General features: G+C 47.5%; 5 protein-coding genes and 1 long non-coding RNA gene across 12 annotated transcripts; 3 read left to right on the top strand and 3 right to left on the bottom strand.

Annotated features, from left to right (window-relative positions):
- Nucleotides 1–40606: 40606 nt before the first annotated feature.
- On the top strand, nucleotides 40607–46482 carry LOC128814537 (uncharacterized). 2 transcript variants are annotated; one of them, XR_008439407.1, is made up of 4 exons: nucleotides 40607–40695; nucleotides 41111–41241; nucleotides 42537–42613; nucleotides 44602–46482. It is a non-coding gene; the product is annotated as an uncharacterized LOC128814537 (long non-coding RNA). The 2 variants fall into 2 exon arrangements; XR_008439406.1 differs by lacking the exon at nucleotides 40607–40695 and having other exon boundaries at nucleotides 40921–41241.
- Nucleotides 46483–48228: 1746 nt separating this feature from the next.
- On the bottom strand, nucleotides 48229–55063 carry LOC128814536 (V-set and immunoglobulin domain-containing protein 4-like). Of its 2 annotated transcripts, XM_053990463.1 has the most exons (8): nucleotides 54966–55063; nucleotides 53276–53632; nucleotides 52370–52651; nucleotides 51348–51455; nucleotides 50657–50722; nucleotides 50005–50127; nucleotides 49679–49700; nucleotides 48229–48871 (listed from the first exon to the last, which is right to left on the bottom strand). In XM_053990463.1, exons 1-8 carry the CDS (start codon nucleotides 55018–55020, stop codon nucleotides 48697–48699), a joined length of 1188 nt encoding a protein of 395 aa, XP_053846438.1. In that variant the 5' UTR covers nucleotides 55021–55063; the 3' UTR covers nucleotides 48229–48696. The 2 variants fall into 2 exon arrangements, with proteins under 2 accessions (XP_053846438.1, XP_053846439.1); XM_053990464.1 differs by lacking the exon at nucleotides 50005–50127.
- Nucleotides 55064–58204: 3141 nt separating this feature from the next.
- Nucleotides 58205–67761, bottom strand: LOC128814616 (V-set and immunoglobulin domain-containing protein 4-like). Its single transcript, XM_053990616.1, has 7 exons — nucleotides 67706–67761; nucleotides 66698–67054; nucleotides 65867–66148; nucleotides 63770–63838; nucleotides 62973–63086; nucleotides 61794–61815; nucleotides 58205–60669 (listed from the first exon to the last, which is right to left on the bottom strand). The coding sequence occupies exons 1-7, from the start codon at nucleotides 67758–67760 to the stop codon at nucleotides 60489–60491; spliced, it is 1080 nt and encodes a 359-aa protein (XP_053846591.1). The 5' UTR covers nucleotide 67761; the 3' UTR covers nucleotides 58205–60488.
- A 3461-nt stretch (nucleotides 67762–71222) lies between these two features.
- On the bottom strand, nucleotides 71223–86879 carry LOC128814408 (heat shock factor protein 3-like). Its single transcript, XM_053990219.1, has 13 exons — nucleotides 86742–86879; nucleotides 85561–85669; nucleotides 83816–83943; nucleotides 80821–80945; nucleotides 79882–79957; nucleotides 79155–79216; nucleotides 78633–78714; nucleotides 78223–78356; nucleotides 77175–77420; nucleotides 75857–75962; nucleotides 75237–75302; nucleotides 74323–74389; nucleotides 71223–73744 (listed from the first exon to the last, which is right to left on the bottom strand). The coding sequence occupies exons 1-13, from the start codon at nucleotides 86877–86879 to the stop codon at nucleotides 73413–73415; spliced, it is 1671 nt and encodes a 556-aa protein (XP_053846194.1). The 3' UTR covers nucleotides 71223–73412.
- A 210-nt stretch (nucleotides 86880–87089) lies between these two features.
- Nucleotides 87090–109403, top strand: HEPH (hephaestin). 5 transcript variants are annotated; one of them, XM_053990211.1, is made up of 22 exons: nucleotides 87700–87732; nucleotides 90172–90368; nucleotides 92458–92702; nucleotides 93194–93406; nucleotides 93975–94154; nucleotides 94495–94749; nucleotides 95236–95404; nucleotides 96682–96821; nucleotides 97617–97748; nucleotides 97913–98124; nucleotides 99762–99912; nucleotides 100222–100434; nucleotides 100761–100971; nucleotides 101236–101375; nucleotides 102281–102412; nucleotides 103304–103410; nucleotides 104141–104366; nucleotides 105723–105862; nucleotides 106217–106379; nucleotides 107083–107115; nucleotides 108655–108669; nucleotides 108760–109403. In XM_053990211.1, exons 2-22 carry the CDS (start codon nucleotides 90208–90210, stop codon nucleotides 108897–108899), a joined length of 3378 nt encoding a protein of 1125 aa, XP_053846186.1. In that variant the 5' UTR covers nucleotides 87700–87732; nucleotides 90172–90207; the 3' UTR covers nucleotides 108900–109403. The 5 variants fall into 5 exon arrangements, with proteins under 5 accessions (XP_053846185.1, XP_053846184.1, XP_053846186.1 ...); XM_053990210.1 differs by lacking the exon at nucleotides 87700–87732 and adding an exon at nucleotides 87090–87156 and having other exon boundaries at nucleotides 108655–109403; XM_053990209.1 differs by lacking the exon at nucleotides 87700–87732 and adding an exon at nucleotides 87417–87500 and having other exon boundaries at nucleotides 108655–109403.
- Nucleotides 109404–125887: 16484 nt separating this feature from the next.
- On the top strand, nucleotides 125888–130885 carry LOC128814531 (G-protein coupled receptor 83-like). Its single transcript, XM_053990459.1, has 4 exons — nucleotides 125888–126292; nucleotides 127899–128024; nucleotides 129617–129750; nucleotides 130261–130885. The coding sequence occupies exons 1-4, from the start codon at nucleotides 125915–125917 to the stop codon at nucleotides 130883–130885; spliced, it is 1263 nt and encodes a 420-aa protein (XP_053846434.1). The 5' UTR covers nucleotides 125888–125914.
- Nucleotides 130886–140581: the final 9696 nt, after the last annotated feature.

A 140581-nucleotide genomic window follows, 5' to 3' on the forward strand; every position in this document is an offset into this window, starting at 1 on the left:
ACTGATGAAGACAGGGTGAGCTGATGCACCTCTGTGCCAGGGGCAGTGAGATTGCAGCAATGTCTTCAATGGCACTGTAATAAACCCTTGCTCGTGATAATCTCCTGTGCCAAAGAATCCCACGCACACAATGCCTGGCTGTAGGTAAGGCAATCATTTTGGCCACTTGAAAGCCATTCTCTTCTGGGGTACAAGTGGTGCTAAAGACAGACATGATGGAATTTTAGTGTAGGAGGGCATTTATCCCAGAATAAACTTCAGGGAGTCGGTGCTGGTGGATTTCTTCTTCTGACCACTGTTTCTGAATGGTGACAGCAATGCCTTCCAAACAACCTTGTCTGAGGACCTGTCCTATAGCACCACCTCCAGCAGGCACTGAGCTACCCTTGGAAGTCCAACAAAGACAGTACTGTGAGTTTCCAGTGAAATGCTGTGACTACAGGACACAAGGTACTCCCCATACTTGATCTATCTGAAAAAAAAAATGCAGAGATCATCAGCTATCCAGAGGTCCAGCTGCTTGACTCCAAACAGACTCTAGGCAAACAAAAAAATTGCTTTCCAAGACCTCAGACATTCTCTTTGATCCTAGCCAGTCACGTTCCTTTGGCAGGATATCACTGAGATTAAGGAATCCCTTACTGTAGGTAAGGCAATCATTCTGGCCACTCTAAAACAATCATCTGACTGAGGGAATTTAATACAGCTAATTGGCACAATTTCAGGGTTAACATACTTAATTTGCATATTTAATAGAGGAATAATAAAATGTTCAGCCTTTAGTTTCAGTAGGCACACAAAGTAAAACAGTTGCCTGTGTACTCCCTCGCTGCATGGGAGAACCTAGCTGTGTATCTCATTTTAAACAATTTGATTGTGCATGGACCAGCACTTCTTCTCCAAGATATTTTCTTAAGAGACTGCTGCACCAGGACAGAGTCTCCTAGCACCTTGTCTGTTCTCACAGTGCCATGTAAATGCACTCTGAATCCAGCATGTTTCTAAGCTCTACAGTTTTATGGTTTTCTTGCAAATACCCCCTCCCATCTCACTACACAGAAGCAGCATTACAAGTCCTCTGTGTGATGCTGGAGCCCCCTCACCCTCCTGCCCAAGGGCTGGGCTCGAGCAGAGCTGGCTGGGCTCCCAGGGGTGGCTCCCAGCCAGACTCACCTGGCTGCCAGCAGCGTTGGGCAGCCCTTGCCCAGGAGCATTGCTTCTGGATGAAGAGGGGACCTCGCTGTGCTCCTCCACGCTGGAGCCAGGGTGTGCTTTTCCTGGAGGTCAGCTCTGCTCTCATTCACTGGGCATGGAATCACAGAACTGCTGAAGGACATGGCGTGATCTCTGTGCTGTTTTGGTGCCATGGAAACAGATACTCATTTACCCAACATACTCTGGAAGTGCTTGAACACTTCTAACACTCTGGACCATGTTTGTGCATTACTCATCTCTGAGCTGCTGATTTTAGCTGTGTATTTCTTGGCACCAGGGAGGTTGTGAGTCTGATGCCCTTCATTCCAAATCCATGTATGGTCTATGCTATCGGCTCAGCTGGCCAGCAGCAGTGGCTTTTTTTTTTTTTTCCCTGCTGACCTCTGCACTTGAATGTTATTCTCCAAATAGTTAAGGTGGGATGGAGCTGAAAAATAATGACATCTGCTTAACACAGGGTGGATTTTCCTTCTGACAATAGCTGATCAAAGTTTGCAATGCTTGTGGCACTGCAAACATTTGGTTTAGTTGCTTTTTCAGAAATGAAAAAAAAATTGTTTAACGGGGCTATTTTTCTGCAAAATATAAATTGAAATATTTGTTTCAGAAACACTGATACACTGTTTCTTTGAAACCACACTGTGCTTTCTTCAATCCCACCTTTTCAGGGTGGGTTTGCAGCACCCAGCTCACACTTCCAAGGGAAATTTGCTGCTCCCAGCGCTCTTAGCTGCCAGGTTCTGTTACTCTTTATCTGGAGCATTAAGCTGTCAGTGTCACTCTCCCCTCGTTAGGCAAACGGTCCACTTCCCAGCTGCAAAGATGATTAAAGGCTATCATATACTCTTAAAACAAACAAACAAACAAACAAAAAAAAACCCCAAAATGTCATGGTTGGACACTGGCGCAATGCCAGCATCAAAAACCCAACCAATATTTATAATCGTGGATTCAGAGTCCATTTCATGCTGATAATTTTATCTGCCAGGGAGGCTTATGTTGCTGAAGACACGGTCAGAGAGAGTAAAACATGGACCACAATGTCTTTGATTATTTGGAGCATCACAGATTGTTCAGAGCCCACAACAGCAACATTATTCTTATTCTTGCATGACTGTTGTGAAACACTATCTTCCTACAAATATTCTTCTCACAGTATCAGCATGTGGTGTCAGAGCAGATAGCAGATCACTGCTATTGATCAGCTGAGCACAGTTGTCAGTGGAACAGGGCAATTCAGTGGTCTGCTGGAACAGGGCAAAAGTTACTATATAAATGTAGCACATGGCCACTTAGTTCTCAGGCAACATTTAAAAAAACATTAAGAACCCAGTTAAGAGTAGAGAAACAATTCATCACTTGGACTTGGATCCATCCATGTGAAAACAACTGCTGCTGTTCTCTCCAATAATGAGTTTACATTAGCAGAGGCATGCCTACAAAAGTATCTAAATGAGATAATGTGGGCACTGCTGCCTCCTGCCCTGTTCATGTGAGTGCTGGATGCTCCTACCATGTACCCATGTCACACTGCTGTTGCATTTCCAGTTAGAAAATGCCATTAGAGAAAGATAATGAAACAGAAGAGAAAATCGTTCAGTGCATAAAAGGAAATCAGGCATTAGGTAACATGAACTGAAAAAAAAAAAGAGCAAGCCATTGTATGTGGATTTACAATTAAACTGAGTTTAGGGAAAAGTGCACTCACATGGCTGCTGTCTCCTTCACCCTGCCCCCAGACTTCATCTGCCACTCAGCAATCTGTACAGTTTGAATGTGACCCCTCAAGCTGGAACAGTTTTAGCAGGGGCTCCAGCAGCTGTTGTCTTGCAGCAATTCCCCCCTGCTTCAAATGGGAAATCCATCACAGGGCACCCACTGGGACATGGGCCAGCTGTCTGCCCCGAGTCTCATCAGGGTGCTGTGCCAGTCTGCCAGCCTGCTCTTGGCTATGCTGCCTTGAAAAGCTACACTCCTTCCTACATCATGCCATCAGCTCCTTAAAAGAGATGTCTTTTCTTCTCAGCCTTGGTTTCCTGCCCAGCTCAGAATAAGATTAAAAACCTTCCACTTCTTCTCCAAGTGTCTCCTAAAGGTGAATGATTGGAGTTCTAGGAGCAAAACAAAAGCCTGGTCTGTGATTTGTTTTCTGCACTGGTTTCCCTCTCTTTTCACAATTCTCAGCCAGGGGAAGATTGGATCATCTCATTTACAAGGACTGTCTGAGAGAGCTGAGCCTGTTCAGCCCTGAGAACAGACAGCTGAGAGGCGACCTCATCAATATCTATCAGTATCTGAAGGGAGGGTGTCAGGGCTGGAGCCAGGCTCTGCTCAGTGGTGCTGAGCAGAAGGACAAGAGGCAATGGGCAGAAATTGGAGGACAGGAAGTTCCATCTGAACATGAGGAAGAACTTTACTGTGCAGGTTCTGTGCACACTGGAACAGGTTGCCCACAGAGAGTGTGGAGTCTCCCTCTCTGGAGATGTTCCAGAACTGTCTGCTCACAATCCTGTGCATTGAGCTCTGGGACAACTCTGCTTGAGCAGGCAGGATGGACCAATGTCCCTTCCAGCCTTAGCCATTCTGTGGTTCTGTGAAGATGCCATATATAGCAGAGATAGTGGTCCCATGATAGTGGTCATGACCAGGCATTGCTAACCAGCTTCCTTCCAGCTCACTGCCAGCCAGGCAGGCCAGCATGACCCAACAGGGAGAAGGCTCCAAAATTGAGCAGGCCAAGCAAAAAACATGTAGGAACCATAGTTTGATGTGAACTCAGAGCTAAGAAACTTGGGTGTAAATATTTATCTGAGCCATTTTACACAACTTCATCTTCCTGTCATGTTTCACTAACTGCTTCCCTCTCCCTTACTGCTAATACACAGCTCCAAACAAACGAAAACATTTCTTAAAATATGCAGAGCCTGGTAGCAGTAAATCAGTTTGCAAGGACACACTTTGAAATATTTCCTTTTCCTTCCAAGAAATGGAACCCTGCTGGTTTATTTTAAAGTGTCCCATATAAGCAGGACTGGGAGAAACAATTCTCATCTGCCAAGGGCCAAGTGGGTTTTCCACTTGGAGGTGGAAAGAGAGGTGGCTGGGGATTAGCTTAATTCACACTAATCTGTTCCATGCCATATTTTTTCCCTGCTCTCATGGATTACTTGTGCCTTCCTTGGAGTCTGGAGCAATGCCAACAGTGGATGGCAATGAGGGAGGATGTCCTGCAAAGCATGGAGGGGACTGTCACCACGCAGAGCACCAGGCTTCCTGACTGAAGCAGGTCTTTCTGAGCAGCTGATTTAATGGGGATATTCTTAAATAGCACTGGGCTGGAACCCAAATAAGGACAGTTGGAAGTTGTCATGGCTTGGGGCTGTGTTTCTGGCTACTGGCTACAAGCCTTGCCTTGTCCTCCACCAGCAGTGCCCATGCCTGGAGAACAGCACAAATGTTTATCCCATGACAGGGCACTGCTCAGGGTCCCAAAACAGAGCAAAACCCTCAGCTGTCACTCAAAGACAGGCACCTGAAAAGGGGCCCAAAAGCTTTAAGGAAGGCAAACCTCAGCTCTCATCCATCAGCTGTGCCTCTGTAAAAAACACAGTGCCCACCTGCAGCTCTGTGCTCCCTCACTGAGGTCCCAGAACCAGACAGAGAGGGGAAAATTGAATAATACAAGAATAAAAAAATATCCTGCTATTTTCAAGCCTCAGCCCTGATACAGTGTTGGTGGACAGAATCTCTGAAAATTATAGGCAGCCTCTGCTGAGAACACCGATAGGTGGTGTTTTCCCTGCAAATTTTAAGCAAGAGAGGGGTGTTTATGTATTCTGGTCGTTATGTATTCATATGTGTTTATGTGTTCTGGGACAACAATAACAAAAAAAAAGCTCTGCATGAAAAATGCTTACTCCTGGTGAAGGTGATTCCTTAGTCATCACCTGCAGCAGGAATAGGCCCTGAACATCCAAAGGATACACTCAAAAGTATTTTATATATCAATTTGAAAAACCTTGAACAACACAAATGCAAGTCTCTTCTGTGTCACTACCACAGGAAATCACTAATTGATGGAAAATGAAGAGATCAATAAATATTGATGTTGATTCAGAAGCACTTCTGAATTTTAAGCATTTGGCTTGGCAAGACATGAACAGCTGCTAGAGGAAAGCAGTGAGAAATGTAAAACCTTGTTTTGCAAAATATCTTCACCTTTTCTTGGAGGTCCAGATAGTTTTGTCACAATTCTGATGTCCAGGGCCAAGTAAATTTGAAATAGGTATTGACAATGGATTAGACCACACACTGGTACCTGTTGGGATTTTCCTGAAGTGCTTCTTCCCATGGTGAAAACCCATCACAACAGATTGCCCCTACACATTTTGATATAATTTTATATCAGGACTCTTTCCTCATTCCTATCCTTCCTTTGAACCAATGCTGAAAGCCAGCCCAGGAACATCTCACAAGGAATTCTTGCCTCTATAGCTCTGAAGAAAACCTCTACACAGCTGTACACACATATATTGGCTCTGGCCCTAAGCTGGGGCATGCTCTGATGATGAGCTTGACATCAGTGATCAGAAGGTGACTACAGATACTACTCACATGGGAAATCAGAGGGGACAGGCACACTTTTATAAAGCCCTTTGGACCATTTAATTTAGGTTGGTACTATGGGGTAAAACTTTCTGTTGTGAAGTTGTATATACATAACATTGGAAGGGAACTTACTGGGTTTCACAGTATAAAAATTCATCAATGAGGCCAAAGTAAATTAAGAATTGTGTTCTTTCTTTAAAAATGCAAATAAACAGTCCACTGAATTGAGCTTTGGCAAAATGAAAAGTTTGCAGAGCAGCCAAACCAGAGGAAGAGAAAAATGTAACACATTCCTTAGTGCCTTTAAAATAACTCCTTTTCCCCTGCCTCTTGATTCAAAACCCCTCCTCCTGCCATATTAAAAATTAAAAAACTCATAGACAGCTGGGTCTGCTCAGCTGCAGAATTACTTCAGCCTTTCCATGCAGGGCTTCTGAGCATGACCCTGCTAGGGTCTAGATTAACTCCCAGTGCTTGACATGCAGACTACCCAGGTTTGGTGTGTGACAAAGGAAAACATAAACTGCACAAGGAAGAGAAAGTGCAAACCACAAACAGTTTACCAGGCAGAAATGCTCCAGCTCTCCTGTGCAGCTCCACGTGACACTGGTTCAAATCCTCACCTCTCACACAGAGCCAGGGCAAGGCCAAGGTGACCAGAGACTCACCACCCTCAGAACTGCCCTGGACTGTGCTCAGGGATAGAAGGAGGCTGGTTTCCAAGCCAGCCTCCCACAGCCCTGATGGAAACTTGCACGAATTGTGCACGCCAAGGAAGGTCCCAAGTTCCCCCCAGAGGACTGATGCCCCTGCAGGCAGAGGGGCAGTGGGTGACCCTGGCCCCTCCACCAGCACTGCCAGCAGTGCCTGTGAGCTTAAGTACCCAGTGAGTGTTGCTTCATGTTGAGTGATGGTGCTTCTCATCTATTTACAATGATTAAATCATTTTATTTGCAGCTTGGCCAGAGAAAGGACTTTGAGAAGAGGCAGCTCTGTGCATCTGGGTTTCATTAGAGCTGAACATTAATCCCTTCATGCCTTATAAGCATCCCGTTAGCATTCTACAGACGCGGCGGTTGTTAAATGGCATTTGCAGAGCTGGCTGCCTGAAAAATGGGTTAATCAGCAGCATCTCTGCTAGCACACACACCATGAAAGGCATTTTCCTCCTTCTGCTGCTTGCTCATCTGCCTGTCAGCATCAGTGTGTGCACAATCATAGTAGCATTTACTGTCAAACTACTTCTCAAACCCCAGGATAGGTTTGTGCTGAATTGCAGGATTTAATTCCACAGAATTCGGCAGTTGATTGAAATGAAAAATAGACATCCTAGCCTCAAATGAGGATCCAATCATGAATTTCAGTGGAGCTGTGAGTCTAAAGTTACATGAGCTGGGCAAATAAAAGTAGATTTTGGCTTAAACAATTGCGCTTTTTTGCCAGTTTTTGGAGTTGCAGGAAGGCATTAAGGGTTGAGCAGTGATAGAGGCCAAGAGAGAGACATTGCTCAACAGCTGAGAAAAGGTCAAGAAAGGGAAAGCAGGAGGAAGCAGCTGAGCCCATGTGAAAAAGAAGATGCAAAGGAGAGGTTTGAAAACATAGCCTCAAGAGCTGCCAGTGGGCTGAGAAAGGGAGGGAGAGAAGCTGACCAGAGCTGATGAGGAGCTTGAAGATCAAATAACCTGGAGGCCATGGGAGAGTTTGCCAAGGCTAGCAAAGAAATGTGCACATTCCTTTACTAAAAAGAATGCTATGAACCAACGCAAGTGAGGCTGTGTGGCCTTAAAGAACACGTCCCGTTCTTTGATGGCGTGAGAGGTGGAAAAATACAAGCAGTGGAATCACTACTATGCACATAAAGTTCCCTACACAAGGCTGTTATAATTATTCCACAGGAGCAACTGCTGCAAGCCACTGCAGGAACTCAGAGATGAGCCAAGGAAAAGAAACAAGGGCAGAAAATCGTGCTCCCTTGAAGGCAGTAATAAAATACCAGTGTTCTGCAGGGGATGGGGGTGGTGAGAGTGGGTATATCATCCCCTGGCAACCAAAGTAAGGCTAAAGCAGAGTAATGACCCCTCATGCCCCATGCAAGGGCACAGGCTGGGGTTCTGGGGGTTGGATCAGAGGCATGGAGGTTCACCTGCCCCCAGGAGCACCTGGAGAGTGGCCATGGGGGGCTTTTTTGGAGATGTTACTCTCTGTGCCTCCATTTCCAGTGCAGCCTGAAGGGGCAGGCAATGGAAAACTCCAAGAAACATTCAATTTAAAGACAATTATTCTATTCATATATTATTCCCCGCATTAATTTCTCACAGTATTTCTTTTTCACTTTTGCCTTAACATCTACAGTGTGAAAACTGCATCAGCTGAAACTAGGCTAAATACAGGACATACTGTGGGGTACAGACGACCCCAAAGGCTTCCTGATCTGCCTCTTATGCCCCATTTCCCATTACTCGGGCTTAACATGTTTATGCATAAACTAATACCTCGAGTTGTGAGTATTTTCATGAGTCTTTGGTAAACGCTTTATAATTTGACACAACCTTTCCAATACTGAGGTTTTCAGAGCAAAAAACAATTATCTAGCAAGATTTACAGAAGAGCTGCATAGAATTTATATTACTTATATATTTATTATATTTATATTACTTATTATATTGTTTATATTACATTACTTAGCTGTTAGTACCTACTAGTTTTACTAATTTTCAGGAGGAAAATTTTCCTCAGGTTGAGCAGTAGCCTCTTCATGAGCAATCCCTACACAAGGACATGTGCACATACACATCTGCATACACACATAATACATGCACAAAGCTCTTTGGGTTATAAATTTCCCAATAAATGTAGCAGACAACTTCAAAACCAAACCAAACTGAGCCTTTAAATAGGAATTATGAAAAATAAGTTTTAAATCACAAAAACATCCTGTTTTGCTTCAATTTCTCTCTCACATGCCACAAACTGGGCTCCACCCCAGCTGTTTTCCAAGGGGCTAACTATGGGTGCCTGGTTTTGGAAACTTTCATGTCCTTATCTGTCCTGCCATTTGCTCTGTGGGAACATGAGGAGAGCAGCACTGTGCACAAGCAGAGAAGGGCTGATCCCTAGTGCATGGGCACTGAGCACCCATCCCTGTGCCAGTTCATCTTCCCACAGCTCTGAGATCTCTCAGGAGGAATGCAGAGAAGTGGAAGATAGAAGGAGTGGGGTTTATTGGTTTTTAGCTTCATTTTAAACCACGGTGACTGTCACACTTACAGCCCCTGGATGAAGTGGAGAAGGTGCTGCTAAGGAGACTTTCTGTTTGCTCTGTTAGAATTCAGCACCCCCAGTGCTGACACTGCCTTGAGGAGATGTCAGTCCCTCCCCAGCAGCGCACAGAGGGGTGGGGAGCTGCCAGGGAAAATTTCCTGAGTTAGCTGAGAAACCATCTTTGTACCACAGCATCACACTTCAGCACGGCCCCTGGGGGACCTCTGCATGCCAGCTCCCAGGCAGACACCCTGGGGTGTCCCCTGAGCCAGCTCCCAGGCAGACACCCTGGGGTGTCCCCTGAGCAGTGCTGCCAATGCTCCAGAGGCTGCTGAGGGTGCTCGTTTGAGATGTGCAGTGTGACATAGGTGTGACTGCACCCCGGTGATGCAGGACACAGGTGAGCAGCAGCCTGAGGGGCTGAGTGCTGCTGTGGGCATTCTCAGAGGTGTTTGTATCCAGACCTGCTGGGAGCTCTTGCTCCAGCAAGAGCTGAATGGTGACACTGGCAAGAGTAGAGGAGTGAGTAGTGCATGGATGAAGGTAAACAGAACAAATACAGGAATCTGGGGGTGTTTTGGAGGGTTCTGGTGTGACAGAGGGGTGCTGAGCCTGGGGCAGGTAGGAAGATGGAGTGTGGTGTGTTGAGGTAAGGCTGTCCATGAGGGACTAGGAAAGGATCCACAAGGATCCCTGCATCAGAGCTGCAAATCAGAATCTTATGCATTGCAAGCAGGAGGGGATCTGAGGTCCCTCATCACTGGTCATGAAGAACAAGCATCCGCTACATCTTCAGGAAGCCACATTCATGGTACATTCCTCATCATCTCCCACAGCTGTGAAGTAAAACCAGTCAGACTACACAGGTGATTGAATCACATCCCCTGGTTACAACCTAAAAGAGTTCCAGCCCCTGGAGCTAGCTCCTCTGCAAAGACAAGGCCACTTCCCAAGTCTGGGGCCAGCCCAGCTGAATTATAATTAAGGAATGTGGAGCACCAAGAAGCGTAAGCAATCACCTAGACCAGAGCCGTCAAGTGATCTACATGTGGGTTCAGCCAAAACCTAAAGTGCACCAGTACTTAAAGACAGGTTAAAAAGAGGAACTGTGTCCAGTGCTGTTGTTGCAAAGACCTTTGCTGAGCACCCAGAGATTGCAGGGGAGACATACACTATCATTATGCATCCATGCCTATCCAAAATCAGGCTATGCAACCATCCAAAGTGTGGTATGATGTTTGAGAGGGATTCCCTGAAGCCACTGACTCTCGGAAAATGTAAATCTTTTTAAACAGACAAACTCTAGTATTTATTTCCCTCGTGGAAGGAATCTATGTTAATTTTTAAGACCTCACTAGAGGGCGATAAATAGATGGGCTACAACCAAGCTATTGCCTGTGCAGGCAGTGAGATCTTGGAGAAAACTGGTCAGCTGCAGGCTCGGGGGGTAGCTTTAAAACGTCTGTGCTTACCAAAACAGCCCCCTGAACACCTCTCTCTGGTTCACACACTAAATATTTTACTTCTCTTTAGCTGCTCACTGGAAAGCACCAGTCCAGGGCCCCAGGAAGTTTACCCAGGAATGGGTGTGAGCCAGGTCTCAGTGAGGCATTGGCAGCTGTGGCATGACCAAGAACATTCCCCTTTGTACATAACCCATAAAGTACCAGTGGCTAAATGAGCTGAAAGTCATGCTGGGCAAAGCAATGACCAGGTCCTTGAAGGCATCGGTGGAAGGCTGAGGTGCAGTGCCTGGTCCTGCTTTGTGCAGCTGGGGAATAGAATCTATGCAGAGCTTTGTGCTCCTGCAGAAGCAGGCATTCATGGCCCTGCTGCTGAGGCTGTGCAGGTGAGACCCTGGCTGTGATGCTGAGGCAAAGAGCACTCTGTTAAAGGTCCTCATTTTCCATCACCTGCAGATAATGCGGAGTTGCCACCACAGCAACACTCCAGGTGACACAAAGGCATCAATAGGCAGGGGTCTGCTTAGGAAAACAAATGTTAAGGAATGTTCTAAATATGGAAGACCATCAGAAAGTAAAGGGAAATCCAGCCACCTGTGTCTTAGGTAGAGCTCATAGGTAAAAACTTCAAGTGGCTCTAAAGAACTGGCAGCAAAAGCTGCAATGAACCATCACTCTGAATCACAAGGATTTCATGGGCACATTCCAGCCCCTGGCAAGCATTACAAGTATTGCAACTAGCTGCAAATTTTTATTTTATTTTTTTTTTAACAGAACTTGCTATTTATTCCAGTGGAAACTCCCTGCAAAGAAAATTGTTCCACTCTGCTACTGTTTGTGTTGGATGATTCATTTGAGAATTTCCAACTGGCATTTTGGGAAATGCTTACAGTTTTCCCTCTTATTTTCCATTATTTCAAGCAAACCTTATGCTCTTTCTGCTGAGTTGAAAAATCACCAAGGGCAGCTGCGGTTCCGTGAAGCCCGGGCACCCCTGTCCGGCCGCAGCCGGTGCCGCCAGCTGCGCTCAGCAGCTGCTGCCGGGGAGGCGAAGGGACGAGGCAGCGGTGGCAGGGCACCGCGCCCGCGCCTCTGTCCCGACACGAGCGCACGGCTCGCACCCCCGACAGCTCCCCCGGACCAGCGGCGGGACGCAGCAGCGACTCCGCGGACGCGCTTCCCCGCACCGGCGCTGCCAGAGCCCGCGCGGTTCCCGTCCCGACCGCAGGCGCGACCGCGGCCCCGCACACGCACCGCACCCGCCTCCGCCGCCCCCCGCCCGCCCAGCGCCTCCCGAAGATCTTCCCGCGGCCCCGGCGCCAGGAGCTGAACGACTCCTGCCGCGACCCGCAGCGCGGCCACCCCGGCGCTGCCGAACCCGCCCCGCTCCCGGCCCGTACTCGCCTGGCCCCGCGCGGAGCCCGCGGCGCAGCTCGGGGCGCGGCCGCGCTGTCATGCCCGCGGCAGGGGCACGGCGCGGCCCATGGCCGGTGGCCGGTGGCTGCTGGCCGGTGGCTGCCGGCGGCCCCAGCGCTCGGTCCCGGAGCGGCGGCGGCGAGTGGGCGCGGGGAGGGGCGGAGCGGCGCCGGGAGGGGCCGGGCCGGGCGGGGCCGCGGCGCCCCCGCCCCGAGCGCGGCCCCGACGGCCGGAGTGCCGAGCCCCGGGGCCCCGCGGGAGCCCCTTCGGGCACGGGAAGGGGTCTGAGACCGCCCCGGAGCTGCCTCTGCCCCAGCTCGCGGTGGTAGCGGTGACCACGCTGGGCGCTGCCCGGGAGCCCGGAGCTGGTACGGAGAAAGAGCCACCCAGAAAGTGACGCTACGAGATCGATTTTCTGGGCAAACGCGGTAGGAGAGCCAAGAAGTGACAGGAGCCGGGACAGCCGAGCACGTGTGTTCTGGAAGGCTGCTCTTCCTGCACGCCAGGGCACCTGAGCACTCTGTTTCCCACTCTAGGACTCTTAAGGCTCCTCTCATGGGGATTTTTGCCATGCCAGAGAGAGCAAAGTGGGGTGTAACAGCCCTCAGAGACTGGCCCGAGCTCCTTCCTGCTGTGCTCTTTTTCTGGTGCTGCCTACAGTGGGGTCTGCCCGGGCGGCTGTCTGCGATGTCGGCTTCTAGTACCGGTTATCATAGAGAAGGCAGGAAAAGCAATAGGGACCCGAGTGCATTCCCTTTTTGCCCCCTCATCCCACCCCCAAACCCATTTGTGGGTTTTAGTTGTTGTGTAGGAAGTTTCCTTTAGAAAGTTTTCTATTTGCACTGCAGGGAAATTTTCTGTCTATGAAGAAGTCTGTGTTGAGAAAGAAGCCTCTTGAGAGACTATTCCAAGGTAAACACATTCCAAGGGCACACACTTTCACAGTTCTATCACTTCAAGAAATATCTGTGCTATAAAACCCTCTCTGGAGATGTGCTGAAAGGGATATATTACATGAGAAAAATGTACTCTAATCCATGTTAAGCTATTTTGATCTCTTTCACGTCACAGGTTCAGTCCTGTAAACAGCTACTTAAAGTGTTAAATAAGTGGAAGTCTTTAGAAAACGAGAGTGCAGCACATCTCAGTCACACAGACTGTCTTGGAAGGTCAAAAGATTTTTGAAAACTATGAAGAAATATGAGGAATACTGTATTTGCCATCTGGTACTCTGTGATCTGATCTTTGTTTTCTCTTTGCATACAAGATTTGACAAGTTGTGAAATTTCGGGAATGGCATCTCCTCTGTCTCTAAACAACCCGTACAAGTACTTTTGAATGTAAGATATATAAAAGACATTTTCGGAAAATGAAAGAGTATCCCCCTCCCCCCCCATAAATCTGATTTGCCTTTAAAAAGACAAAATAAAGCAGCCAGTCCCCTCCTTCCCTTCCTCCTTCCCGCCTACCCCCCCTGCCCCCCTCGACTCTCCACACACATTTGTGGAGTATTCCAAACTATGCAGTCCCTCCCCATCAAATCTCATTCTCCTGGGAAATACCACAGGAGGCATTTCCTGTAAGCAAAAGGTACCACTGGGACAGACTAATTTAAGGCTGCAGTCAAGACTAGTGCTTGTTAGTGCTTTTCATCCATATTTTTCCATGTCTAGTGTCCACAGTCTCAATATTGCTCTGCTTACTGTTGTAGCAACAATACAGTAATTAAAACGGCACAGCCTTTTCCAATGGATTCCCATGGATAAAATTTCTTGTTCTTTTCTTTCCAAAGTACGTATTTCCTAATCTATGAGCAGAAAATGTTTCCTCTGCAGTTGTAAGTTCCTCTGAATTCTGAGTTTAACAACACTCATTATACTAGATAAAAATGCTTTAGAGCCTCTAACCTTATTACATGCCCACTGGTAGCTTGGTGTACTTCAGCTGTGTTCCTTTATTTCCACTGCATGGGCAAGGGGATTCAGGGTATCTGTGTGCCAGAGGTCAGAAAAATGTGTCAGGAACAATGGAAACATTTCTCCTAAAGTTTTTCGCAAACTTAAACAGAGAATCATTTTCCCTCCTGTTTGCCTCCTGCCCAAGAAACATCCATGAATGATCAGTTTCTGAAGAACAGCGTGTCTTCATAAAAAAAGAATCATAAATAGCCCACTGTGTTTTCAAGTTATTTTTTATGGTATCACAGCAGCCATGTAGGGAATCAGATATGGAGAAAGGAAATAGTTGTATTGGGCTGGGGTACAAATGCTCAGGCACTCTTTCCAAGGAGCAGAATTAGTGCTGTGGAATTCAGAAAGGTCATCTCTGCTTATGTTGGCTTTGCCTGCTCGTGTTTGACTTTGTTGCTCCACTCCATCATCTGTGTATCTTTCTGAATCACTGCAATGCTGGGTTTGTTTGTTTTTTTCCTTTCTTTTTTTTTTCCTTTTTGAAATCTGAATACACATCAAGCATGTTTTAAAGCTACAACTGCTCGAAGCCAGCTAAATTGGCTGCAAGCCTGGATATTATAGGGAGGAATTCAGGCTTGGAAATCTGACAGCATCAATGGTCTTTAGGTCCCTGGTGTCTTTCAAAGGGGCCCTGAATATCACTGCTCCACTGAAACAGCCTTTTCTAGCAGGTAAGCCCATTAAAAAAAACAGATCAAAACTGATTTGTTATAACTATAGCTCTTAGAGTTAGAAAAACCTTCTTAAAAGAAGAACTCAGCACCCTCCAAAAAATAAAACCCCAACAGTTTGGAATTTGTTTTCAAAAGGGCATTAAAAATAAATTAATTGACAACTGTTATTCCAAATGCTTGGCTTTGGAGAAATGCAAACTGTGCATTATCCCATGGGAGGCATCATAGAGGGACCCAATTCCACACCTCTGGCTCCATTTACATTAGAAAATGAAGAATAAGCCAAGGGATTCCGTTCCAATGCAATTGTTTCCTTTGCTGGTTATGGATTTGTTTCAGAACATAGTGCAAGCAGGGAATGGCTTGGAAAACTCTGCTTGTTTATGGGACAGGGCTGGAAACTTTGCTGCTGTCAGATCTCCGTGACGCTGCTGTGGGAGCAGCAGCGATGAAGTCTCTGTCTGACAGAGCCACTCAGACAGACCAGGGCTGAACAGAAGGAGAACATTTATACACCAATAGGAATATCTTGTTTTATTTTTTGGACTTATTACTTGATAGTGAAGATAAACTATTTGAAAGAGTCTGCCAACACACAGGATCAACAAATAATTTCACCATGCTTCTGGGTTTGTTTTCCATACCACAGTGCTGCAAACACATAGCGTGACTCAGGGTTTGCCATGCTGCTGACACTGCTACCTGTGCATGTAATGCTCTGATGGCCAGTGGCCCTAATTGCATGAACAAATGTGGGAACTAGCTAAGACACTTCATCAAGTCTGGCCTTGCACTGTCAGTGAGGTGAAACCAGGGAGGACCCTCCTTTTCTAACCCTAGCTCTAACACCCTAACCCTAATGCTTCAAGCACTAAATCATGGGCTGCATCTGACAGCAGGAGATTGGGTTAGCTGGGGCATGGGCCAGAGCTGTAAAAAAAAATCTGTGCTCCTCTGCCATGACTTGGATGGCAGCTTTGATGTATGAAGGCCAGCCCATGACATCCTCCCTACACAATGTCATTTAACACAGTTGCCCGGGCTTAATCTTGTTCTCAAGCCAAAGGTTGAGCTGGCCCCTTCTATAGAAGTAATACATTCTATAGTCATTGTGACCTCCTCTCCCTGATTTACATGGTGTTTCCTTTAGCAAGGCTTGCTGGCATCCTGTTTGCCTGGTTCCTTTGTGTGTTGTAGCTTCATTCTGGGCTGAAAATACCATCAGGGTTTCTACACAATGATCGGGCATGTCTGAAGAGCATGAAGGCTACTAAAAGGAATATGCTTCTAAATGGCAGATACTCCTTTTCTTTCCTCCTTCAGGGCAAAAAGTCAGTTTTACAACAGGATTTCTTGCCACAATCCTCCGAACCCCCACATCAGGTATGCATTTCCCAGGACACTGTTGCCAGTCACTGCCTTTCTTACCCTCAGCCTTAGGACCCTTAGCTCCCATGGCTGACTTGCTGCTTTGTGAAAGATTTTTTTTCCAATTAGCAATTTATTCCCTCACTGACTGCCTAGTATTCATTACAGTGGGTTGACACATAGTTTTGCTCTAGGTCAGGCAAAAAATGTATTTACAACACACACAGGTTCTCCCACAGGTACAGCCTTCCTCTCCCCCCCAGCTCGGGGCTGTGCTCCTGTTTGCAATACAAACACACAGCGTGTCTTGCTGCAGGATTAGAAAACACCTCACTCCTGTTTTGGCCAAAGTTATTTGGCCAAGGTGTTGCTGCTTTTGTGATCTCATCTTTTGCATTTCCATGCACACAAGACCAGCCAGTTCCAGTGGGGTTAAACCATCATTTAGTTGTAAATACCCATGCAAAAATCCACAATCCACTGAAATTGGTGGGTTAACTCCTTGGTTGCCCCCTGTTCTCCTATTTCAATGGAACTTTAATCACATGAATAAACCCAGCGAGACTGGGCCATGATTTAATCAATGTGATAATTAATTTTGTCTTGCTTCTGTTTCAGAGTCCTGCAGACTCAGAGGAGAAAGCCTGTGGATTAGCAAAGCTGTATTTTCCAAACAGTTTTGCAGAGATGTGGGATGGACCGGAAAGGGAAAGAGCTGGAGAACAGGTCTTTAGATCTTTCATAGTAATGGCATGAGGAAGGCTCTCTTCCTTTGCCTGTTCTTGTCATTGCCTGCCTGGAAATATCTTGACACAAAGCTGGTTTGAAAGGGCAGGAATGTCTATTTGCATTGGGACTGCTTAATTGTAGGTAGAATAGAAGATTGGAACTCAGGGCTTGATTCCCAGCTGAAAAGGGCACCTTCCCAGCTCTCTGGGAGACCTGTGACTTCCTTTTTTTTTTTTCCTGAACAAAGGCCAGGTCACCTGAGAATTCTGCTTTGTGAAGGTGATGTTGAAGTCTTCTTCATGCAAACAACCCCAGCAGAAACACTGAAGCAGCAATGACTTGTCCCATACAGTGATGGAGAATAAGCCTTGGTAAGATCCATTACAAAACTCTAACAGAGCACACTCAGGGGAAACTGTCAAGCACTGGTAATAATTTCCCTCCGGGTTCCACCCTCCTGTCTACTGCGATATAACATCATTGCAGCTGGAGATTTAGTGCTGTTGGATTAAGTCCAGGTTTCAGACCTGGTCCTGAACTCTGCCTTTCATCTCTCCTTGATAGAGGCCTGTTGAAAAAAGCACAGCCTCTGTATTGCTACAGAGGGGAGGATTGCACAGTGGGGGCTTGCCTTTGTTTCTTTTCACTTTCCTTGGAACTTGAAAATACCTATTGGGATTCCATACCAACAAAACAACCTTTCTTAAGAGGGACCAAGCATGGAAAATATGAGGTCAAATACTCCATGGAAGCAAACTCAGGATGACAGAAAATGTTACAGTGTGACCTGACCTTGGTGGTGTCCGGCCTCTGCTGTAACAGTACACTGAAACAGGGTCACTTCAAGAGAAAATATCCTAAATTTTGGCAGGCTCAGGGAGCCTTTTCTATGGCCCTATGTGACATAGCTTTTGAAATATAGTTTAAACAGGTGATTAAAGCTGTGTATTTTCTGAAATAGTTTAAAAGGAGTTGCTGTGGTTGTTAGAGTGCACTCTATCTCCTCAAACACAGTTTGTTTAGCTCCCCTCAGATGCTGTCAGTGCCCAAGAGAGGCTGGAGTCAGAGGTGTGTATGTTCAGCAGCTGCTGAAAACCTGAGTGTGCTAAAAAGGGGCTTTTGTTGCTCTGTGTCCTCCAAGGGCTGGGGGGCAAGTGAAAGTCCCAAGCTCTAAGTGCTAGCTGAGGCCACCAAGTACCATCAGTGCACATTGCACTGGCTGTGAAGTCACCCACAATTTTATCTTGCAGTTCAATCACGTCACAGAGCTGCTCCTCATCATTAATGGACATTAGAGCTCCTCCCTATGCCCACATCAGCTTGTGCTTGCTGGTTCTTTGTGACTGGCCATTTATGGGAAAATATGTGCTTTTGAGAGTATGAGTTTTTGCCATCTGCCTATGCAGACAGGGTTGTTCTTGCCAGCTTCCAGCCTTAGTCCTGTGTACATGATTTAGCCTTTGGAGAAGGAGGTAATCAGTGCATCCCACGTGTGTTTGGAGAGGAATGCACAGCAGCTTGTGAAAATGATCTACTGCATGTGTTGAGCACCAAGAATGTCAGCAGGCAGAGCACTGAGGGCGCTGCAGGGGCAACCCACAGCTCTTTGCAATCATTGCTGAGAGCAGCTCTGAGCAACAACCATCAAACATCCACGGCTGTGAGGAGCACAGTGTTCATCCTGGAAAACTGGACCCCCAGGAGCACCTTCCTTCCTGTTTCAAACGGATTAGTTATGAGGAGCACAGCAAAGTTCAGATGGCTTACCTAAAAATTATTTTAACCTGAAATAAGAGAAATAAGACCTGGGAATAGCCTCCCCAATCTGGGTTCCAGGATCAGGAACTCCACAGGAGACATCTGTACTGCACGGCACAGGTTACAACTGATGGGCTGAGTTCACTGCCTGTGAGCTGTGAGAGAAACTGAGCTGTGAGATAGACTGAGGTGTGAGATAAACTGAGCTGTGAGATAAACAGCACCAAGAGGCTGACCGTGGCTGCAGACCCCGTATCTCCCAAGTGCAGCACAAATGAGTTAACATGAGACACGTCATGTGTGTTTGTAACTGCATGGCTGCAGCATGTGTTTTTGCATGGGTGTGTTTACAGATGTTTTTGGCCCACTTAAAATACCCTTGGCAAGAGGCAGTTCTGTGAATCTGAACCAAGCCAAACACACCTCTGAGGTCATTACTGCCATGAGATCACCACCTAGGCACAGTGCTCAGGACCTCTGAAGGCTCCTTTTGTCTTTTTTTTTTTAACATTTTTTCTCCTATTTGAAGCTGATCCATGGCAATTACGATCCACCAAAGGAACAAACTGAAACCCTTTACAAACCAGAGCCCTAACAGCAGGGTTTGGAGATGGCATGCAGGGGCTAAGAGAAAGTGTGTGTGGCTGTGGTCTGATTCTTCAGGACTCCTAACTCATGAAGTCAGTGTACACATCAGATTACCATGATCCTCTGGAATTTTGAGCACAGCCTCCCATTAGGTCACTATTTCTATGTTTTCACTTTCTGAAGGATATTTATGAACAAGCTTGATTTTTTTTTTCCCTCTACTTTGTCTTCAAACCTGTTAATTTTATTTATCAACCTCTTTGGCCCATGTTTTTCAGGAACCTGGCTTAGTGAGGGATGTGATTTCAAATGTCACTTGCTAGCACCTCAGGGTGTTGGGGGTCAGCTGCATCTTGGTCTAAGCCATGTGGGTCAGGCAGTCTCCAAACAAAGGCTTTTTTTTTTTTTTTTTAACAGAAGAAGCAAAAACTTGAACTGCAAAATGTTGAAATTACAGGGAGGAGTATAGTTGGAAGGTTACTGCAATGAAGGATGAAGCTTTTGTTTTCCCTGTGGCAACACTGATATGAGTGAATACTTTTTGTAAGAAGAAGATGTGACTCAAAAATCAGGAGAAACATTTCTGGAGAGGTTGTTCTCTAATGACCCCCAGACCCAACACTACAGGAACTCTGAAGCCTCTCTGTGTGCTCAAGGGAGCTTTGAAAAGATGCTGTTTGTTTGCTTGAAGGGATGGACAGCTCTTGCTGAACCTTGGCACCCTACCCAGACCCTTCTACCACAGTTTTTCTTCCTCAGACAAGGGCATTGGATATAGAGGATTAACAGGGTAAAATAAGGGTGTAGTTGATGGGGTCGAAAAGGTGGTCAGAGCATCTGGGATGGACTGTTCAGTTTGGCAGCATGGAACAGGCACTGCATCCTTCTCCACGCCACCCAGACTTTCTGCCTCTCATCTCGTCTTTGCAATCCTCTCACACACAGCCATACACAGCCTCTTTTGTCTCCTTCCCACTCCCCTGACACCACCCACACACCCACACATCCACTCTCTCTCAAATACTTTCTTCTGCTCTGGTTTTCATGCAGATGCCTCCCCTCTGGACCCTGTCTTGCACAACGTCCCCTCCTGCCTGGCACTAGCACCCTCCCTCTTCACACCATATGCAGAGCAGAGGCATTTCCTTCCATTGTCCATGCAGCCCCTGCAGCCCCACCCAGCTCCCGTCTATTCCCTGCAATAACACATTGGGAGTGGAAGTAATCCTGCTCAGAGCAGCCACACAGACAACACAGGAGAGCTGTCTTCACCCCAAATTGCTTCTACTTGTAGACTACTACTTCCTGCCTGTGGTCCCAGAGGAAGAGGCTAACTCAGGCTTGGAATACGTGGTGGTGAGATACTCAAAGGCTGCTCAAAGGCTTTGAGAATGTTTGTAAAGCACCTCTGTGCTCTGCTCTGCAAGAACAAACCTGGCACAGGCAGCTTCAACAAGGAGTTCTCCAGCAGATCCTGGGACATCCACCTGGTCTGCAGAAATGTGCGAGCATGATGGGGATCAGAATGACATGGCAATGTCATTACATCCCTTCCTGAACTGGGGACAGTGGCAGGACTGAATCCACCAGCCCTAACCCTTGATACACCACAGCTACCCAAGAGTGGTGAGGACCATGGGCATGTGGCAAACCTGATTGCCCTGGGGATGGTTTTAATAGAGAAACCTGGCACTGGGATCACTTCTGGGACATGAACACCTCTGTCAGCTGCCTAGAGCAGGAGGAGTAGTTGTAGGCTTTGAGGTGCTCAGTGCTGCTTTCTGGAAATGTCAGACAGCCCCAGTCCAGTAAGAACTGCTGACTCTCATTGCCAGGGAAGTCATTGCCAGGACTTTGTTCAAAGTTTAACTAATAGGAGCTTAATTACTTTTGTGTTATATGTAAAAGGAAACCCTAGCAGGGACTTTTGCCACACAGACAGATGAGAGGCCAACATTTTCCCAACCAAACTCATGAATCTGATGAAAATGTGGTGAAAATGTGCAAGTACTCAGATGTAAAACCTCCCAGTGCCTAGACCTCACTTCATCTCATGGCTTGCCAGATTTGGTTCACGATACTTTTCTCCCCATTCCATGTTTTGAGGAGTTAATAATGCTTATTAAAGTGAGGACTCTTGTGTTCCATTGTTTTATATAATTTCTACTACTAAAAATGTAACTATAAAAGGTCACAAAAACACTTTCTAAGCATGAAGACATGCAAGTGCTCTGGCTTTGTAGTCTGACTGGGCATAATTCCATTAAAATCCATTAAAAACACAATGTCCAGGTGAATTAGAGCCTTCTGGTTTGTGTTGTGATGGAATTATGTATTTTTCATGCTCAAAATAAGCAAAGCTATCTCTTTACAGCCACTCCCATCTCATATAAAGATATATTTAGGTTTAATTGTAAAGTGCTTCACAATTCTTTGGTGAAAATTTCAAAGTGCCAAGTACCACACTGCTGCAATTATCATTGTGGCCTCCTATTAAAGATGCTGTGATGTGCATCCTTATTAGAGAGGGGAAATTTATCATGAGGATGAACTCATGTCAATCTTTTCTTTTGGTCTGCTGGATTCCAGACTTTCCTTCCATCTGACATATGGGTTTTATTGCTCAACTGGCTTTCTTCTTGCACAAACATCCTGGCTGAAGCACATGGAAAGGGAGGAGGGCAGACCTTCCTCTCTGTATATGTTTGAGCTTTTCTGTCTTCTTGCTATGTGGTCCCAGGAAAACAGGGAGGTCCCTGCATATTTAGAAGCTCTTTATTTCCCAGTTTCCAAGGCCAGATGACACATTCTGGTGTCTTGTGGCTCTTTTACCTCTAGGCTCTGAATTTGTTACAAACAGAGCTGAGATGCCCTCACCAAGGCACAGCTAAGGAACTTCTTATTGGTAACCACTGTGGGAATAGAGCAAGTTGCAGCAGGAAAAAAAGGCAGAGGAGATCCTGGCAAGGCACTTTTCCTGCACTGATCTTGGCAGAGGGCGCTGTGCTCATCACCTGTGCACGAGATCTGGTGCCGTGCACCTTGGCCACTGTCACAGCACAAGTAATGGATCTGCTGGCCACACCCAAGTTCATTGCACTGCATCTAAGTGCACAGGTGCCTTCCACTGGGCTTTGGACTTGGTTCTTTGTGCTTTTGTTAGCAAAACAAATTGTCAGATGATCCTACCTATTTTGGCATCACCTTTATTATTAAACAATTTATTTTTGACTGGATTGTTGTAATACCTCAGTGTTATATTTTACATAAGCACAAGCCACAAGGTGGTCCCTCATAATCTCGTGTAACGAGAGGAGTAGAAGAGTCAATAGAAGAGTCAGCAGTAGAAGAGTCAGAGTTCACTCATGGACATGCCTTTTCTCATTCTGTTTGGGAAGAATGCTGCAAACCATGTATGATTGAGAAGGTGAGCTTGTAGTGTATATGTGGACTAGGTTTCTGCTAAAGTGCAGGAATTAGAAGAAGGTATCCACTTGTCAGCACAAGGTCTTGTCTGAGATTGTGAAGTTATAAATGTTTTTTTTTAGATGACAATAAGATCCATGATCAACAGGGCACAAAAATTCTTCTTATCTTTCAGTCAAACCCTGCAATTTTTAATGTCAGAGAAGGCATGAACTAGGTTATATGCTTTTCATATGCTGTTTTTATATGAAATAAAAACAGCAGCATGGCCAAGGTCCAGGGAGCTGAAATGCTGGAGAGTGGGAGCAAAAGGAGCCAGGATGCACTGCTGGGGTAGCACCTTCCCCCTGGGCTGTGGGGAGGGCACCCTGGGCTGTGCTTGGCAGTGGGTACAGCACACGTGTGCCCCTGCCTGCCCACAGTGACTCCAATGGCCAGTCCTCCCTGAAAGAGCTTATTTAACATCTAGGTGGGAGAGCACAAAGGAAGCATGGAAGTGAGCGCAGTGAAGCCAGGCTTTCAGCTTTCCACCCTTTAAAGGATGAAAACATCAGGGAAGGTGTCACAAGTCAATTTGCTTTGGCAGAGAAAGGGGGAAAGAAACCCTGTGGGCTGGCTGGGGGCCAGAGGATTTGTGCTGGCCACAGCCAGGGTGATGCTGTGCCCAGGAACAGAGCAAGGTCTGTGTGTGGGGCTGGTGACCCAGCTCTGAGCACTGGGGAGGGCTGAAGGTTCTGCGGGGTGAGGGCAAGGACGCACCAGCTGCAGGTATCATCTGAGGTCCTGGCCTGTGTCCTGCTGTCCTGCAGGGAATTCCTTTCCCTACTCCAGGATGTGTGTGCCAGACCCTGTGTGTGTGTTTGTGTGTGTATGTGTTGGAATGGGGGTGGAGGAGAAAAAAAAAGCCACCATTCAACTAAATAACCTCCTTGCCATTAACCTTCACCCTCCTGGCTTTTTCTGCCCAGCTGGACAAAGGAACGCTCTGAGGGATGAGCAAAGGAAAATCCCATCCCTCCAAGCAGGGAAGCACACAGGCTTCTTTACATGGAAGTTTTTAGGGACACCTCAGTTTGTGTCTGTCTCACTCGAATAATTTCCACATTCTGGACAGTCCTGAAAGAACCTGAACACCAAACTTGCTGACCTGGAGGACAGCCAAGGTTTTAATCTAAACTGGAAGTGAAAGGTGCATCCGTTCAGGCTCTTTAATCAGTAAAGTATGATCATGGTGTTGAGAGTTCAGTCCATGTCAAACCCTCCCCACCTCACACCTCTAGCAATAATTCCGCCTCTGCTCACTGACACATCTCTTTACAGCTGATTTTATTTTGGTAGGGTGATGGAGACCAAAACAGAAAACAGGACAGATTTTATTTTAAAGGACATGGAAATCCTGCTCTCATCTAACAAGCTGTATCTATCTCCTAACCTGTAGTTCTTGTTTTTGAGTCCTACATATGGAAATTGTTACTCTGAGTTATTACAAATAATTACTTTGTGACACTGGAATTCCTGGGCCGGGCATCACACCCATGCTAGGGCTCCCTCAGACATGCTGGACTGTGCTGGCTGTACTGGGGCAGGACACGGCTGCTGTCTGCAGCCCGTGATTGCTGTTCTGAGGAAATGGGCTGTGTGCAGGAGAGTTAGTCACAGCGCTCTGACTTGGGTGGAGGAGCTTTGCAAAACTGTCTCGCCCTTAGAAGCATCACCAGGACCAGATGAGCCAAAGTGTCATCAAAGTGTTTCCCTCAACTGCCTCCTGCCTTGGACAGCTGCTTATTGAGGTGGCAAAAATCCCTTGTAGGAAAATGACAAATGTTTAGAAACAGTCCCAGTCTCCTTCTTACAACTTAGTAATTTTCCTGTGACCTCACTCCTTCTGTAAAAGTGCATGTAAAAGTTCCAAGATTTTAATCTTACTCTCTAACACCATTGTCCTGTGCTTCCAAAGGTGGAGCAGCTTAGAGAGATCTCCAGGAAGTGAGAAATCCTCAAAATATTTCTACTAAGATGCAGCAATGCCCACATACAAAAGTTTGCCATCATCCCTCCTTGAACAGCGAGGTCCATCATCTTCACTGATGGGAAATAAAAACCCATCGTTGTGCGAGCCCTGGGACACCATGAGGCACAAGTTGTGTGCATGAGATGGGTCAGAGAATGAGGCTCTGAGCCACGTCACAGAGCTGGTGACGTGAGAGTCGTGTGCCACCCTCCCTCATCACACTGGCATTCGGACAGAATGAGCAGCTCTTCTGCTGTCCATGTTCCCAAGGATTTTATGGGATCATTGTGAGACACTGTGTAGTTAATAGCCATAGTTAGGAATAAAACAATCTCAGAAATGGATTTTTGTGACTCTCATGACAAATAAACAAAGAAAATAACATAATTCTTTCTGTTTTCTTACTTTTTTTTTTGCACAAAGGCCAAAACATTTCAGAAATTAAACAAAATTAAAACAAGCCAAACAGGTAAAAACAAACAAATGAAACCTATTATATGTTTCTTTTTCTATTTCTTTTTTTTTTTTTTTTTTTTTTTTCCCCAAATTAACCTTGGTTAGCTTGAAATTAAACTATTAAAACATATAAACCTACTGTCTTTTGACTTCTCACATTTTTTCAGGTTTTCTGGACAAATAAACTGGGCACAGGGGGCTTTGCTTGCTGGAAATATTGGGGGCATTTGGTCTGAACAAGTGTTCCTAGTTTGCTCAATATTTCTGATTCTTTCTGCCCATTTTCACCAGGAAACTGTTGCTTGCTGATAAAGGAAGAAAACAGAGGAGAAAAGAGAAATAAACTCCAGGGACTTTGGCTTCCTTTTGGCCTTTAGGACTTTGGCTGGAGATGCTCATCACCTTGGCAAAGAGAGCTCACACAGAATTCTTGGGAAGAAATGGCAAGGAGGGGACAGCAGAGCCCAGGAGCTCTGTCAGGAGCAAGGTTGGTCCAAGGGACAAGGTGATGTGAGGGTCTCTCTGAAACTCTCAATCCCTGAGTCGATGGGTGTCAGAAGAAAGACATCTGATGGCAGCAAGTGTGGGGCTATGGGGGCATTGGGGAAAGGGGAAACTGCTGAGGAGAAGCAGTTTTTTTTCTGTTTTGCTGTTTAAAGCTCATCAATCAGTTCACCCCAGCAGCCAAGGCTGGGAAGGGCCAGTATTGCCTGAGGAGCTGCTGGGGAACACTGGAAGGAAACACTGATGGGAGAACGACAGGAACAGGGGGTGCTGGTGAGCAGGTGTGGGCAGGATGGTGTTGGGGGAGTGGGTGTGAGGAACTGCACACTGCTGCTGGACCCAGCTCTCTGCCTTCTGGCCTTGCTCTCAACAATGTCTACAAGGACTGTGAGAGCCATATCCAGGCCCTGTTCCAGCAGGAAGGAGCTTGGGGGGAAAGGTGGCTTGTGAGGATGTCTGAAGGTTTCAAAAGACAAAATATACTGAGCTTGGTGCCTCCTTTCTATGGGCCAGTTTAATCCATCAGGGACTCATTGAAGGGAGCAAAATTAAGATGAGATCTGATCTGCTCAAGGAATGAAGAAAGCGTAATTCCTCCTGAGCTTTACCCAGTACTTTACCAACCTCCTGCTTTACCACAGCCCTCATTAAGATTCTGGTCTCAGCTCGAAGGCCTGGACACAGGGGAGAGCTCTGCATGGGCAGAGGTGTCCCTTATCCTTGTAGGACCAGGGCTCAACTCTGCACATTTTGCCAGACAGCATTTCTCTGAACCGTTGGACTGCTGGCACTTCCTGACCTGTGAAACAAGAGCTGGGAGATGTTGTGTAACTTGTGCCTTTGACTTGCATGAAATATCCCCTGCAGTCAGGCTCCCACCCATACCTGGAGGTGCAGGCGCACCCTCCCGACATCATCAGCCAACAGGTCGGAAATTCACACCCCCAAGGCTTTTAAAATGTTTTTAATTTTCTGTAGGTTTCCCCCCTTCCTTCTTTGTAGTAGTGCCACACACTTCCTAGGATAGGAAGTAGTTGGAGAAAAAGTGATGATGGAGACAGGCAAGCAGAAACATCTGTCAGCCAAATGGTTACCCAGAACCAAAGCTCCAATTTTCAGACCATGAATGGCACTTTTTGTCTCTGCCAGAGGGTGAGTCTGGGTGAGTGCCCAGCAACCAAACAAGAACTGAACAGAGAAAGCATCAGCACAGTCAGTAATACAGGAAAAGGCGGAATTTTTGTGGAATCTTCACTCTTTCCTGCTGGTTTCCTGCTTGCTACATGTGAGCCACAGAGACATCTTTTGTACTGCAAAGTAAAGCACAGCAGTGATTCTGGGATGACCAGACCGAGAAAAATAGCCCATGGATAACCCACTGCCATTAACCTGACTTCAACTTTTGTTGTGATGTGCAAGTCAGCTAAAAACTGCTCTGATTACCAGGGGTTTGGTCAAAGTTCTCATTCTCTTTATTTTCTCATTCCTTTGGTAGCAGCCTGGCAGCCACCCAGCATCAGGGAGGATGGTCACACTGGAAGCCAGTGCTGTGACAGACCTATCAATGTCACATACATGCACCCAAGCAGCTCCATACCTGCATAGGTTTTCCCTCTCATGGTCATAAGAGTTTCTATTTATTGATGTATGCTAACCTATGTGTGTATTAATTCAGGAAAACTTTTATCTGGAGATCTCCCAAACATTTTTTTTTTTTTTTTTGGTGCAAGGACTAGTAAAAACCTTTCACATGAGTTTCCTGCTGTTGAGGACAGAAATAAAGCTGGACATTCACTAAGAAGTTTCTTTCATTTTGTTTTAGACTTGGTTTGGCAGTGAGGTGGTGTGATTTATGGTGAACACCACATCCAGCACAAGGCTGCTGTAAGCTATGCGACTGTGTGTTTTTATAAACAGATTAGATTTATCTCTAAACCAGAAGGCTGGTGGGGGAAACTTTCCCAGGGTCCCTTACAGTATCTTGCACAGAAAGGAGGGAAAAAACCCAACATAAAACCTTACAAAAAATATCATACTGCAGTTTTGGAATTGCTTTGCTACCAAAGCTGGACCTACCCAAGAATAAAACTCAGAATAAATGAGTCTGCTTTTGAAAGAAATGCTTGCTTTCTTTTGAAAGAAAACAGTCCATGCTCCATCCCAAGGCAACTGGCTTAGAGCAAGTGCCAGAGAGATGGGAGCCTCAGAGATAATACACTAACCAACCCTCTGTTATCATGGCTCAAACATGATTAATTCATGTGGAACTTGTTGTAATAATATTAGTCTGGTGACCTCATTTGTTATACATGTTGCTGCCATTAGAACTCCAATACATCACCTAAAAGATACAGAGCTCACAGCCATCTGTGCTGTACCTGCTTGTGAGGTTCTCTGCATCTCCTCCTCTGCAATCGCTGCCCAGTTCTTTTCCCCTGGTAGCAGAAGCTTTCAAAAGAAATCTGCTGGCAGTGATTTGGATGGTTTAGGTTTCAGGACAGGTCCAATGTCCCAGCATGTTCAGACTTTGTTTTGGTGCTGCTCCACTCACTGAGAAATCCTCACTTCATTCAATTTGTCGTTATTGAGTTTTGGTATTAACTTTTTTTGTCCTCTTTCCCATCACCCTCATCGAATCTCTCCTCTTTATCCATCTTCACTTAATTCTCTCACCTGACAGATACTGGGGTTCTGCTGACCTTCCTTCTGTCAACAGCATGGCTCTCATCTTAGCCTGATTATTAGAAAAAGCTGGAAGGATTAAATCAGTTTAAAACTCTTTTTTGTTTGCCAAATGTATGTGGACCAATCACGGCTCAGTCAGATGTTGCTGGGCTTGGATCTTCTGCTCAGGGTTTAGGCTAGCAATCCATTTTCAGTGCAGGAGTCACTAAAATTCCCTCCATGCTGTTCAGCTCTCATACAATCAAAGTTTGTCAGGTACTTAGAGTCAGATTAATGCCCTTTCCTTGAGTTTGAGTCTTGCTCCTAGAAGCTCCCCACTTGCCTGTGCATTGCCCAAGCCAGCAGGTCCAGAAGATCCCTGTGGGGATGGATGCTCTGCACTGGAGATGACCCAGACTTGTGGGGGCAGGCACAGGGCTGCTTGATAACTCATGAGATCCAAATGCACACCCTGCAATCCCCTACCCTGAGCTACCCTGATCACTTTGCAGGGCTGCACTATGAGGTTAATGCATGGGGACTTCACAGCAGTTACAAAACTACCTTGGTGTCTGCATCATGAAATGTGTTATTAACAATCAATTTCTTTGTTCTCCCAAGGACATTTTGTCCCCTTCTATCAATGTATTTTGCAAACATCACTTAATACATTTCCCTTGGCTTCATTTCATGTCATTCTTCTTCATTTTAACTTGTATCTGAAACTAGTGGGATGCAACTGTGCAAAAGGATACTTAAAATTGAAACCTAGTAAGAAAAATGCCCTAACAGCAAGATTTGTAAAACCTTGGCAGCACTTCCCAGCATGAGGGGATGGAAGCCCTGCCACTTAAATCACATTAGTCTGGGCTTGGTCTGCAGCTCAGGAATGCGCTGCAGGGAACCAACTTCTGCTAGGCCAAAGTACCTTTCCATGCATACAACTACTCCCACTTCAGATGTGAGGCTTGGAAGAGGTGCCATGGAGTACAGGCAGCACTTTGTAGTCTTCCAGTTTCATTTTCTTCTGCCCTTGCTTTTCATCAAAAGTCCCTGGAATAACTGACAAGTAGAAACATCTAAGAAATCATGATATAATGTAGAGCTCACTGAGAACAAATAATAGTTCAGGGAAGGACAGCAAAAAAGGCAGTCCCTTGGCAGTGGCCATCTCATTGGAGCAGTCTCACCCCAGCTGAGCCAGGTGTATTCATTAGGAAGGTCAGGGGCTGATTAGTGCACCCGAGCTGGGAGCTGCCCGTGGCAGAGGATGTGATCACAGGCTGGAAACACAAATAGTTTTAAACAGTGACTAAATAAAGAAAATGGTGGGGAGGAATGTCAGAACAGAAAACTTGAAGAGGGTGAAGTGCATTGGATCAATTACTGACTATGAGCAATTTCTGCTATGCTCAAGAGGAGAAAATGAGCTGTTTAAGAGATTCTAATGTACTTCAAAACACATTAAAAGTCTTTATTTTCAAATGCTTTTCTTTTAACTTAATGACCTTGAGATGTTTTTGACTACTTTTCCATGGAAATGTGGACCACCCTGATTTCAGGAATAATCCACATTGATTCCTTCCTGATCCCAATACTGCTCCCATAGTATTTGTATTCTGCACAAATAGCAGGAGCAAAGAAGCTTGCTGGGCATTTGAAGAACAACCAAGGCAGCTCTTCAAAACCATATTATCAGTGCATGCAGCCCTGATCCCAGTTGCTTTAGTACCCACAATCTCTAAGAATGGTGCCACAATGCTACCTGTGATGTGTCACTCTCCTTGGAGAAAAGCCTCCTCCTGCTCTCCAGGTGGCAATCCTCTGCTTGCTACAGAGCCAGCACATCCATTGCATCCCATTCCTGCCTGAGCCCCTACACAGTGTGCAACACTTCATTCATGTGCCTCTTTTGAACCAAAACAACCTTCATAGTAGAACTGATTTTGTGATTATTTATATAAGAATATAAATATTACATTGCTTGAATTATGGTATGGCAGCTGATGGTCACTGGAAAAGAAGAAACAGGGCAGTGTTGGAAGGACCAAGGTTTCCTGATGTTATGGGATATCCCTGTTGGCAGAGCAGTGGATAAACTGCATATCTCCCAAATCACACCCCTCCAGCTTCCATTGATTCTCAGGCTGTGGCTATGCTGTGAACAAAACATTCTCAGCTTAAGAGCTTCAGCACTGGACCAGTGCTATCCTACTTAATTATTAGCTCACACCCTGGCACTATTTTAGCCTTTGCTAATAATACTCTCCTAAATGATGCCTGAACACTGTTTGGACAACATCATAAATCAGGAACAATTGCCAATAGGCAGCATGGGCAAGTGTACAGTTCCATGCTATGCAAACACTGCTCAGATGAACTGCAGCATGGGATGTGTTTTCTTTCATGTGCTTTGAACTGAAAAAAAAACCACATGAAAAATTAAGGCTTATGCTTTTAGGAACACAAAGACTACACATGTGGATTCGAGGGCTTTGTAATGTGGACACAACCAAACTCCTGCTGTTTGATCCTGGGGCTCAGGAATGGCCTGTTCTGTTCAGAGGTGTGGGCAGAGCTGGCTGCTCCCCACAGGACAGGGCGAGAGCCGAGGGTTGGGGAAGGGCAGTGTCTGAAGGTGTGAGCATGCCGTGCTGTGGATGGGCTGGAGGCTGGGTGAGAGCCGCTGCCCTCCCCTCCTCTTCTCCAGCTGCAGGGCAGGACGAGGGCACATCCCCACATCACCTGCCCCCTGTTTGTGCCGGGTGGCACCGGCTGGACCACGGCCAACGGAGGGCACCAGGCTCTGTGGCAGACTCTGTGATCCAGGCCCCTCAGGGCACGGCTGTGCTGTGCTGTGGGCTGCAGGTTAGGAGGGAAGAAGCTTTTCTGTTGGAAGAAAAGCACTCCTTTAAAGACAGGAATGAAAGAAAATGGGAAGCAGTCCCACTGTGCCAGATTAGCCTTTATTGGACCTTCTCGAACTTTGTTGCAAATGCATTTAAATTTGGTGTAGGGCTGAAATGCAGAAGGTTTTGGGGTTTGTGTCTTTCAAGTTCTTCCTGAGAGAAAGAGTTTTCACTGCAGTGGACCCACCAGGACCTCTCTTCTCACTGGCCAGGCAGCTTGCCTGGTGCCACTGCTGGCAAGGTCTGGGACAGGCATGGTCTAACCAAATGCTGTCAGCGTGTGGCAAGCTCAAGAGAGCCTAAAGCCAGGACTTTGAGAGAATGAAATGCTCCCAATTTTTCTTATGTGAGCTAAAAAAAAATATTGAGGAAGACAAACTTGCTTTCAAGCTATTGTCACACTGTACAAGCAGGGAAGTGTGTGTGTGTTTGAGAAAAGGTTTAAGAGACAGAAAACCCCAAATTCTCAGGTCACATGAAGTAAGAAATACTTTTTATCTTTCCCATGGGCACATGATGCAAAAGGTTAAGAACCAAGGGCTGAAAGGAAAAAGTATCTGAAATATGCATTTACTTTATTCTTCCCATGTTTTTGCAAGTGAAAAATGTTACATATGTAAAGAAACTGGAGAGCCCTCTCACTTCATCAAATAAATGAAAGGAAATGTGAGAAGGAACATGCCACACTCAGTATGCATATACACTTTTATTTATCTCCCAAAGATTGATTAAACCAAAAAAATGTGTCCCTGAGTAAAGAAACAAAATGTTTCGTTCCCTAAGAAAATGACATAACCACATTTTCATCAACAAATTGCACCAGTAACAGTGTGACTTGGGAGCTGCTCAAAGGGGAAGAACAACCTCTGTGTAGCTGTGAGCAGGAACACTGGTGGGAGCCAGAGCCCTGCAGAGATGCACAGGGAGCTCTGGCTCTGCTGCAGGAGTGAAGCACACGGCATGGCCACACTGCTAGAGAGCAGGCACTGATATTTTGTCTGCATCCACTTCGGCTCTCCCCACCACGTGGTCATAGAAACTCCAACTCTCACTGCAAAGTGCAGGTACTCCTGATGATTCAACTCAGGTGTTCTTGAAGAGCAGTAACAGCTCCTTTTTTGCCCCTGCTCCTCTATGCTTTGCAACTGCCATCACTCTTCCCAGCCCAGGCAAACCCGCTGTCCCTGCTCTCCCTGAGGCTGGTTCCCCTTCCTCAGGACGTGAGCTGCCTGTGGGTCAGCTCAGTTCCTCATCTCATTTCGCATCCTCTCAGGCCTGGCACAGGCCCCTTTCCTGTAAGACATTCCAGTGGTGAGTACTCACTTGCACCCTGACCGATGCCACATGCACACACCCAGTGCTGGCTGTGTGATGCAGTCTGTCACTCACCCATCCCTTTTGTTCCTCAAGTTTCTCCTCTCAAGGCATTAGTAGCATGAAACTCATTACAGTGCTCATCCCAACTGGAAACACCTGCAAAACCTGAGGGACTGTAAACTGCCGGATAGCAAGGAAGAACTTCGCTGGGTCAGGCTGAAGGATGCAAAGTTGGACCAGTGGGGGAAAGATGGTCACTGTGATCCTGTGCAGAGGCATGAGGTGCCCTGTGCCCAGGAATCAGGTCATGGCTGTGTGCACACAGTACCCAGAAACGCTTAGGGACAGTCCCTGAGCGCACACTGTGCTTGGCAGCAGTGCTGGGACAGTGATGGAGATCACTGGCAGAGCAGCGGGAGTTTGGTTACGGTTTGGGGCTGACAAGAACAGGTCCTTGCCATTACTGACAATGGCAAGCCCTGCAGTTTTTTTTTTTTTTTTCAACCGGGTCCCAGCAGAAAGCTGTAGCTGACACAGTGATATCGAGGGCCACAGCAGGGCTGTCAGGAAGGCAATTCCCAGGACAAGGAATTCTGCGGTGCTGCAGCTTTCCGCAGTAACTGAGCGGGACTGCCCGGCGCTGACTGCGAATGAGCCTCCGGGCCCGTCAGCCGGCTCGGGCTTTATTTGCAGTATTTTTACACGGATTTTAAAAATAAAACCCGCCCCCCCGCCTGAAAGTCGTCCTTGTCCCGTTCTGACCAGGAGTCATCTCCCTGGAGAGGCCGCGAGCCCAGGACAGCCAAGAATGTTCCCACGCAGCTGCCACGGCACCACCCGCCGCGGAACGCGGGGCTCTGCCCGCCGCTGGGGCGCGGGCTCCTCGGGGCGCTCCAGCGAGCAGCCGGGGATGGATTATGCAGGGCCCCGAGCTGCAGCCGAGGAGGGGCCGGGGCTGGAGCCCAGGAGGGGCCGGGGCTGGAGCCCAGGAGGGGCCGGGGCTGGACCGGGCCGGGCGGGGAGCGGCGCGGCAGCGACACCTGACGGCCGCGGGTGGCAGCGCGGGCGGCGGGGCCGCTCCGCCCCAGCGCCGGTCCGGCAGAGCCCCTCGGCAGCTCCGGGCCCTCGGCAGCTCCGGGCCCCTCCGCAGCTCCGGGCCCCTCCGCAGCTCCGGGCCCCTCCGCAGCTCCGGGCCCCTCCGCAGCTCCGGGCCCCTCCGCAGCTCCGGGCCCTGCATTGAGCAAGAGCCGCTCTGTGCTGGGGGAGCCCGGCCCGGTCTGGTCCCGAGAGGAGGCTCTGCGAGGGGCGGTTCATTCTCCCCTGCTACCTCCGGAGACAACGCCGCTCTCCCCGGTGTGCCGGTGACTTCGGGAGCATCTCTCCCTGTTAGTCTCTCCCCCCTTCCTTGGCGCTAGTCACGCTAAATTTGACTTTGTATCTACTAAAAAGTTTTAAATCCTTTATATAACACATACCTCTGATACACAACAGAACAGTTTTTAAATGACACGTGTCTTTGTAGCCTGCCTAAATCCCGGCTGAGGCTATCCCGACAGGACACTGCTGGAACAGCCGTGTCCCTGCCCAGCCTGCCCATCGGAGAAGTGGCCCAGCCTCGAGTTATCCTGTCTGCTCCATGTTTAAGATTCAACATTCACATTTGCTCAGCCTCTGACAGAAAGCCACGAGAACAGCTGTGTCCCTGCCAGCCCTCCCCACCAGCCCTGCAGGCAGAGATGGCCTGACTCCTTGCCTGTGGGCATTTCAGTGGATAATCAGTGCTCTGACACTAACACCTCACTCAGGCCATGTGCTCTGATGGGCAATTTCTTGTCTTTCTTGGTGCCAAGTGTAAGTTCACTGTCTGGATAAGGCTGGGGTGCTGCTTAAAATAGACCTTATATGCCTTGTTGGATTTGTGCAGTGTTCCGTAAGCTGCTTTGGAAAGAGGCATTTGTGTCTGCATTTGAACTTTTCAGTCTGAGTGTTGTTAAAGCTCATTCACATCCTGGGATAAGATTAAGCCATCAGGGTCAATAAAACCTCTTTCCTTCCATGCATTTCCATGCTCTTGCCTGAAGGGATCTCTGATTCATACCTGACTGAGTAAAGGATGTGAAGCAACTCAGCTGCGTTGGGAAGGGGGAGAAATCCCCAACTGCTACAGGCTGGCCTTTCAGCCTGCATCACTGCTCTAGGCTGTCACATGAGGCACTGCAAAGGGAAGAGGTGTGCTGGTAGAATTTCACTGGAGTGGAAAACACCCTGCAATGTCTCAAAAGCTCCAATACAGGAGGGAAGATATGATGGAAATAGATAATGGGTGTTGGAAAGAGTCCTGGTCTGTTTAGTGTGTCTGTCCCAGTTCAGCTATAGTGTGAAGGCATATGACTTAATGAATAATCCTTTAAGAGTCCAAAAGAAAAGAAAAGGCCGCACAAGTTATGAGGGCTGTGGCCTTCTCTCAAACCACAGTTTTCCTTTGGGAAGGGTGAGCAGCCTTGCAGCAGCCATGGCAATCCTTATGAAAATCAGGGTTCCCACTTTTGCAAACTCGTTGGCAGTTGTACCAAGCCACACAATTCTGTTTTGGCTTTTCTTGTGCCACTCTGAAGAGGTCTAATGAAGCAGGCCATCCTGCTGTGAAAGATGTTTTTTTCACATTGTCTGTGAACATCTTCTGTGTCCCAAATGTGGAGGTTTCATGTAATGATTACGAGGTGGCCTAGCAGCATGATACCTCATGTACTGAGAGACAGAGATGTGTTGTACAGAAACCCACTTTTGTTCTGTTATGATGGTCTTTGGGAAGCTCTTCATTGCCACAGAGAAAGGTGGCTGATGTAAACCCAACTGTCACTGTTGAGCAACACAGCAGGCGAGCTGGGAGCCAGAGCCCCGCGGTCACGTACTTCCCTTTGACAGCGACTCTGCAAGCAGAGGCAGCAGTGTTGAAATGCCCTCTGTGTTCTAAAAGGGGGGTGAGCACTAACTGCACATCTGCCTCCTCCCAGAAGCCCAGACTGAAGGGTCTGACAGTGGTCATTGCTCAAGGGACATCTCTGTGACACTGCAGCAGTTGCCTGTGGAGTGCAGGACTGATAAACACATCAGCTTGGCATTTAGGTGTTCCTGGTATGTTGGTCCCTGCTGTTCCTGCAGTCAGTTCTGAGGCTTAATTGAAGAGCAGAACATCTGCCCAGGATCAGAGTAGGGGCTGGCTGACCCAGCACCCTATCACTTGGGGTTCACCAGCAGCAGATGCTAAAGGAAGAATGGAAAGACTGGGCAACTGGTATCTCTCTAGCTGCAGAACCAGTTTCCAGTTATCTGTGTCTTAGGAGCCTTTAGAAGTGGTATCTCCAAATATGGAAGGCTTGATGTGGTTTTCATTCCTGACTGCCAATTGCTTTTGCCAGCACTGGCCCCTTGAGCACTGGGAGGGCAGTCTGAGAGCACCACTGCAGCTTTTCCTGCTGTATTCCCATGTGGAGAGAGTCTGGCATGGCACAGAGACTGTGGTTGCAGAGCAAGAGTGTGCAGGTTCACCACAGGCCTTGTAGCCATCACCAGTGCTTTGTACTCAAGATATTAATTTGGTAGGATCTCCAGAAAGTGGCAGCAGAGAAACTTGGCTGATGTGTGGTTTCTGAAAGTAATATGCGAAAAAACAATTAGTTACTGCATGTTCAGTAAAAGACAGTGATGAGTGTCAGAAGCACAGTTGATCTCTGCCTTCATTGTCTGTAAAAAAGAATTGGCACAATCCTGTCTTTGACAACTTAAATGCTTGTTAAATTTTTTTAATGAAAAAAACCCTCAATACATATATGAATCCATGGTCGTCTTTTTAGAATTCTAGGGTTGGATTCTGTTCTAGAAATAACTGTATTGATACCAGCAGTGAACAAGGCAGCTCCATAGCTCATAATTTCTTTAAGAGAGAAAGTCTGTCAATCTTTCAGACCTAGAGTAAGACTTTACTCTTTGTCTAGCCATGTAATAAGATTACTGCAAGAACAAAGATAGTTCTTTGATGCAGCAAATGTGGAAAATATAGCTTTATTTTTCAATGATGCACTAGAATTAAGGAAGTTAGGGAATTAAGGTGGCTGCAATACAACTTTATTTTGAAGCAAAATCTCTAGACAAGGTTACTTAGCACCTATGAACAGAGAACTGGTCTCAACTGAACAGGTATGCGAGACCTGGGGAAAAAAAAAGGAAGTCTGGTTTTCCTTCATTCATATAAAAATCCAAGTGTACTCATTAAAATTAAATAAGAATAAATTGAAGCTACCTGAAATTACTTGACCTCTGGCTGGTGCTATTTTGCTACTTCTTTAGGATTAAATATCAACACTACTACTGTTCCCTGAATGCTATTCTTAATAGTATATGAGCTACAGGATGTCTTCTGGGTCATTCAGTAGCTGTGACAGTTAGTGGGGTTTTCTTATCTCTCACTGTCCATCTGAAAACCAACTTTGAATCTCTTGGTTGGTGTCTGCCTTTTCCTCTCCCCCACCCCGCCTCTGTCTCTCTTTCTCATTCTTTCCCCCCTTAACCAGAGGTCTAAAACAAATGTGCCAAACACATAATCAGCCATGAACAGAAATATCCGCTGTTTGCTGGAGCTCAGTCTCTGACTCTTGTTGCTGTGCACCTGCAGGAAGGGAGGATGGCACTGACAGCAAAACTTGGAGGTCCACATGGTGTGTTGATTTGTTTTTCTTTCTGAACGAGGTGAAGAATGGAAATGGGAACAAGATGTTCACACAACTCAAAGCTCAGGCTGGCCAGTGAGGCAGGGTTCAGCTAAGTGAGTTTTGCTGACAAGACATGGCAGTTGAGAAGTCTTGTTCCTAGAAGCAGGCTGGTGGTGAGGATAAAATGTCTCTAACCTTGCTGGCTGAAGAGAACCCTGCCCAGATGTAGGGATTAAAGACCTCCCAAGGGAGTTCCTCCATCATGCACAGCTTGGCCTTCAAGGAATAGTTGTGATAGTTTCCTGCACCATTGCAAGGTCTTTTAGTGCCTGGAGCTAAGCTATCATAATTAGCTATCTTCTGGAGGGAAGGAATTATGAAAACACTCACCCCATCTTGCTCCCTGGAGAATCCAGCATCATGAGTACTTCCAGAGGCACAGGGAAGTGCTGCAGTGGCAGCTCAAGGCTGCTCCTGGTCTCCCCTTTCCTCCTCTCCTCACTCACATGGTCGCTGTGGTTACTCACATAAACACCCTTCTTTTTACCCTTTCCCCCATGTGCGTTCATGCTGGGCTCTCACTGGGCCTCCCAGCTTCTCCCAAGCAGCACCTGTAATGGTGAGAAGCGTCAAAGCTCACCCACATCTGGACTAACCGAAAAGGGTGGTGTTATAGCTGACTGGTGGAAGGGTCATTGCTGGCTTTGTTGGAGCTGACTGCTGGAGGGGTCACTGCTGGCTTTGCTCGACCCTGGGTCATTAACACCTCACTGCAGGGCAAGGCAGCGCCTGCTGTTCTCGCAGATAGCTCAGGAGAAAGTCTGGTAGCAACTGGCTCTCTGAGATTTACTCTGAAAGCTCACCAAGAACTAAGGATGAAGGAAAACAATTTGAACAGTTAGCCAATGCAGGAGTAAATAATAGTATTCTTTACCTGGGAGGAGAAACTTCAGAAAAGTGGTTTGGTATTTTTTAATTTGATGTATGAATAATTTGTCTTTCCATCCCTTGATATGGTGGCTTCAAAACTGATGGACTTAATGCTGGATGCTGCTGGTTGGCAGAACTGGGTTGACTGAGCAAACTGAAATGGAAGACAGTCGTTGATGACTGGAGTTGGGCCTGACTTGGTAGCACACAGTTTTAATTCCCTCATCAAAAAGAGTATATTGGCTTTGAAGATGTTTCTGAAAGGAGCTGTCCCAGTGTAAAATCTCCTGGTGTGCTGTGAAGGCATGCTGACCAGGAGCCAGATTCTCCTAGCCTTGACCTAGCCTTGGCTAAGTCAGTTTGGATCACAGAAACATAGAAAGTGAAGGGTTTGAAGGAACCTAAAAGATCATCTAGTCCCAACTCCCCTTGCCATGAGCAGGGACACCTTCCACTAGACCAGCTTGCTCAAGGCCTTCTCCAACCTGGCCTTGAACTGTGACAGGGTTGGGGCTTTCACAACTTCCCTGGGCAATTTGTTCCAGTATGTCCCCACCTTTACAGTAAACAATTTCTCCCTAATTTCAGCCTAAATTTCCTCTCTTTCAATTTGCACCCATTAGTTCTTGTGCTGTCACTACGGTTCCTGATGAAGCGTCCCTCTCCAGCTTCTGGTATCTGTAGGCTCTTCACATACTGAAGTTCCTATAAGGTCTTCACAAACCTTCTCTTCTATTCTCCAGGCTGAACAGCCTCAACTCTTTTCCCTGTCTTTGTCAAGGAGGTGCTCCAGTCCTTGTCAACTTTGTGGATCTGCTCTGCACTTGCTCCAAGAGTTCTGTGTCCTTTTTTGTTTCATGTCTGCGTGGACTGATCTGCACAGAGCAGCACAGGGATTAAATGAGTCCCAGGTTTTCCATGTCCAGTACAGACCTGCTAATCCTTCATGTTCTACTTTATGGCAGGTAAAAAGTACAAGAATTTGAGGCTGAAGTGTGAGAGAATTTGCTGCACGCTAGTCAAATGGATGCACTTTTTTTCAAGTGATTTTCCAAGAAAACTTGGGGAGCAGTACGCAGAAGCCTCTGAAACATTATTTGATGGCAGTCTGTGATACCCACAGCTTCTCTACCTCCTTTCTTCCTCTTCCCAAAGCAAGCTACAGAGCTGCATGCACTGCAAGTGCACTGAAAACAGTCCCTTCATTGGGAAATGCTGAGTGTGATTTCAAGGCTGTTGCACAGAGTATGGCAGTGTGGTGACATCTGCAAAGTATAGAGGAAATCAGCTTCCCTGAGAGCCTTCCACCTTGGATGTTACTGTGGGCCCACAGGACTGGGCTGGGGTCAGGTGCAGGCAAAGCAGAGTGTCCTGGCTAGGGGAGGATGCTTGATCTCCCACTGCCACAACTGATGAGTAGCAGGTTTCTGGTGGCACGTTGGCTAGAAAGCCTTCATGGACTCAAGCTCATGCTGTCTTGCATAAAAAAACTACACAGACTACATGAACAGACCTACTTCTTGCAGCCAGTTAAAACCAAAGTAAAAACAGAACAAAACCACTCAGACCTGTCCATTCCTCTTTTACTGTATATTTTAAAACACAGGCAAATGAAAGAGGAACTGGACAGTAACTGTATTCCTCATTATCTGACTTTTCCTCAGGCACAGGGAATGGGTTTGACTGTTAGCAGGCTGGCTTACTATGTCTGCACAGAGTCTCAGGAGTACCTTGTGGGTGCTCCCAGGGGGCTCAGTTACTTGGAGGCAAAAATAAGTGTTTTCCAGATTAGGGGTTTGGTCAGAGCTGCAGAAACATAAAGTCTGTGGTTGCAGTCCTGGCATGCTGATAACGTAACTGAAATCTGCTGGACTAGGGCAGGCCCCAGCCATCAGCACTGGAGGGTGTCTGTGGGGTTTGGCTGAAGAGCCAGACAGCAGTGGGGAGGCAAAACTGGAAAGGAAGGGCTGCAGCTGAATGCTAGGAGTGGGAAAACCAATTCTACAAGAGGGATGTCCCTCAAGTGTCCATCACACCATCAGGGCTACCTGATGGTAAGCATGCCTGGGATGGTGCAGACTGGTCTGCAGCAATATATTTTTAATGAATCCTGGCCTTACAAAATATACTGTGTATCATACTGGTCTAGAAAGATGAGGAATGCCTCTAAAATTCCTAGGTTTACTTGAATTCATTTTGGTCTTGCGTGGCCAGCCTGTGCTACTGGCATGGGCAAATGCAGCTTGCTGGTCTCTGTCCCCACAGCTGTGCTGGCCAGGTGAAAACAGCACTGATTCTAGGTGCCACCTCAGACTGCCTCATACTGAGGGTGGTACAGGGAGAGGACAGGAGAGGAGAAACCATGGGACTTGCTTTGGTTACAACTCTGAGCTATACACTGGTGTTTACTTTTTTGTGCAGGCATTGTGGATGCTCCAGAGACCAGGATGGGGACCTCAGTGGACATCAGAGGGTGTGTGGAGGGACCAGCAGGGGCACAGAAGCAGGGCCAGCTCCTTGGTCGGGTGCTGGAAGTGGGAAAGCAAAACCTGTCTGCTCATGTGAGTGCGAGGGAACAGAAGAGCTGAGGCATGGCCATGAGTTCAAAAGTGAGGTGAGCCTTGTGGGGCAGCTTTTGGAACAAAACCTCCTGCAATGGCTGAAGCCCTGAGAACAGAGCTCTGCTTCCCTGTGCCTCACTCAAACTCCTCTCAGGGTAAGAGATCCACCCCTGGGCATGAGCCTGTGTCCCTAACCAGAGCCCTTCTGGCTGTTTGTGCCTTCACAGCCTGGCTCCTCAGCAGCCAGGGCAGGGGAGCCTGACCACTGTGAGATGGAGGTGGCCGGACTGGGGACAGTTGGTGTGGCTGCTCACAGCTTCCCTGGTGCCCTTCCCTGTGCTGCCAGTGGCTGGCTCAGCTGCAGGCCCTGTGTGCCCGGCCCTGTGTGCCCGGCCCCTGAGGGGTCGTGGCCGCTCTGGGCAAAGGCCGAGGCACTCGCCCTCACCCCGCTCGCGAGCCTCGTGCCGCGCAGCAGGATGGGGAGAGCTGCTTTCACAACCTGGACGTGTTGTCACTCACATCCAGACATTTCCTGTTATCTAACCTCAGCCTTATCTTCCCCATTCGCAGCTTCCTCTTGAAGGAGGAGCAGCCCCTTCAAAACCGAGCTGTGTGCCCGGGCTGAGCCCCCACAGCGCTCCTGCACGACCCCCGCCGCGGCCCCGGCCCGGCCTGCCGCAGCTCTGGATGGCCCCACGATGGTAGGTGCCAGGTCCTGCCCGCGGAAGAGGGGCTGGGGACAGGGGAGGATGTGTCCTTTGGGGTTCATCTCCTGTTTCTCCCTCAGGAGGTCCCAAAGGCCTGTGGGTATTGGGGCACCGAAAGGTGTGGGACAATTCCTGGCAATGAAGAAAGCTGTCCTCCCACCCCATGTTACACCTTGAACTCTGAGGGGTCTTAATCCTGCTTGGGTTTGGGCTGCCTCCTTTCGGTGCTGGGGCTGTGTCTGCCTAAGCCAGAGGGGCTTTTTGGTGCCTCCTTTCAGGGATGAGGTGGCATTTGGCTGGGTGTGCTTGGGGAGGGCAGGCTCAGGGATGGAATGTCACTGGTCCCAGCCAAGGAGCACAGCGCTCTGGACCATGGCTCCTTGATGAAGATGAATTATGATTAGCAGTGATATGTAGCCCTACTCAGCAGCAGGGTACATGTGTGCGTGCTCCCTCAGCTCACCGACACACACATGCTGTCTGTGAGCTGCTGGCAGTGGGAGATTTTGATCTAAATTAGTCATAGATGAGGCAGCTCTCAATGAACAGGGGAGGGTGTGGGTTGGAGGAGGGTGTAACCAGGGAGAGACCCTGTCCCAGTGGTGTGTGAGTGTGCTCGTCAGCTCCATTTCTCACTGTCCCCATGGTTTCAGTAGAGCAGATGAAAGTCTACTGCATTTACCCTCTTCCCCTCTTTGTGTGTCTGGGCATGGGGACAGAGTCCAGTGTGCAGGGACGGGGGCTGCGGGGCTAAGGGGAGTGCAGGGGTTGTGGGAGCATGTGAGGGTGACCTGAAGATAATGGGGGCTTCCTGGGGGCTTTGAAGTGAATCAGCATTTGTCTAGCAAAGTTCCTTGCAGTGTCCACTGCAGGGCTGGGGGGCATAGGAAGGTCATATATGGAGCAGGACAGCATCCAGTGGAAGCCTGCCATGAGCAAAGCTTTATTTGTCTCTGTTATTGCAAAGGCTTCCAGCTCCTAGGAGAAGCACGACCCAAGGTTTCAGCTGGCCAGGGGTTCAGCAGATACTGTTGCCACAGATCTATGGGGACTCTTGCTTTCAATTCAGGCTGTGATTTGTGTTTCACCAAGGGGAGAACAGAGATGACATTGATTCCAGTTCAAATCCTACATAATAAATGCATGCCTTGAAATGGCTGCAGCCTGCATTCTAGGGCTCTGCTGCTCAGCATGTGAAAACCACACAGTCACACTTCTATGCATGCTGTTATTAGGTATGGAGTTGAATCTATCCAATAATACTGATTTTCATTTATTTTCATTACAAGTTGCAGAACAGTCTGACAGCCCTGTAAAAATGCCTGAGCGATGATGTGCAGCCTGGAGGGGACGTTTTGTGAATTTGGTAAGGGACGGACTTAAGAATGCAGCAAGAAAAATTCTTTTTTTTTGGCCTTCAGAGTATGCAGTAGATTGCTCAGTTTTATGACACTGAGCTTTTACTTGGGAATACCACTTTAGCTTGAAACCAGAAGATCTGACAATGACAAATCCATTCACATCAGATATGATCTCTACGGGTAGAGTTGCAAGTTCCATTCCCCTCTGCTGATAGAATTATCTCCATTGTGTCTCCACCCCTTATCTGTCCCTCACAGCAACATTTTAAGTGGCTGTTTTTCCGCTCAGAAAGCCACAACGGGGGATTATTTTAAGCTTCAATTGCAGAAGCAGTGCTGCCTTGTTTTCTTCTTCCCCCTACAAGGCCAGATCTGTTAGACATCAGCACTGAAGCTGAAGGCAATCTGGTCACTGATACCTATTGAAGAGCCTGCTTAGTCTTTCTCTAGTGGCTTCCCCACATTTTGGTATGGCTTAGAGTCTTTTGGGGGATCACAGGTTCACACGTACTCCAGCAGGCTGATCTTAAATCAGCTTATTAACATAGTTTCCTTATCTTCATGAAGTGCATATGCTGATTTTATCCATTTCCACATACTTTTATCTGCTACGGCTGAACTGCATTTGGAATGAGCAGGCAGAACACAGAACTGGTCACTATCTACATTGCACCCAAGGCGAAGGTGGAAACAGGGGAATGCCAGAATTGCAAAGCCTGCGTAGTGACTCAGTCTAGATACAGATTTTACCTTTAAAGCTGTAGCTGTTATCTTGCTCTTAAGTCTTACTCCACTCTCTTCTGGGTTCAGAGAACATGTATTTGCTGTGCTTTCACCTGAAAAAACCTTTTCCTTTCCAGGTATGTTTCTGTATGTGATATTAGATGTAATCCTATGATCATCTGTGTAAAATAGAGTCACAGAAGTTAGAGGTAGAAATGGTTGATGAATTGCCCACTGTATGATACTGTTAATATACTTAATTTAATACTACTTTAGTGTCTTTAATGGTCTACCTTAAAAATATAATTAAAAACATTTCAGTCTTTATTTTGATACTAAAAATAGCAAGACTACTTTCTCACTAACTGGTGATGTTGTTCATGTGAAATTAAAATCCATGGACTGATAAGGAAGCTAAAACCCCATGCTAAAATCTCAGCTATATCTGGACATGTCCACAAAGAGTATGAATGACATAAGCAGTGTTGTGCAGAATGGGTATGTAACTTAGGAGCCAGGATGGATTTTTCTGGGAGGGTTGTACAGTATCAGAATTTCAAATCTGTTTTTAGACTGAATTTCTAAACAGTCAGCATCTGAGAAGGACACAGAACAGAGTAATACTGTACAACATCTTCAATTGTGTATGTTTTGTTATTTACTTTTCTTTAGGTGCATTTCTGCATTCCCTGCACACTCTTGTTAAAAGAACAAGGGAATAACACTATATTTTGTATTTGTGCAAGAAGTGTGTGTGTGTGTGTGTGTGTGTGTGTGTGTGTGTGAATATGATGTTCACCCTTAAAGGCTGGATTATGCCAGCGTTTGGAGGTGGAAAGTTCCACTTATTCCAGGAAAGGTTTTCTCTGTTTGCTAGAAATGAAGCAGAAGGGGGTTCATTTGTCAACAGAAGAGAAAGTTTCACTTCACTTCTGAAGAAGTTCATTGTTTCCCTATGTGGAGCTTGGTTTTCTTTCAGCATCATAATCTCTACAGTATTCTGCCAAATGGAGGAGCCTCCAACAGAGTCGGTGATGAACCCCTATGTGTATGCCCAGGGGCAGAGTTGTACTTCTTTTTCTGACTTTGGAATTAATAGAGTGGATATTTTCCTCAGCAGAAGGCAGTGTCTGCTGGTGTGGTTCTCTCTCATCCCAAAAAGGGTGCAGGAGGGGGAAATATGGGAGGATAAATGATGCTTTTTGCTAACTGGGAAAAGCCTCTGAAGTTAACAACAGCTGCTGTGCTTCTTTTCCCTCTGTGTGCCCAGGCTGGCGTCCAGCGAGGACACCGTGACCGCGGGAGCTGCAGTGTGGCACTGCGTGTATTTGACAAGCTGAGTCCGACACTCAGTGCGCAGAGTGTCAGTTTGTCAAATACCCCAAGTGAGGCACTGCTGAGCAACGCGACCTCGAGGGTGCAGCCCTTTCCTCCTCCTCTGGCAGGAGCCTTCCTCTCCAGGCTCGGCACTTCTCCAGAAACCCACCGAGGTACTGAGCAGCCCATCCCATTGTTCCAGAACACCTGACTGATGCTGTGCTGCCGGGTTTCCCTTCCACCTTGGTTTTGGAAGTATTTGTCAGGGTATCCTCCCAACATTAAATCAGAGCAGAAGTGGTGCTGGTGCAACTTCTCTATCCTATGAAGACAGGGAATTGTGCCCTGGTTTCTTGTTATTTGCATCCAAATACAATGCTGTTCTCTTACACAGCATTAACTAGCCAGCTGTAATTTAAGCTCAGTTAACAAGGATCCTGGCTCAGTTAACAAGGATCACATCATCATGGGTAAAGGCAGCATTATCCATAATAAAGAATCTTGCCTTTGCACATGTAGTAATCTTTTTTTATATGGAGTACAAACTAATGAGGATGCTCATTAACTTCCCTCTGGCCCATTAGCCTGTGAAAAATGCATGTTTGCTCAATATGTTTTAAATTAGGACATGGAGTCCATTGCCCCTCCTGGGAGCCTTGCTGTTTGGAGAAGACTTCTTGTCTTTGTATGGTTATTCCTAGTCAGCACTTACAGCAAGGTTGCCTATTCTGCTATTTAATTAAAGTATTCCCTCTAAATCATCCCACTTGAAGATGTAATGATTGCTAAGTGTTTTCAGTAACTGACTTGTTCAGATATGTCAGGGTAGGGGAATGAGAGGGGCAGCATCCAGCCCAATTTGACAAATCAAACTCTGAAAGCATTTGACATGGAAAACTCAAAAATAAAAAAAATCCCAAGACTCTACTGACTAGTTTTAGGACAGTACCATCAGCAAATTTTGCAATATTTGAGAGTACTAATAAACTGGAATACTGAGCTTTTGGGCTTTTTGTTGCAACTATTTTCTTAGTAAATATTTTGAAGAAGCTGGAGTTTGTACAAAGCTGGAACCCATGAATGTGTATCGTTGCCTAAGCAAATTGTGTTCTGCTTTTTGACTAGCTTGCACACTTCTGGACCAACATGGTCCACAAGTGGTCCAGAAATGGCCCTACTCCTTATGACTCAAACTCCCATGGTCTCCCTCAAGCACCTCCTCATGACTCACAGACAACACCCTGATCTTTACCATGGAGGTTAGCTTCAAAAGAGAGCAAGGTCTATCATTTCAGGCTTTGCTTTGTCCCCAGTGGATCCTCCATGAAGCACACAGCCATGTCAGCCCCAAGCCTTGCTGTCACTCAAACCTTGAGGTTTCAACAGACCAAACCTCCTTTGCACCACAGCTGGCCAAGGGTTTCTTTATGCCCTTCATTCATGTTTTCTCACGCATTTCCAATTTTTGCTTCCAGTAGTTTGCCCTCTGCTTTATAGATAACTCTCTCCTTCAGCTCCCAGATCCTTCCAGATGACTAGGGTGAAGGGGAAGAAAGTAAACCCCTTCCTCTCTTACAAGAACAAGCATCAAATTACAATGGGACAAATTTCTCTGGGACTTCATCTCCCACCTTCCTGCTCTGAAGTATGGTACAAACCCAGCAGGTGTAAAAGCCAACAGGTCCCCTCCATGGGACAGGCACTGCAAGGGGAACTGTGAGTCTCATGACACTCTGCTGGCCACTCAAGATGGTGTGTTTTTGGGAGGCAGTGTCCTTTCAGGGCAGAAGCTGAGCTTTTCCTTCCGTTCTGGAGCAGAGCTCAGCAGATGAGCACAGTGCAAGCAAAGGAGAAGTTTTCTGGTTTGATGGTGATGCAACACAGCAGAACCCTCTGTGGCTTTCAGAAGAAAGATGTTCTGCTGCCAAGAGGTTTTACTAGAAACATGGAAAACATGCTAAAAGTAAAATAAAGAAATAATCACACACTTGTTACCCAGGGAAAAACACCTCAGCATTGGAGACAGGCTTCTAATATTTCCACTGTTCTGCTACTTGTGACCAAAGTCCTGTTGCTGCCCTAACCAGAGGATTGACAACATGGAGTACATGGGGGCTGGTCCATCTGGGTCCATCTGCTCCCCCTTTCTTAACTCCTGTTGCCTTTTTCCTCTGTAGCTTCTCCCAGGCTTCATGTCTTCCGAGGAAGGTGTCCAGACCTTGTCAGAGTAGATCAGTGCTGAGAGGAATCACAAGATGGAAAAACCGTGGTGTTACATAGTCAATGAGTGGACCTGGAGCTCAGAGCTTTTAACAGCAGGAAAATCTGCAGAAAAAACAAAGCTAATTGAAAATGAATGAGGATTATATTTGGGGGGGAAAGGAGAGTGCCATGTCATGTGTTTTGGGCCTAGATTTGCTGAGGTAAGGATGGGGAAGCTGAGAAATTTTCAGTTCCTTTCCCACCCAGCACTGACCTTGCACCATATGCTACTGCCCTGCATGAGCATGGCTGCAGCTCTCCATTCCCCTCAACTCCTTTGTTCTGCACCACCCCTGGAACTGCTGATGCCAGCAGCTTCTGCAGCATGGGGTCTTCAGGGCTGGCTGCCATGAGTCCCACAGACTGGATCCAGACTTTGCCTCCCTGGAGGGCAGCCTGACACCCAGCACAGCCCTCCCTGCATGGCTGTCACCGTGCTTGTGAAGCCCTCACAATATAGGCAGGAGACTTTTTTCTCTGATCTTTCCCACCTCACATCCTGCAATTCAGAGCTGTAAAGGTAAAAGTGTGGCTCTACACAGCACTCAGGCCGCAAACAGCAAAGTGACCCTGCTGTTAGGCTGCTGACCCAAAAAGAGATGATCCATGGCAGCAGAGATGAGCCTTGTGGGTGAAGTCAGGGTCAAGAAGGACAGTGTGTGTGACTTGAGCTCAGCTGCTTCCCCATGCTTTCCTTGCTGCACCCACTGATAGAAAAAAGCCAGTAATTCTTACAAATTTGGTTTGCTAAAGCCAGGAGGCATTCCTCCTCCCTGCCAAGCCTGGAGGACAAAGGGATGCTGGCTGGAGGCACAGACAGAGAGGTCAGAACTGACAGCAGCACTGCAGTATAGGCAAGATACAAACAATTAGCAATGGTGAGGCAAATCAGGCTGCTGAGTGACAGTGTACTGTAGGGAATGCACTGCAGCTGAAGGCAGGAATTGCATCCATGTTGCATGGCCAGCATTAGTAATCACATAGATTGACTTACATCCCCCAGAGTAAATTGGTGTCAGTCTGTTGTATTCAGAGAGGTTCCTTGCTCAACAATTATCCAAATGCTTCAAATTTCTCTCTATTTTATCATGCCTCTGGCCCCCATACTGTAAAAATTAAATGCCAGCATTTCCTTCAACATCAGTTCTTGTTTTCCAGGAGAAAACTAGTGGGTGGCAGTTCAGAGACTCATTCCCTCTCTCTCTGAGCACTGAGCTCCAGTCTGATAGCAAAAATGGCATTCCTGGGACATCAACCTCCCCTCTGTGGTCCCTTTACCATGCTGTAACAAAAAAAAGGAGAAAGACTCAAGCACAGGCAGGATGTACAACCAGTATTTGCTGAGCTGCAAAAGCCAGAGGATCTCCATTTCCAGCACAATCCTGGTTCCTTGCAACCTGGGATGTCTTAACAGGAACACATGGGAGAGTATCCCTTGCTAGTGTTACTGACTGGCAACATTGCACCAGCTACTCCTGGATTTACAGGCTAGAGAATTTCATGTTATCACTCCTTCAGATCCTCTCTTCCTGCCCTGGGTCCTTCAGGTTGCTCAGAAACAACTTGCTCTGTAGAAGTGGGTAGACAAACTGTTGGCTGGGGCTTCTGCTCCCGCAGGCAGGGCCTGGTCTGCCAAAGACCAAAAGGTTTTGCAACTCCTCTGGGTTAAAGCAAGCAGTGAGAGCAGAACAGAGGGACAACAGGAGGAGGAGTTTCCTTCTGCTAAGTTCACTATTCGGTACCTGCAGCCCTGCATGCCTGCTTATGTGGAAAAGCTGGTACTCTACTAAATTCCTTCTGTTTCATATTGAGATTCCATTGCAGTCACAAGGTTCTCATACTCAGGGCTTTTCCTGTCTTTCACGGTGATCTTTTCAGTGCTAGAGCACGTTTCCTCCTGTAGGCACTTAACAGGGACTTCCACCTCAGGGTGCAGCAGGGCGACATCTGCAGTGCTGCGGCTGGGACAAGAGAGACACGAGTGAGAGGGGCGACTAAAGCAGATGGCACTTCATTTACATCTTAGACACAAGATCTACCACACAATCTGTGGAACAGCAAAATTCATACTATTCTAGTGAGAGCCTGGGGGGCTCTGAAAGACACTAGAAAGTAATGTTAAAAGAATTACATAAAAAGAAGCACTGGTTAATACTGGTACTATAAACTCTCATGGCATTATGATGTTATACTCTAAAACTACCAGCAGACAGTCCAGCCTTTGGAAAGTAAATACCAGGAATAACTGGGACAAATTGCTACAGATGGCTATGGTGTGTATCTGAGTAGGAAAGCAGTATGAAGGTGTTGAAGACTGAGATGAGTTCAGGGCAGATGTGTTTGTATAATCATATGCTAATATGATTACTTTGCAAAGTAATACTTGGCCAAGCAGTAAGACATGTTTCTTATAGAGAAAGGCAAGTGTAGAGGGGAACTTAAAGGAAGAGCTGAAAATTTCTGTCTTTTGCTTTGCTAAATAATGGCAAGAATTTCCCACAGAGAACAGGTTTCCCATGGCATGTGACAGGCACAGCAAAATACCCAGAGTATCTATCTGTTTTTCTACCATATTAAAGAACAGTCTGGCTATCTCCTGTGACCACGTGTTAAGTCCTCATGTTGCTAACTAAACTGCTAAGGTGTTCAGATCCTCCCCCTGTAAGGCAAATAAGTCTTTGCTTTTCACTGAGCAAAGAGGCTTTTTAGGAGCAGATACCAGTACGGTGCCCTCAGTCTTAATGCTCCAAGTAGAAAATTGTACTCACAAAGCAACTTCATAGAGAGGTTCTGAAAAGAAAAAAGAAAAAGAATCTAAGATATGCATCGACTCGTTTTATGTGTCACAGAACAAAACCCAGCTTCCAGGTGTTCCCACGTTTAGGGAATAACCCTCCCACAGGCTTCTCTCTGGAAGGGATCAGCCGGGGATGGAGTGACGGGGATGGGAGTGACGGGGATGGGAGTGATGGGGACGGGAGTTACGGGGATGGGACTCTCCCCCGCCCGTCACCTCGGACCGGGCCCTCCACCGCCCGCCCGCACGGTCCCGTCCCCTCCTCCTGGGGCTGCCCCTGGGTTTGTCGCTGCTCACCCTCCTTCCTCCGCCGCCGCCGCCACCAGCCCAGCCCCGCCGCCAGCAGCGCGCCCAGCGCGACGCCGCCCAGCGCGGCCGGCAGCCCGTACAGCAGCGGGGACGGTGCGAGCCGCGGGGAACCTGCGGGGGGACAGCTGTCACTGAGGCCGGGGGACACGGCCGCCGGGAGCCGCCAGTCCCCCGCTGCTTCGGACGGCCTTTAAGTCCTAACCGAGAAGGGGCCGAGGCCACCTGAGGGTTCAGCCACTTCCCGGCAGTCACAGAATGCCGAGATGGTTTCGTTTGGAAGAGATCGTAAAGCCCATCTCGTTCCACGCCCTGCCGTGGGCAGGGACACCTTCCACCAACCAGGTTGCTCCAAGCGCCGCCTAACCTGGCCTTGGACACTTCCAGGGATGGGGCATCCCTGCGTGAAAACAAACAGCAAACTTCAGGCTGCAAACACCCCCACAAACAGGCGTGTGGGCGGGAGTCAGGAGCGCAGCTCCTGCCTGGATAATGCCTGGTATTTGGCATGCCAGGGTTTGTTCCCTGCAGCCGTATCTGCCATAAGCACAGCAGCCAGATATGGAGCTGGTCTGGGTTGATGTTTGCCACCCTGCCCTTGCCAGTGCAAATCTGGTGTTTTCCAGCATGAGACTCCACTCACCTGTGTCTGTGAAAGGCCCCACTGGAGCAGTATCCCTCCTGGAGACCCGTGTCGTTGGGACTGGATCTGTCAGTGGAGAATGGTGGATGCGTTGCAGCCCCACTGGGCATCGGGAAAATGGGGTCTGCTCTGCCAGCCTAGACTCAGCTGTTATCCTGTGTGTGTCTTGCCATCAGGCCTGAGGCAGCATTTGGCACTCATGCTCCCCTCCCTGACCTTTGCTCCACAGATTCCTGGCAGCCCTGGCTGATACAATGCATCATTCCCAGCACGGCCTGGGAATTTTTTGGCTTTGCCCTGCTGGCACTTCCCTAGATTTCCAGAGGACACCTTCACTCTCCTATGGTGACTCTCTGGCTGGCCTGGGGGCTTTGCCATCAGATGCACCATAAACTTCCTGAGGTGTGGAGGTCTGTGCCAGATCTCTTGCCCCAGACGACCTCCCTCTGAAGCTCTGCAGCCTCAACAGTTCTGGTCCCAGAGGGACACAGACAACATTTTCTTGTCCTCTCCCATCATCAGGCACATTCTCAAGCAGGGGAGGTGGCAGCCACTGGTGTTGCCTCTCTGGGCAACAACCCAGACACAATTCATACTCAGCATAGGTGTCTGATCTAGCTGTGGAAAAGCAAACTTCCCACCTCGGTCTCCTCCTGCCACAGAGGTGAATAACCCTGGCTTGGACACTCACCTGTCACTGTGTGCTCCGTGTCACTACTGCCTTCCTGACCGGTGGTTGAGTGGTGTCCCCCCGTGGTTCCCCCACTCCTCTGCAAGGCCGCTGTTGTTGTGGCCAGATCTGCAAGGTGAGGGGGAGGGAGAGGCTTACACAGGGGTGTGACCACCATGGTGATGCTGCTGTGGTACAGAATTCCCCACAGGTGGGAGCGGGAGGAAGCAGCCCCCTCCCAGCTGACAGGAGGGCAATGCTGTGCCAGCAGCGTTAGGCGGCACCTGCAGCACTGAGCCCTGGTCCCCTGCTGCTCCCTCCAATGGGTGACTGCTGGGAGAAGCACCACGAGGCTTCAGCCAGAGCTTTGAGCCTCGGTGCTCAGCAGGCTCTGCCTCTTTCACAGGCCACTGTGTGGTGCCTGTGCTTGGCTCTGCCCTCAGGGGCATCACGGGTGTGCTGATCCAGCGACCGGCCAAGGAGAGCTGCAGGTTTTCCACCAGGCACCCATCATGGAATGGTTTAGGTTGAAAAATTCCTCCGAGGCCACTGAGTCCAACCTGTCACACTCCGTGCTGCAGAGCCTGGAGGTGTCAGAGCCTGGCATGTGTGAGGTGCAGTGTGTCTCCCTGAGGCACGCAGCTGGTGGTGGGGAGCAAAGGCCAGTCTGGTTTGTTCTGCCACTGAATTACCACTCACTTGGTCCTTGTTGTCAAAATAAAGCCCCGACTCCTTGTCTAAACTTGCTGAACTGCAGTGGGCAGCATTACAGAGCCAGGGAGAACTTCAAAAAACCCACAGAGGAATAAATAAATGAATGCTTGAAGTAGAAATCCTCTTTTGCATCAGAAAAGAGCAGTTCCTCAAAGAGGAGGAAATTGAATAGAGGAAACAAAGAAGGACACAGAGTGGAGCCAGCGGGGAGGGCTGTGTCAGTGCTGAGGGCGTTTGGCAGTTCCTTCTTGCCGGGCAGGGAAGGAGGATGCTGTTCCTTGCCCTGCAGACGGATGGATTTCTCCTGGCAGCCGTGCCGCGGCACTCACCTGTCACGCTCAGCTGCACAGCATCGCTGCGCTGCACGGCCCCGGCCCCAGCCCTGTTCTGTGCCTCGCAGAAGTACGTGCCGCTGTCCGAGGGCCGCAGGCTGGGCCACGCCAGCTCAGCCCCGGTGCTCAGGAGCTCGGCTTTGCCCGCCGGGCCGCTCCGGAACCAGCGGTAGCTGATGGGAGGGGAGCCGCCGGCCTCGCAGGTCAGGCTGGTGCTGGCTCCGGCCGGCAGCGTCAGCCCCGGCTCTCCAGCTCTGATGATGGGCTTGGTGGCTGCCACTGGAAGACAAAGCAGAGGGGCCCAGGTGACGGAGGCCTGGCTGTGGTGGGCACGGTCCCCCTGGCACAGCAGTTCTCGCTCTTGCTGTCGGTGCCTTCCTAGGAGGAAGCAGCTCGGCTCTGGCATCACCTCCCTGCACAGGTTGAGTTCAGGTAACCTGCGTGTTAATCCAGGTTACACCAGCTGTGCCACCATTGCTGCTGCCCTTTCACAAAGTCCTGCTCTCTGGGGTGGGTGGCTCCTTGCAGAAGGAGTTTTTTCTAGCACACACTGAGGATGCTCAAGAAGGGGAGAAGCCATACTTGGCTCACACAACACCCACTTGCTGAACCACAGAGATATTGGTTGCCTGCACAGAACCAGACCTGGATATTATCTCAAGCATCATGGGTTCAACTGGCCCATCAATAGATCCAGCTTGAGCTGTACATTAACTGGCTCCCTTCCCCAGTTCATTCTTACACCTTCACGTGTTGAGAAGGTTAATGAACACTAAGGGAGGCAGATGCTTCAACCCCCAACCTAATGTGGTGTGAAAGACTATTTGCACCAACACTGGTCCCCCCTACCTTCTTTTGGTTTAACCTGGCTGCACAAGAGCAGGACTTTACTGCTGGATTTACCTTTGACAACTTTAACTGTAGTGGTCACCTCTTTTGTTATCAAGCTGTTATCTGTAGACCTCCAGACGACTTGACAAGTGTAGTGTCCACTGTCGGGCATTTCAAGGTTCTGAATGAGGAGTGAGGCATCCCCTGGGCTGTACTTTGGGACACTGACTCGGCCTCGGAATTTAGACAGCAAGATGTGGTCACCAGAGCCGTCCCTCTGGAAGATGGTAGAGGTGCTGGAGTCCCTCTCCACGCTCCACCTGAGCGTTTGCTGCGTGAAACCTTCTGAAGGCACATAGGTACATGGAACAGTGGTGGATCCCATCCATGTGCCCGTGACCTGGTGGACACTAGACAGATCCAGGAGGGCTGTGGGGAACAGCAGTGGAAGGGAAGAAATCAGAATGCAGCAGGGGAGGGAAATGTCCTCTGGATAGACAGGACTCACCAGGCAGTAGGTGCCAGCATGTGGCCAGGTCCCAGATGTGCTGTACACCACAGCACTAAGCCAGCCCACATCATCAGGCATGGGGAAGTGAACAGCTGCCTTGACCTCATGTCTATTTTTATTGTGTTTCTCTCTGGGCACTTGCCAATTCTTAATTCTTTCTCAGTAAAGAGAGTCTCCTTGTGAGCAGGAACGTTTAGGGATATTCCCTGCAGTACCGAACCTGGAATAGGAATAGTGGACCAAAGCCTATCCTTTTGCTTTAGCCTTGGAAAACTTCAGACCTGACCCAGATCAGCATCCTGCCAGCGTTCAAGTAGGCAAAGGAGAAGAGTGGGCAGATTTTCTCCACACATTCTCCCAATTTCTCCAGCTGCCTGCCCATGGTTCCCACATCTTCTCTGGGAAGTGCCTCTTGTAAGTAGCAAATCACCTGAATTTCATTTGACTTGGCTCATCTCTCCCAATAATCCTTATTCTTCTCCCCTTTCCCTCCCTGGAAAGACACTGGTTATATTCAGCAGCTTTAGCTTGCAAGAAGTTGGTTGAGAGGCAGATCCCAGTAATCTGCAAAGCTGGGTTTTTTAATGACAAAATGGGGAATATATTTCAACCCAATTTTCTAAATGTCAGGAACAATCCTGTGCTTTTGTATACAACTTGTAAGAGCACTTTTCTCTTATTTGCCAAAACTATCCTCTGCTGCTGCCAGTGTCATACATGCTCTGAGAAAGGGTATATTCAATCAGGGGAATAGGAACTGAAGCCAAGGTTCCAGTCCCAGCTTTTCTGATGCAACCAGAGAGTCACTAGGTAGGAGAGACCAAGGGGAATCAAATGTGCCGGCGCTTGGTCTCACAGCTCTTCTTCTTCCCAGGGTCATGCTAACAGAACAATGAGGATGAGTTATTAAATTTAGAATGCATATTCCATCTTCACCAAGACTGTTTTGAGAGCTGGACACCACAGTGGATCCTCGCCAAGGGTCCCAAAAAACTGTATTCTGCTCTTGCCTTGGGGCAGGGAAGCTGACGTTCCCAATACTGCCCCATTTGCTGCACTCTTGAAACCACCTCATTGTATCCGATGCCAAAGGAGACTCTCATGAATTCTCAGGCTCTGTGGTTAATACAATAAGCTAAAGACTTCCAAATTGACTTGTCAATTGAAAAAAAATAGATGCTATAATTCGAAAGATTTTTGCTATCCTCTTAGTACTCTAATTTTTTCTTATACATTGAAGCATTTACTCACCGTTGCAGCTGATGAAAATCATCACAAACACCACTATCCGCCCAACTTCTCCCATTCTCCCAGAAGTGCAGGTCTGTCCTTTCCCCAAGAGACTCCCACCGTCCTGGGACCAGACAGCAAGTGAAGAACACTTCCTTTTATTTTGTCCTTTGTCATCTAGGATCCTCTTTCTGAAACATCACGAGTCCATTTCACTGCTGAGTTAGGTGAAGGGTGAAGGAAAGAGAAAGGCTGTATGGATCTTTCCAGTCCCATTCCCCATCCCCATCCACTTCTCTTGATGCAGCCCAGGACCCAGCTGCCTTTCTGAACTGCAAGTGTCCATTGCCAGGTCATGTTGAGCATCACAGACTCTCTCAGCTCACATTTCTGCTGCAAAAATCCAGTTCATGGGCAAAAGTCATGTTCTGAAAGCACACGCTGTGTTTGCCAAGGAGGTGACTTCTGACTGGCAGCCAAGGGACATTCTGAGTGTGCTCTATAGGGTATCTTTAAAAGTACTTCCAAGAATTATCTAGGTGTGATACACAGGATTGATTAGTGCTTGCTAATTATTACCAGAAGGAGAAAAACTTACAGAAAGATAAGAAACATGTATAAAAGTAAATCTACTGACCTAGTGAATTCTGTTACAGTGGTTTAATTGTAGAGCAGCTTTTGGGGACTTATTCAATAGCCATGCCTTAGCATATGGTTCTAACAGCTGCACCAGGAAAACAATATCTCTGAGCAGGAGGCAGATGTGTCTGTGGGACAGGGAGCTGTTTTCTACTGGAACTGTAAGAGAAAGGTAAATGGGATGGTTTTGCCACAGCCTCGTCCCATCACAACAAATACGTGTCTTCTTGGGCTGAAACACCCACCTTGCAGCTGAACCCATCTCTGGAAGTGCTGCTCCATGTCAGTGACAGCTTATTCCCTCTCTGCTAGGGTAATGAGAGCTGGAAATTATCTTCATTTTCCCAGAGTCAGTAAGCTAATGAGAACTGCATGGATCTCATTTCAGTCCCAGGTAGAGGCATGCTCATCCATGGGGCCCTTGCTGACTGTGATTCCAAGTTCCACCCTGCTGATCGCTGTGGTGGAACTTGTCTGGAGCAAAAAACTAAATGCTGTGCTTCAAGACCTGGTGCAACAAATTCATCCAGGGCTCTGAGAGCCCTGCCACCAGCTACCATCCTGCTGAGGAAGATGATGGAGACAGCCACACCCGTTCTTGCAAAGCATATCTATGTAAGACATTGAAACTTGATTTTTGCTGACTTTTCTTCTTGACATCTTTGCTGCAGCTGCCAGTGGGGTACCAGTGCACATGGCCTGCATCCATCTGCCCATGCTGCCCCTGAGAAGATTTTAGCAATGTTTGAGTCCTGCCTAAAAGCAAGCAAGCAAACAAAAAAGCGCTTGTTAAAGTTGCTAGCTGTGTCCCTCAAAGAGGGAAATGTGTCCACATTCATAGAGTTGATTCAAATCCAACCCTTTCCACACCCTGATCCGTGACTGGCAGTGAAGCCTTGTCCCAAACAGTCTCCTACACAAAACAATTTAAGAGAAGCTGGGTTTTGGGGAACACACCCTGAAAGATGTTGAAAACCCAAGCTAAAACTGCTGATAGGATTATTTTTTGAACCGGACATGCAAGACTTCCTGAGGCTCTAATTATGCGGGATTAAAAAAAAAAACCAAAAAACAAAAACCCAAAAACTATTTAACTAAAGTAGATATGAATAACTGTAGTTCCCCAAATGTGATGTACATGACGTCTTTCTCTCCCTGGACACAGACATAGCTCCCTGAGTCACAGAGTCAGCCCATTTCTTCCTTACTGAAAGGACTCCTCATAGTTTTGTATCTGAACACAAGAAGAAAAAGCCTTCAAAGTCTCAGACATGTTGGCTAGCTACCTGGTTTATTGAAATGCAGTATTTCATTCCAGTGTCTCTGCTCTGGATTGAACTTGCTACTCTCTCCCACGCAGTGCTGCAGGTGAGGCACACTGCAGCCTGTTCCCCCAGGTACCCACCTTCCTCCCACAAAGAGGAGAGGACACTCTCTCAAGTGTCATTTTTTCAAGTGCCACAGCTCAGGCACTCTTTGTTCTGCCATTTCTGCTACTCATCTTGGGCTAACTGCAGGTGCCACAGTAAAATCCCCATGTCCCCAAACCTGAGCACAGATGGTCACTCAGACCCTGTTCATAGGGACCAGCTCTGCTGAGCCTACGTCTTACATTCATCTTCTGACAAAGTTTGCCAGTGGCCAGAGAAGTTTGCCACCATTTTTTTCTGGTGATAAATAAGATCCTTAGCGTTCAAGGAGATGAAATTCAGTATCCAGCTATGAGCAAATGACCAAAAAGTAGATAACCTAAGAAGAAAGGTCTTAAAGTGCTCTTTTTCAACCATATGCACTCAAAAAAGAACCAATTTTTACTTGAAACTTTCTTGTTTATTCCAGCCATAGCTAACTCATGGATCTGACTCAAAAGAGTGTATTTTACTAAGTACTTTTTGGATGTCCCTCAGAAGCTGATTGTGTGATCTCCCCCCAGCCATTCACACCACAGTTCTCTCACATCAGATAATCATATAGTCACTCATCAAAACATAACCTTGTTCCACTTAAAGAAACAGAAATTAGTGTAAATTAGCATTTCCCCTTAAAGCTTGTGTGACAGAAACACGATGTACAAGTGCTCTCTCTGAAAAATTCACTTCCCTTCCCAGGAATTCCCAGGTCAATGACATTAGTTCTGGGTTGCTATTAGCCTGGCCAAATCCTTGTAAACAGCTCCTGATTCCAAGAAAGTGACCCATGTGTATGATGTCTTCTGAGTTCCTGTTTCTTTCCTGGTGCTGCAGGTGGGCTGCACACCCCCAGCCATCAGAGCAGTACAGATGTCCCTTACCTGCAGTCACCACACACGTCACTGCTGGTGCTCTCTGGAGTCTCAGCACCATCTGATGCTGGCTTTTTTCAGACTGTCCAGTTCCTCCTCTCAGTGCTCTGCAGAAGCTGGCTGAGCTCTGGGTTTGGTAAACAAAACTGCTGGTCTGGGATGATCTACCGTGACTTCAACTCATCCTCTGCCACTGCACAGGGTGCACAGCAGCTGCTCTTCTGCCCAGGTACACCCCAGACCAAATCAGGACCTGGACCTTGTCCAGCTGTCCCACAGTGCATGCAGACACAAAACACACGGAGACCGTATTCACGGATTTATTTTGAGTTTCATGAGCTTGCCTTACAACAGCTGTATTTAATATCATCAGCTCCTGGTGCTGGCTGTCCAGCCAGGATAACACTGCTGTTTAACCACATTGGGAGGGCTGCATTGCCCATGGCTTTGCAGTGCAGCTGGAATTGAGTGATTTTGGAGCAAGCTGTGGGATTCCTTGCAGGCATTGCCCATGGGGTTTCAGCAGTGAGAGCTCAGACCCCAGTGTGACTGACCACCCTGTCCCTCAGTGGAACACCCTTTGTCTCTGTATCTCTGCCTTCCCTCAGTGCTCCCTCCTCCCCTGGCTGGAGCTCTGGCCACATCAGACTCCTCAGATGAAGAGCACTGCAGGTCATTCCAGGTGGCCATATTCCCCTTTCCGTGGCCACAGCAGTCAGGCTGAGCTCAGATGGATGGGCTGTGCTCCAGCACCTGCCACATTTCCTTCCCGCCTCCTCTGACCTCACACATGCAGAACACACACTCACACCTATTTTCTCCACATCTGCAATAAGCTGCATGTACATGTTGGCAGTTTTCTCCATGACAGCACCAGTAGTTGCCATGTATTCCCTTTTCATTCAGAAATCAAGATGTCCCAGCCCTTGATTTTTAATTCCATTCTTAACAAATAGAAATAAAACTTGTAGCACAGGAGAAAGTATAAGGTCATTGATAAGTGCCTGGGCAGTGTGCCTGGTAGTTTGTGCATTCTGATGAACTTTTTAGTCATTAATTCCTCTAATTTCCCATTAGACCTCTGGCTCTCAGCCCTGGGTGAGCAGCACTGGGTTCCACATTTATTTCTGTGTTGCATACAAAGAAGTACTTTTCCTTGCCCTTTGAAAGTGCTACCAGATAATTATCACTAATTTCTGCATCCTTTTCAGAGAAGCTGAAACAAATAGCCCCTTCACCTTCTCAGCCCTGACCCCCATGGGTACTCTTTGCTCATTTGTTTCTTCTCTTTTTTCCAAGAGATGGTTTGCACAGATGTGGTTTTGTACCAATAATCACTCTTTACAATCTTTCTCACTAACTTTTCTTGCTCTGCTAAACCCAAGACAAGGCCAACGTGCACACGTAAGGTAGCAACATTCCATAGGCTTTACAGTGCCACAATCATGTTTTTTGACTGGAATACCATTCCATTAGCACCTCACACTCCCTTTTGGATTCTGGTGAGTTTTGAACTGGTGCTCAGAGATCTGTAGATGCAGAGCTGTCCCGAGTGTGAGCAGCACAGCTGGGGGCCCATTAATCCTGTGCCTGTGTTACCAATGTCTTGCTCATCCCTTGGGTCACTCCCTCTGCTTTACATCTGCCTGCATGGCCTTTAATGGGACTCAGAGGATTGCCCTCTTCATTGTAAAAAGGTCCCTCCATAACGCTGCATTATGGATTTAGTCAGGCCAGTAGAAAATATTCATAACTTTCTCTTCAGGCCTTTAAGCTGGGAGGAAAGTACTTGTTGAGTATCTAGTGAGGGGCTGTGAGTGGCTTGCTGGAATTCCAAAATGAGCCAGTTGTGCAGAAATGCACACAGCAAAATATGTGAGGCATGTGTAAGCAATCCTACCCCAAATTTATGGAAAAGTACCTAATTCTTTTCAAATATCCATCATGCATTTAAAGAGAGAACATGAGCTCAGAAAGAATGTGCCTGTTTGCAGTACCAGAATCAGCCAGAGCTGTGGCCAGTGTGCCTAGACCTCGCTGCAGTGCTGTGGAGGGGGACCAAGGGCAGCACAAGGACAGCAGGGGACATTCCTGCTTCCTCTAGTGTGGCAGGATCCTGAGTTTCTCTTGGCTTTAATGTGCCTTTCAGTGTTTCTATAAAATCTCTCTTATATTAAATCTGTGCAGCATCAGGTAGGCAGGAGAAGAGCCATCGATTCCCAAGCCAGCCACATCCTGCCCCGCTCACCCACAGGGATGGGGATGCTGAGCAGGCCTCAGTGCTGGCTCTCCTCCCACCACACAGAGGCTGGAAACACTGGTCCTTTTGGCCAGATAAAGCAGTTAAGTTCAGTACAGTGCTCCTAGCCTGGGACCTGCCTGCTGCAGCATTCAAAGGGCTTTCTTGGATAGAGGTGGTGAAAGGGAATCAAGGAAAACAAAATCAGAAATTCTATACAGCAGTCTGTAACTGAAGTTCCTGCCTTTTCACTGCAGGGACTGTCCAGGGAGAGCAACCACTGCTTGTCCAACCTATTTGTCAGGGGCAAAAGGGAAAATAAATATGTATTTTGTCTGGGTGAAGGTGCGTCTCAGGACTGGTATCTGCAGAGCATAGTTGGTTTTCAGGAAGTGTCCCCTACTTCATACTCAGATTCCTGGGGGTTTGCAACAGAGTCAGACACATTATTTACTTCTTCAGAGACTTTGTTTTCCCCAAGCTCCATCACGTAGCTGTTTTCAGTGGCAGAGATGGGTTCCTCATAATGACCTGTGCTTGAAGAAGCTGCTGCTTTCAAGTTATGGCTGAAATCAAAAAGGAAAAAAAAAAAAGCAACCATAGTAAACAAAGCATCTCCAACCATCAGGATTTTGACAGTATTATGGTCTGACTCAAACCCATGTAAACTTGGGCCACTGGGCTATGGCAATATTCTGAAGGAGAGAATTTTGTCGTTTCCTTTCTGGTGGCAGAAAAACCTTGGGCATTGTAGCAGCATCACTTCCAACCCTGAGAAATTTTCCAGGGAGAGGCAGCAAAGGGTGTACAAGCAATGAAAAGATTACCACAATTTCTTGCACTGGCACAGTGAGATAATTGCTGAAGAGAAATAAATATTTATAAAAAGTATTGGAGGAAGGCTAAATTGAGAACTGAAAGCAGCCCACATCCACCGTCTGGCTTATGGTACCTAATATTTTTTAAAGGAAGATAGGTCCTCTGAGGAGAAATGTCATCACAGCATTTGTTCCCTTGCTTAGGGTTCAAATGTTACTTAAACTGCTGCCTTACACAGTGCTGGGGAAGCCCAGCACTGGGGTGCTGGCACATCCCACTGTAATACTCAAGTCAGCACACTTTGTACCTAGAGAAGTGGTTCTCCTTGTATGTTTTGACCAGATTATAAGGCTTTCCAGTAAAACTTCCACAGGTTACAATTAGATCAGGATGTGAAACCTGAGTTTAGAAATAGCTATAACTTCCTTCCTAGCTATGGTTAGAAGAAGCAAATTCAGCCAGGGATGTTTTGAGCATAAATCAGAGTATAATTAATGGTCTCTAGAAGGGGAGTTTCTTCCCTTGGCATTTGAAAAAACACTGGGAATTTAGCCTTGAAAAAACACAGAGAATTTAGCCTTGGCAATCATCTTCAGTAGCCCTCCCTGGACTTAGGAGTCAATAAGCAGCTCTTGCTCACTTCTACAATTTTGATATTGCCATGAAAAATATCTTTCTTCCCACATTCTATGTTGCTGTGGAAAGCCCACAAGCCATCTTACAACGTGCTGTTGAGCTAACTGGGAACCTCTTCACCCAGACTGCTTAAGAGGGTTTTCATTATGACAGCTAATAGCAGTGTCTTTTATTTCTGCTCTGATACATCCCCCCTTAGGACTCATCAATGTGTCAGATAAAGGATTATACTCACAATTTTACATCATAGACTTGAGCTGGAAAAGAAAAATCAGAACTTGTATCAATAAGTTGCATTTAAATTATTTTTAAAAAAATTCTTTGTTTATCTTCTTGGTTTAAGAAAATGAACTCTGAAGATAGAACAAAAATAACAGCCTGGATATCGTGTCAGGTGGGTGATGACTCAGTTTCCCAGGATTCAGTCCAAGAAAAAAAAACAACCCAGCTATCACACAACTGGGTTATTTTGACCCAATGTCAAAGATAAAGTTGAGGTTAGAAACTAGAACTCCCCAGTTTCCCTATTCATTAGAAGTTCAATAAAGAACAGTTTTGAAAGTGGCTATTTTGGATTCCTTTAAAAAAATAAAGATAAAAATAAGAAAAATGGCAAAAGAACTATCTGACAATTTTATTATTAATTGGTAGCATGGAGTCATAGGAAGATCATTAGTGAAACAAAGGAGAAAATGAAGTCTGTGGGATGTCAAACCCCACAGCACACCTGTGTGCTCCCTGCACTGCCGGTGAGGAGGGGCCTCCAAGGAACACTTGGTCAAGGGGATTTCTGGTGGCAGTGCAGGAGAGACAGAGGCATTCAGTGAATAGATCCTGTGACCAAAGACCAGAGAGGAAACAAATTCATATGGAATAGGGAGAATTGACAATGACCTCTTCCCTTCTGCGTGCCTACTACAGGAACTACTGAGCCACAACTGGTGCCAAAGGCACTTCCCAGCAGCAGGACAGGATGAACCCTCTGCCAGAGACTTTAAAGGTTTAAAACAATGAGCCTGGCCAAGCAGGAGAGTCTGGGATGTCTGTGAGGAGCAGTGACAAACAACCATCCCAAAGCTCTGTGGCAGAGTGAGCCACACACCTCAGGGTGGGCTGCAGGACAGGGGCTGAGCTGCCCCAGAGCCAGTGCAGGGACGAGAGGGGGCAGCTGAGGACCACCAGGGCCACTGTTGCCCCAACCCCATGGCTGGTACCTGGAAGACCCTCCTGACTGCAAGGACTTCTCTGCCTCTTTGGATCTCCCACCATCTGTGTCATCTACTGCCTGCACAATGCAGGTGCCAGAGCAGCAGCTGGTGGCTCCAAGCTCTGCTCCAGGCCCCAAAACCCATCAAAGGAAAAGCCATGCTGGGCATGTGTAAAACATTCAGGTTTCCCAGAACATTCTACTCACCATCTTTGGGCTTTCTAATGCAAATGATAAGAGAGATGACAAGGAAAACCACAGCACCACACACCACAGCAATCAGGATGACCAGGTACAGGGACAAGCCAGTCCTCTGGAAATCTAAAACAATACAACAGAGGATTTTCAGACAGAGAAGCCCTCCTGGGTGACAGCAGCAGCAGGAACATGACATTTACCATGTCCCTGAGGACAGCAACAGCCAGCCCTGCCCGAGCATATGGGGCCGTGTCCCCACAGAGCCTTGGTCCTGTGGCTCTGAGTGGGTGTTGTGTGACCCAGCACTGTGTACACCTCACCAAGGGACCACAGCTGTACAGACAGTGTCCATCTCATGCTGAGGTGACTAGGGATGTGAGCTGGGCAGGATAATTGCACTGCATATCAGGACATAAAGCTTTCCATTCAGAGATGCTGCTCAGTTCTGTTTGGAAAGTGTCTAAACCTGTCACAATGCTGCAAAGCTGGAGAATGTGTAGATCTGCTCGAGGCACACATTGAGGTTTTTCTGCTGTTTCAGCTTTGACAGTCCAAGATAGAAATGGACCGACTGCTCAGGAACACAGCAACACATATATGTGTGACCCATATATCAACTTTTTTTTGGTCATTCTTCCATAAAAAGATCCTGACCCTTTTGAACTGTTACCAGGAATTATCTGGGTCCTTTGAGAACAGATCTTAATGCAATTTGCAGCTAAAAAGGCAGAATACTAATTTTGAATACATATCATCTGGTTTGGGTCCTTAATCATTCTTCTCAGCTTGCTTTTGCTCTTACTTACCATGAACTGTTTCATTCTTCCCTGGATATCCCACACCACTCTCAGGAGTCGTTGCTGTTATGGGCAGATCTGCAAAACAAACATGAGTTAAAGTCCGACAGGGCATTTCCAGCCCTCATTTTAGCACTAGGAGATCTGGGATTCGAGCTGTAGGATCAGAAGAGAATGCCTCCAGCCCCTTTCCAAGGCAGTGAAAATAGGCAAACTGCAGAAATGAGCACTATATATACACACTACATTATAGAGAGAGTCCATGTAGTACCATATAGTCACTGGCTGGATACTATATATAGTATATGTACATATATATGTATAACCAAACTCTATAGACACACACCAGGTACCTGTGTGCATTTGTATGTCTGTACACACACACCTGCAGTAGTGGTGGGGCCCCATGGAGTCCAGGAGATTCCTGAGGTACCTCCAGACACCAGATCTGTCTGAGGTTTTTCTGCAAGAACAATCAACACCTGCCAACATCTTCCCTCAGCTTCCGGTGACTGACACCAGCTTCCACAATCCCCACGTGATTACTGGGGCACCATAAATCCAAATGATGTATAATCCAACCATAGAAAGTTTCCACAAGCAGACCTGCTCTAGAACAGGCAAAAATTCCCACATCCCACAAAAACAAAAGGGAAACCACGACCCCTCCCTCAAAACTGCTGTCCCTGGTCAAGTACATGTTTTCAGTTGGGTCTGAGGAAGCTTTTGCATCCCTTGTGTCTGCTACTAGAGACACCAGATCTGCCTCCCCTAAGCAGCTCCAATCAGGATCAGATAACAAACAAAAAAACTCTTTAGAGAAGAACCAAACCCAGAACATCCCATCCCATATGATCTGCAACTTAGGAAATGGCATTTTCAGCAGTCCTAAGACACGTCCAGTCTCTCCTACAAAGACAACATATAAACCCTCTGTGGATTGGAAACTAAGGGAAGGAAGATCTACTTTCAGAAACACCAGAGTTAAAAACTGAGGCTTATGGTCTGAAGTTCAGTAATGTCAAAACTCTGTTTCCCAGCAATAAAACCACTTGCAAGCATTAGAATCACACTGCCCCAACACCCCATCCTTGCCATCAGCTGTCACAGCTCGCACACTGACCAGTGGATGAGTGGTGTCCCCCCGTGGTTCCCCCACTCCTCTGCAAGGCCGCTGTTGTTGTGGGCAGATCTGCAAGGTGAGGGGGAGGGAGAGGCTTACACAGGGGTGTGACCACCATGGTGATGCTGCTGTGGTACAGAATTCCCCACAGGTGGGAGCGGGAGGAAGCAGCCCCCTCCCAGCTGACAGGAGGGCAATGCTGTGCCAGCAGCGTTAGGAGGCACCTGCAGCACTGAGCCCTGGTCCCCTGCTGCTCCCTCCAGTGGGTGACTGCTGGGAGAAGCACCACGGGGCTTCAGCCAGAGCTTTGAGCCTCGGTGCTCAGCAGGCTCTGCCTCTTTCACAGGCCACTGTGTGGTGCCTGTGCTTGGCTCTGCCCTCAGGGGCATCACGGGTGTGCTGATCCAGCGACCGGCCAAGGAGAGCTGCAGGTTTTCCACCAGGCACCCATCATGGAATGGTTTAGGTTGAAAAATTCCTCCGAGGCCACTGAGTCCAACCTGTCACACTCCGTGCTGCAGAGCCTGGAGGTGTCAGAGCCTGGCATGTGTGAGGTGCAGTGTGTCTCCCTGAGGCACGCAGCTGGTGGTGGGGAGCAAAGGCCAGTCTGGTTTGTTCTGCCACTGAATTACCACTCACTTGGTCCTTGTTGTCAAAATAAAGCCCCGACTCCTTGTCTAAACTTGCTGAACTGCAGTGGGCAGCATTACAGAGCCAGGGAGAACTTCAAAAAACCCACAGAGGAATAAATAAATGAATGCTTGAAGTAGAAATCCTCTTTTGCATCAAAAAAGAGCAGTTCCTCAAAGAGGAGGAAATTGAATAGAGGAAAGAAAGAAGGACACAGAGTGGAGCCAGCGGGGAGGGCTGTGTCAGTGCTGAGGGCGTTTGGCAGTTCCTTCTTGCCGGGCAGGGAAGGAGGATGCTGTTCCTTGCCCTGCAGACGGATGGATTTCTCCTGGCAGCCGTGCCGCGGCACTCACCTGTCACGCTCAGCTGCACAGCATCGCTGCGCTGCACGGCCCCGGCCCCAGCCCTGTTCTGTGCCTCGCAGAAGTACGTGCCGCTGTCCGAGGGCCGCAGGCTGGGCCACGCCAGCTCAGCCCCGGTGCTCAGGAGCTCGGCTTTGCCCGCCGGGCCGCTCCGGAACCAGCGGTAGCTGATGGGAGGGGAGCCGCCGGCCTCGCAGGTCAGGCTGGTGCTGGCTCCGGCCGGCAGCGTCAGCCCCGGCTCTCCAGCTCTGATGATGGGCTTGGTGGCTGCCACTGGAAGACAAAGCAGAGGGGCCCAGGTGACGGAGGCCTGGCTGTGGTGGGCACGGTCCCCCTGGCACAGCAGTTCTCGCTCTTGCTGTCGGTGCCTTCCCAGGAGGAAGCAGCTCGGCTCTGGCATCACCTCCCTGCACAGGTTGATCTCAGCTGTGCTGCACAGGGTGTCCGGCAGCCTCTGTGCCTCTATAACCCCCCCACACTAGGCAGACGCAGGGCAAGCACATGCTGGTAAAATTTAGTCAAAGAACAGCAATACATTATCCCTGGGACTTCCCCACTGCTGCATGCCACTGGGAAACATTGAGCCATTGGCTACACATGGAGCCAGGGGTGAACTGGTCCTTGAGGAGACGCAGGTCCTCCCCAAGCTGCAGGGTTCTGTGTCCTGGGCAGAATTTCTCTCTGACCTATTTGCTGTTTCTTGCTGGAGGCTGACACTGATCAGCAAAATGCTTCTGCATGCAAACACACAGTCACTGCCTACCTGCTCTGTCTAATTCCCAAAAGCCTTTTCCTCCTGAACAGCCTCCTTCTTTGATTTACCTTTAACAACCTCCAAACTGGTGGTGATCTCCTTTGCTATCAGGCTGTTGTTGCTGTCTCTCCAGGTGACCTGGCAAGTGTAGGTCCCTCTGTCAGAGATCTCCAGGCTCAGGATGAGGAGAGACACATTTCCTGGGGCATCCTTTGGGATGCTGACTCTGTTCCTGTACTCAGACAGGAGAACGTGGTCCCCGGAGTCATCCCTCCGAAAGATGGTGCCTGAACCCTCGTTATGTACCACAGTCCAGGTGAGGGTTTGCTGCACAAGGTCCTCCACAGGCACATAGGCACAAGGCAGAGTGATAGACTCCTTCCAGACCCCTTTGATCTCACTGGGGCCACTCAGGTCCAGAAAAGCTGCAGGAAGAAAGGAAGATGAAAATTAAGCCACAGAGCAGCCAGGGTGAAGGCAGCTCCCAGGTGGTGAAGCCATGGCAAGAGCACTGGCAAAGAGAACCCACCAGGTGAGAAACACAGCTGTGGGGAGTGGGAGGGTTGGGCTGCTCAGGGGTGGGTTAACCAAAAATCAGTGTGGCATGAGGATGGGAGGTGGCTGATGGTTGGGTTGCAGCCATGGGTGCAGCCTGGTACTTTCCTGCCACCACCAGCACTGAGTAGAGCACAGGGTCAGAGTTATTGGATAACTTAGGCTTGAGGGAAGGAGTTGGTCTAAAGTCCAAGTTGCAGCTCCCTGGTCTCAGCCAGTGTCTGCTCCAGACATCACCCTTGGGACTTCTGAGGAACAGCAAAGACTTCCCTCCTCCACTACCTATTTTGTTTTTCTGAAACACACCATTCTCTCAGCCAAACATGAGAAGCTTAAACCACTGGGTAAAGAAACCAAAAACTATTCTTCCTGTAAAAATTGCCTTTGTCCCAGTACATTTCTCTCATTCTGAGGACTGAATCTAAACACTTCCCAAAACAGAATCACCCCTGCCAAGCACACGCAGACACTGCAGGGCAGGGGCTGCCCCAGGCAGGGGCCCGTGCCCAGCCCAGACTCACCGCTGCAGTGGAGAAGGGAACCCAGGAGCACGGCTGCTCGCAGCACCATTCCCATCCTTCCTCTCCAGCCAGACTGACCCGCTTTTCCCAAGCTGGGGTAAATCAGGAACACTTCCCTGCCTGGGTTCACTCTGTCACCGAGCATCCGGGACAACGGCTGGTGGTTTTTCCTTCCTCTTTATCAGAAAACAAGTGTCTCAGCGACCACTGGCACAGGCGTGGGCAGAGCGGAAACCCTAAGGAAGGGTGCAAAGAGGAAAGTTTAAAAATTACTTCTACGTTATTTGGTGTTTTCTGCTGAATATGTTTTCTCCCCTTCTGTTTTTTAAATTTTTTCCTTTATTTCTTTTGATTCCTAGGCAACCATTTCTTCCTCTTTTCCTCCTTGTGTTGCTTGCTGATAAATAAGCTTTAACATGCAATTACACACACACAGGTCTGAGAGAGAATTCCTAAGGAGCTGAACCATCTAGGTCCTCACAATTCACTTTCTCACCAGCTTCTGTGAAACCCACCACTATACTTTAAGTTAAGGTTCATGAAACCCCTTAAATCTTTACATTACCAGTGCAAGACAGATGATTGTTGTAGGCCTCTTCCAACTGAAATAGTCTATATCACTCTACCACATCTAAGAGAGGATGAATTCAGGTATACAAACGAAAGTAAAAAATTTCCTAAGAGTTACAGACACCTACAACCCTCCTCTATCTCACAGATGGATCCTCCCTTCTCACACAGCAATTTAGCTGCTTGGCTTAATTGATTAATTGTTTTCAATTACAAACCCTAATTTGGGCCATACATTCCTCAGGTGCCTTCAGACTACTTGGGAAGCAGGTGAACATGGAGATGCCCAGAGAGAAAAAGAGAAACTTGTCACAGTAGAAAACCTTTGAGACCATGAAATCATGGTTTCTTTACCATAATGATATATTACTATTCATTTAATGTGATAGCTAATCACATTAATTAATTAGTTAATTCAGTAATTAGCCACTAGCCCTGTCTAAGAGAAGTATCTGTTTTCTACTGAAATATCCCTTTCAAGGGATTTTACTGCCTTTTGCTGTTTTCTTCAGCTCTCAATTTTTCTTCTGCTCCAGTAAAAGAATCTCTTCTGCTTCCTTGCATCCAGCTGAACTGAAATGAGCCTTTGCTGTTGTTACACCCAAATTCAGCATCCTGTCCTCAAATACAAGTAATCAGACTAATTCAGTGCAGCCAACCAAATCTCAGTCCCTGGTGTGGACACAACTCTCCTGTAGTGCTAGTGAGACATGGTTTGGGTCTGCAGTGGCACAGAGGGGTCCTCCCTTGTGGCCCTGTATTCCTCCATCAGAAATTTCCCAAACCGCTCCAGCCTGCAGCCACTGGGACAGGGAGAAGCAGGAAAAGCTGCTGTGTGCTGCAGTGTTCATGTACTTCTTGGTTTTAGGAAGGAAAAGGCCACGTTAAGGTCAAATCATTGGAACTCCTTTGCAGGGAACAGAGCTTGCTGGAGGAGGGTGGAAGCCTGCACTGTCTTGAACTAAGTCAAAGACAGGGGTTTGGCTGGGGTAGAATTAATTGTCTTCACAATATGGGGTAATGTTTTGCATTTGTGCTGAGCACAAGGTTGACAATATAGAGATGTTTTTGTTATTGCTGTAGTGTTTACATTGAGCCAGGGCCTTTTCTGCTTTTTGTACCACCATGTTGGTGAGGGGGCTGGAGGTACAGGGGAGATGGGGAGGGGACACAGCCAGGACAGGTGATCCCAACTGACCCTGCCACATGACATTACACTCAGTATAGAAAGCTGGGAGGAAGAAGGAGGAGGGAGATTTGGAGTGATGGTGTTCGTCTTCCCAAGTCACCATTACACGTGATGGGCTCTGCTCTCCTGGAGGTGGCTGAACACCTGCCTGCCCCTGGGAAGCACTGAATGAATCCTTTGTTTTTCCTTGCTTGTGTGCCAGCTTTTGCTTTCACTATTAATGTGTCATCTCAACCCAAGTGTTTTCCAGCTTTTACCTTTCCAATTCTCTCCACAATCCCACTGGTGGGAGAGTAAGCGAGTGGCTGCGTGTGAAAACACAACAGGAATATATCACTAGCAGGATCTGGATCAACCAGGGAACTGGAACTCAAACTGTGTGACTAAAAATGGTGTGTAGGTATTTTTTCATGTATTTACATTTACCCTGTTGGCTGGGGGGAACAGTGGCAGGATAATCTTTATTCTTTATAAAACGCAGTGCCAGGCACCTGTAGCTAAGGTGACTGTGGCAGCAACCCCTTGCTTCTGCTTTGGGCATCTGTGATAGCATGACACTGCTTTTCAAAACAAGAATCTTGTTTTAGGAGACTGCAAAACATTCTGAGCATGGATGGATGAGGTGGCATCACACAGCCCAGAAGAAACAGAGCAAAATCACTTTTTCTTGTATTCTGGAAAGCTGTTAGCAAGCACACAGGAGATATGAACTGATGGCAAGGCTCCCACGTTTGGTGTTGGGAGGGTTGGGCTGAAACAGTGCAAAAGTAGATCTGAAAGGAGCATGCAAGAACTTGGCACTTTCTCAGTCTGCACTCGCCACGCCTGGGAGCGTTCTGTGGATTCCCAGCACGTGAATGATAAGGGAGAGCAATCTTTCCTCCCCAGACACAGAGTGATAAAGCCAAGGAGCCAGGCAGCAGCCGTGTGCACTGATGCTGGAGAAGGAAGGAAGCTGCTGCTACAGCAGGGCCCCTGTGGTCATGGGTGACAAACTGGTGAAGCCTCAGGCTGCAGTGGGGCAGTGCCCCCACCCAGGCTGGCACATGGGGGCTGCTGACTCAGTGCCTGGCCACTGGCCCTTGGGCACAGGCTGGGCAGGAGGTGCACTGGGCTGCAGATTCAGCCAGCTTGTCATAGCAGAGGAGTCTGTCCATAGCTCCACATGCCAACTCCACTGCTGTGTCCTTGTCCTTATCCTGAAGAGCAGCATGTTCTGTATAAAGATCATTTTTCTTGGCAGTGGAAATGATCAACAGTTCCTTACTTCAAGGAAAATCCCACAAAAACTGTAATGCTTGTGGTGCCAGTTACCCTGGGCAGAGTCTGCACAGGGGTGCCAGATCTGGGGTCTGCCTGATGCTACAGATGATCTAGGCTGTTCCATTTCCTTCTGTTATTTCCAGTGAATATTTTAATCCATACCTTATGGAGCTGAGGGCCTTTCCTACTGGGTCTATGGAGAACATGTGCACACGTGCACTACATCTGCTGTATTTTTCAGCATACATGATATTTTGAGCTTTCACATCAACTCTTTCAAAAAACCAGTCCCAGGTGCTGTTCTCCCACGCTCTGGAAACAGACACTAGACTTTCCTCATCACCCTAGTTAGTCCTGAACCAGCAGCAGCTGCATCATGAGACCATGCCCCAGGTGCATGAAAGGTCTTAATTCTGGAAAAAAATCAGTAAGCAGGTTTGGGAAACATTGGCACAGACAGGAACACACACAAAGAATGTACAAGAAACACAGTAATCTTTTTGCAATTCTTGAGTTTAATTACTTCAGCATGTGGGTTTTTTTGTTATTCAGTCTTCCCCTTTCCATTGCAATCTTTCTTAGGAAAGTTGCACAAATACTTTTCCCGGACCTGTACATAAACCAGACACACAGATTTACAAACTTTTTTTTTCTTTTTGCAATTTTTCTAAGCCTTGGTTTCTTAGCTTCTTAAGAGAGAAAGTGTATTAAAAACCCATGATGCACTCAGACCCAATACCTGACTGTGAGCTGCGCTGAGGGGAGATGACTCAGAGAGAGGAACATGACACTAATCCATCACAGAAATTACAGTCCAACCAGCATGGGGAGTCAGAGGCACAGCTCAACCTCCCAAAGAACTCTGTTGTCTGCATGGTGCTGTCAAACAGCACACCAGAAAAGCCTGGTTTTCACTGATTCACTCTTGGCAAAACGGTGGCCTTTGGGAAGGAATTAACAAACCAAACCTGACCTGGGACAGATGCAACACGCTCACCTCTCCCTCTCCCTTCAGGTCATGAAAACTTGAGACTATTCAGCCCTTGACCTCAACAAGTCAGTGAAAGAAAGACTCTGAAGGCTTGAATAAGACAAACTTGACAAAAGGCAATTCAAAAGATGGAAATGACGAGGGTCATGAGGTAAGAACAGGTACAGAAGCACAGAAATAAAATGACACTGAAGGTGTTACACATTCAGGAGCAGGACCTTCCTCTGCAACTCAGAGATTGGACAGTGAAGCACAAATCCAATGAGGTTGGGCCAGCACAGGTAACATGCATTATCTAGCAGGCTTCAGAATATCTGCCTTGGATGCTCGAACATAAAAGAGCTCAGCACTTATTGGTTCAGGAACATTAGAGAGAACAAAGCCTGCAGGTAGCCTGAATTCCTAAAAGTGGAAAAAATTTAAAGTAACTGTGCTGGCAGGAAATATCAGGTGATATAATCCAAGGGGGTTTCTACCTGCATCCAGGCCTCTTGCAGCCCCAGCAGTTTGCTGTCACTTCAGCACACAGCAGGTTTGTGTGGGCTGGTGAAGCTGTGACATGCTTGGTACCAGCACACAATTTGCTGGTACACACTGGGGCTGGGCTCCACAGTGCAACTGCTCAGAGAACTTGGGAAACAGTGCCAAAAGAAACTTTGGGGAACGACTTTTTGGTGAAGTAGACACTAGTTTATGTAATTAATTGTCAAGAGACTCAGATGCATCTGGTTGATTTGGCTTTAAGATTCCACGGGCAGAAACTGCAGCGTGAAACCTGGTGTCCATAGAGGGGCAGGGAACAATAGCTGCTACCAGCACAGAGACACCTTAATGTGAGTCAGTGCAAGGCACTCCAGGGCTCCCCTTCTCATTTTAGGGACAGCTGCTGGCCTTTGCTAAACATAAATCAATCCTACTGACACTCTCCAAGGACACATGACCTGTGAACTGGGGGCAGGTTACCCCAGAACTGCCATGCAATGTGCATGAGAAATCAGCACTACACAGGAGGGCAAGCACTTCCTACCATAACTCCTACAATCCAGGGCAATGGATGTGTGCTAGCATGTTAAAAAATAATACTCCACAGTTAAATGTCATTTTCCATAGGAAAAATGTTCCCTAAACCTAGGAGCAAATCTAGGAGTATGAAAGTAATCTAAGCAGATGCAAACAATCGTAGCCGGTAACTATCAAAAAAGAAATCTCAAATTAAAAACAAAATTAAAAAACAACTTAATTTCAAACAGTAGGCAAGCCACCTATTGAAGCAGGCTCTCCAAAGAGTAAAACCCAGGTTTAAAATATCACACACCACATTACTATCCAGCTAATAAAAACAAACACCACCCCCCAACAAAAAAACCCAGCCAAACTTTACAAACGGGATACAAACAGATTTCCTCTTGCAAGAAGAATATTGGATAAAAAGTTATGGAATATACTGTGGTATGTTTACAGGGTTGCTGTTCTTCCCCTCTGTCTGGTGCCTTCACTCCACCAGCTCTTGTTGTTGTTGAGCTTGTGTTCAGTTCTCCCAGATGTGCTCCCTGCTTGCAGCAAGAGAATTTCCATTTGTCTGTGCAGAGCAGGGTCCCCAGGAAGCAGGTGAGGACCAAGCTCACACTTTTTGCTGCTCCACTCCTTTGGCGGTTATTCCATAGCACTAAGCTGGTTACAGATGTTCTATGAGTTCAAGAAATTTCTATCTCAGAGGCCTCATCTATGAAGTTAGCAACAGGACTGAGAAGCAGGAGTGGAAACAGTTTATACTCTCCATTCCCATCTTCTGGGAGGAGAGGTGGATCACCCATTCCCAGAGTGTCCAGAGGCTCGGCCTGGCTTGCTGGAGCTGCAAGTGGCACAACAGTTCCACTGGCTGATGGAGGCTGGAGAGCAGGCTTCTCCTCCAGGGGAGGCAGCAGAAAGTCTTTTGGATCGTCTGCCTTCCCTGCAGCTTCACCTGAAGGCAGCTCTTCAAATAAGGAAAGCAGAGGGTTGGCCCTGTACTGGATCAGCTGCATATCTGAGGGAAAAACAAAGAGTTCAAACTGTTTCACTGACTGAAGGCTCTTACTCAAGGCAAAGACACCTGGAGATGTTGCTTAAAAGTTGGTGCACTACAGGAAAGCCCAAGGTGGGCTGGGACAAACCCTGCACCCAACGGCTGTCAGAGTGAAGCCAATGCCCCTGTGCCTGGAAACATCAGTGCCTGAAGCCCACTCCATGCCCCTGACTCTCACAGCATGCAGTGGCAGCTCTGCAGTGGAAACCTGAGCAGCTCTGGGGGGATCACAGCCTGTGTAGGAGATACTGCCACAAGGGCATTTGCAGCTCTGCTCCCCACTGTGGCACTCATGTCACGTTTCCATGTGAAAAGGGACACAGGATGGGACCCATGTTTTCTGTGTGAAAAACCTCAGGGCACAGGATTTTAAGGCTGAGGCACAGCTTCACGATCAGTGAAACATCACAGTCTTCACAAAAAGCTTAAGCCCAGACCAAACAAGGAGAGTTACCTATAGGCTACAACAATTCCATTTCAATACACAGTTTTCAAAGAGAGTGGAGCTGCCACAGAGCTCAGTGTTCCTTCCTGCCCACCTTTGCTTCCTGCTGTTTCCCTCTCACTTGCTCCCAGACCTTCAGTGCTCTCTGCCAAGTTTGCCATCTGAAACAAAGCAGACAGAGTTAATACAGAATGTTTAACAACAACAAAATGGAAATCTTTACTGACTGGTTAACAGAATTAGATGTGAAAGGAGGAGGAAAGAGAGACGGAGCAACTGAGCAGTGAGCCTGTCATTGCACATGAAGGCCTGCACAAAGGAGCTTTCAGAAGGAGGCCCAGTGAAATACAGACAAACTTAACTTACTAAACAAAACAAGCTTCTGATTAGCAAATATTTGTTCTACTGTCCAAACCAGAAGCTTTATTATAATAGGTCTTGATGGAATAGGAGTTAAACATGATTTCATCATATAATTGAATTCTGCAGGCACTGCTTAAACACAGCTGCATTTTACATCAGTTGTAGTCAAAGCTCTTCTTACTGGGAAATCCTAGTTTAAATATTATTTCAGAACTACAACAAAAATAACACTTGCAAGGGTATTTTTTTAATAGTATGAATAAGTTTTAGGAACTGGACCAAGAGAAGTAAGTTTGTGCTGAACTTCTGTGTATCTTCTGAGGAAATCCCATAGAGCCATGTTCAGAACAACTACAGTATATTGCACTACAATTTTCATTTAGTACTTTTCCTTCAGTCTTCAGACAGGCATTCCAAGTGTATGACTGCACTAGGAATGTAGGACTGGAAATTATCTTGAGATCCCTCCTAGATTCTGACATGCCAGCATTGATAATTGAAGCCTTGGAGTCAGCTGGATGAGATGAACCAGCAGTGTCACCCTGTGCCATCAACCCTGTTCCCACCCTTGAGCTCCATCAAGCAAGATTCAACTCCCAGCATCACATTTGCCCTCCCCACCACATAAGTAAATCTTACTCTTACATTTTCAATACCAGGGGGAGTTTCCATCAAGTTCATATCCAGGGCTGGCAGCTCCGGATTAAATGTCTGAAAATAAAACCAGATCATATGTCAAGCAATAAAGTTCTTGAAATAAAACTGCAGAGAACTCCTGAAAGGACTGCAGGATCCAGTGAGCTGCTCCTTCCACTGAAGCATGGGGACAGTGGCACCTCCATGGGCCTTCAGCTGGGAGCTTCAGGCTGTGGCAGTAAACTGAGGTCACAGAAGGAGAAAAGGCTACCCTATTTCCCAGTGATTCTAGGAATACAGCTAAGTTTCACTCCATATCATCCAGTTAAATCAAATACAAGGATGTATGTCAGGATGTGATGGTATGTAATTAGGCTTGAGAAAGAGAAGTGAGGCAAATGTTTCCCTTTTTCCACCCCCTTCAGCTCTGTACAACAGGAATCCTGCATGACCTGGAAAGACTCCCAGTACTACCTTGTACACTATGAATATCTACGAATCATTCTATTTGTAACTATTTGCTTTTCAAGATGCTCCTGACTCTTACCCATTACAACATGAAATAAGCTAGCAGCATTTCATGACACGGCCTGAGCAGTATTTCTCAGAAATAGTGAGAAGACACTCACGTCGCTGAACGCTTCGGCGCCAAAGTTGTACTGCTTCCCTGACAGCATTGCTTGGAGCTCTTCAAGGCTGGCATCAATGCAGTTCAGAAAATCCTGGATTTCCTCTCTAAAAAGACATAGCACTGTAAGGCACAGCTGGCAGGCAGGGCCTTCTCTTGCCCCACAGGGCAGGTTGCCTACAATCCAGAATAGCCAAATGGATGAAATTGCATTCCTGTATCACCTTTCACTTGAGTTCTTTGAGGTACAGGTACAAGGGAAGACTACCTGAACAGCAAGCTCAACTACAGCTACCAGGTCAAAAAGCAATTCCTCCTTCCATATCTACTTCCTCCCTCATTTGAGTATCTGGTGAATGTTCTCAGATCCCAGCCTGTACACCAGTATCTGTTTACACAAAGGTCTGCTGGCTTTGCCCTGGGACAATAAATGATAAGCAAAGGGCTGGAAATAATCTGGGCCTGAAGGAACTCTACCTACTTTGAAACATTGGCTTGTTGCCAAACTGGACATGTTTCCAGGGAGAGTGGGAAGGACATGAGGGACAGTGAAGAACCTGAGAAGGCAGCTGCAGGCACAGTGCCCACAATGCATGTCTTGCTATGCCATGAGGTGCTCCTGTACTAAATTCTCAGCACTGAGGAACAGGCAGTTCCAAGGCACTGGCCCACATCCTGCAGTGCAGGAGGGAAGATACAGCAGGGCCTTCAGACCATGAGTGCTGGGACACCACCCCAGACCCTCCTACCTGCTGCTGACCACAGCAGAAGAGCTGTAGGAGCAAGGGTTAAAGCTTTGTCCTTGATACAGCTCTCCTGTGCAGCCACAGTGGGGCAGGAACTCACAGCCTGCACCCCTGATCCAGGCCTGTGTGATCTGACAGGGCACACAGGAAGCAGCTTTGTACAAATGAGGGGCAGAGAAGGAAAAGGAACAGTGAGATGACCACCAGGATAATCCACATCCAGGTCCCAGGAACAAAGTGCCCACAATGCCAGCCTGAGATCAGTGCCTTGCACCTGCTGCTTGGCAGCACCTGGCAGTGACAGCAGTGGGCTGATGGGACGCACTGATGGATGCACCAGCAGTCAGGCACACGTTACCATGAAGGTGACAGAGACACTTGCCCTTTTTCAAGGTGTGATGCCAACACTTGACTTTTTCAAGCCCTGGTAACAAAGGTGCAGAGAATTCACTTGGTCAATGACAATTCAAAACCTAATTCCCTATGTTCTGCCAAACAACACACCCTCCAGAACTCTTGACAGCATCCCATGAGGTGACAACAGCATAACACTTTTCAGAAACAAGTTAATACCTGTCCAGCAAAGGATCATTTTGGTTTCCAGAGTTGTTCTCATTCAAGATGGAGTCAATTACTGACACAGGGTCCTCTGGAGCATTTGGCTGTGCAGTGTGGAGCTCCACAGCAGCCGTGCCTATTTCGCCGGATTTGGTGACATCGTTTACAGGAACTGATGAGACAGGCTCTGCACAACTTAACTCACTTGGCTGTGATACTTGACAAAGAGGTAAGCCAGGATCTAGAGCTGCCTGTGGCTCTCTAAAATGTGACCCAAACAGAAACAACACATAGGAGAATTTATCAACTGCATTACTATTCATTTCAGGTTTAGTATCTCAAATCTTAATAAGATTAGGCCAGTCAAGGATTCAAGTAACAAACTGGTCTTTAGAAAAAGCACCGAAGTGGCAGATGAAGAATCTCTTACTACAGCTTATACAGACATCATATATCAGAGCAAACACCTCTTTTTTTCCCAGGCAAAAAGCAGCAATATAGTATATAGGAATTAGGCAGGAGGGAAACTCCTAACAGACAGACTCTGGAAAGAAGAATATTCCAAATCAGTCCATATTTTACTCTGGGCATTAACAATTAAATGGGTTTCCAGTAAAATCTGTTGCCACACAGAGAATGCCTTCCCTAGGATATGCTTAGTGAGAGCAGTATTGAAACTGGAGCTACAACTATACACCTTGATTTGTTAGCAATCTATATACATTTTGGATTATTAGAAACCTATGTATGCATTCAAGTCCCTGTTCAGTTGAAAAGTCAAGTATGTGTTCATTTGCTGAACAGACAGAAAAGCCTCAGCAAATTAAACCTGCAAGGCCCATCAGGCTGTCAGGCCTCCAGGGACTCCTGAAGAGACATGAGCTCTGACAATGTCTGTGTCAAGGCTACATGCTGCAAAGGGAAAGCCTACAACAGGCCTGTCATGCACAAATGCACATTCAGAGAGACATTCTGTTTCCCAGAATCCAGATGGAATGCCAACATTAACATAACTACCCAGTTATTAACCCAGGCATAAATACTTCATACACTTTGGACATACCTGGCTCTGTCACTCGTGTGTGCCACAGCAAGGAGGCCATTGGTGGCATTTTCCAGGGTGTCAGTGATATCTCGGATTATCAGACCTGTACCATTTCCATCCTCTTCAGCTGCACTATGTTCAGAAAAAGCCATCTGCAGATACAGCACAGAATGAGTAAACCACAGGCTTGGACCTTTTCTCATACTGAAGCCCCATTCTCCTTGCATTCTCTTTCCTGTTCACATTTCATCTGTGACCAGTTGCACTGATCTGCATGATTCTACAGCCAGCGTGTTGCTCTAAAGCTGCCCATTACAAAAGGGAGAGCATTTGATTACCAGGTTAGGGTATTTTTAGCTATAAGGAAGACTGATATCACTGTGTATCATCCTGTCCAACCCACTGCCTCTGTCCCTGGGCAGACTTACAGCTTGGCCACTCTCCACAGGGATGCGGACATACTGACGACTGTACTTGGAGGGTGAAGCACCTGCAGCATCCGTGAGAGACCTGAGACAAAGCACAGCTTTAGTTCATCCTGCCTGCCAGAGGGAAGAGCTGCAGCAGTGCCAAAGACAGGCAGTAATGGTGATCATTCTTGCCCTCCTAAGAAGCCTGGCTTTTGGGAAAAAAATTGTGTGTCAGGAAGGGTACTGCAGGCAGCCTGTCCTACACACACACTGTGGTCTGGAGGAAGTCAGTCACACGTGCACATTTTGAGATTCACCATTTCTGATAACTGTGCCCTTTGGAATTGAAACTTTATAGAATATTCCCTTTCCACCTGTTTTAACGATAAGGAGGAAATACTTATTTTGTGCTTGACTGAACTTCCATCAACTTTTTCAAGTTTGAATATACAAGTGATAAAATTACCTGTCACACAATAGAAACTGATTTATCCCTACAATTCACATCTGACATTGGTCTGGGACCTATCAAGTAATTACCTTTTTCTTTTGACCCCAACAATATAATTTCCTCGCATCAAACTTAGTATAAATTGAAGAATCTAAAAGGAAAGACAAAAGAAAGCCAAAACCAAATGGTCAGCATAGCAATCCTAATATTAAATTCTTAATTCAGATTTTACTATAAAATGATATAGTTACATGACAGAAATTAACAGGTATTTTAAAAAAACATTTGCAATTGTATTTTAAAGAACAAAGCAAGAGTTACAAACTGCATAGAAAAATTAGCCCACTTGCACAGTTGTTTTTTTTTTGAAATGCAATATAGCAGCACAAATCACTAGAGGATTCCAGACCAGAAACAGCTGAGGAATAAACCAGAGAAAATTTTTTTCCAGCGTGCAAACTCCTACAGTTTCTGCGTTCCAAGTTCAACTTCTCAAGTGGTCTAAGTGTATCCTGGTCCAAGATCTTTCACAGACTCCATTCCATGTGCCTGCAATCTCTCAAGTTCTGGGCTCCTGTTACCATGCACTGTCTCCACATACTGACATCCTACTATGACTTTTCCTTAGTGCTTTGCTCGTGGTTCTTTACTGTGCTACTTCTGGGACACTCAGGAACTGTGAACATTTTCTTTATGCTGTATTAATACAGCCTGTTCAGCTCTGTGTCATTTGTCATTCTACATAAGCAAAGAATGCCATGAAGTATCACAGAGGCAGGAATAAGGATGGTAGCACTGAAGATGCTGCAATGGTACCTTAGACAGCAGCTTCTGTTGTTGACTGTGCTTCTGCCTTAGAACTGCCACTTCTTTCCACAGGGCCTTATTTTCTCTGCAATGCAGAATAAATCAGAAGACAGAGGATGAACAGAGTTTACTTTATATGCTCTAGTTTTACAGCTTTCAAACTTTTAGAGTACCTTGCAGAACCAATGGCAACATTCCCTCTGTGGATAACTAACCCTCAGTTAACTCGATCCACTAATATTAACTCTGGGTTAACTTAACTCCATTTTCCATCAGCAGCATGAAACACTCACTTAAAAAGGACACCCTCATCCTCTGCTGCTCCATCAATAATCTTGATCTGAGGTATTCCTTCAAAGCCTTAAAGCTGTTGAATAAGGACTTTGTGTTACACTCAGCCTGTTTCCAAACACTGACAGCCTTGGGACAGATCTAAAGGTGGTGTTCAAGGGGCTTGGCTGGTTTTTTTTTTCTTAAGGAACAGAGAGAGAAAGGTATCTCCTGGACTCTGGTTGATATCTGCTGGCATACCAATGACCTGAACGAATTACCAATACCTATATGAAGGGCATCTGAGAGAACAGAGATGAGGATGTGCAAGGTCTACTTTCAGTTAGAAAGAAAACAAAACACCAATTGTCTCTCACTGCATCTAACCCTGTCTTTATTCAAAAAATGAAATGCTTTTATTGACCTAAAAACTACTACAGGTGCTGGCAACCAGAGTGAAATCTCAAGGCAGCCAACAAACACCCAGTCTAAATCTCCAGTCTGTAACTGAATTACAAAACCAAACAAGATTCAGAATATTGTGTGGGGTGGAATGGGCATTCTTAGGAAAAATATAGCTTCACCTGTTTCCAGTTCAAATGAAACCCATATTTAGCCAATCTCCATCAGATACAAGCAACATTCAATGCATGAGCACCCCGAAACAGCCGAGTCTACCTCTTCATGTTAGCCAGCCTGACATCCATGTTGTTCTGCTGCTCTCTCATCTCCTGCACCTCAGACAGGACTTTGTGCAAATCCTCTGTGCAGACCTTGAGATCCTCAGTTCTCACTGCAGACACCTGGAATAGGTATACACACTTTACTACAAACAGTGCATGCTTCTTGCTGCAGGGAGAGTGCAGCCAGACTGTAGGGCAGGACCAAGGCCCATTAAAAGACCAGGTAAGACTGCAATTCTTACATGGCACAAAACTGCACCACAACTGCTACAGGTGACAATCCTTAGGACAGGCTCCACTGTATGAACAAAACAGGATGCCAATGAAAACAGGAGATTAGCACTTTGTACATGGAGACAGTAGATTCATGACTGTAATTCACAATAAAAACCACAGACTGCAAAGGGCTTTCCCTGGGGGTTCCCTGCCAGGCCTGGTGACATTTTGCCCTCTAGTGTCACAGAGTGAACACCAGCCAAAAAAACCCCACAGCTGATAGTGGAAGAACAAGATGATCATGTTCCTTCTAGGCGTGGGTAAATCTGCCAGCAAAGGAGTAACAAATTTCCAGTAAGTAACCGGGAGATGAAGGTGTCTAGTTAGATGCATCCTACTCAATCTGAAAATTTATCCCACACCAGTTGAACTGCAGATTCTCCTATTGGTGTTTCCTCTGCTACCTCTCTGCTCAGTGACATTCCAAAGTTATGGAGACTTGTCTGCAGAAGGAAGAGTCCAAACCGCTCATCTGCTCACAGCACAATCATGAATGCTGCTGCTTCAAACAATGGCGGAAAAGCCACCAGAGAGCAAAAGGTTCACCATCTCCTTCCTGCACTTCTATATTAAACATTTTCCAGCTCCTTCAGCAACTCTCTCTGCAGCAGAAGCATTGTTGGCTGCAACACAATTCAGGACTTTGAAAAAGACAGGTCTATAGTGCATCACATGCACATGTCTGAATGACACATTCAGCTTTTGTGGCCATAATTTTGAATATCATTTTGCCAAATACTGACTATAATTCAGCCACATGGAGTCGTATCAGGTGTCCCTCCCAACCTAGAGCCTGCTGGGAGTTTTCCTGTTACTCTTCTAAACTCCAAGGAGGCTGGGAAAACATCTCATGTGGATTCCATGGGGCAGGCGAAAGCACCAATGTGGTATTGGCCTGCTGAGGTGTGAGGTAACTTCTGTGCAGGTTGGCTCACACATCTTTTCTTCCAAAGGGCAGTGGAATGGTCAGAAACGAACCAACGGTGTTATAAACCAACATCCCATCCCTTTGTGCTGGAACAGAACACAGCTGTTGTGCAATCACTTCTCAGACATGACTAGCTACTTTCTTGACACAGTCCCATGGTGCAAAGGATGCACTGAAGGGTCTGACAGTTCTCCTCCCTGTCTGCAGTCTAGATGCTTTGCTGTTTGCTGCAGTTAATAAATTATGCTAATGTACAGAGGATGCATCCCAAATGGAATTCAAGGATGTCTGATTTCTCTTCAGCACACCATCCCTCTGTGGGACGACAACCAAAAGTTGTAGGAAGTGGGTGGAAACTCCAAATGCAGCCAGCTAGCCTCCAAAAAACCAAGGGCCAATATAAATTCTGCCCAAGTACAAGGAAGTGCTCTTCAGAGTCCCCAGCTGGCTAATCAGGGTGTCCAGTCCTTGGGTGCTGAGGCACTGGCACAGGCTGCCCAGGGAAACTTGGCTGTCCCATTCCTGTCCCTGGCTGGATGGGGCTTGGAGCAACCTGGTCTAGTGAGAGGTGTCCTGGCCCATGGCAGTGGCTGGAATGAGATGAACTCTAAGGTGCCTTCCAACTCAAACCGTTCTGGTATTCTATGACAGCACACAGGGTATCTGCACACCAGCAGAGATAAAAGTGAAAGGCAGTAAGTAAAGCAAGTCCTGCATTCAAACCTGCATTCCAGAGAGAGGCTTGAAATACATTTATAGCCAATACTGGAATATGGCCCCATTCCAGGCAGTAGAAGAGCAAGAAAATTAATGCTTTACAAAAAAAAAAAAAATCACTTAACATTTCCTGTGCAACAAAGAATATCTTTCACCAACCAATTCAACACTTCACACCAATGTCCTTGGCACTGAGCAGAGCTTTTGTCTTTCCATCTAGAACACTCCACCCAGTGCACCACCCCTGGGACACATGGTGCCACACCTGACGTCACCGTGCACCTGCCCTGCCAGGCGTGCAGGCTGGGACACGCCGGTCACGGCAGCGGGGGGCACAGGCCCGAGCCAGCGCCACTCCATCGATCCTGGCTCCAAGCAGGGGCAGCTCAGTGAAGAATCAATCCAAACATAATTGTGGATCTCCAGCCTACGCTGGGCTTTTATTACCCTGGGCAATGCAGCCACACCGGACGACAGCCTAAGGAAAAGATTCTGCTGTTCAAATGTCAACGTGATGTATCATGATACTCTCTTCCTCAGGATATTATGGGCTGTAATGTGCCAATAGAGGATAAATATCTGTGCAGATACAGGTCAGACAAGGCCTGAACGTACAAAAGAAAAGCAGAAAGTGATCATAAGGATGTAGCTTAGTGGCAACACCGTTTTGGAGGAGCAATATACTTTAAGCAAACTCATCCAAATCAACAGGTTACTACTGATGCTCTTGCTAATTTTCAATGAGTGACAAATGGGAATGTATTTTCCTTTGCTTCTTCTACTTTGTACCTTTCTCAGAGATGCTGACAGAACTGCAGACCATGCTAAGCTGCAATCAGGGATATGAACTCTGTGGAGAAGGGCTGTGGTTTGATGACCATGCAGAACACGGTCCTACCCCAGTTCACAACTAAGAGCAGAGCAGGTTTTGTCTAAGCACTGGCCTGGCATCATGAGGGAGCTACCTTGGTTCCCATGCTATTTTCTGTCTGTGTTTGAAACACCCATATGAACTCCTGATAAGCCACTTTTCGTAACTAAGTGAAGTAAATATGCGCTTAGACTATACCTTGCGCTTGATGTTTTCCAGTAAATGTGCCTTCCCTTGCTTGAAGAAAGGGTGCTGGAACTCAATGACTGAGCTTTTCTCTGCTGTAATGATACCATTCTCCAGAGCAATCACCTTCCTGAAACCATCTGTGGAGAGGAAATCAACAAAGCCATTTCTTCCAGTTGAAATACAGCTTAAGAAAAGTCCAGTGCGACCAAAACACCCACTGCACTACAGTTACTGGGAGCAGAAACTATGAAAAACAGCCAAGGTAGCCCTTCTTGGTGCTCAATGATTCCATTGCTCTGATCTTCACAGCTAGAGGACATGTCCACAATAGCACTGCCTGTCCTTGGCAGGCTGCACATGCAACTGCACAGCAGAGGCCAGTGTGTGTCCGTGGGCAAGGCAGCCATGACCAAATCATCACAGCCACGTACAAACCTTCACAACAGTTAGTTAGAAATTAGATTTATTACAATATCTTGAATAGAATCATGTCCCAGTGGATGCAGAGGAATGGTATACTTTCCCTTTTATCCCTGACAAGTACAAATCAAAACAAATGCTGTCACGTATCATCATGGTCTACAGAATAAAGCAAGGCAGAGAAGTTAATTCCTTGCCTGCCTATGCAAACACCTGCAGCAAAGTACCCTCTACACACTAGACTGCCTGCACAAAGTAAGATATTGCCAGTTCTATTTCCATCACTGCTCAAACACCACAGGGTAGATGCATGATTCAGCTGACAGGCCAATCCATGTCTCTCCTCAGTCAAGATTTTAACACAATTAATGCACTCCAACTATTATTAGAAAGCCAGGATAGATCCAGCAGGAAAAGGAAGCTGCCACCACATTGCATAACTACACAGAAATATTTGTTTTTGTTTTTTTTTTTAATGTATCCTACAAGGGAAGAGACGACTGTTTCTTTGGATTATCCTCTGTCACTCAAGTGATGGATCTTACAAAAACAAGCACATGACACGAACAGAAGCATCTACCCTCTGTCCAGAGACTAAACAGATGTGCTATAGGTTACAAAACCTATACAGGCATCAGCTAGAGAGATCAGGCAAACCTGCTGGGCAAGGACAGAGAGCTTCTCCCTGTCAGTCTGAAATCCTAAATAAGGCAGCATCTCCTGTGCTGTTTGTCCCTCCACTGGTTCCAGAAGCTTCTGCAGTTATTCCTGTTGGTTGCTGCAGCCCTGCATGCTGCACTGTGCCCTTGAGCCACCCTCACTGCACCCCTCTGCCTGGCCACACTGCACGTGTGCTATGCAACACTGCCACATGATGCTCACAAGTTGAGCAGAGAAAACACAGTGAGAAATGTCGTGCAGCTTGGCCCATCAGTGGGACTGATCTGGGTCCAACACAGCAAAGCAGGCAAGAGCAGTGGTAGCCCCAAAATCCAGGCAATTATTCTTCACATTCTAGGTGCTCTCTACTCCCCTGGGTACACACCTGCTTGCTGCAAGAGCAACAGTAGAGCTCAGGGAACCTCATGCTACCTCTAGGCACCAGCACATATTCTTACAGCTGTTACTCAAAAGGACTTGGAGCTAAAACACAAAAACCAAACACTAAACCATGTTCTAACATCAGTCTTTTCTTTTGCAAACTTAAGGCCAGGGCTCAGGTTTTTAAGGACGAAAAACTTGCCAAGTCCATTTACTTGTTTAAAGAAATCCAAACCAAAGCCAAGTAGCTATGAACTTGGCAGACAGAGTGCGTAGGAAACGCTGATGCTTACACATGTTGAGCTGCCGTATGAAGCTGGAGATATTGTTGTGTTTGAAGTACTTGGGGAGCAGCTCCTTGGCAAACCTCTGCTCATCCAGAATGCAGAAATTCTCGCCATTCTAGGAAACAAGCAGAAGTAACAGTTAGTGAATAAGCTCAGCTTTTCTAAGGAGTTGCTCTTAAGTGAAGATCATAAATCAGCAGAGACCGTTCTGACAGCAGAAAAAGGCAAAAGACTTCACCACGTGAACTGTCTGTGGGAACACCTGGGACTGGACTAAAAAATTTGAATTCAGAGACATAATTACACAGAACGCTTCTACTGAACAGGGAATTTTCTTAAAGCCCTGACACACCGATCTTAATCCAAAGCAAAATTGTTCTAAAAACCCGCTCCCTTTATCCCCAGAAAACACAAGCATTGCACAAGCCAAATGGAATTCATGCCACTAAAGAGATTTCATCTCCCTTCATCAGCCTGCCCAGCTCCTGACAAGATTCTTCCATTGTATGTGCTATGTCATCACTAAAAATAACCACGTAACGTTGCTCAGTTACCGAAGTTCAGACAACACAACCCAGCGGTGACCAGGGGTAAGTGTGGCACCAGCAGTGCCAGATTTATCATATGCTCAAGACCAAACTTCCTGGAAACAGGAAGAGCTTTTTGCATCACTTTTACGTTGTTCACGAAGAAAACAAAATACTGTGCTTCTTTTAATCTTTGCCTTTATAAAGGACAAACGGCTGGAAAAAAAAAAAGGAGAAAAATCCTACAGATTTAAAAATGACAGGGAACGAAAGTAAACACAGCGCGTGTCTGGTCAGAGTGCCCATGCCCTGTGCCCGCGGGGCACATCCGCCCCGCTACGGAAGGAAAATGGACACTTAATGGCTCCTGCCAGCGGCATTTCCCCACTGGGAACTGCTGAGCGGGAATTCGGGAGTGCCCCCGGGGATGTCCCGCTGCGCCAGCACCGCCGCCGCGGGCCGCACGCGGGGAGGGCCCGGGCACGGCCCCGAGCACGCCGGTCCGCCCGCACCACCGCAAGCGGGGCGGGGAAGCGGGCTCGGCACGCTCCGGGCAGCCGGGGACCCTCGGCCGCCGTCCGCAGCCCCGGCCCGGCGTCCCCATCACCCTCGAGTCCTTCGCGCGGGCCTCCCCGGGCCGGGCCCGAGCGGCCGCCTCACCCTGCTCCAGCAGATGACGTCGTCGCTGTCCGGATCCTCCAGCAAGGCCCAGAGCTTGGCGAGGAAGCCGGGCACGGCCCCGGGCCCGGGCGCGCCGGGGGCGGCGGGGCCGCGGGGCAGCGCGGGCGCCTCCCGCATCCTCGGACCGCGACGGGCCGCGCGAGCGGGGACGGGCCGCGCGGCGCCGCGCGACGCAGCGAGGGGCGGGGCCCGGCGGCTCCCGCCAATCAGCGGCTGCTCCGCGCGCCGGCCCCGCCCCTCGCCCCGGCGGCCGCGAGCGTGACTCTTGTTGTGCTCCCGGGGGAGCGCGCGGCCGCGTGACGTCACCGCAGGCATTTAAAGGGGCCGCGGCCGCCGCCCCCGGGAGGTCCCCGGGGAGCGCTCGCCCGGTGCCGCCGCCGGTCCCGCCCGGCAGGTGGGTGCCGCTGGCCGCAGCTCTGCCTCCGCCCGCCTTCCCGGGGCGCCTCGCACCGGGGGCCGAGCCCTGGGCGGGGCGAGCAGGTGCACGCCGCGGACCGGGCTCCGGGGCGCGGCCCGGCTGAGGCGCTCCCGGGCGGCGGCGCTCCCGCAGGTGCGGGGCGGAGCAGCCCGGCCCGCCCTGTGGGCGGGAGCGGGCGCGGTCGGCGCTGCGGGGCCGGGCTCGGGCTTGGGCTCGGTCAGCCCGCGGAGGCAGAGCCCCTTTGTCCCTCCCGGGCTGGTCCCCGCCGGCGCTCCCGCGTCCCGCTCTGCAGCCCCGCCGCGCCGCCTCCCGCTCCGCACGTAAGGGATGAGCCGTCCGCCCTCCTGCCTTCCTTCTGTGCTTTCCCCTCGCTCTCGGGCTGTGCTTTCCCTGCGGTCAGGTGTCGGGGGATATCCCTGCATGGTCCGCTTGGGTCAGATAGGAGTTGGATCCCACCAACCCGCCTGAAATCTGATTTCCGTTCATTCGCGATTCCTGTGCTGTCGGGGACCCGCTAAAGGGCAGTCCTGGGGGAGGATTCTGCTGTAAAGTGTAAGATTCACGGATGGTTGTGATATAAAACTTGGGTTTTGGTTTTCTTTCTTTTTCTTTCCTTAATCAAGGCAAATATTAATATCAATGAAAAATTAAAACCAAAACCTTTTGACACGAATTTAGCTACTTTCACCTTGCACTAGTTGAGTAAATAAATGGTGATTAGTTACCGTGAAGGGTACGTGAGCAAATACTTTGTGACATCTGCTACATCTCCATTCAGGGATATTTTTTTGCTGTTGTCTAGAATTACCCCAGAGGTGTGCGTGATGTTGTGGTCAAACGCCCAGCAGAGTCCAGGTGGGACTCTCGTAAAGCCTTGGGAGGGCTGTGCCGAAGGCTCGTCCTTGACTCACCCGCGCAGAGCGCAGCGCGGAGCAGCCCGCACAGGCTGGTGGCTGTGCGGGACGCCCCGATGGGCGCCGTGAGCCGGGCTCTGGCACGGCGGGTTTGTCTCCACGGGCGCTTTTCCCACCCAGCCTCGAGAGCCGCTGTTCTCCCGTGCTGTGGTACTGCCTGCACAAGCCATCGGGACGAGAGCGCACAAAGAGCAGCCTGGGCCTTGAGGAGGCCTCCCTGTGTGTGCCGGAAGCTCCCGCGAACTTTGCCCTGAGTTGACACGAAGGCCACAGCTTGGGCTGAGTCAGGAGCATCCCGCTGCCCTTCCCTCGGGGTGGGTGCTGGCAGGGTGGCAGGCTTCAGGCTGAGGACTGCTGCTGCTGTTTCTTTCCACTTTGCTGTCACTATTGCCTTTTGGTGGTCTGCTGTGTGAAACAGCACAGGTATGGCTTTCCAGACTCCTTCCTTGGAGTTCATGTTGGCACAGTGAGTCAAAAACGGTATTTTACCTCCCTGTGAACAGCAGCAGGGAATAAGTCAGTGACTGAGTGCTCTGTAGGGGTGGCATGAGCCAGCGTGCTGCTGTTGTTCCCACACTGCTGAAGCCACTTTGAAAGGGCTGTTCTGTATCTGAGTTTTATCAGATGTATGACCAGGAGCTTCTGAAGGGGTCTGGCTGGTGGAGCCACTGGAGCAGAGCTATACTGTGTTGATGGATCCAAAGCATCTCAGATTTAGAGATCCCTACAGCTCCCTTCTGAGAAAGGAGGGAAAGAAGGTGTCTCCAAACTTTGTCTAATTTATTGACTATTTGGAAACAGCAATATTTGATTATCATTAGCTTCTGAGAATAGCACAGCATGTTTGAAAATCAAGCAGTGAAGCTTTGAAGGTGTTTAGTCCATTGCTATGTGCTGGGATATTGAATTGTGTCTGTTGGGTATCAGATTTTAGAAGATGTTTCAAAGCAGCTCTGTGTGACTCTGTGCTGACCGAAAGGTTACAGAATATCCAGCTTTGCTGCAGACAAACCTTATTACATTCATGTTGCTGTTACAAAGACAGTAAGAATAAGTAATGACATTCTCTTTATGAAAAACCTTTGCCATGGTGCTGTGTCGCCATACCCTTCTGTATGAAAAGGAAAACTGATTCTTCTGAGTTTCCTTGCTAGGTCATGTGTCTCATTCTCTTGCTTTCTGTTTCTCTCTGCTATTCTGAGTTGCTGTTGCATGTCTCAAGAGCTGTATCTCAACAGCTCGTTTAGGTGCGGTTTGTTTGCTGGCTACATCCAGCTTTGTTAAGGGTATCATTGTGTGAGAACTTTTGTAGTCATTTTCATGTGATTTTTAAATGCAGTTTAATCCTTCCTTATCTTTTGGTGTAATTCTACTGCCCCATATTGCATCAGGTTCTCCTTTCATACGGGCGGTTCTTTGAGCCTGTATTCACAGAACTGTCTTTTGATGATTTCAGACAGTTTCCCCAACTTTTTCCCAACTCTCTTTAGAGTATTTCTGATGCTTATTGCCAGCAAGCTTGGTGTCAACTGGAAGTTTTATGAATAAGCTACTTATTGATCAAAATCATGGGGAAAATAATGGAACAGAAAGGAAAAACCTTGTGCAGCCTGTTTGAGATGTACTCCTGGATTACAGATGGCTGCTCCCAAAGAGCCATCTTTAAAGAAGTTAAAATTAAAAGTGACTTCATAGTGACTAAACTGTACTTCCTCAGGTGACTTAAAATAGAGAGATCTTGGTGACAGTTTAAAATATACATATACTTGCTCAGGACTATTTCCTTGAGCTTTGTATGTGGACCTGTAAGATGATTTGGAATCTGAACAGTAGTGAAAAAAAGGGTTAACTAAACTATTATGAGAGCAGCACATTTGATATTGGAGACTCATTACCAAGACATGATCTCCATCTGCCTTGTCTGTCAATTTTGTTACAGAGTGATTTCCTTCTTCAATATTTGAGTGATGATCCAAATAATACTTACACTTGATTTCTTCATCCCCTCTCAAAATGTCCAGCACCTTCAAACCAAATTGTCATATTCTGTTTCCTTCTTTTTGTGTTTCCCAAATAGGTGTAGCTTCCAAAAACGCCTTCCCTTCAGGCTGAGATGGGATCTGTCTGGTGGCTGCTTCTCTGCATCCCCATGCTGTCACCCACATTTGCTGGGGGTGTGATCCGAGTTTATTACCTGGGGATCCACGAGGTGGACTGGAACTATGCTCCAACGGGGAGGAATGTGCTCGCTAACCAGAGTATTGCACGTAACCGGTACGTTCCCTTCGAGCAGAATTTAGTCTTGGAGCTGTCGTTTGATGTGTAATTTAATGCAAGTATTGTGGGGCATCTGAGCAAGCAAGAGACACACTCCCGTAGATTCTGATCTTTATGAGCTTAATGTTTAACTTGTTTTATGCTCCTGTGATAAAACCTGTGTCAGTGGGAAAAGGGATGGTTAGTCTGGAGAGTCCAGAGCCCGTACACTAGGGAGAAGTGTATGGAAAACAAACAAGGAACAGAAAATAGAGCAGACGCAGAACAGATTGTTCTAAAATTGCCCCGATTTTGCAATGCTCTACCCTGGAGTTTCATTTTGCTTAGTTCCAGCTGGTGATCAGCTTGTTTATCCTGAAGCATGATGACTTTTCATCTTTATATAAATGACTTCACAAAGCCAGCTTGTTTTTGTTTCAGTGGAATTTTGAGCCTTAGACTTAATAGGACTTCCTGCATGGGATTTTAGGAGCTGTTTGAAAAACATTTTTGTTTTTCTTGTGAAAGTAAGTCTGGAAACTGCAATAATTGGTTTGAGCTACTACTACAGTGTTTTGGGTTTAGCTTTCAAAACATCAAGCCTTTTTCTTTGGTTGGTGTTTTTTTGAGTGCATGGTTTGTTTTGTTTTTTAAAGGTTTCCATAGTATTTTTAAAGGCATTTGTACTTTTTTCCTTGCTCTCATTTTCTGTGGGAAATAGCTGGTATTTTTTGATCTGCTCTCAGTCCTTTAACCCCTCCAAAATAGCTAGCACTCAGGTTCAGACACCTCATTCAGAAACAGCACAGCAGGAACAGGAAGGGTGTGCAGAAACATCAAGGTCTGTCAGTTTAGCATGGAAAAGTCTCTGTTCTCTGGAGATGCTGTGTAGATGTAAATAAGTCCACAGGAAACACCCCAAAATTCAGTGTTAATAAAGATGCTACCACTGACTCCTGAAGTGGTAATGAATGCAGTGGATTTTATTTGGTTTCTCTCTACACGAAGAGAAGGAAATGAAATTCAGGGTCATTGGACTTAAAAGCAATTAAAAAACTGTTGTCACTGCAAACAATTAGTTTATGGGACTTATTTGTACAAGGATTGCAGACATGAAACTGGCAATTAGAAAGGGATGAAATGTTGATATGATTGATAGAAGTAGCAAATTATTTCAAGGAGTTTTTTTTTTTTTTTGGAAGAAATGGACTGTGTGGAGAAAGAGGCACATCTGTAAAATGAAGTGTGAATGATCTTAAACTCTTTGCTAATAATGGCTGCAGGGATGATTTGGCAAAGGGCTGAACTCTGGATTGTACAGCCAGAGCCAGGCCCTGCCTGTTTTTGAATGATTAAACCTATGCTTAATATTTGGGTCTCCACTGTTCATTCTCTGAGATGCACATTAGGGTTTACCTCCCTTCCAGGGCTCCTTGTGCTGTGGGTGATCAATCTGAAGGAGGAAGTGAGGGGAGTGACCTTGTCTCTCATTTAGGCTAGTTCCAGTAATTCCTGGACTGTGATTCATCTCTTATCTATTAAGAATTACCCATAATGAGCACATATGCTTTTGAGTTAAACTTTAGTACCTGTATGAGGTTTTAACTCTGGAAGCTGGTTGTGTGCTGGGTATGTACCTGCCTGACTCGTCTGCCCCTCTGGAAGGAATTTGGAAACTTAAGTAGGAAATCATCTTTCAGACTTCAAATTTTGGCCAGAGAGCTCAGGACTCCACTCTGCCTGCCTTGTGATTTGGCTGGAAATGCCACAGAGGAATCAAAGTGAGTTTTGAAGAGCCCAGTGAAGGCTAAAGGAGGCATAAAAAGGGTTCTCCCTGTGACACCCACATGGGATTGTCTGGGAAGCACTGTCCTTCCCATTTCTTGTTTGCAGGGCACAGTTCAGGGTGCACTTTGTGTCTGTTGGTGAAGAGCTGGGGTTGAAGTTGTGGCCATGCATGGGTGGCTTAGAGCATCCCAGGGTCCTCTAATGCCAAAGCTTTCTGCTGTACCCCGGAAAGTGGAGTGTGACCATCACTCTGCTGCAGCACTGACCAGCTGTTGTGTATAATGATGACTCATAGTGCCTTTCCCTTTGAATTCAACAGCCAGGCCTCAGCATTCCTGCAGTCTGGGAAAGACAGGGTGGGAAGCACCTACAAGAAATCTGTCTATAAGCAATACACGGACTCCACATACACCACTGAGATCCCCAAACCTGTCTGGCTGGGGTTCCTCGGGCCTGTCATCCGAGCAGAAGTGGGGGATACCATTCAAGTACACCTAAAAAATTTTGCTACTCGACCATATACAATCCATCCTCATGGTGTTTTCTACAAAAAGGACTCTGAAGGTAAATGAGCTACTGTCATCATGGAGACAGATTTTTCTCACTGGGAATTTAAGAATGTGCATGGAGGAGAACTGTCCATAAGGCCCCAGTTGGAAAGCAACTACATTTGGGTGTTTGGTGAAGACACCAGCTGTTGGGTTAGTAGGATCATGGGGCTGGAGTCCTGACCTGGGCCCAGGTTTCTTGATTTTAGAACCTCCAAAACACTGATCAACTCTAGAGATTGTAGAGAGACTGACTGTGGGGGCACAGTGCAGAATTGAATGCAAAGCAGCACCAGGCAGAATGGAAATAGTCCTGCTGACTCTGTGCTGACCTGTTTACTGGGCAAGTTGCCTTACAGTGGCTCTGTGCCTCAGTGCCTCTTTAAGGAAGTGATGATTAAACACTATTTCAGCCTTGGGATGGTGAGTCTCAGCTCAGTATAAGGTTACATGTGTGGGCATCTTGGCTCTTCTTGAATGGATGTTGTGATTGCTCAATTGTTCTAGGATCCCTGTATCCTGATATGTCCCCCCAGGATCAGAAGAAGGATGATGCTGTTTTCCCAGGAAAGAATTACACCTATACTTGGACTGTCCCTGAAGATCACAGTCCAACTGATGATGACCCAAACTGCTTGACCTGGATCTACCACTCTCATATTGATGCACCAAGGGACATTGCATCTGGGTTAATTGGGCCTTTACTTACATGTAAGACAGGTAAAAACACCAAGAGAAAGCAGCTGAGGCCTGCAGTTCTATAATGGAAAGGTCTTGTGGTGACATGAATAGAGAGATAGGATGTGAAGATACTCTGGTGTGCAGCTCCCAGCTTCAGGGGGAAATGCAGCTTGGTTAGAGAGGACAGTAGCTGGGCTCTAGCTGGATTCTGGTCATTGCATTGTCATTATCCCCTAGTGGTTGGGCAGGTGAGCTTGCAGGCCTCTTGATCCAAGCTGCTTGAGTCCATGTAAAGAGCAAGGCTCTTGTCCAAGTTTGTGTATGAAAATCTTGGTGACTTGTTGGCTTCAGCAGGACTGAGAAGACTGAAGGTGTTGTAGTTGAGGCGTGTGGTGGCAGAGCTGCTTGGGAGAGAGAGCTGTATTGGCAGGGATATATAGGAAAAGGGTGATCTTGCTGCTCTGTGGTGAGCTGTGAGGATGGTGGGAAAGCATCTGTCTCCAACTCATGTGACAAGACTTTCTCTGCTACTATGGTTCTAATCTCTTGTCTGATGTGTGATTTTCTGCATGAGCAATTTTCTGCATTCATTCCTCTCTCACCTCAGGAACACTGACTGGTAGCTCTCAAAGACGCTGGGATGTGGATGTTGATTTTTTTCTGATGTTCAGTGTGGTGGATGAGAACCTAAGCTGGTACCTGGATGAGAACATTGCATCATTCTGCACAGATCCTGGCTCTGTGGACAAAGAAGATGAAGAATTCCAGGAAAGCAACAAAATGCACGGTCAGTGTCACCTCTGTGAGGCCACTGTGTCTGCTGAGACACTCAGGAGTGTCAGTGCTCCGGGGTCTGCTCTGAGATCATGTGCTTAGCAAATAATATCTCAGGGACAGGACAACAACTCCAGAAAATTGAAGTATTGTTTTGGTTTTATCTTTGGCTTGAGTGAGCTTTTATACTCGTTGTTTTAGGAGTGAGCTGTGGAGCTGGGCTCTCCAAAGCAGAAGAGGAGGGGGAGTTCTGATTAGGTCCATCCTCTTCTTGTGTCTGTGCTGTCACCTGCTGGCAGGAGCTCTGGAGGCCCCTTTTCTGCTCTCTAATTTTGGCTTGCTTGGTTTTGCAGCTATTAATGGTTATGTGTTTGGCAACCTCCCTGAGCTGAAGATGTGTGCTGGGGATTCTGTTTCATGGTACCTCTTCGGGATGGGCAATGAAATTGATGTTCACACAGCCTACTTCCATGGAGAGACACTCAAAATCCGGGGCCACAGGACAGACGTGGCCAGCCTATTCCCAGCCACTTTTGTTACAGCAGATATGATCCCCAGGAACCCTGGGAGATGGCTGTTGAGCTGCCAGGTCAATGATCACATACAAGGTAAGGCAGAGGGTGGAATATGTCATGGACTCGGTGTCCTATGTTTCTGATGTACATGATGTACAGTGTGGTAGGGAACAGTGTCTTGGGCATGGAAAAATGTCCCTAGATGAGTGGGTGATGCCTTGTCTTGAAAAGTTAGAGTGGGCTGGTTACTAATGTGGGGCAGCTTTGGTGGGGGTGAATTGTACCATGGTGTGATGTTTCATGTTTGGTACAGCTGAGGCAGTGCCTTAAGAGCTCTGGTCCCTGTGAGAGGCGCTTGCATCATAGATCTGAGGACAGCAGAAGACTTTAGTCACTCTGAGTCCATACTTCCATAGCATCCAATATCTAAGGTTGGAGGTTCTGCTCACAGAACTCCTTGGTGTGGAGATACTCACCTTCTCCCATCCATGTGCCTTTTGGGACAGCAGAGGGAAGGTGGGACTGCCCATTAGGCTGGCTGGAGGGGTAACTGAGTGTCCACCTTCATGTCTTGGGCAGCTGGGATGGGGGCACTCTATGAAGTCCGGCCCTGCTCTCGGCAAGCTGCAGCACCCAGCCTGGAAGGGAGAGTTCGGAAATACTTCATAGCTGCCAAGGAGGTGCAGTGGGACTACGGACCCTCGGCGCTCGACCGGCTCAGTGGGAAACAGCTCACTGACACTGGCAGGTGAGTGAGAGGCGCTGGGCTTGGGCAGTGTTGGGAAACAGCTCACTGACACTGGCAGGTGAGTGAGAGGCTGCTGGGCTTGGGCAGTGTTGGGAAACAGCTCACTGACACTGGCAGGTGAGTGAGAGGCTGCTGGGCTTGGGCAGTGTTTGGGGAGTCTGGCCTGTATCAGAAACGCTGCTCAGGAAAATGTGGAATTTCTTTTTCTTTTCAAAATACATGCCTGCTGCTCACATGGGGTGCATTTCCTGGGAAGGCCAATCAGCTCATCTACAAAAGGCGGCTGCTGTAGCTGGACTGCACGGGACTGTACCTTGGGGCCTTCCCATGAGAGTGCTGTGTGGCACAGCTGTACTCACAAGCAGCAGAAGTCCCAGCAGATGTACAAAGTGAGCTGCCACATTTGTCTCTGGGCTTCATTTCTGCTTGCTGTGTCTAACCTAGGAAGAGATTGATCTATATAGGAAATAATTAAAAAGCCCCTAGTGCAGCAGACACAGGGTGGCATTGCTGGCCTGCAGATTGGTCTCAGGCTGGTGTTGCTGCAGGATGCAATTTCTAGGAAATCAGATGCCAGCACTTGGGTAGCAGCCCTCCATCCCATGGTCAGGTGACTGAGATAGCAGTTTAGAGACTTCCTGTTCAGTCTTTGGCTAACTGAAAGAGAGATTCTTCTCCTTCCACAGAGATTATATCCCTTCCCTAGTAATCTGTTGGAGAGGATATACCTTATTCAGATGGAAAAGAGGAAATGTAGAGTGGTTAATTATTTACCCAATGCCATGCAGCAAGCCTTGCAGACCTTAGACCTGTGAGCTGGCCTTGTAACTGCACTGCCTCTCCTGCAAGGCTTGTTACTTATATTTGGTGAGGGTGGTAGTGGAGGAAATAAATACCTTTACAGCTGTTTATTTTAGTTGGGAATGGGGTTGTCCCCAGCTTCTGAAGAGTTTGGAGTTCTAGCACTGCCTTCCCACTGACTGCACTGCAGTTTTGTTCATTCCTTCACACATCTTGTGTAGTGATGGTGATCACACCTGGCAGGTTCACCTGGTATAGGGCTGTGTGCTACAGGTGCTCCCTGAACACACAAGTGGATGCCTCTGTAAGGGCAAAAAAGCTTTGCAGAGTCAAAGCTGTGCTTATTCCAAACTAGAGGTGCTGTCCTTGTCTGAAATACTGCTTGATTTGGAGATGCTGATGGCCTTGCCAGCGGGAGCAGGGGAACAGGGCTCATTTTTCTATGACATGACCTGACATTTGCTTTTTGCATTTAGTCCTGCTGAGCAGTATTTCAAGCGTAGCCTCTACCGCATTGGGGGTGTCTATTGGAAGGCAAAGTATGTGGAATATACTGATGAGAGCTTTCGTGAGGAAAAGCAGCAATCAGAAGAAGAGAAACACCTTGGAATACTTGGTGAGAATCATCTAGGAACACAAATCCTCTGTCAGTGTCTGTGAGAAGGAAGCTGATGGTGGGAGTGCAGGTGGCTGTACCTGCCTGCTCATTCTAAGGAGCAGGGAGGGGCACAAGAGGTGCTTCACAACAGTCACATCTGAACAGGCCGAGGTGCAGGGTGGTAGAATGGACAGAATCACTTCAGGGGTCATCCTGAAGGTGTTCTAGAGGTAAGAGCTGAGGGATACAGTATAGTATGTGTGACTAGAGCTAAACAGGTCACAGCAATAGCTCCTGGTTTTGTGTTTTTGACTGAGCCTCTTCAAGGCATGCTGCAAACCCCATGTTCTCACAGAGAGCTTTCTCTCCTGAATGGGTGCTTGGGGACAGGCATGGTAAAGGCTCATAGCTCCTCTCTGGCTGGCTGGGTTGTGGGCTTACAGACTCTGGTGGGCTTGAAGCATCTCACACCTCTGAGGCACATGTTTTGGGTGGCTGAAGGGGCTTTACATAGGGTGGGGGAGAGACATGGACCTATTCTGAGGGCATTCCAGCACATTTGACTGTTCTATTACTTCCCTGTATGAAGGTGTGATGCCTCTCTGAGTTCTCCTGTGCACCCAAACTGCTTTCACACAATCCTTGCCAGCCCCTGCTCCCACTGAGCTCCCTTCAGCAGCAACAAGGCCAGACCATCTGTTGCCTCTTATCTTTGGCCCCACAGCTTAGAGGAAGGTGCCCCCTCTGCTTTGGTTTGCCTGATGGCCTGGGGAAATGCTCTGTTGCTGACGTGCTCTCCCTGCTATATTCTAGGTCCAGTGATCAAAGCTGAAGTCGGAGACACCATCCTGGTGACATTTTTTAACAAAGCCTCCTGGCCCTTCAGCATCCAGCCACATGGAGTGTCCTATGGGAAGGCATCAGAAGGGATGTGGTACCATGATGGTTGGTGGATCCCTTTTCTTGAGTACACCCCCATCACCCTTCAGAGAGGCTGGCTGTTTGGTTGACACGAATGAAGTAAAGCCTGCTCTGATAGTAGCTGGTGAGAAGGTGTAACAGAGTTCGTGCAGGGACTCAGGAATAACCCTGTAATCCCTGTTTTAAAGGCCTGTCCCAGAGTGGGGTTTCTGTGGCACCACTGCACAACTTCACGTACCGCTGGACTGTGCCAAGGCACGTGGGGCCCACGTCCAGCGACCCTCCCTGCCTCACCTGGCTGTACAGCTCGGCTGCAAATCCTGTCAAAGACTCCAGCTCAGGCTTAGTGGGGCCTCTGCTCATCTGCAAGTCAGGCACTTTGGATGACAACAACAAGCAGGTAAAGGAGTTTTCCTGCCCCATTCCTAAAGGTTTTTGCTTTCGTGTAGAGAAAGGAAGCATCAGCAAAACATTAGGGAGCAAATGTGCAGTAGCGTGAGTCCAGAAGAGTCAAATCAAAGCCTTGTTGTTGGCCAAGTTAATGCTGGTACAGCTGATACCCAGGTCTTGCCTGGGAAAGGCCAGTAGTGTTCTGGGCTCTCAAGAGCTGCCCTCAAAACAGTTCCTGAGTTCTGCTTTTAATTCACAGACAAACTTGGCTGAACAAGTGTACCTTGGAATACTTACATTGTAGGTAACTCTTGTCCTGAGGCTTGTGTAGCAAGCAGGCTGCTTTCAGAGGCATGTGGAATAGTCCTTGCAGTCCCAGAAACATTGAAAAGACATTTTTGCTTACAGGTGTTCTGCTTGGGTGATACAATGCTTTGAGGTTTGGCTGAGCCTCATTTATTCTGCCAGAGAAGTTAATTTTCAAGCAGAGCTGGCTACAAAAAAGCATGTGAAAATCCATGTCAGTCTTATGCTTTTGATGGAGAGGTGAAACCTGAAGGGCAGCCAGAACTTCCTCTTGGAATTTCACTCAGAAGTAGTCTATTCCTGCCAGTACATCTAGGGAAGACAGTGAATTGATATCCCTGAGGAGGTACCAGGCAGAGGAGCAGAGCCTTGTTGTGAAAGACAGCAGATGGCAAATCAAGCCCTAACTGGTGTCCTGCAGCGTGGCTCGGGGAGCAGTGACAGATCTGGAGATTGCTGTCCTCAGAGCCTTCCTGGGGGAGCTGACAGTCAGTGGGGGCACCATGTAACTAAATTGGGAGTGCAGAAGAAATTAATGTGCAGCCAGGGTGGAAATGTGGATCTGCTGAGCAAAGAGGATTGGGAATACATACAGCCCTCGAGGTGAAGAAGCTGTGATAATGATAAACATGGGCAGGTATTGGAAGTGTGTAAGCAAAAGAGACAGACCTTTGGAAATTTAAGATAGGGAAAAATCACCTGGGATGGCAATTCTGGCTCCACAATCTCAGGCAAACATTTAATGAATGCTTAATTGTGGAAGGTGCATGGCCACTCTGCTGTACCCATGTGCTGCAGACTGGGAATTGCTCACCTTCTCAGCAGGCTGGCTGCATGTGTGCTGCTGGGGACAGTGACACCAGCAGGAGAGCCTGGACACCATCACAATGTTCTTTTAGTGGGGAAACACCATGCTTTGGAGTGCATTTCTTAGGAGAATTAACTCTCTGAAGGATTTTGGGTAATTTAAAAATCCCAAATCCAGGCCTGTGATAGGAGGCAGGAGGGCTGCGGTGTGGTCATCAGCCTGCCTTGTATCTGGGCTCTGGTCTTGGATCTGGTTTGCACAGACACCTTAGGTGTGGGGGAGGAAGGAGGCACTGATTTCATGGCCTTGGCTGAGTTTTGTTCATTTTATCCATGTGAAATATCATGGAAAATGCACAAGTGGTGCCTTTAATGAAATAAAAGAGGAATGTTCAACATGAGTAAAAGGACAGAGTCCTGTCCCTCAATGAGCCACGTTTTAAAATAAAGGGGAATACAAGAACCCAGCAAAAGAGCTTTAAGTATACTTAATTGTTGCATTTTAAAAGTTAACAACTATCATTGTAATTATAGAAAGGGATCGACAAAGAATTTTATCTTCTCTTCAACGTGTTTGATGAGAACCTCAGCTGGTATTTGAATGCCAACATAAAGTACTACTTGAGGATGGAAGAGACATCTGTGAAAAAGGATGATGGTTTTGAGGAATCCAACAGGATGCATGGTATGGCTGGATGCTGCTCTATGACAGCAGGGATGAACCTGCCAAGCACGGGCTGATGTTCACCTAAAGGCTGAGCTGGGGGCTGGAAGGGCTGTGTGGTGTTAGCCTGGAATCAAACCAGGCTGGAGGCACCAGGTGAGACATGGACAAGCAGCACAGCTGTCTGGAGAAGTGTGCTCTCAGTGTATCTAGGGGTGAATCACAAACAAGTTACCTTTCTTCTGTCTGGCAGGCCTGTCCTACAAGGTGTATGCTCAAAATCTCCTGGCTGACACCTGCCTGCAGAGTTAATTGCTTTCTCCTTTCCAGCCATCAATGGACTTATGTTTGGTAACTTGCCTGGACTGGACGTGTGTGAAGGAGACAAAGTGTCCTGGCACCTCCTGGGCTTGGGCAGCGAAGCAGATGTACACAGAGCTGTGTTTCAGGGAAACACCATGCAGATGAACGGGATGCGGAGGGATTCAGCCAGTCTGTTCCCCCACACGTTTGCCACTGCTTTCATGCAGCCTGATAACAGTGGTGAGTGCCTACACAGCTGACCGGGCTGTCGGAAGAGTCTCCCATTGTGGTATTTGCTCCTGTGGTAGATTCTCTAGCGTGGTATGATCTTTTACAGGGTGAGCTGTGCTACAGGTGCTTGTTGTGTAAGAAAGCTTCCTGAGATGATTTATGTGTAGGACTTTATTGTGCCATTCCTGCTTGATTTCTCCAATGACTTCTTTTAACCTTGGCCTGTGGCAACCAAGCTCCCTAAGCACCGCAGAGATACACCAAGCACATACTGACATCGGTCTCCTGGAATCTTCAAAAGCAACTGATTTCCTTGTTCATCCTGCCTCCCTCAGGGACTTTTGAGATCTACTGCCAGACGAGCAATCACTACCAGTCTGGGATGAGGCAACAGTACAACGTTTCCAAGTGTGGAAGGACGGGCAGTGCCTCTGCCCATCGCTACAGGGGAGTGCGGATGTTCTACATCGCGGCGGAGGAGGTGCTGTGGGACTACGCACCCGACCGCAGCTGGGAGAGGGAGCGGCACAACCACTCTGCAGAGAGGTAGAGCCCACCTTCTGGGGAAGCCTGTGGCAGTGTCCCAGCAGACCCTGGTGGAGCCTGTTGGGTGTCTTGGCCGCCCTGTGACCTGGTGCATATGCTGGTGGTGCTGCTGGTGGGAGCGCAGCCCTCCGCGTCATTCTGCTCTCCTTTGCAGCCCAAGCTGGCTTGGGAAGCCCCTTCAGCTTGTGAACCCCCTGACACAAGTTAGTTGTTTGTTCCCCATGAGGTTTTGGTTTATCTCAGCACTCGTTCTGCATTTCTCAGCTATGCTGACGTGTTTCTGAGCAATGAGGATGGACTGCTCGGCTCCAGGTACAAGAAAGCAGTTTACAGGGAGTACACGGATGGCACTTTCCAAACCCCCAAGGCCAGGATAAGTGGTGACGAGCACCTAGGGATACTGGGTAAGGATGTGTGCATTGGGTTCACCTTCCTCTCACACAGAAATGGCACTGGGGTTCTAAAGCTGCAGTAGCTCACAGGATATTTAATCTGCTGGCTCACTGGATATTTAGGCATCTGCTGTGTCAGTGCAGAGAAATTGGGACTGTCTTCTACTCACATCTGCCACCTTGGAGACAGCAGTTAGAAGAGTCCTGTCTTTTCCACTTGCCTTTGCACTTGCCTGGGCTTTTCCACTTGCCTTTGCACCAGTGTTCTGTCATGGCTTGGGCAAAGCATGTTTCACAGCTGCATTTCTCTGACTATGGGACAGAAACAACCACTGATTTCTGGAGAAGGGTCTGAGAAGTAGAGGGGAAAATCTGTAGCTGTGAGAAATGCTACTGGGGCAAGAGCAGGCAGCCTTGGGGACATGGAGGAGCATTTTGAACTGATTAGTGGAGGTCTCTGGAGGCAGAACTCTGTGTTATGAACCCAAGGCTGTAAGTGGTGTCAGGGCAGCCAGGCTGAGACAGCATCTGCTGCTCAAAATAGGCTGTAGCTCTGATTTGTGACACTGTCAGGCTCAGTTGAATATTACCACATTTTTTGAAACCAATAGCAAGGGATGATCAACATGTGATATTTAGCATAGCAGTATTCAGAAATCAAGCCTTAGCTATGCTGGGCCCAGTTAAGATGTGTAACCACCTTCATTGTCCTCATTGTGAAAAAAGTAGTTTCCTAAGACTTGGATTAGGACTGACATCCAATTCTCTTTTTGGGAGGTAGAGAAGAGGAAGGGGAACATCATAAATATTATAAGGTAATATTTCTGGGGAGAAGATGTTGAGAGAAGGGTGGGAATATGCCAGGAGATGTGCTGATGGATTTTGCTGGTCTCAGAGTACACTCTTCCTGTCTCAAGGCCCTTTTCTGTGGGCGGAAGTGGGTGATATTCTCAACATCGTGTTCAAGAACAACGCCTCGCGACCCTACTCCGTCCATGCACACGGGGTGCTGGAGCAGCAGGCTGGACAGCCCCAGGTGGCAAACCCTGGTAGGTCCCTGTCTCTAGCTGCATTCCTGTGTGGGCTCACTCACACAGCTGATTTTATCCCAGAGCCAGACTGGTTTCCTTAAGCAGCCTCAGATGCCCTGGTTTTGCTACAGTAGAGTGCTGGAACTGGACAGTAACTGGTCTTTCAGGTCCAGCACAGTTTCAGTGATACCATTTGTGTGGGGATGGCAGCTATCTGGGACATGTGTAGGACATTCTTCTGTGTGCAGCCTTCTCCCCCCCCACATTGAGTGTGGTCTCTTTGTGGGAAGGGGAAGGTGAGGGCAGGTGACAGCTCAGCCAGTCCTGGGATGGGAGAGTCTCTTCTTTGGGATGCATGAGCACAAAAGTATGAAAATAGTGTGAAATGGGAGAAATGCACAATTGCTTGCAGGGATCTGACTGAAATTGCAATTTTTGTCTCATGATCGAGATACTAGTGTATTTAATTTTTGGTCCCCTCACCCAGACTGTCCAAGCCACAGTCAGGCTGTCAGCCAGATCCTGTCTTTGTGAAATGGGCTACTAATATGAAAAAAGGGTGATTTTAAACCCCAATTTGAATCAGCATCATAAATCCACTTCAAAAAGAAGAAAGATTATCTTAAGTTCCATCTGAATGAGCTTCCATGGTCAGGTCCAGTCTCAAAAGCAGCAGATAAATCTGCATTGTACTGGTACCAGACAGAGTTTACACCCTGTGACCCCTCCGTGTTGCACTGAGAGGGGAGCCTCCACCCTGCTTTGTGTTTGGGTAAGGCAGATGCAATATCTGGCAAATACAGAATTGAATTTGGGCTTTGGAGACAGGATTTTCTTTTTCCATTTGGTTTTGTTGCTGCTTAGTGAGTGAGTGTGCCACCTGGTGTATGGTGCTGTTCTGTCCCTCAGGTGACATTGTGACATACCGGTGGGAAGTTCCTGAGAGATCTGGTCCAGGGCCAAATGATTCAGCCTGTGTTCCTTGGATCTACTACTCTGCAGTGGACCCAGTAAAGGTAAAATTAAAGTTATAACCAGAAAAGCCTAATTAGACCAATTTTTTACTCCATTTAGAAAACAATGTGAGCTGGGTACAATTTAGAGATTGGCCCAGCCAAGAGGTGGGAGAATCACCTGGTAACATATCCAGCCTTCTCTGTGGAGAGGAAATCATCTGCATTTTCCTGATGTTTGTCCTTATTTTTTCCTAACAAACCTTTGTAAGACAATTCCACTGTCTCTCCTTGATACTAACCTCCCTCCAGTTATTTGTAGGCTTTTAGAACATCTCCCAGTTGGTCATGGTTTGTACTGGTGAGAGCCGTAGGGCTAATCTACAAAAGGCAGAAATTGTCCAAAATAAACCTCATGAATAAAGCAGGCAGATTTGACCATTGCTAGAAGTGTCATAGCACTAATTTCACAGGGCAACCACCTGGAGAATCCTGCAATAAACCATTGCATTCAACCCGGAAATAATGGCCTTTTTATCTCAAGTTGCAGATGTTTTTGCAGTCACCGAGTGGAAAATACTTTGATACCATCCATATTTATGACTTTTGGATTTGCATTTATAAGAGCACGTACAGTTCCTGTTCCTTCAGTGGCTGATGCTCTCCAACAAGAATACTTGTACAGCAGCACTGGTTAAGTGGGCTGATGGGGGAATGGAAAATGATTGCTGAAAGGCAAAGAACTGTGCATAAAAGAGGTCCTTGCCTCAGAGCTCTCCTTCCTTCTGATCAGGATATGTACAGTGGGCTGATCGGGCCCCTGAAGGTCTGCCAGAGAGGAGCCCTGCAGTCCAGTGGGACCAGGAAGGATGTAAAGAGGGAGTTTGCTCTGCTCTTCCTGGTTTTTGATGAAAATCAGTCCTGGTACTTGGAGGAGAATGTGGAACGTTTCAGTAAGGGAAATCACAAGGAGATCAACCTGCTGGATGAGAAATTTGTGGAAAGCAACAAAATGCACGGTAATGTTGGTGTGATACTGCAACCTCTCTAAGTAGGGAGCCTGACTTGTGGTGAAATGTCCTCATCCTTTCCCATTATCAATGGCACAGACAGAACTAAACTGTCTGTTCTCAATATTGCAGCACACCTACAGCCCAAATCTTTGATCTGCAGTGAGGGCTGATCGTTGTGGCTGTCCCTGTAAGGAGGAATAGCAACATCCAAGCCAGAGAGGTTAATCTTGGATGTGTCTGAGTGACTCAGAAAAGGAAATAAAATCAAACATGAAATTAACTTGTCAGACGAATTTAATTCTGTTTGTCTCAGGGACCATCAGAGTATGTTAGGCTTCAAATTAATTTTCTAAGCTGTGTGGCTGCAAGATGTGGCTCAGTTGTTTTAGCTGTTTTAGGTTACTTCTACCATAGAAGGATGAACACATTTTTTTTAAATTAGCATGTTGTTTATGTTAGTTTATCTCCATATTATATCTAAGATAACCTCAGCAAAACAGGTCCCTTGACAGTTGTGGAGATAAGAATACTGAGGAGTTGCATTTTGTACTGTCATTACTACTGGTTTTGTATGGGTGAGATAAAAGACTCTCCAAATACATGTCCATGAAGGTGTAATTGTTAACCCTGTATTACAGCTAGCAAAGCCACCATGCTGAAGTTGGATACATGTTTTAGGCTACACAACGTGCCCAGGGCAGAGCTGGGAGTAAAAACCTGGTGCTCTGCCCTCAGATCCTGCCTCTTCCCGTTTTATTCCCTCTGTTGTCATCTGAGCACAAAAGTCTCCATGTCTGTGCCGTAGCAGTCAGCTCACTCACTGTTTTGGTCCCTTTCCTGTATGTGCAGTCACAGCAGGATTCCTTCCATCTGGGCTACTTGAGAGGTAAAGCCTTGCCATGCAGGAATTTTACAAATGGTTGGAATGTGATGTGTGAGGCAGAGCAACCCAGAGCTGCCCACTGGCAGGATTTACCCCTTCTCAATGTTCATCAAGGAAATTGCTCAGACATTTATATGTGTGTAGGTATATACATGTTTGTCCATCATTGGGCTGGAAATGCCATTTTTATGCATTTTGACTTCTAGAAGCATCCACTTCTGCTGGCTGACTGCAGGTTTTCAGCAAAGGTAGTTCTTGAGATTTATTTGAGCTGAGCTACAGCGTGGCCTTGAGTGCAAGTCAGTTGTCCTGGCTGTGAGCAGAGTGGATAATTAGCTGAGCTGGGGGACACTAACTGCTGATACACTGGGTGCTGTATGAGCTTTGTAGCTTCTAATTTACTGCCTTTCTCTGTGGAGGTGCAGCACCCATACAGTTTTGCTGACAGCCTTTTCCCCTCTGTGTTATTCCCTGCACAGCAATCAATGGCAGGCTCTATGCCACCTTGCCTGGGCTGACCATGTACCAGGGAGAGAGGGTGAACTGGTATCTGCTGGGAATGGGTCACGAGGTTGATGTCCACACGGTCCATTTCCATGCTGAGACCTTCATATACAAGGTAAGAATATCTTCTGATGGCAAAGCAGATACTGACCACTGATATCAGCACTTTTACTTGACTCAGTGTTTGAATGATTTTTAATCACTCTGCAGAAGCTTCACCCAGCTAGGAAAAGGATGTAGTTTCCACATCCCAGTCTGACTCCTTGAGCCTGTGTTGTGCTGAGATATCCAGCTTAATCCTTGTTAGGGTTAGGCATTACCAGATAATTTGCTTTCCAAGCTGCTTTTTGAAAGCTTTGGGGTTTTTTGAGCATTAAAAAGGTGAAGTGGTCCCCAGCAACACTGGCAGACCTTTCTTCCTGAGAAGATGCATTGAGCACTGCAGCTAATGGCCTCCCTTTTCTGACAGAATGGCAAAAGCTACAGAGCAGATGTTGTGGATTTGTTCCCTGGGACCTTTGAAATGGTGGAGATGCTGGTTGGGAACCCGGGGACATGGCTGCTTCACTGTCATGTGTCTGACCATATCCATGCTGGGATGGAGATCCTCTTCACTGTCCTGCCTAGAGGAGGTAGGGAGCTGTCACTGTAAAACATCCAGCAGCACTTCCTGCTACTGCTGTGAAATTCTGAGTGTTTGTATCTCAACTCTCTCACATACTATAAAAAGCCAGTTAATGGAGCAGATAATTACTGAAGTGTTATTAAATTATGATGTTCCCTTTAAATATGGTAATGCCTGGAGCTGGAGTTAAAAACAAATTGTTTTCTGGACTTTACATTACCTTTGTTGTTATTCTGAGTTTGATTTTTAGCTTGCGTCTGAACTGGTATGTTCAGTTCTCAGCCAGTAATTGCTCTTACTGAGAACTGGAAGTGCTCAGAGGTGAGTGACTCTCAGTACTGGGCTTGGCTGCAATGGAGCCCACATGGTGATGTGCTTTTAGATGTATTACCAAAACAGTGAATGCCCCAGTGTTTCAGCTGTGGGTGACCAGTGCCTGCCCAGTGTCAGGGCTATCTCTGTTTCTCCCTCAGCACTTTTCCTTCTTCAGGATGGGAAGGGTTGTGCACTGGAACTGGGGCTGCCTCTGAAGCAGGTGATAAAAAATTCTTACGTCATGTAGAGAGGGAAAACATGGACAGGACAAAGGACAGCCTGCTAGTCCTGGAAAACCATGCTGCCTCTGGATCTGATCCTTGCCAGATGTGCCTTGTTCTGGGCTTTGCCTGCTTAGCCCAACACCTTCTCACCCTCCTTTTGTTTCCTTTCAGAGTCAGAGCTGGAAGACTTGACTGCCACCCCAGGTATGGTGTGTACAGCACTGCCAAACCCTGTCTGTGGGAAGGGGAGAGGGCAGATCCCTGAGCAACACAGAAGTTTGGATCTGTGTAAGGGGAGGGAGGAACACATACAGCACCCACAGCCTCTACCCACAGCCCAGCAGTTCCTTGGTGCAAGGCCTTGCTTCAGTAGATAACAGGGAGGGCACCAGTCTGTCCTCTGGTGATAGAAATAAGGAAGTTGGGCTGGTTAGGTTTGTTTGCCTGTGTTGGGTGGAAAAGGTTAGCGGCCTCACACCCTGTTGTGCCTGCTATGTATGGATTCAGATTCAGAGTATGAGCTTAGGTGCTGGCAGAGATTTGGAGGAGGTTGCCTGGGATGAGTTACCTTCCCTCTTAGGATTGTCAGTGACTGTGGTTTAGGGAAGTTTCACAATCATCTCTACAAGCTGAAGGGATGGGGTCAGCATGCAAACATGCACATCTGCCTTCTGCTTTGATATTCCCCCAAGAAAAGAGCCCAAGCACGTGCCTGGAGTTTTTGGGCATTGTAAAGAACAGATGTGAGAAGGCATTTGGTTGAGCAGCACAGGGAGAAGGGGAGTAGTAGATATGATCCCTTTGAAATGTTCTGTGGTAGAAATCTGAGTAGTGGTTCATTTTCCTGATTTTTTCATCTTTCTTCACAACTCCATTTTTCAGCTGCTGTGAGAAAATTCAGCTGAGCTGATTTGAGAGCCAGTTCAGGCCAGCTACAAATGCAGCCACCTACCTACAACTCAGCAGACTTTCTCCACTGTTATTTCAGTCATTTTCTCCCTGACATTTTCCTCACTCAAAATGGACAAACCGGAAGAGGAGTGGGAAATATGTGAGAGCAGTAGTGTCAATATTAAATAATTTGGTTTCATACCATTTGCAGATATCAGCTTGTGTGTGCTCACCAGGCAGAAACTTTGGCCAACAGCTGTTGCCTGAGCAGACAGCCCCTTTTCTCAGGAGGTGGCTGCTGCCTCTGTGTGGAGGCACAAGCAAGCTCAGGATCTTGGTGACTCACCATGGGCATGGCAGAGTGAGTGCACTCAGTGGTGTGTAGGACAGCAGCCATGGGCACAGGGAGTGTGCACTGGGCCAACTTGCAGCAGCCCCAGCCTGGACACATGTTCTCATCTCTGGGCTGGACACAGCAGTGGCTGACTGGGCCTGGACACCTGTGAGACACTGTCAGGTTCTGGGGTGGAGCAGCTTAGGATAGGAACCATCTATCTCAAATCTCTGTGTGGGCTCAGGGATGAGGGTCTGACAGATGGATGGCACTGGGGCCTCCTTTGAATCATTGAATCATTAAGATTGGAAAAGACCTCTAAGATCATTGAGCACAACCATGAACTCAGCACTGTCATGTCTACCACTGAAACATGTCTCTTTTGAACATTTCCAGGGTTGGTGATTCCACTACTTTGCATCATGTTTTTCTTAATGCTCCTTTGTTGCATTTCTTGCAACCTTTCAGTTCTAGTATTGCTGGCTGTTGTTGAAAATACCTTTCTGTTTGTCTCTCAGGGTTGCTGCTTGAGGGTGAGGATGAGTCCCAGAAGGTGATACTTTTTGGATCTAAGGTGACCCAAGAGCAGATAGAGGCCACAGTCATCTCTCTGGCTGTTGTAGGAGTCCTGCTGCTCCTGGCTGCTGGTGTCTTCCTGGGAGCAGTCATCCATCTCGAGAGGCAAAGGAGGTTACGACGCAATCGGAGATCCATCCTGGATGACGGATTCAAACTCGTGTCTCAAAAGAATTCTGGTCTCTGAAAGCCATGTACAAACATTGGGCTGTGTGCTTGGAGCAGGGGCTGGATCCTTGTCCACAGCAAAGATTTTGGGGCATCATTTCAACTGTGCACTGTACTTCTAGAAGCTGAGGAGGGAAAAGCTGGAGCACTGACCTCTTCATATATTCTCCTCAGCCCTCTGTAAAGAAAATCCAGGAGAGATCCAAGGACCCTATGAACTGACTAAAGACAAATAATGATTAAAAAAGGTCCTTCTGGAATACTCTCCTTCCCCAGGGAAGAGAGGGGACATTTTCTTCTGTCCAGAACAGCTCCAATTGGTCTTTCCTAGCAGAATAGCTTAGGCCAGATTCCAGTCTTGCTCCATTGCCAGAACCGAGTTGGGAACTGTCTCCCAAGAAACTGTGAACCATTAATGTAATTAATTTGAAGGAGAGAAAAATAATATTTTCAGTTTTGTCAATCAATGAAGAATACAGAAAAAAGATGGTTAATTTAGAGTTGGATTGCTGTTTTTGATGAGTAAGTGGGCAGACACAAGTTCAGGGCACTGCATACCACTGTAAGAACCTGATCAGGGACCATGACGAGCTGTGCCTCACTGTCAGCCTTGCTGTGACAAATTCCTTTGCTCTTTGCTGGGGGTGGGTGATGGAACCAGAGTTCTGTAGCTCACCTGTGGGCTGTGGTAGCCATCTTCCAGCATCACTGTGCCCACACATATCACCATAACATCATCTAGTCTGTGCCCACACATCCCATAGTCCTCTTGCCCTGTGGGTCAAGTACTGAGCCCTTCCCTATGAAACATCTGTCCAGCTCCCTCCCCTGAAGCCCATTACCCAAATGGATGCAGGTTAGTGCTTCCATATTTCTGTGCCTGGTTTTAAAATGGAAAGAGCATAAAAGCAATCTGCTCTGGGTGGCTTTCAGAGGCAATTAAAGCAGCTAAGTGGCTCTAATTACAAGAGCCTGCTGAGGGCTCCTTAGGTATAACAGCACCATTTTCTTCAGAACAGTGGTTATCACATACATAATCATGTTCAATTCATATCAAGCCCCTGCATAATTCCAGCTGCCTTTTCCTTTGGCAGTGAGGACAAAGCTCATTCTTTTTCTTTCATTACACTTCATTAAGCCTGGTGAGGGGCTGGAGGGCTGTTGAATACTCTGAATATGGATGAACTTTGCTCAGATTCAAGGCTGGTTCAGTTGCTGCTGCAAACCAGAGGTTTCTAAACCCATCAGTTGCAGGGAATTTTAGAAGCTATGGCATGAGAAATAAGAATGAAGAAAGAAGTCTTTCTTTTTTTCCCCCTTGACTTGTTAAAAAATAGATCAAAAATGTTTTGGGCCTGCACTGAGACAAAGGAGTGTGTTTAAATGTATTCCCTTGCTTCAGGGAAGCAGAACATGGAAGCAGAACAGAGAAACTGTCCTTCCTGCAGCTCTGCAGCCTGGTCTCAGACTGGGCTTTGGGTGCTGGCCCCAAGCAGGGCAGCAGAGGGTTAGGAGCTGGATTTCGCACATTCCATAAACAACAGGCTGCCAAAATTCCTCCAGTGTAGTGTTTTTTGGGCCAAGTGGAGCATCAGTGGCAGAGGTCTCCTCTCCAGCAAGGGTTGTGAGGAACACTGAGGGTAGGCTCTGGAGAAGCCTGTGATGTGAGGGCTGTGTCCTGTAAGCACCAATTCCCCCTCAACCTGAGAAAACTCAAGGGAAAGCTTTGGACAAAACAGAAACAGATCATTTTTCTAGCACCTTCTGTTGCAGCAAACTGACAAGCACAATTTATCAGCAAGGTCACAACTGCTTCTAAGTGGGAGTCAGCTCTCCCAGCCAGTGTGCATGTGAGGAGGAGGAGAGATCACAGAATATTCTGAGTTGGAAGGGACCTACAAGGATCATAGAGTCTGGTCCTTAGGTGAATGGCCCATACAGGGATTGAAGCCTCAACCCTGGCATTATTAGCCCCATGCTTTAACCATCTGAGCTAGTCCAATAAACCTCCACCATAAACCCACCCCACTTTAACCCATAGTGCCAGTAGGAGTTCAGAACAGGTTTACTGCCATGGAAGAATGGGTGTTGCAGCTTTTGTAAGGGATAAAATGCAAGGAGCAGTTAATACTGCTTGCTGTAGTTGCTTTAGGTAGTGCCTTTCTGTCTGCAGTTTTAACACTGTCCTTCCTAGGCCCCCATTAGCTGCAATGACATTTTCAAAAGTTGACCCAGATGGTCGCCCACCTCTTTGAAGCCTTGCAGGCTATCTCAGGTGACTGCAAAGCAGAGTTAGTTACTTGTTGCATTGCAGCAGCTGGCTGTTTGCAGCAGGGCTGGGGTGGCATCCCTGTGCTGTCACCCTGCTCAGTGATGGGCAGGCAGCCATGGCCGTGTGGCTCAGCCTCCTGCTGACTCCCCCTCCAACTGTGCGTGGGACACGTGTGAGTCAAAAGTCTTTTGGTTGTGCACGTGGAAATACAAAGTGCTGTCTTTGTACTTTTCTCTCAAAACACAAATGTTAGTGTGGAATTAACCCGTGGCACTCCATGAAACAACTGAGACTGGTGATTGTCAGTGAAAGGGTTTGCTGGGCTCTCAGCTGTTGTGCAGCCTGTAATTCTGAACTAAATTGCTTGGTGATCCAGACTGGCCATGCAGCCTGTTTGCAATTTTGTTGGCATAGCAAATTATAGGAGTGATGGCAAGTCTGGAGTGATGTGCTCACAGACTGACTTGGGAGAGGAATTTTGGCACAACGGCTGCCAAAACAAGGGGATCTGCAAGGTAAAATCAGAGGATGGATCTGAGCAGAAGAGAAAGCTGGTGTATTTGTGTTTGGAGTCTGGGATATGGGATGTAGGAATAAGACAGTGTGCACACACGAGGTCTCAGACCTGCTGCAGCACTCGTCTTGGAAACAATCAATAAATTCAGTCACAGACTGTTCTGGGATGTGAGAAGAGCAGGACTGGGCATGTGATTGATCAAACAGCTGTTGCTGAAATTAGCATTTATGGTGTTAAAAATCAAAGACAGCCTGTCTTGGAAATCAATTTGTTTGTTAATTTGCTCTTATTTTGGGGAAGTAAATATGTTGCTCACCAGGTGCTTTATAAACCTAATGTCCTTTGGTGTTCTTGAGAGACAGGCTTCATTCTGCATTCTATAACAGTGGGAAGGGTGGGCGAGATGAAACAGTCACCTATCCCTGAAGAGACACAAGGAAACAGTAAAGAAGGAGTTCAGGCTGTTGGGAGAAGGTGTTGGCAAGGAACTTGCTGCATAAGTGACAGTTCAATGTGTGCTGTGCATGTCTGGTAGGCACAGGAGAGAGAAATACTCTCTTATTCAGTGTCATCAAGTTTAACAAAAAAGTTATGTCTTACTTAACATATTGACTTATGTCAATATGGGATGTTTTGCAGTCTGTCACTGTAAGGAGCTGACAGAAAATTCAGCCTGTAGGACCTTCTTAGTGGATCCTTATTTTTCATATTTAGGGGGTTTTCTTCCAAGGAATGCTTTCTTTTTTAGAGGCAAGTGAAGAGCAGCCATCTTCTTTGGGTCAGGCTAACCTGCTTTATCAGGTCAAGCCCAAAGCAAAGCTGAGGATGGCAGTGAGCTCAGTGTGTCCCTGCCTGCCCGTGGGCTCCTGCTGCTGGAGGCTGTGCTGGGACAGCAGTGGCTGTGTGCAGGAATGGGGTTAGCAGTGAGACAGTTCTATTCCCCATGTCACTGCCAAATGCAGGAAGGTCTTAAGCAAAACATAACATGTGGGAGAGGCCACCGGTGTGGGTGATTTTGTAGTGTCAGTCCCTCCAGGTTTGGTGTTTCCTCCCATCCTTTTGGAAACTTCCAGGTCGTTGCGCTTTGGAGCCAGTGGGGTAAGGGATGTACAGCCAGATTTGGATGGGCTTATCAAAACTGAGCCTCTTGTACAAGGCTGAACATGAGAATTGTGACTAGTCCAATTTGCAGACTCTCAGTGTTAAACATCAAAAGAAGCCAAGGAGTGAGAGCAGCATGGGTATGAGGAGGTGGCTGGTCAGCTGGTGAGCACTGCACTGCTCCAGCAGGGCCAGAAGAGCTTGTTAGTGCTGCATTGAGCTGAGACCATCTTCAACCTCCTTTCATCAATACTCTGTGAATATACAACTCAGCAGGATACAGCTGGCGTGTGACCCCAGAAAACTTCCTTTCTGCTTCATTTTCTCAATACAAAAGAAATAATCTTTCTTGGGAAGAGCTGCTGTTTGATCTATCTGCTCAATGGCCCAGATGTTCAAGAAAGATCATGCTGCTGTAAACCTGTCTACAGATGTTCCTGATACATGCAGATTTTTGCACCAGCCCAGTGTACAATACCTTATTCCAAGGGCTGTACAACCACAAGGGAGGGGCCTCATAGGTTGTGCAGCTGCACAGGAGGGGCCCTGTTGCCCACTGCCAGCCCTGGAGCCAGTGGCTGGCTCCTGTCCTGTACCAAGGTCTGGCCACACTCTTAAACACGTAGCTCTTTGCAAAGCTGAGCATTTAAAACCATTTCTCACTGCTGAAGGCATGTCATGCCCTTAAGTTGTAATCTCTTGTTTCGCAAAAAAAAAATCAATGCACATTTCCTGACTGAAAGATTTTGCTTCAATAAAGCTGGAACACACATTCCAGCTCTACTTTCTGAATATCTGAGGGAGATTTATGTCAAAACTACCCCTTTCTTTAGAAAAGTCTTCACAATGGAAAATGGAAATTATCCTTTCAGTTCACAAAGCTGTTTTGATGTGACCAGAATGATTAATTTGATTTTCATGAGGTATGACTGAAACTATTAAAAAAATATATATCAACCTTTTAGGCTGGGACTAGAGCCTACAGTAACTGAAGTTTGAGTTTGTCCCTTTGTCCCTTTCTCCAGTCATTGACACAGACCCAAGGCAGCTGCCTGGGAAGACACAAAGATGGTCCTTAAGTGAAGCTGACACTAAAGTCCAAGCTGCCCTTTCCTTGGGAGCTCCTCCCTTCCCATCCTTGCTCCCTCTGAAGGTCTGGCTGCAAGTCTTGTGTCAGAATGGACTGTGGCTCATGGTTTCCTCTCTACAGGATTTTTAACTTGGGGGTGTTTTGTGAGTTAGCCTGGAAGAACTGACCAGCATCCCTTGGCATTGCTAATTGCCAGTCTGAGAAGCCCAGTGGGTGAGGAACTTTTATGCCTTTGTTAATATTCCAGATGCACAGCTCAGAAATGGATCCTCTTGGGTCCTGTTCTGATCCTCAGTGAGTGGAACCCACAGACTTATGGCAGAACTGCAGATTTTAGGTGTAAAAATACCAGGTTTCACAGTTGCTTTATGAGGACCCTCCTGGGAAATTGATTGCTGGTGCTGTGGCTGAGTTATGTGATTTCCCTTGGGTGAAGCTCTACAAAGATTTCATAAAACTGACGGCAGTGTTTCATTAGCCAGCAAATTCCCAAAAGGCTGATAATCCAGCAGAGCATCAAATTACTGTCTGCAGTGATACAGGATGGGAGACTAGGCCACAGCTTTTAATGCTTTGAGAAATGCAGATAAATCACTGTCAGGATAAGTTATCATCTTCAGTCAAGTTGAGAGCCTGAATGAAGACTGATTAAAAGTGGAGAGGCTGTGGGGAAGGGTCTGGAATCATCAAGCTGAGCCACAGTAACAAGTGCTTGAAGTGCCCAGGGGCATCACTTAGCATAATGGTTGATGCCTACATGTTGTGACCTCAGGCTCTGTTAGGAAGCAGCTGGCATCTCAAAAGGCTTTGGGAGTAAATTGCTGCTGCTTCTTAATTTTTCTAAGAGTTTAAATAGCAATAAGTGATGCTGGTATTTCACCCCACGCTTCAGACAGCAATTTCATTCTTACCTAGGGGGATATGAGTATTGCTGAAACATAAACTATATCCTAATTTGGGGGATTTTGAATAGTCAAGTGAAATGGAACCAAGATTTAAAATTCTTCTCATTTCAGTTTGCCCAAATATTGCCCAATCAAGCCAAACACCTCCTCAGACTTTGCCCATTTTTAATCAATATCATCAAATTCTTGTATCCTGAGCCCACGTGGCTCCTGCACTTGATCTGTGACTTCTGACAGCTTTTTAGCTGTGGATATTCTCAGTTCAGTCAGAGAGAAAAAGAGAAATATTTCTGCCAGGCTAAGCCTGGGAAAAAGTCTGGGAGGAATGTAAACAATCTATTATCTTGTTTTCCATTCAAATTGTTTATAGATATGTTCTACCACACTGACCTAAGTCCAGTGTACCAATCAGGTGAAATGTTTTTACTTTAAGACCAATGGAATTAATGTTCACAATGTTCTCTATAAAAGAGAGAGGTGCCTTTGAATAAAGATCATTTTTTACCTTCTAAAGATAGATCCTTTACCTTCCTTACCTTAGACAGATTCTTTACCTTCTAAAGATAGATCTTCATTCCTGTCCCTGCCTCAACAGCGACATTTAGCTACACAGTCATGCTGTTAGGGCTTTCCTGTGGATCCTTCTTCCCAGGCTGCTTTGTGCTGCTTTATTTATCTGCCCTTCTACAACCTCACTGCCTCAGTAGTGCTTCATGACAGCAGCTGCTTTATGGCTTCCATCCCTGCCTACCCACCAGGATTTGTCCCACTGACCACCTCTCCCAGGCTCTCCTGGTGCTGCTCTACACGCTCCATGGAACAGTTCTTTGAGTCACCTGCAGCCTTACTGCTGCTTCTCTCTAAATGGTGAATCTCAGAAAAAACAGCAAATTCGTTTTACAAGCGTGTTGCCATGGCAATGCCACATCTGGATCTTGTGCCTGTTTGTACCTGGACGTGTACAGGTACGTCCTGTAACCGAGAGGCTGGGGTCAGAGAGCAGGTGATGATTTTGATGGAACAGGGCAATGAGTTGTAAAGCACATTCTGAACATGTCCTGCACCTTTCTGGGTCTGTCCTTGTCCTGCCAGCTGACAGTCATGACACAGCTTTCTGTAGGCTAAAGATACATAAATTACTAAACCAAATGGAGGAGTGTCAGTGAATCCCTGGATTTCTTAAGGTGATGGCAAATAAATGTCACAGTGTGGACTGGAAGGGCAACAAATCTTAATTAGATTCATACCTAGCACAACAAATTCCAGACTGCAGGGCACAATCCCACACATGACAGAACTCAGCTGGGCTTCTCTGAGACTCTGGTTTGTTTTGTGTGATAAGAAAGAATCTTTTCAGCAGGTTGTCTACCTGTTCCATTTGACATTTCTATGCCAAACCTCTGTGAAGACAGAAGTAATTTGTTCTGTTCCTGCTGAGTGAGCCCCTCGCTGGCTCCTGGGTGTGTGTCACAGTGATATTGGCTGTGGCAAATGTGATCAGCCCAGACTGTGGGGCACAGCACAGAGAGGGAATGTGAGAATTGATTGAGGGAAATCAGGCTTTGCAGGGAAGGAGGGACCCGAAGGACCTCAGTAAGAAACGTGAATTGCAGTTTGTGTGCGTGGCTGCTGCCCTGGCAGCATCAACCTCCTCTGTTTATCTGGGGTTTGTGGCCGGTTGCCCCAGCCCAGCCCTGTGGATTCCAGGCCTGGGTCACCACCCCCAGCCCTTGCCAATGCACTCTCACACTCCTGTGTGTAAGCTCTGGGAATCTGGCTGCAGAGAAAACAGGAAAAAAGTCATATTGTCCTAGATGCTGATTAGTAACAGATGGAGCAAGGTGGTGGCCAGAGATTCAGGGCTGCTTTTGCCTGCTTTTCTGTGGCAAAAGGACACTACAACAAACAAAACATCCTAAACCAGATGCTTATGCAGAAGTAGTTTCTTTGATTTTTGTTTCACACACATGGGGATGTTTTCAGTGTTCTTGCAAATTTGGCTGGCTGCTTAATGCTTACAACTGCTTCACCCTCCAGCTGCTCAGCAGTGGCTCCACAAGTCCCTGCCCAGCATGGGTCAAAGCAGCACTGTGGATCAGGGGACAGAAAGGCATCCTTTGTGTGCAGGGCTGGTTGTTTTGCTGCAGGTTGACTCATGCAAATGTTCCAGTGATTCAGAAAGAGACAATATTTGGTTATGGAGACGTGCTGTGCTGGGTCTGAGGTTCGGCAATTCAGGTGCTGTTGTTGATAATTGAACCTTTGTAATTAATAGCCACTTCCACTCAGGGCTCTCAAGGTTTTTGAGTGTTATCCTGTTAAGTTGGCAGCAGAAGTGGTTTGTAAGACTGCCAGGCACAAAATCCTCTGCTCAGCATGGGAAAAGTTTGGATAGAATTCAGGGCCACTTTGCTTCAGATGGACTATAATTAAAATTTCATAATGCCTTCTGAAGGTGAGATTTCTGTGCAAATCAGGTACACAGGTTCATAAAACCTTTTTGGCCAGTGTTAGAGGTGCTGAAAAGAGACAGCCTGTTCCCAAACAGCTTATTATTTTTGAACTTTCATGGGGCTAAGTTCTGGGAAATTTTAGGAAAACACAAACAATAAGAATACCATTCATTTCAAAGGGATCAGGATTAGAGCTAAAGACAGGAATAGCTGTGTAAACTTCTAAGCTACTTTCATAAAATTAAGTGCATTTCTCTGAGTTTTGGGTCAGTCCTCAGCACCTTTGGAGCTGCTGGGATGTCAGGGTTTTTTATCCCTTGTTTCTTTTTTTCCTCCTGTATTTCTGCCTTGTTACGCAATGTACCCATTCCAGAGTGATGTGTAATCACCCAAACCAAATCATTAAGAAGTGATTGGAGAGAAACACTTCTAAATTAGATTATTTGGCTCCCAAATTGCATCTTCCCCCTCCTCCCCCACAACTGATTTCAGGACAGATGCAATTGCAGCCATGACCTATTGCTGACCAGAGGAGATGTAAGCCCTCAGAGCAGCTGCCTGTGTTTGATTAATGCCCAACTCTGTCCAGCCTAAGGAGAAGGACCTTAATTTAAGTAAACAGCAGCAGAAAATTAAAAAAATGTAGGAATTTGTAGTCTGTGTTGAAAACCTCTCACACAGGAAACCTCTCACGGACTTTTGTATTTATTTTCAAATGCTGACTGTTAGAAAAGAGGTAATACAGTCTCAAACTTTATTTCTTTCTCTTTTTCAGTTACCTCCTTTCAGGCATTTCTTCCAAGCTGAGAGCCCAGATACAATGGTATTCTCTAAAGGGAAAATAGATGATGACTGCAGCCCTGGTGGCATTGTTCCTCCTTGAGATTTGGCAGTATTAAAGAAATGAATGACATTACCTTAAAAAATACGTTCTGGAAGCAGGTGAGGTCTCATCAGGCTGATTCATCAAGCAAAGCCTTTAGGGTAGTTTGACTCAGACACTTTTTTCTTTCCCTAGCACATACTTCCCTACACCAAAGAACTCCTGTTCTTGGTGATTCAGTGCTTTGGAATGGCTTTATCTGTCCTTCAGAACATTTTTTTCTATTTTTCCTTTATTGTTACTTCCAGGAGAGTGAATGGTTCAGCACTTGCAGTGGGTCTGGCTGAGCTGTGTTCCTTCTGCTCAACAGGGAACACATTAAGATGTTCTTGTCTCTTGCTTATTTTAGCTGGGTGAGGTTGACCTTTTTTTTTTTTTTTTTCCCCACACTCACTCCTGTCACTCATGTTGCAGAGAAATAAAGAAGAACAAAGGCTGTCTCATTACACTTTCACTTCCAAGTTATTCTTCAGGAATGTGTTTGTGTTTCTGCAATATGGACTGTTGTGTGCTGGGGAGAAAACAAGACCAAATAATTTCTATTCTGCTGATCACTGGCAATTTACAATATGGACAAGAACATTAAAATACCAGTAACTTGGAGTTTAAAAAGGTTCAGGAAAGGTTTTAAAGGAGAAAGTGATTTACTGGAGAAGAATTTGAGACTGATGGGGTGCTGGTGTTGGGACTGCAGAGGTGCCTGGTGCTGTCACAGACCTGAGGGTCAGCAGAGCAGTGCTGGGGGCCATGCTGGGGGCAGCAGCAGGGAGGACAGGTGCTGGCCATGTGCTCAGGCTGAGCTGCAGGAGGGGTCAGTGCACCCCATTCCTTGCAAGTATCCTGGTGGCCACAGCTCCCAGATGCCCAGGTGGGGAGTGGGAGTTCAGGCTGTGGTGTCCCACACTCCCCTGGCTGCCCTGGGCAGGTGATGGGCAGAGAGCAGGGTTCAACCTGTCTTAAAAATACTGTCTTAAAAATACTACTACACAGTAATTTTTATAAACACCTCCTGTAATCCCCCACACCTTTGCCAAGTCACCTCATCAAATTACTGGTGGTACTTTGAAAAAAGTGCAGTCCCCCCCGACAGGGGGCTGCACCAGGCCAGTGGATAGTGCCACAGCCCTGAATCCTGGTGCCAGCATCAGACCTCTACAGTAGAAGACACACTGAGGCCAGAAGCCTCAGACTGAAAAGAAAAATGGCTACTTTCAAAGGATTTTGTGTTTTTTCTAATATCTCTTCATCTTTAAGACCAGCTCAAACAAACATCTCTTCCTGGACACACGTTCAGCTTCTTTTCTTCCCAGCTTTCTTTCAGATCCAAGTGTTACACGGAGTCCCTCGAGACCAAGCTGCTGCCACCTGCACTGTGGGTCCCACTCACTCTGGGATGGAGCTGCCTGGTGGGAGCTGTGGGACCACCTGGTGCCACAGAGGGAGTGTTATGGGTGGTTTCTGGCACCTGTCCCCAGCTTCTGCTCTCAGCTGGGAGGAACTGCTCTGAGACCACCTCCTGCTACATTACCCAAAGCCAAACCCAAGGAGCAGCAGTCTGGGCTCTGATTTTTGCTCCTCCCAAGGCTGTTTCCCTGAACTCACTGCTGATACCACCCACCTGGCTTCCCCCAGCTCCAGGAAACCAGTAAAGAGAAGAAGGGCTGGGAGAGAGGGTAGCAGCTGTGTAATTTTACATAACAGCACAATCTTGGGAGGTTTCAGCTAATTGTACCATAATAGCAGCTGGTTTTGTGCCTGGTGGAGCTGCAGTTGGTCTGTGCTCAGACATGGGCCAGTGAGAGGAAGGAGCTGGTAGGGCCATCACCCTTCCCTCGGGGCAGCAGTGGAGCTGTGCATCTCACTTTGAGTCCTGCAGTTGGTTTCCATCTCTGTGCAGAGGCGCTGAGGCACGGGGTGGTGGGGTTTAGCTGGGAAATGGTCAAAACTCCTCTAACACTAGCTCTGCCCCTGCTGCACTTAGCTGACATCCTGCCAAGCTTTCCCCCAGCTACAGCCCTTGTTTGGAACTCACTTCTGAGCGCTGACATCACTCCTGCAGCTTGCCAAGGAGCCTTTTGGAGCCCAGAGAGTCAGGAGGGCTCTCAGGAGGGATGCCAATGTGTCGGTGTGCCAGGGAGAGGTTTGTCTTTGGGGTGTGTGGTGCCTTTGTCTCTGAAATTTCAAATGTTGAAAAGAGATTTGGGCATCCACAGATCATCTGGAACGTGGCATCTGGAATCTAAAGGAAAAAGTACATGTCATTTTTTTTTTTTCCCTTGCAAGCCAGGAATTGTAGTGAGTGCAGCTGGGGCTGTGAGGAGAGAAAACAAAGCAGTGGCTAATTCTGCTTTTCCTGGAGCAGTCAGATAAAGGGCAGTTGAAAAGAGAGAAGGGAATGAATGCAAAATATGTTTTTCATACTAGGAATGCAAACTAACCCAAGCTGGAATCATCATCAGTGTTTTCAAAACTTAGCCCCTGAAATATCTGAAAAAATGAAAAAGAAAAAAACAAAATCCAAGAATGAATAAGAGGCACTGAAAAAGGCTGTGAATGCTTTAAGAGCAAAAGAATCCCAGTGGGAGATGCCCAGACTGTCAAGGATGTGAATGGCACTGTGGAGTAGACAGGTGCTGGCAGGTGGGGGTGAGGAGTGATCTTTTGGCTGAGCTGCTTCCAGAGCCGACCTCCCCACACCTGAGACGAGGCCATTTTCTGCTTCTCACTGTCAATCGACCACCACTGCCCTCCCTGAGGGATCCCTGCACAGGGCCACGTCCCCTGGAGGCATTTGCCTCCTCCAGCTCTGTACCAAGACCCCAAACTCAGCACCTGAACTCTGGGTTGAGAGACTGAAGTTGGAAATTTTAGTATTTTAGAGAAGTGTTTGCTTCTGAAGTATAGCAAAGTATTTTTATTTTTAATTGAATGTCCACAGCTAAAAATTCAGATTGTTGGTGATGGCATTTATGTCCTGGCTTTCATTCAGATTTTCAGTGAAAAAACAGCATTTTCAGAATACAACCTGCAGAACACCACCTATTCTCCAGTCACTCTCTGAAAAAGAAAGCTGCTGCTCATGGGTGGGTTTTGGGACTGTATGTTCAGGGCTCTTGGCATCCCTGTCTTCAGAAATGTTTCCTTTCAAATCATACTTAATCTCCTGCATCACTTTTTCAAGGGCCCTGGCTCTTGATTCTTGTCTGAACATTTGTAGCTGCTAGCAAAGTCAGACTTGGGCTTTTTTTTTTTTTTTTTTTTTTTTTAGTTATTTTTTGAAGCTTCAAAGTAGTTTTCCTTCCAGAGGAGTTCCCTTCAAATTAAGGAAAAAAAGGTTTGACAGAGGCTTCCAGAGCAACTCCCCACCCTTTGCCAGTGTCAGCTGGCTCTGGAACAACTCATCTGGCTTTTTCTCCTGGTATTGAATCCTCTAGAAAGCAAAAAACCCCCAGCATTGCCTGAACCTGGCAGTGCTCACTTCTGTCTCCTGAGGGACCATGAGTGACAGCTGCCATGCCAGCTCCCCTGCATGACCTGTCTCTGTATCTGCTGAGCCTTCTTTGCCAAGAGCCAATCTTCTGCATTAATGCATGTCCAATTCCATGTCCTGAGCTGACAGAGACTCCCTTGGCTTTACTTCCCAGCCATTTGATAGTCACAAGGAATAGCTTGAAGTTTTAGAATAGAACTTTGTCCTTTCAGCTGAGAGCAACATCCTCTACCCTCTGCTGTGTGTGCTGCAGCTGGTCCTCTCTGTGTCTCTGGCACATGGAATTAGAAATAATTGCAGCTACAGTAGAGAAGTCATGGTAAGCCTGTCAGGTACCTTGCATTGAGCAAGAGCTGGCTCTGGATCTGGCTCTGGGGAGTTCTTCCTCACCAGCTGAGGGACTCTCAGCTAACCCAGGCTGCTCTCTAGGAAAGGATGTGCTCCATTACAGTTCAGCAGTTGGCTCCAAGGCCGTGCAGCTCCTCCCCAGTGTTCCAGTTCACTGTGAATAATTTAGATGTCAGGCTTCACTGCAGAAAGGCTGGTCTTGCGTATTTGAAGTTCTTTCCAGCTCCTAAGTCAAGCATCAGCACCCTGGTACCCCACACATGTCCTCCATTGTTTGTTCCTTCTGTCTGCGGCATGAGAATCCAATTACACTGCCTCCAAGGAAGCTCTGAGAAGAAAAGCTCAAATACTCTTTCAAGGGGATGTAATTCAGTATCTGGCAGAGACAGTTTGTGCCTAGTGCGTTCCTTCTGCATTTTTCCCCACAAAGAGGGATTTTTCTCAGGGAAAAAACAAAAACCATTGAAACTGGTAAATGTACCACATTAAGAGTGGTAAATGTTATGATTCTGCCCAAAAGTCTGCCCTCAGTAAGTGAAAATATTTAGTAAGAGCTGGATTATAGCTGCAATGGCTCTCATATGTCATGATGTGAGTGGGATGGAGAAGCACACAGGTGATCCTCGTGTTGCTGTGAGCTGAGCAGATCTTTCCCTCCCCAGGAGCCAAACCTTGGCTCACCTGCACAGAAAGGCATCGTGTATACTGTGGTCTTGAATGGTTAACACCTGTCTGAATTACAGAACTGCTTTATTGAATGTATTACTGGGCTGTTCACTCTCTTATCGCTGAATGTGGGTTATTTATTATGATCAAGTCCATGAGGTATCCTGGAAAACTCCTGTGCCTGTTCGTCCCACATTTTCCGAGTCACAAAAGCAGGACTAATCATTGCAAATGAAGAAGAATACAGTGTCCCAAGTGCATTAAAGCAAATATGAAAAAAGAAAATGTTGCAGATTCATGACATATGAGGAATGTCCAGACCCTTATTTCTAACACACCTTTTGAGTGAAATAAAACTTCAGGGGTTGTTCTATAGCTCTTGTTGTTTCTGTTATTTATCAAACTTTTATTTAATGTAGAAAAGAGTAAACTATGAAACTCTCTAGGGCAGAGAAATCTTGCAAGAAGCTGCATGGTGCAACAAACACGTTGAATTGAATTTTTCTCATTTGGACTCGACAATTTCAGCTGTTGAATTTTCTCCCTTTGGACAAGGCTCAGGCACTGAAACATCCTGTCTGCTTCCAGCTGCCTTCAGCTCTGAATGGCAAAGCAGAGACATTTTCGTTTTCAATCCAGAAATCTGACTATTGCACCAGCAGACCTTGGTTTAGGCTTTTCCAGGATCCCTGCTCCCTGCTTCCTGTGGCTCAGCTCCCAGCTGGTAGGAGAGGGGATTCTCTCAGAGGCTGGACACTCCTGGTGGGTGCTCTGGGCATCAGCTCTGTGTGTCCTGAGAGCAGACCCAAAGTGGAGCAGCACTTCATCTCCAGCAGCTCTCACCTCCTTTCCTGCTGACATGGGAAGCCCACACTCAGCATCAGCAGTGGAGCTCGGGGAAGGATGGATGGAGAAGACCAAGGCAAGGAACCAAAAAATCCACAGTTGGAGCACGATGGGAATACCTGCATTAGGAAATGTTTTAACGCAGTGGTCTCGGGTTTGCAGGATTTCTCATCTGCCCTCTTGTGAAGTCTTTACATACCTCATAAATATGAAATATAACAATCTGCAGGGACCTGTGGGGACAATTTTATTCAGTTTTTGAGCTCAATACTCCAGTCATGAATGCATTTTCTGTACATCTTCATGGGAGCAGACAGGGACAAGCATTTGAATGCGTGTTTCCACTGAGCCTATAGTAAGAGCCTGCGGAGAAAATCTCCATTGCTATTATGATTTGCCTCATCATTAAATTTTGTCCAGTAGTGGAGATGAATCATTAGTCGTTAGAACTCATTTCCTTAAAATTAGCTTAAATTCAGGTGCAAGTGCAAGCAGCCTCGACCCTGGATGCTTTCACATGCTGTACAGTGAGTGTGACTGCTGAATTACCTCACTTCTCTCTGTCAGGCAGGAAAAAGTCCCTGGAGGGAAGTACAGGAAAGATTCCATGAACCCCCCCAAGCACAGGGACTTGTTCCCAACAGCCCCCTTGGCCTCCATGAGCAAAGGCAATGAAACATGGTAATGACCTGTGAAAATGCTTGAAATCTGGTGTTTTCATATTCCCAAGGATCTGAATTTTTATAGTATAGCTCTGATTTCTCTGGCCCTCATCAACATTGATCTGCTGATGAGATTACATTAGATCACATTAGGTCTGTTCAGAAGATGGATATGCATCTCAACTGACATTTCAGCAATCTGACATTTATTTTCAAAAGAGCACTAACAAGTAGAATGCTAAATAATCTCACAAAAATGAAAATTTCCAATAATTTGTGTTTCAAGTAGTGTCAACATGTGAAAGACAAAAATCTACAGAAACAAAGGGTGGCACAATTCACCTGGACTGCTTGGCAAAAGTACATTTCTCCCTTGCTTTGTCTGTCTGACTGAGAGGAGCTAGCACCAATGCATGATGAACCCCAAAGCCTGCTTTGAGCAGCTCAGAATGTTTGCAAGTGAATAATAACTGCAGCAAACCAGCATGGGATTGCCGAAGTGTTTGCACCTGCAAGAGGATAAATCTATTCTGCAGGAATATGGGATGAGAGCCACCCACCTCTGGCAGCTGGGACATCTCACTGCTGTTGGGTTCGTGCGTGTACAGCCAGGGCTGCTCTGCCCCCTCACCCTCCTGATGCACAGCAGGGAAATGGCAGGGACCATGGCAAAGGGGCCTGGCAGCAAAGGAGCCCAGGGATGGAGCCCTGTGTGCTCCTGCAGCCCCTGCCAGGCTGCTGCACAGATGCCAGCAGGTGCCTGAATGCCCCGGGGCTCAGCGCAGACCCCAGCCCAGCCGGGATGCAGAGAGTGCAGCTGGCCATCCTGGGTGCCCCCTGTGCATGCTGGGCTGCTGCTCTTATTGTCAGATTGCATTTCACTTTTCACTCTACCCTCTGCACCACATGAGAGCAGGAAGGGGCTGGGGCCAAGCACAAGGCCCTCAGATGTTCTCTGCTAAAACTCTGGGATGAAGAGAGGTGCCACAAAGTAGTGAAGATGCTTCACCCCCATGTAGCTGTTGTGCTGGGTGTCCAGAGAAGAGCAGAGAGCAGATGGGGAGATCATATCACATCCACCCTCCATCTGTGTTTTGCTGCTCTCTGGATCTGCACATGTCAGGCTGTGCTGTTGCCCACGTGTGGGTTGTGATACACCTCAGGAAAAACTGGGAAGAGATCTGCCATTGGCTCCTTCCTGTGCAGTGTGTCATCTGGCAGCTGTGTATATCACAGGGAACACAGGGACCATTCTGCTGCTGAGCAAAGCTGCTTCACTGAGTAGTCAGAGATACTTGGAGGGGGGAAAGCAAAGCGAAAGACAGCTCTTGTTTTTTTTTGTTTTTTTTTTTTTTTTTCTTTCAAGCTCTGAAAACTCTTGGGAAACAAAAACCTGATGGATTAAGGACTGTGTGGAGAACCAGTAAAGCAGATTTCCAAGGATAAATTGCAGATTGAAGAAGAACAGTGCCCAAAAGGAATTATTCACTAAGATTTCTTCCTTGGTGCAGAGAAAGTGTTTGGGGATCTCTGATATTTCAGTCTCTGAATCAGCTTCTCTGTGGGGGATATATGTGACTTTAAGAAGGACAGCTGTCAGGGAGCCTCTGAGGTGAAGCTGATGTGTCCCCAGCACAGGCAGAAGGACTCATTTATCAACTCTTTTCTCTAGTTTGCAACCATGGGGCAGATTTTTAAAAGACAAATGTGTGTGTTCCCTCCTGCAACCACTGGCTTTAGCAGCTGAGCTGGCAGAAGGCGCTGACGAGTGTGGCTGGACCAGGGCTCTGCTGCCCCAGCCATGAGACAGCACACCTGGTTCCCCTTGCAGTACATGCCCAAGCCCTTCTGGAGAGCGGAGAACCACAACACGACCAGCTTCTTCTCTGCACTCTACGGCTTCCCTAACCAGTCCTTCTTCCACAGTGACTTGAACCTGGAGGACCTGGGGGACTTTGCTAGCGGAGCCAAGTATGAGGGCGAGTCCCAGAGCCGGACGGTGAAGGCGCTGCTGATTGTCGCCTACTCTGTGATCATCTGCATCTCTCTCTTCGGCAACATCCTGGTGTGCCACGTGGTCATCAAGAACAAGAGGATGCACTCTGCCACCAACCTGTTCATCGTAAATCTGGCCGTTGCTGATGTGATGATCACCACCCTGAACACCCCCTTCACACTGGTGAGCCCCGTGCAGCCCTGCCTGCCGGTGTCTGTGTGTGCCTGTCAGCTGTGTGCACTAGGATTGAAGGGCTGGGACCATGCTGGTATCCAGACTTACTTTTGCCCCCCTTTCCCTTTTGCCTTCTGGAGAGGGTGCAGTCATGGCCCCCTCATAAACACCCCCTGAGCAAGTGGAGCTGGGGGCTCACGCCCCCACCCCGCAGTCTCTGCAGGGATCACTCTGCTGCAGCTTTCCCCCTCTGCCTGGGCAAGGCACAGATCTGGGAGTCCTTTTTGCCTGTAGATGGGGAAGGAAGTGGGGACAAGTTTGACACGAGAAAATCCAACTAATGGCTGGTTTCCTATGGAAACAACATGAACCAGGTCAGTCTGTGCAACATCTCAGGGAAGTGCTCAGGCTGCACTGAAGAGTGTTGGTGGCATGTCCCTCCCTCAGCCACTACAGATGATGCTTCCTGGGGCTAGTAGTCCTTTTTTTTATTTTCAGTGACTAAAAAATATATGATATAAAAGAATATTAAATTAATGACGTGGGGAAAATTAAAGATTAATTTCTTGCCCCACTGTCACAGACTATACATGCCGTGTACACAGGACTCTGCTCCTGGATTTGACCCAGCACTCCTGTTCAAAGTCCTGCTTCATCCCTGTCCAGAGCACTCTTCAGCCTTCCAAAAGCAGGTCTTGAATTAGCTATTGGAATTCACCCTTTCTTAAACTAATACTGTTTTTTTAGTGGGACTTCCCTGCCTTGCTCTGATGGGATTTGCATCCTGTAATTTGTTCAGGGAGAGCCTGGTGCCCCCGTGTGTGCTCACACACAAACAACCACACACTAGGCACGTGTAATTAAATTTCTATCAGCTCTCTCAGGAATGAGCTTTACACCAGCTCCAGAGATCCAACACACTGCTCTAGTTCAGTGACAGTCAGTGCTGCAAGAGTCACCCCTACAGGGAAATTAATTAGACTAATTGAAAACAGATTAGCTAGTCTTGACTAATTTTCTGTGGACAGATGCTTTGTAGTAAATGTACTTTACCTCAAATTAGCTTAATCTGCAGCAAAATGAGTGACATTAAATTGTAATTAATATTACACAGTCGGGAATAACAAGGGAATGAGGCAATTTGGCACATTCTCCTCTGCAGAAAAGCCATCATCATTAAGACCTCTCTGGGAACAGGTGAGATGGATTCAATGGATTTCTCTCACTAAGTTTGGAGACCATGCAGCTTTCAGCATGCACATGTCCAAAGGTTTTCTGGGAGGCACCTAGTGTGCCCTGCAGAGTCCTGTTGAGGAGCAGAGCTAAGATTTCTTTATGTGTTCCAGAAGGGCCATGGTAAATGTACAAGTGTACACATGTACACAACATACACAGAGCACTGCTCAAGCCATTGGTTTGCACAGTGCAGTAAATCTCACCTCACTTTGAGACCCTCTTGCACAGTCACTGTTTCCCTAGGAAAAACTGAGGATAAAGCACCTCCAAAGCCTCAGGAAACTGTATTAAAGCATTTATTCCACACTGGGCACCTGGGAAGCCAATTTGCCTCTTTTCAGGTACTGCTCCTCTTAATCCGATGTTGTCTGTTCTTCAGGTGAGGTTTGTGAGCAGCACCTGGGTTTTTGGAAAGCTGATGTGTCACATCAGCCGCTTTGTTCAGTACTGCTCTGTCCACGTGTCTGTGCTGACCCTCGCTGCCATTGCACTGGACCGGCACCAGGTATGTTGAAGACACCGTCCCTGTGTTTGCTAGAAAATAATGTGCTAAACACACAGTTGTTTCCTCCTCAAATCCCAGTGCCTGGAAACCTGCACTGTCTTGAGACTCAGGCAACAGAGGGGAGAACTCCAGCTTTCATGGCAGTGGACAAAACACCCATGTTTTTTACAGTGAGGGTGATGAAATACTGCAACAGGCTGTCCAGAGAGGTTGTGGTTAGTGGGAATCTCTGTCCTTGGAGATACTGAAAACCTCAGATCAGTGCCAGACAGCCTGATCCAGCCCTGCTCTGCCTGGGCCATTGGGCTCGTGGGCTCCCTGCCCTCCTCAGCCCTGCCTCAGAGCACAGCCCCACCAGCAGGGTGGGGATGAGTGCTGAATTCAAACACCAGCCAGCCCACACGATCTCTCCACACAGATTTATGAGTCTTTCTGTTCTGACACTTGCCCCGTTCCTTGCCTAAGGCTGGAAACATTAAGAACTATATTAACTCATCCAGTCCAAGGTAAGAAATTCTCTCCTCCTCCAGCCCAGATACTTACCAGCCGGGAAAACCTTTCAAGTCAAGCAGTCAGTACAGACTGAAAGGTTTCCTTAAGTGAAACAGAGTTTGTAATTTGTTCTTTAGCTGATCAGTGCTGAGTGCTGGGAGGCCAGATCCAGCAAGGTGAGCTGTCAGGCAGACTGCATTTCTTGCAGTGCTGGAGTCCCTGAAACAGTTGCTAGAGAAAAGCAACTTCACGTGATAAATGCCACGGCTGGATGAACTTCAAAACAAGAACTGGCTCCACCTGGTGTCAGAGAATCACGGGGACTGCCACTTCTGTCCTTTTCACCACCAAGAGTTTGACAGTCTGCCCATTTCATGTGCAATATTACAGCTCCTGAAATCAAAGCGCTTTGACAGTGATTCATTTTAATCAGTAGATTCTGGGTTGATTGCAAGGCATGGCTAGGTATCAAGAAGTGTTTCCTTTAATTAAGGGCAAACAATACACGCCCTTAAATTCAGTGGAGTGGGTTCCTCAGGGCTTTAATGAACTAGTATGGCCCGAGGAGATAAAGTGAGGAGATGTCCTGGACAAAAGAGAAACCAACATTTTCCTCTATAAATATTGCTGAGAAATACCACAGCAGGCAGATACTCTGGGGGAGCTGTACAACTTGATTAAGTAGGTATTTATAATGGGACTAGAAACGACATGCTTAAAATACCGAAGACTTCGTCAGCCAAGAGATCATCTGGATGACATGATAGGTCTATTTTTAATTACTGTTTCATTGCCTAAGGTAATCCTCCACAGTGCATATAGCTCAACAGAGATCTCACTACCGTGGTCTCTGGAGTCCTGCTGATGGGTCACACAGAATGTGCTTCTCTGCTCAGGCTCTGGGCCAGCCAGTAACATCCAATATGTGCACAACTCCGTGCATTTCCCAGCCCTTGTGCTCCCTGAAGTCCTGTAAAGCGAGTCTCTCTGCCTTTTCACACTGAAGAGATGTGGAGCTGCTGCTGCATGTCACATGCAACATGGGGCTTTAAAGAGTGACCAAGACACTGTAAATCCTCAGGAGTGGTTTTTCTCTGCAGGTGATCATGCACCCTCTCAAGCCACGCATGTCCATGGTGAAAGGAGGGATTTGCATCATCATCATCTGGGTTATGGCCAGCTGCTTCTCATTGCCACACGCCATTTATCAGACTCTGACAAGGTTTTATATTGGGTAAGACATTTGCATATTTTTTGTCGTATGACATTTGCAAAGCCCCATGGAAGCCAAGGCCACATTCCTCCATCCATGTTATTGGAGAGAAAGGGTGGTGAAACAGAGAAGTTTTAGTTCCCTTTGCATGGGTGCTGTGTCTGTCACAAAGGGACCATGACAATTGATGGAATTGCTTCCAGGATGGTTCATTAGTTGTTTTGGGCTCAGAGGTTCAACCATGTAATTTGGGGCAGGCACAGGGGAGAGGGCCTCCTCATCAGCAGAGGACACAGATGCCAATATGGATGATTTCTTTCTTTTCCTGGGGATGTGTTTAAGATAACCTTCCTTGGAGCCAAAGGTCAAACCTAGAGTAAAATTTTCCATTGAAAGTGGCACCTGCCCATGACACCAAATGAATTCTGCTACCTGTACCTGTACTGAAACTTGTCTGAATGTCTGAGCTGTTTGTCCTCAGATGTGTGCAGCTGCTAGTGGAATTGAGAGCTCTTTCTCTTTGATCTTCAGAAACAGAACCATCCGAATGGTCTGCCTCCCCAGCTTCCCTCCTCCTGCTGATCTTTTCTGGAAGTACTTGGACCTGACTACGTTTGTTCTCTTGTATGTTCTGCCCTTGCTTGTGATCTCCATCACGTATGCCATAGTGGCCAAAAAGCTCTGGCTGAGGAACGCCATTGGGGACCTCACCATGGAGCAATACTACGCCCATCAGCGGAAGAAGAAGATGACGCTGAAGATGCTGATGGTGGTGGTGGTTGTGTTTGCCGTGTGCTGGTTTCCCCTGAACTGCTACGTGGTGCTCATCTCCTGCAGGGCCATCCACAGCAGCAACGCTCTGTACTTTGCTTTTCACTGGTTCGCCATGAGCAGCACCTGCTACAACCCCTTCATCTACTGCTGGCTGAACGAGAGCTTCCGCGCGGAGCTGCGGTCCCTGCTGTGCGTGTGCCGGCGCAGGAGCACGGCTCAGGGCCACGCTCTGCAGCCCGTCTCCCCCCTGTTCCGGCATGCCAAGGCTGAGAGCTGCCGCTGCAAAAGAAGCAGCGCGTGCCAGAAGGCACAGACACCCTCCCAGAGGAACTCTGCAAGGACGGACATATCCAGCGTGCAGCCGATTGTGGCAGAAAGCTGAACCTTGCATCTGACAGCTGGGCAGCTTCACGTAGGGATTGCAAAATCGTGGGCAAAATGGGTTTGGAAAGGCCTCTGGAGGCCATCAAGTCAACCTTCTGCCCACAGCACGCGAACTTCAGCCTTTGACTGGGTCATTCAGGACCTTGTTCTCTCAGGTATCAAAATTCTCTAGGGATGAATTGCCTGCTTGTGGGATCCAGAATGGGGGGTGTTGAGTAAATTTTTCATTGGAACAGTCAGCAAAAATGAAAAGAATTATTTAACAGCACACAAAGCCTTTCATGATCTAAGCAACCATGGGGAAGCTACACTGGTTATACACACACCAGCTGCCCACTGTGTCTTGATGTAAAAAACTCTTAGGGCTTTAACTTCGTGAATTGACATTTCTTAGGCATAAAATCAAAATTATTTTCACTTTCAATAACATTTTATTTTTTACCAGTCCTCAAGAACTGTGTTCTTTGTGGCTTCCCTGCCAGGCTGGCAGCCCTTCCCCATTGGGTCAGCCTGTCTCCCTGTCCTGTAGTTATCCCGTGGGCGGCAGCAGCAGCAGCCTTTAAGCAGCTATGGAACTGGGGGTTCCGCTTTTGTCTGAGCTGGAACCAGCATTGTGTTGGTTTCATTGCAATGGGACAAACCAGACCTGCAGGTTTTCAACCCAAAAGGCAGGAGATGGAAGAAGTTTAACCTGTAACATGTAAATGGTCATGTATTCCCTGCTCAGTTAAACTGAGCATCTGACAATGTGCCACAGCATTTGCCTCAAGCAGAGATCCTTGTTTTCCAGCTACATCGCTGGTGGCAGGGCACACCAGCAGTGCTGGTCCAGGTCCAAATGATGCCTCTGGAATTCAAGGGATAGCTGGGATTCCTGGGGATGTGTGTGCCTGACAGCTGGCACCAGCAGCTGCTGCTCTGGGGGCTCACAGGGGAGTCAGCCACCACTTTTCAGAGCTGGGTTTGGGTCACTAGAGAGAGATACCCAGTGGGAGCACATGGCCAACTTCAGCCTATGGCTATGAAAAGCCACCAAAGTTGTGTTCTCCTCTTTCTCAGAAAGAATAACCAGTTTCTTTGTGTCCATTCTGCACTGGCTCAGCCCTTGTGTTGGTAAAGGGTTGAGCTTCAAAAGACAGTGAAAAGGAAATGAGCTTCAGTCTTCCCATGCAAAATACTCTAAATTACACCTCTACAGATGGAGCATTTCCACCCAGACTGGCAGCATGTCACAGCTGCAGACCTGCGTGAAAGGCTGCTTCAATTTGGAAATCAAGATGCTTGGATGGGTAAAAAAATATGCGACCTGAGAATGCACTTGTATTTCAAAAAGAAACTGTGAAGGGAAGGAAAAAGTAAGAGTAACACTAATCTTGCTTTTTCCTAAGTTATTGTGGGAAGGAGGAAGACAACTACAGCTGGACAGGGACCTGGCATGGCCTGGGACACTGCAAATCCCAGTGGCATTGACAGCACTAAGGCTTCAGGTCTGTGCTCCCATCTGAGGCACAGTGATCTCTTTTCCTTCACATCTGCAGGAATTACTTTGCAGAGGATATGCTATGGCGAGGAAATGGGATTAGAAACATCTCCTCAGAGAGCAAATACCCAAGGCTCAGGTATCGGCTCTGACCAGGTGAACCTTTGATTTGGTTCCACTGGAGTGGAGCCCTGCCTGGAGCTGGCACCACAGAAGCAGTACCAAAACCTTTAATTCTGTGTTACAAATAAATTACAGCATTAACTAGACATTACTCCTAAGCTGGGTGTTTTACTGCCTGGAAAACTGGGAATCCATGACACTGCAAATGGCATTTCCCTGCTGTTACTATCTGGAGGTTTCCATAAACAAGATGTCTCTTCTTAAAAAAACAAACCAATCGCAAATGCAAATAAACATTGTTACTGTAATTTAGTAAAACTTACTCAAATGCTCTTCTCTTTACATTGGAAAAAATCAATGAGAATAAATAATGCAATTTGCATGTGTATCCCAATCCACTCCCAGAGAACCGTCAAACTCCTTACTCTGGGCTAAATAAATCAGAGTTTGTTCTTGCCCCTCATCCTTCAGCAGGACAGCATGCTGGCTCAGCATCCCTCAGCCTTGTGTGAATAGAAGGATGGTGCAGGCCAAGGTCAAACCCACAGGCTGCCCATCTGACCATGGCAGTAGGCAGACATCATCCCTCGCCTGGCAACAGCTCTCCAAGGGACTCTGCTCCCAGGTGAAAAGCTGACATTGTTTCCTCAGAGCACATCCCATGCTGATTCTTGCACAGCAGCGCTTTCCTCAGTAGGAGTGTGCAGTCTGGCAATGTTGAGCTGCCTTAAAAAACATTGTTTCATCGAGGTGATTGTTTTTGTAAGAGTCTGGCAAACTTCCTCCTGATTACACACAACCTCCCAGCAGATGCTCTTGCTTTAATATGCGCTCTGTTAAAATATCTGTGTGGTTGTAATACAGTAAGATTTGATCCACCTATGTTCTTTGGGGTCTAACAGTCAAATAAAATACTGGTTCAGCACCCTCTCTCTCCTCTGGGTTTTGTGTAACTTTGAGTTATGAAAAGGAGATGATATTCCCTCTTACAAGAGGATTAGCAAAAAAGCATAGACTGCTGCTCATGGCAGACATAAACCAAAACTTTTGTCTCTGTGTGTCTTGACTTCTTTCAGCATGAAAAGCACTTTGCACAAAGAAGTGCTGTGGTTACCCAGGTGAGGAGCCAGCCATGGATGTGCCCCGACTGCAAATGCTGTTTCATTGCCATGTGCTTCCCTGCAGCTCATGCAGTCAATGGCTGGTCCCAGCAGCACTTTTTGCCTGGCACCTCGGCCCAGGCAGGAGCATGGGATACTTTGAGGTCTCCTTGAATTAAATTGTTATTCTCCAATAAACACTTCCATGAAGAGAAGCACAGCCTGATCGATTCCTTGTGCATTTTTCCTTGGTGCTCCTGCTGGAATGCTCAGCCAGGCCCTGGCTCCCTTCCCCTTGCTGGGGAACTTGTGCTCTTCCTCACCTGGCTGCAAGCAAAGAGGGCAGGAGCTGTGCACAGCAAGTCTGCTACAGCTCTGCCAAACATGAAAACTGGTCATCAAAGCCAGATTTGTTTGGAAAGGGCTGCTCAGTAACAAGACGTGTGCTATGACTGTGCCAGACCCAGACTTGCTGGGCAAAGCTGCAAGTAGGGCAGCAAGAGCTCAGGCAGGTAACTGGTCATTGAGGATGATACATCAATTTCCAGCTACAAATCTGCTGAAAACCAGCAATATGCCAAATACAGAGCCCTGCAGCTACATTAAAATAACCCTTGAGCATTAAAGGTGTTAAAATCAGGTGGCTGTACCAAAGGAAGAGAATATTTTACTGCCCTCTCTGAAGAGCTGTTTCTTATCTCTCCTTTTGAAGAAACTTTCTAAGCAGAATAATGAACCTGCAGCTGTGAATCATTTAACCAGCCCTGATGAGCTTTGTGCAGCTCCTTTGTGCAGAGGGCTCACAGGCTTTTTGAGTCACTTCTTAGTGATTAAAATGGAAGATGTTAACTGGATTCATTTCAACATTGCCCAGAGCACTGTGGCACCCTCCAAACCCAGACCAAATGGCTTTAGTTTGAAAAATGGGGAGATGTAGGAATAGGAATGTGTAAGTCAGAGGAATGGGAAAGACATCCCTCCATGGAGGGTTCCTCTTGTTTTGGCTTTAACTGCGGTAAGAAGACACCTGAGGGTTTGCTCATAGGGTGCTCTGCCCCCCAACACACAGTGTTGAACACACCAGAGGGGTCACCTGAACTCATACTCAGCTTGGGATTGCTGCTATTGTCAAAGAGCCCAGTGCTCATTGCACAGGAGTTAAGCTTGCCACTGAAGTAATTATTAGCTAACTGAATAACTATTAAGCTGGTAAAACCAAGTTACTTAGTCTGATACTTTACTGCTACTGTGGACTTTGATCATTAAAAAAAAAAAAAATCCCTGACTCAGGTACAAGAATTGCTTCTTCTTGATGATTTTTCCATACCAGAGAAGTGTTAACTCACACAGTGCAATTGTTTGCACAGAGACTGGTACCTCAGGTGAAGAACAATGGGCCTGGTCTCCTACACATCAAAAGGAGATGTGACTCTTTTTTTCACAGGAGGACGAAATTCAGCTTTCTCAGGTGGAAAATTCTCTTCTGTGGCATCTGCACTGACCCGTAAATGATCCTGAATTCATTTTCATTTTTAATATTCCTCTGTCACTATGCAGACAAGAGTAAGGGGGGTTTGTCTGGATATTCAGCTCACAGAAACCTGGCGTAAACTGTCTCCCAGGATGTGTGTGGGCAAGGGGCTGGGCATGGCTGGCTGCCACAAAGAGATGGGAGAGAGCCTTCAAGCACAGGGACACTGCCGGAGCAGGATGGAGCCCGGAGGGGACTGAGCTGCTGGCAGCTTTTGGGAAGGCTGAGGACCTGGAGGGTGGCACAGGACACAGGTTGTGTTCTGTCCCATCTCTCACCCACTGAATCCAAAGGCCAGGAAAAGCAGAGTATTTTTCAGCTGGAATGTGTCACACTGAGGCCCTGTCATTGCTGAAGGTCTCACGATTCTTTGTAAGATCTACATTGCCAACAGGGCTTTATACAGGTACATTACACACCTGCGCTGGCTCAGCTGTTTCACCTCTGCCTGTCTAAAAATGCAGGGATCGATGTCACCAGTGGTTTCTTTATTCCTGGAGGTTCCAGAATGTGAGGTGTGGAGCCGACTTCTCACAGGAGAAAGTGCCCTCACCTCTGCCCACTCAAACACCGTAACCGGGATGTATCCAGTGGGTTTTCCCCTGCAGAGCCCAGCTCGCTCGGCTGCTCCTGTGCCAAAGGAAGTTTTGAGCGCAACGAGCAGGAAAACACGCACGGGTCTCATGGCCACAGGCGGTCCGGGGAGCCCAGGACTGAGGTGCCGCGATCCAATGACCGGTGCCGACCGAGAGCCACCGGGAAGGGCCACAGCAGCGTCGTTAAATGGAGAAAATGACCCGGGAGAGGGCACGGGGGGAGCGGGAACGGCGGCGGGAGCCGGGAGAGGGCACGGGGGGAGCGGAAACCGATGCGAGAGCCGGGAGAAGGCACGGGGGGAGCGGGAACGGCGGGAGCCGGGAGAGGGCACCGGGAGATCGGGAACGGCGGGAGCCGGGAGAGGGCACGGGGGGAGTGGGAACCGATGCGGGGGCCGGGAGAGGGCACCGGGAGAGCGGGAACGGCGGCGGGAGCCGGGAGAGGGCACCGGGAGAGCGGGAACGGCGGCGGGAGCCAGCAGGGGGCGCTGTGTCACCGCCCGCCGTCAGGGCGCACCCGGTGCCGCAGCGCCCCCTGGCGGCCCGCGGTTCCCGCCCTGCCCGGCCGCGGTGCCCCGCGGGCCCCGAGGGGGAAAAGACCCCGAGACCGGGACCGCCGGGACCGCCGGGACCGCCGGGACCGCCGGGACCGCGGCGGGGAGGGCCCGCGAGGGTGCCCGTGACCCGGGGTGGGCCGCCGGGTTCGTCCTCAGCCGCTCACCCGGTGAGCACCCACGCCTCACTGACTGCCGAGCTCGGCAGTGCCGGCGTGCTCCGAGTGAACGGGGGGTTCTCGGAGAATTAAAAAAATCGTATCAAAATGTAATTAGGGTTTGAGAAACACCGTCCAGACTTGGGCACCGGTCTGAGCCTCTCACTCATCTGCTGCAGGAGAGAAGAATGTGATATGTGATAAAAAGTGTGTGCATGTGCCTGCCTGTCCCTGGGGGTTCACCTGCTACTCCAGAGGCTCCAGGTACCGATAAACCGGGCACCCTGCTCGTTTGGGATGTGGCACAGTGACACTGCAGGATGTGCCACAGTGGCACTGTGCCCTGCTCGTTTGGGATATGACACAGTGACGCTGCAGGATGTGCCACAGTGGCACTGTGCCCTGCTCGTTTGGGATATGGCACAGTGACACTGCAGGATGTGCCACAGTGGCACTGTGCCCTGCTCGTTTGGGATATGACACAGTGACGCTGCAGGATGTGGCACAGTGGCACTGTGCCTTGCTCGTTTGGGTTGTGCCACAGTGACACTGCAGGATGTGGCACAGTGGCACTGCACCCTGCTCGTTTGGGATGTGCCACAGTGACACTGCAGGATGTGGCACAGTGGCACTGCACCCTGCTCGTTTGGGATGTGGCACAGTGACACTGCAGGATGTGCCACAGTGGCACTGCAGGATGTGCCACAGTGGCACTGTGCCCTGCTCGTTTGGGATATGGCACAGTGACGCTGCAGGATGTGCCACAGTGGCACTGTGCCTTGCTCGTTTGGGATGTGGCAGTGACACTGCTCGTGCTGGTGCTGGTGGTCTGGAGCTGTGCTGGTGCCTTGGCAGGGACCCTTGAGCCTCGGACACAGCAATGGAGTTTGGTGTCTCAGCTGACAGACCACAAACAAGACAAGTCAGCCTGAGCTGAAGCTCCAGTCGCTCTCCCGAGCCCTGGGCTGCCGAGGTGGCGGCACAGACCAGCCAAGGAAGGGCAGCAGTTGTGTCCCCAACGCCTCCCTGACAGACCCGAGCTGCCAGCCTGGCAGGGGGCTGGGGGGGCTGCAGGGGGACTGTGCCATGGCTGTGACTCTCACAGCCACATCAGCAGAAGGTGGAACTGCCCAGACCCTGGCTGAGCCCCAAGTAAGCACAGACCCCCCCCAGCTGGAACCACTTCCACGGGGAGGCTGTGGGCAGAGGAGATGTGACTCACAGCTCACACTGGGATGGAGAGCTCAGAGCTAATGAACAAATCCAACACTTGCAAACAAGCCCCTTTGAGTGCCACTGCCACATTCCTGTTGAGGCTCAGGACATTTCAGGATCCACTCCAAAATCCTTCGTTATTCATGTGTCTAAAAATAGGTCTTGACGGCTTGCAGTGGTCAGCCAGAGCAGAGTAGCCAAATATGTCTGGTACATTCAATTTAAATCTTCAGACTCTTCCCAAAAAGACCAGGGAGGTGACAGATTTCCAGTGAAGCTGAACCAAATGTTGGGGGTGTCAGTTTTCCTCCTCTGACATAATGTCTCTCCTTTCCAGCTGATGATTTGTAAGTAATAATATTGCACCTAATATACATGAAAGCCCACAGCTAAAAAACACTTGCCCTGGGAAAGTTAAAACAAGCAGATGGATCCCAGCAATACTTCTCCCAGTCATTAATGTCTCTCAGAATATCATCATTGCTCTGAAGGCTAGTTTGAGCAACATGTCATCTCTTTTCTCCATTTCTGCTCATGAGTCAGCATCCTGTCTTTTGTTCACTCTTCTCCTGAGTCTCCTGAGGCAGCAGAATCAGACCATCAATAAACCACTATAAATCATTACTTGTTCCCATGGTGTTCAGGGAAGCAATAAAACCTTTCCTTGGCCGTGCAACTGAGTTCATCGAGCCAGTGGTACTGCAGCCAAGCACAGGTTTTCTGGAGATGCCCCAGAGCCTCGCACAGGAGGTCAGCCTGGTGGGATCAGGCACGTGAGGACCTGACAGACCCACAGGTGTCACTCAGTCTGAGCAGTTTTAACCTAATCCTGCAGAGCACCACCCACTGAGTACCCCCGGGCGTGAACTAAGGGTTATTTATTGGCTGTGTTACTGCCTACAGCATGTTACACAGACACTGCGAAGTGTGAGTCCAGCAACAACTGGCTAAGTGAAATTCAAGGACCATTTGCCTTTCCCCATGTCCTCAAGAACCGGGCTTGGCCATGTTCTGGGAGCCTCTTCCTGGGATTAGGGATGTGCTTTGGTGTTTTGCTTCCAGCTGAGGAGAGCTGGCTGCCATCCCAGGGCCTGCTGGTGGGATGGTAACCTGATAATTTTGCTTCAATTGTCAAATTGTCATGCTGCTTTTGAGCAGAATCCCCCTTCAGTCTTGCCCCAGAATGTTTGTTATTTCCTGGGAGTTATTTTGAGTCTGTTTTAGCCTTTGCTGTTTGAGTCCTGGCTGAGCCCTCAGTCACCCTTATGCTGAAACACAGCTTTTCTTTAGTGGATCTCTTGGGCAGCAGCGCCCAAAGTCAGGTACCCAGGACACACAGTTTGTGACATCTTCAGCCTAGGGAACTCCTCTGGTGTGCTCATGTCTCTGGTAATTAGTGTGTGTGTATAGATGTCAGCTCAATTTTCTTGGTGATCTAGGTGTTACAGATGAGCTAAATTACCGCATTCTTTCCTGAGATAGCAAGTGTCCGTCTGTTAAAACATTTTTTGCCCTCTTTTCCTTGGCAATTTTCACGCTGAACTGCTGGAGACTTCAAAAGTCTGGCATACAAAATGGAAAGAGCTCTGTTTCTTGTTCCCTGTATGACAATTTTTTAAATGAAGTTAAAAGAAAGGAAAGCTAGAACTTGGCAGGTGTGTTTAAACAAAGCAAAAATCACTTCAAATCTGAAATTAAGGGTTCCTCTCTTTTTTCTGAAAACAGGCAGTGTTCTTTAGCAGCTGTTCCTGTTATTTCCAGAAACATTAAGCGGAAAACATAAACTTCTGCCTCTGGATAAAGAAAGACTCCAACTGTAAATTTTTTGTGAACTCTTCACCTGCCTGAAACCCAAGCAAACACACCACAGAGAAGAGCCCTCAGAGGCCCTGGCTGAAAAGGAGAACATGCTCCCTTCAGCAGACTGTTATTTCAGCACTGTCTGCTGGAGATGATCATTATCTAAAAACACCATGTGAGGTGAAGGAAGGGATCCCAGGGGTTCTGCTGCTCCTCTGCTGCGAGCTTTTAACCAGTTTCCCAAAATCCATGAGATAATTCAGACAAAGGAAGGAGATGACAAGGATAAAAGAAAAGAGTCTGTGATGCCAGTATGACAGCTGTCAGTCACACAAGACTTCCAAAGTGTTTTATGGAAAAAGCCAGTTTCACAGGAGATCTAGGGAGCAAAAGGATTTGCCAATTGCCATTGGAATATCAAAATGTTTTAGCTTAAAGTACAAGCTAGCACTATCAATCTGAAATTGGAAAAATCGTGGGGTGAAAAATATTTTGCAGTAGCAAATTAAGAAGTATACCTTTTGCAATATTTTCCTATGGCAGACAACTTTGTGTTTGCGTGTTTTTGTATGGAAATCTCCTCCTGATGCTGGCACAGGGCTGGCTGGTGCGTTTCTGTCACTGGGACATGGACACCAAAGCAGGGGAACAAAAATGAGCCAGTATTTTCTTTCTTGTTTCCATTCCAACTGTGTGTGTTCAGGATGCTGCTCTGTGGTTTGGACCCACCTGCAGGCTCACAGCACCAACCCCACTGACCTTGGTTCAAAGGTTTCCTCATTAAGTTGATGAGTCCCTGAAGAAAGACCCTTCCCTGTGCCTGCTGCTGACCAGACCACGTTCCTGCTCAACAGAGCTGTCCCCTGGGAAGCTGCTTCCCCCAAGAGTGCCTGAGCACCCTGGCTGGGGCTTGCCCCATCCTCTTCCCATAGCCTGGACAGTGTTAAAGGTGTTGGATGTACCACAACGGGGCTTTAGTAGTTTGAAGACATTCAAGCTTGGTTTTAATGCCTTCACTAATGATCCTGACAACCTGTAATAGTGTGAGTCCTCTTAATTCCTCACGGAGCTCTTGGTAATACAGTGTAAGCCACAGAAAGGTCTGGAATGTGAAATATATTTTCACATTTTCTTTCT

Source organism: Vidua macroura, chromosome 14 (genome assembly GCF_024509145.1).
Source record: "Vidua macroura isolate BioBank_ID:100142 chromosome 14, ASM2450914v1, whole genome shotgun sequence".
Taxonomy (NCBI): Eukaryota; Metazoa; Chordata; class Aves; order Passeriformes; family Viduidae; genus Vidua; species Vidua macroura.

Bases quoted from the DNA above. Each gene is read 5' to 3' on its own strand.
- HEPH (XM_053990210.1), top strand. From the start codon at position 90,208: ATGGGATCTGTCTGGTGGCTGCTTCTCTGCATCCCCATGCTGTCACCC. The intron at 99,913-100,221 runs GTATGGCTGGAT...TCTCCTTTCCAG, and splicing joins GGAATCCAACAGGATGCATG to CCATCAATGGACTTATGTTT. The intron at 100,972-101,235 runs GTAGAGCCCACC...TGCATTTCTCAG, and splicing joins CACAACCACTCTGCAGAGAG to CTATGCTGACGTGTTTCTGA.
- LOC128814531 (XM_053990459.1), top strand. From the start codon at position 125,915: ATGAGACAGCACACCTGGTTCCCCTTGCAGTACATGCCCAAGCCCTTC. The intron at 126,293-127,898 runs GTGAGCCCCGTG...TCTGTTCTTCAG, and splicing joins TGAACACCCCCTTCACACTG to GTGAGGTTTGTGAGCAGCAC. The intron at 128,025-129,616 runs GTATGTTGAAGA...TTTTCTCTGCAG, and splicing joins TTGCACTGGACCGGCACCAG to GTGATCATGCACCCTCTCAA.
- LOC128814536 (XM_053990463.1), bottom strand. From the start codon at position 55,020: ATGGGAGAAGTTGGGCGGATAGTGGTGTTTGTGATGATTTTCATCAGC. The intron at 51,456-52,369 runs GTGAGTGCCGCG...CTCACCTTGCAG, and splicing joins TGTGCAGCTGAGCGTGACAG to ATCTGGCCACAACAACAGCG. The intron at 49,701-50,004 runs GTGAGCAGCGAC...TTTTCTTTTCAG, and splicing joins GCGGCGGCGGAGGAAGGAGG to AACCTCTCTATGAAGTTGCT.
- LOC128814616 (XM_053990616.1), bottom strand. From the start codon at position 67,760: ATGGGAATGGTGCTGCGAGCAGCCGTGCTCCTGGGTTCCCTTCTCCAC. The intron at 63,839-65,866 runs GTGAGTGCCGCG...TTTGTTTTGCAG, and splicing joins TGTGCAGCTGAGCGTGACAG to ATCTGCCCATAACAGCAACG. The intron at 60,670-61,793 runs GTGAGTATAATC...TTTTGATTTCAG, and splicing joins CAAGTCTATGATGTAAAATT to CCATAACTTGAAAGCAGCAG.
- LOC128814408 (XM_053990219.1), bottom strand. From the start codon at position 86,879: ATGCGGGAGGCGCCCGCGCTGCCCCGCGGCCCCGCCGCCCCCGGCGCG. The intron at 79,217-79,881 runs GTACCATTGCAG...CTTTCCTTTTAG, and splicing joins AACAGAAGCTGCTGTCTAAG to ATTCTTCAATTTATACTAAG. The intron at 78,357-78,632 runs GTAAGTCTGCCC...CTGTATCTGCAG, and splicing joins CTGTGGAGAGTGGCCAAGCT to ATGGCTTTTTCTGAACATAG.